The 140,151-nt window shown below is 41.4% G+C and overlaps 11 protein-coding genes and 1 long non-coding RNA gene across 25 annotated transcripts in view; 5 read left to right on the top strand and 7 right to left on the bottom strand.

Moving 5' to 3' along the window:
* The window catches only part of emp3a (epithelial membrane protein 3a), a 6,028-nt gene extending 1,548 nt beyond the window's left edge, over positions 1 to 4,480 (bottom strand). Inside the window, exons 1-4 of one of the 2 annotated variants that reach the window (XM_053437514.1) lie at positions 4,228 to 4,480; positions 2,406 to 2,513; positions 488 to 596; positions 1 to 59 (exon numbers count right to left, since the gene is read on the bottom strand). The exon at positions 1 to 59 is cut by the window's left edge and continues 44 nt beyond it. In XM_053437514.1, the coding sequence (XP_053293489.1) occupies positions 1 to 59; positions 488 to 565 (137 nt within the window). In that variant the 5' untranslated portion in view covers positions 566 to 596; positions 2,406 to 2,513; positions 4,228 to 4,480. Of the gene's footprint in view, positions 60 to 487; positions 597 to 2,405; positions 2,608 to 4,227 lie in introns of those variants that run through there. The other variant, XM_053437507.1, reaches the window with a different exon arrangement.
* On the top strand, positions 3,983 to 13,239 carry si:dkey-264d12.5 (coiled-coil domain-containing protein 30). The gene is made up of 15 exons (XM_053437476.1): positions 3,983 to 4,354; positions 6,156 to 6,332; positions 6,424 to 6,544; positions 7,095 to 7,318; positions 8,058 to 8,156; positions 8,489 to 8,654; positions 9,392 to 9,442; positions 9,899 to 10,014; positions 10,304 to 10,414; positions 10,648 to 10,743; positions 10,855 to 10,995; positions 11,167 to 11,273; positions 11,938 to 12,079; positions 12,615 to 12,751; positions 12,846 to 13,239. Exons 1-15 carry the CDS (start codon positions 4,340 to 4,342, stop codon positions 13,039 to 13,041), a joined length of 1,899 nt encoding a protein of 632 aa, XP_053293451.1. The 5' UTR covers positions 3,983 to 4,339; the 3' UTR covers positions 13,042 to 13,239.
* Positions 13,240 to 13,953: 714 nt separating this feature from the next.
* On the bottom strand, positions 13,954 to 22,055 carry LOC128454192 (N-acetyllactosaminide alpha-1,3-galactosyltransferase). 2 transcript variants are annotated; one of them, XM_053437495.1, is made up of 6 exons: positions 21,658 to 22,055; positions 19,374 to 19,448; positions 19,166 to 19,255; positions 18,532 to 18,633; positions 16,964 to 17,101; positions 13,954 to 16,494 (listed from the first exon to the last, which is right to left on the bottom strand). In XM_053437495.1, exons 2-6 carry the CDS (start codon positions 19,376 to 19,378, stop codon positions 15,810 to 15,812), a joined length of 1,020 nt encoding a protein of 339 aa, XP_053293470.1. In that variant the 5' UTR covers positions 19,379 to 19,448; positions 21,658 to 22,055; the 3' UTR covers positions 13,954 to 15,809. The 2 variants fall into 2 exon arrangements, with proteins under 2 accessions (XP_053293470.1, XP_053293461.1); XM_053437486.1 differs by lacking the exon at positions 21,658 to 22,055 and adding an exon at positions 21,052 to 21,293.
* A 10,386-nt stretch (positions 22,056 to 32,441) lies between these two features.
* On the bottom strand, positions 32,442 to 44,316 carry znf362a (zinc finger protein 362a). Of its 8 annotated transcripts, none has more exons than XM_053442170.1 (9): positions 43,977 to 44,316; positions 38,637 to 38,700; positions 37,115 to 37,322; positions 36,305 to 36,430; positions 35,125 to 35,452; positions 34,650 to 34,874; positions 34,146 to 34,224; positions 33,869 to 34,027; positions 32,442 to 33,770 (listed from the first exon to the last, which is right to left on the bottom strand). In XM_053442170.1, the coding sequence occupies exons 2-9, from the start codon at positions 38,697 to 38,699 to the stop codon at positions 33,651 to 33,653; spliced, it is 1,308 nt and encodes a 435-aa protein (XP_053298145.1). In that variant the 5' UTR covers position 38,700; positions 43,977 to 44,316; the 3' UTR covers positions 32,442 to 33,650. The 8 variants fall into 8 exon arrangements, with proteins under 8 accessions (XP_053298145.1, XP_053298114.1, XP_053298128.1 ...); XM_053442139.1 differs by having other exon boundaries at positions 37,115 to 37,355; positions 43,977 to 44,315; XM_053442153.1 differs by lacking the exon at positions 43,977 to 44,316 and adding an exon at positions 43,710 to 43,952 and having other exon boundaries at positions 37,115 to 37,355.
* On the top strand, positions 39,259 to 50,158 carry LOC128457490 (uncharacterized). 2 transcript variants are annotated; one of them, XM_053442206.1, is made up of 4 exons: positions 39,259 to 39,408; positions 47,403 to 47,552; positions 48,280 to 49,399; positions 49,731 to 50,158. In XM_053442206.1, exons 2-4 carry the CDS (start codon positions 47,405 to 47,407, stop codon positions 49,795 to 49,797), a joined length of 1,335 nt encoding a protein of 444 aa, XP_053298181.1. In that variant the 5' UTR covers positions 39,259 to 39,408; positions 47,403 to 47,404; the 3' UTR covers positions 49,798 to 50,158. The 2 variants fall into 2 exon arrangements, with proteins under 2 accessions (XP_053298181.1, XP_053298172.1); XM_053442197.1 differs by lacking the exon at positions 39,259 to 39,408 and adding an exon at positions 46,711 to 46,823.
* A 4,685-nt stretch (positions 50,159 to 54,843) lies between these two features.
* Positions 54,844 to 83,945, bottom strand: trim62.1 (tripartite motif containing 62, tandem duplicate 1). 2 transcript variants are annotated; one of them, XM_053430055.1, is made up of 6 exons: positions 83,870 to 83,945; positions 81,924 to 82,480; positions 65,592 to 65,687; positions 62,311 to 62,567; positions 60,655 to 60,770; positions 54,844 to 57,786 (listed from the first exon to the last, which is right to left on the bottom strand). In XM_053430055.1, the coding sequence occupies exons 2-6, from the start codon at positions 82,329 to 82,331 to the stop codon at positions 57,236 to 57,238; spliced, it is 1,428 nt and encodes a 475-aa protein (XP_053286030.1). In that variant the 5' UTR covers positions 82,332 to 82,480; positions 83,870 to 83,945; the 3' UTR covers positions 54,844 to 57,235. The 2 variants fall into 2 exon arrangements, with proteins under 2 accessions (XP_053286030.1, XP_053286040.1); XM_053430065.1 differs by lacking the exon at positions 83,870 to 83,945 and adding an exon at positions 83,497 to 83,859.
* A 1,018-nt stretch (positions 83,946 to 84,963) lies between these two features.
* tnfrsf1b (tumor necrosis factor receptor superfamily, member 1B) lies at positions 84,964 to 90,370 on the bottom strand. The gene is made up of 9 exons (XM_053430043.1): positions 90,159 to 90,370; positions 88,864 to 88,951; positions 88,417 to 88,542; positions 88,120 to 88,278; positions 87,363 to 87,456; positions 87,020 to 87,282; positions 86,808 to 86,894; positions 86,535 to 86,590; positions 84,964 to 85,881 (listed from the first exon to the last, which is right to left on the bottom strand). Exons 1-9 carry the CDS (start codon positions 90,207 to 90,209, stop codon positions 85,357 to 85,359), a joined length of 1,449 nt encoding a protein of 482 aa, XP_053286018.1. The 5' UTR covers positions 90,210 to 90,370; the 3' UTR covers positions 84,964 to 85,356.
* On the top strand, positions 89,338 to 104,288 carry LOC128447765 (uncharacterized). The gene is made up of 3 exons (XR_008339672.1): positions 89,338 to 89,616; positions 99,801 to 104,032; positions 104,122 to 104,288. It is a non-coding gene; the product is annotated as an uncharacterized LOC128447765 (long non-coding RNA).
* Positions 90,578 to 95,412, bottom strand: miip (migration and invasion inhibitory protein). Of its 2 annotated transcripts, none has more exons than XM_053430076.1 (9): positions 95,086 to 95,412; positions 94,292 to 94,413; positions 93,930 to 94,029; positions 93,730 to 93,841; positions 93,560 to 93,651; positions 93,325 to 93,451; positions 93,133 to 93,229; positions 92,859 to 92,960; positions 90,578 to 92,772 (listed from the first exon to the last, which is right to left on the bottom strand). In XM_053430076.1, exons 1-9 carry the CDS (start codon positions 95,312 to 95,314, stop codon positions 92,647 to 92,649), a joined length of 1,107 nt encoding a protein of 368 aa, XP_053286051.1. In that variant the 5' UTR covers positions 95,315 to 95,412; the 3' UTR covers positions 90,578 to 92,646. The 2 variants fall into 2 exon arrangements, with proteins under 2 accessions (XP_053286051.1, XP_053286060.1); XM_053430085.1 differs by having other exon boundaries at positions 93,560 to 93,639.
* A 4,627-nt stretch (positions 104,289 to 108,915) lies between the features above and the next one.
* mmel1 (membrane metallo-endopeptidase-like 1) lies at positions 108,916 to 119,478 on the top strand. Of its 2 annotated transcripts, none has more exons than XR_008339668.1 (23): positions 108,916 to 109,457; positions 109,815 to 109,859; positions 110,147 to 110,206; positions 110,335 to 110,496; positions 110,629 to 110,709; positions 111,131 to 111,226; positions 111,685 to 111,803; positions 112,176 to 112,241; positions 112,870 to 113,004; positions 113,247 to 113,336; positions 113,611 to 113,747; positions 113,838 to 113,931; positions 114,026 to 114,154; positions 115,055 to 115,153; positions 115,243 to 115,326; positions 115,518 to 115,621; positions 116,052 to 116,110; positions 116,226 to 116,345; positions 116,515 to 116,648; positions 116,783 to 116,848; positions 116,940 to 117,103; positions 117,566 to 117,642; positions 118,109 to 118,158. XR_008339668.1 is itself a non-coding variant. In XM_053430024.1 (23 exons), exons 1-23 carry the CDS (start codon positions 109,301 to 109,303, stop codon positions 118,206 to 118,208), a joined length of 2,310 nt encoding a protein of 769 aa, XP_053285999.1. In that variant the 5' UTR covers positions 108,930 to 109,300; the 3' UTR covers positions 118,209 to 119,478. The 2 variants fall into 2 exon arrangements, 1 of the variants encoding a protein (XP_053285999.1); XM_053430024.1 differs by having other exon boundaries at positions 108,930 to 109,457; positions 116,940 to 117,035; positions 118,109 to 119,478.
* Positions 119,479 to 122,453: 2,975 nt separating this feature from the next.
* On the bottom strand, positions 122,454 to 129,850 carry prxl2b (peroxiredoxin like 2B). The gene is made up of 7 exons (XM_053438857.1): positions 129,693 to 129,850; positions 127,676 to 127,880; positions 127,024 to 127,075; positions 126,778 to 126,841; positions 126,603 to 126,678; positions 124,977 to 125,095; positions 122,454 to 122,810 (listed from the first exon to the last, which is right to left on the bottom strand). The coding sequence occupies exons 1-7, from the start codon at positions 129,753 to 129,755 to the stop codon at positions 122,784 to 122,786; spliced, it is 606 nt and encodes a 201-aa protein (XP_053294832.1). The 5' UTR covers positions 129,756 to 129,850; the 3' UTR covers positions 122,454 to 122,783.
* Positions 129,851 to 133,065: 3,215 nt separating this feature from the next.
* On the top strand, positions 133,066 to 138,524 carry slc45a1 (solute carrier family 45 member 1). Its single transcript, XM_053435575.1, has 8 exons — positions 133,066 to 133,459; positions 133,567 to 133,659; positions 134,244 to 134,468; positions 134,685 to 135,577; positions 135,677 to 135,830; positions 135,952 to 136,128; positions 136,292 to 136,497; positions 138,252 to 138,524. The coding sequence occupies exons 1-8, from the start codon at positions 133,066 to 133,068 to the stop codon at positions 138,522 to 138,524; spliced, it is 2,415 nt and encodes an 804-aa protein (XP_053291550.1).
* The last annotated feature ends 1,627 nt before the right edge of the window (positions 138,525 to 140,151 follow it).

Here is a 140,151-nt window from a genome sequence, read left to right as displayed (position 1 = left end):
TCATGGAAGCAGTTATACCAGAGGTCTGAGATTTCTGAGTCATCCCATATCCACCAGGACTACAGGGAGGAAGAAAGAAAGAAAGAAAGAAAGAAAGACATTTCTATGCTTGATCAGATATCAAAAAGAGAGTATTCCTGTGACTTCAGGCACAAAACTAGTATTTTGTTATGCAGCATTTTTTTTAAATTTCCCTCTTTGTCTCTGGTTGTGTCTCAGGAGGTAGAGAGGATCATCCATTAACCCAAAGGTTGTATGGTTCGATCCCCGGCTCCACAGAGTCCTTGAGCAAGAGACTGAACCCCAAATTGCTCCTGACGACTGCAAAGACACTGTCAACTTGTGCTTTATGATGCTCTTTAAGTAGAAAAAGCGCTACGTTATTCTGTTCATTTACTATTGTGCATTAAGATCATACCTGGATTAATAGTGACATCTACTGGCAAAGTGGGGACAATACATGTTACCAGCCCAGTTTATATCTCACCTTCTCCAGGGTGGAGATGAACAGCATGGCCAAGGTGACCAGATGTAGCACAATCAGGGATACTAGGAGGAAGACCATGGCTGCCGGTAGATGTGGGAAGACTCTTATCCTGTGTACAGACGATGTGGTTATAGATTATAAAACAAGACAATTCCACCTGTAGAGTCCATTCTGGCTTAATCGGCTGGATTCATATAGAATCATACAGTAATGTCATCAACCATTTGTGTTAACTTCCTTGCATGTCATTTAAAACAGCCAGCAGTTTCCTCGTGGCGATGAGACAGTGGATTCTGTGTCGGCCTCTCGGGGAAACTCGGACCTCTTTCATCATGCTGCTCCACATCTACACTGACAATCTCTGCTCATTTATCGAGCCACAAGCCTGACTGGGTGAGAGATCCCATCATCAGTTCACCACCACCTCTGCAAACAGGCATGTAGTCTAAAATTGTCTCTGCACATGGTTTTACATGGGTCTTTTTCTATAGTTGACTTTCAATCTGTAATACATGAATCTTTACACTTAAAGGTCAATAAGTAAGACAGACCTATGCACTTATTTAGTTTACTTAAACTTGTGAAAAGTCTTTAAAGTATTAGTATTATTACTTAATCCTAATTTCATCAGTATGTTATCACTACCATTCTTTGTAGAGCAAGTATCACAACTTCCTTTGCAATTTATCTATTTAATCTATCATTCTGTTGTGTTTTAAGGGTGTATTTGGATCTCTACTGCACTTTTAGTATTTCCTTTTCTATTTTGTGTATTTCTTTACCTTGTATGTTATTGTATTTTGATATACCTGGGTGCTATGACAATTTAATTTCCCTCCGGGGATCCGTAATCTATTTGTCTATCTATCTATCAAAGAGTGTGAGATTATTGATTATACATACAACATTTTGTATTTAGCATTGATTAGAATAAATAGAAAGAACAATTTTAAATAATAATATACATAGTAGGAGAGGCAGAAAACACATTGGGACTATTCCAAGCCTCCATTTATATATTAAAATCTGAAAATACAAAACAAACAAAGAAAATAAGGGACTTCCTACAAGAGTCATCCAATTCATGTAATGGAAACAAAGAGAACATCACTAATGATGATATAACAGTAGATGTGTCCTTGTGGCGTGGAGAAGTGTTCAGATAAATGAACTATCCTGTAATACTCATGATATCCTGTCTATGTTTTTATTCACAAATATTTTTGAGGACGTCAGCACAATAAAGAAGAAGTTGTTCCTGTTTCACTTCTTCTTATCGCTGTTGAGATTAGCAAAAACAAATGTTGCCAAGCCAGAATAAAGTACATCAGGAATAATTCTAAAACATGAATATAGTTTTGTTTAAAACGGACTTTATCAACATTAGAAAAGGGTTTAGCACACTAATTAGTGTATTAATTGTGTATATTGAATTTTCGTTTCTGTGGCCTGAAAGAAAGACTCAAGCTTTGGTTTCACAAATAATTTAATCCAATCGAAACACTACAAGTGCTAGATTTAGACGTTTAACTTTCTTGGAAGCTTGAACTCTTTTGCCGTGCACATGTTTGTCTTTCCCATCCAGCTCTGCCCATAGAGGGAAGTCACTGTTGCTGTTAGATTGTGGACAGTTGAGGGAGGCATGCGTTTGATTACATACTTCTACATCTACATCAGGTACCTGGCACAGACAGAGCAGGAGCAATGCCCCAGTAAACTGACAGAGTTTCAGGGTGGAAGAGCATCTCAGACGCTCAAACAAGAGTCCTATTAGCATTTGATTGCATTTAGGTGTGACCTGAGCTCATTGGGCAAGAGTTTCATCACGCATACACTAAGATGTATCAGTGACAGCAAACCCAGGCTCATCTATTCAGTTTAGTTCAATACAAGCAGGATGTTTTGATGAAGTTCTTACCCTTCAGCTTCTCTTCACGTCAGTGGTGGCCTTTGATTATTTGTTCTTTTTCTGCTGCTGTCCTCCCTTCGTTCCCTTTCTTCCCTCTCAGACGCCTCAGCTCGAGAACTATGGAGACGCGGGTACAGTGGAGGAATGTGGAGGCAGATATAGGAGGAGTTCTCAACACCCATTTCCTCTAAACTTTCCCTGCCCTCCCCCTCGAATCTGTGGTCCGGACCGACTCAGCACCAAAAATAACATTCCTGTGGACCTGCTTCATCACAGAGCATGTTCTCTAAAGCTACACAGCAGACATGTGATCTGCATTAAAGTACTGACCACAGTAAGATGAGGTATATCCCTTATTCAGTGTGTATGGAAGGGGCTAACAGAATCAGACAGTAGAAACATCACAACTCAACATCTGTTGATGTGTGTGTTGGCATTGGTTGGATTTTATTTGGTAAAATCCATACTTTTCTACCATGTCCTCATGCTGTGCATTCAGCTCACAGCTCCGCATAGAGACCACCACACTCATTTCTAAGTGAGGTGAAAGGCAGGAAATCAGGGCCAATTACTGCCCACGTCTGACCGTAAACGTGCAGGAAATCTCAGACCACCCAAGACACAACACAAAATGTAATCAAATTATGTCTAAACTCTATTTCAAAAACTGTTAGAGTACTAATAATATAATAAATGATATTAAATGCCTTTTTCACCAGTACAATCATTGAAAACAGCAAAATATAAATATGAACACACTTACACTAATGTAATTTAAATCCACCATTGTGTGGATATCTTCTTACTTTCATCATTATATTTATTGCACTGAAGTGTATTTACTCCCAATAACAATTAGTTATTTGTATTATGAACATACTGTGTAAATAAGTTACCAGCTGCTGCAGCCAAACTGGATCCCTACACCACAGTGTAACACTATTATTAATTACATTATGGGTTATTATGAATGTTGCATTAACACGTAAGAAGTGTTTTATTTTTGTTGTGCTAATATGAACCATTTGATATATTTTTGAGTCATCTACATTTAAAAAAACAATGCTTCAGATTTTATTGTAAGTTTTGAATATGGGCCAGTTCTGGTAAAACCGGACTCTGGAGTTGGGCCAACAGGTACAGGCCAGTTCTGTGGAGCTGATTTCAGCCCGATCCGGTGCTGGCAGGGTCGGTTTGGTTTTGGCAACCAGAGTCTGACCAGTATAGGTAAAGTCTCTAATTTTTTCTGAGAATGATTGTTGCCTGGTACGATCATTGCCATTTCACTTTCAGCAGCCGGACCATGGCCACTGTACTGGGCTGATTCTGGTGTGTCAGTGCAATCAGGTTTGGCCCAAGTCTGGCAACCTTACTTGAGCAGAGTCATTTCTTCTGGCCTGCCGGATTTGGGCCATTAAGTAAAATCTTAATTTTTTGCAGTAACTTTCTCTCAAAACATGCAGAGAATTGACAATGTAAAATAAATTATCTCTGTTGAATCGTAGTAGAGGTATACAGTAAAAATAACCTACTGAAGTTATGGAGACAAATGAGATAATCCATCACACAACACCTCGGTTTGACTGATGTTTACCGATGACTCCAAACTACAGGTCCCAGAAGACGCCTTCAGGGACCCACGGACAACGTCGCAGTGTATCTTCCCAGGAGGAAACAACGGAACCGACCTCAGAAAGAGACATTCTCCCGAACAAAGCTGCAGCATCAATCCCACGCAGTTTACACTCATCACCTCTGTTTATTTAACGTTGAGGTTGTTTAGTTCAGACCTGTTGAAGAATCCCAGAAGTTACTTTTTTTTTTAACGTACCGCTATACTCGTCAAACAACGGTCTACTCGCTGCTAGTGCTCCGGAACGCGAGGATCCGTTCATCTGCATGACAGCGACGGTAAAGGGGTTTTCTGTCGACACCGCAAAGAAATGGATTCAGCAGAGGTGAGAAAACCGTTAAACTCCGCTTCAGATGGGACATTTCAGTTTCTGCCGTTCTCTCTTTCTCTCCTTGTATTTCTCTTTCTTTCCTTCCACTTAATTGTCTTTCCTTCTCTCGTACTTTCTCCCTCTCTCCATCCTGTTACAACATTACAAACGGTTGGGTCTTCACGCAGCACATAAACACAATGGAATGCGTGTTTTCAACAGGAGCAGCTCCAGCCGTCGCCACAGAGTCACAGCTCCTCACAAAGTGCAGACAGTTTGACCACACGAGTGTCGGTCCTGTCTGTAGTTTATCAGGATTCTTTTTGTTGCCATTTTTGGGGATGAAAACACAGTCACACGGGAACTGCGGTCAAGCCAGCCGACACTCGCGTCTCTGTGGTCATATCATAGATCTATAGTCATATCAGCCGTAGTCTGAACTTATGGAGCAAAGTGTTTTTATAGAACTTTGAAATATCCAGAAATGAAATGAATTGATTGTAAACATGTTGGACTTTACTTTAAAAAAATCTCCCAATCTATACAGTAAAAATGTTTGATATTCAGTATGTAGGTATTCAGAGAGGTCCTGAACACAGGCATATCCGTCTCCCTCTGAACTTATTGAGCAAACTGTTTTTATGGAATTTTTAAAATATCCAGAAATGGACTGATTTGATTGTACACATGTTGGACTTTACTTTGAAAAATCTCCAAATCTATACAGTAAAAATGTTTTATATTCAGTATGTAGGTAGTCAGGGAGGTCCTGAATACAGGTATATCAGACTCTCTCAGAAATTATTGAGCAAAGTGTTTTTACAGTACTTTGAAGTATCCAGAAATTATCTACTTGAACCTAAAAATGTTTGATTTTGATTTTGTAAAACCTCATAATTGATATTGTCAAACTGTTATTCATAAAGATGACACAGGTAAGACAATATACACTTCTTGTGAATTTAATCCAAGAAAGAATTTTTCAATCATGCATTTTGTTTAGGCTCCATGTCAACAGTTTTTTTTTTTTAAACGGACGTAGGCCCACATGTGTTCTTCCTCTCACTTCGAGTACTCCGTTGCCGTTCCCATTGTGGGCGGTTTGGATGCGTTTACCACAAGTGTCAGTATATGAGTGCAGTAGAATTTCTGTGTCGGCTTATTTGACCACAGAGATGCGAGTGTCGGCTGACTTGACCTTAGTACACAGGAAAGTGTTTGAGAGACCCCCACTGTCTGTATGTCAAGTTTCAGAAGATTTAACTGCAGAAAGCTCGAGAAACTTTAAGGGAAAGTTGGCTAGGTTTTCATTCTGCACTCATAAATTGCTCCTATTAAACATTATTTTATATAAACAAAATGTTCCCTCTTTAAAAGTGACAGTAGTCCTTTCGATATTTGGACTGTATATATATATATATAGTACATTTTCTAGTCTTTTTAACCACTCAAAGCTTCAGGTAGCCCTGAAGTACAAAACACAACAAATCACAAAGACAGTAACAGACGTTCAATCAGCAACAAGCCTTTTCGATATAGTAGGTACTTCTCTGTTAGAAGTGAATACCCTTGTATTTTGGACTTCAGGGCCACCGTATTTTACAGTATAAGTCACATTCACCCAGTTGTACAGCACTTCAAGAATAATTTATACACTGTCTGCACAGTCGTCAGGCAGTTTGGGGTACAGTAGGACGCTTCAGGATTGAACCAACAACCCTCTGGTTAATGGATGACCCTCTCTGCCTCGTGAGCCACAGCCACCCACCATGTCATGTTTAGAATCAAGTCTACAAGTCCCCCATGCTGTCCACAGGAGGAGCTGGAGCAGATCACCACATGGTTGACCGAGGAGGGATGGGCTCCCGACTCCCCTAAAGAGGCTCAGCTGTGTTTTCTATGGCGTGGCCTCCAGAGCACCAGAGCCTGTCTGAGCAGTGCGACCCGGGAGCAGGACATGCAGCGCTCTCAACACTTGGCAGAGACTGCCGAGGTAAGTTACTGCAACTCCAACTTTGTCAGCTGGAGACAGAATATGTCAAAGTCTGGACACGTCTGATTTTGTTGTGCTTATTGTCTCTGAGGTGCGGAAATCCTTGGAGCAGATCCGCATCTTCACGGAGCAGAAAGACGTGTTGGCTCAGCAGATACAAGACGAGAACGACCAGCTCAAGGACCAGCTGCGGCAGCTTATGTCCCTTCAAGGTTGTAAACATGAATCCCATCACCATAGCATGAGCATTGGTGTCAATGAGTCTTAAGCCTCAATATTTCTATATATATTTCCAAGTGATATGTGATATTTCTCTTTGGATTAGAGCCCAACAGATCAATCTGAAAGTAGCGGATTTACGATGTTCAACGTCATATAGATATCTGTGTTTATGTTTAAGATAATACAACATTTTATTTTACTGAAAAAACTGCAGACATTTTCTTTCAAATTTTCAAGTTCTAAATATTTGGTTATATTAGCGTTTTCTTTTTATTTAGTTATTTATAATAAGGTTTATGAGAATATTAAGCTTCAATTACATTTCTTTGTACATTTGGTTTGTAATTTTTCAGCAGTAATCTAAAGTCATAAAAGCAGAGATGTGTAAATCAAAATATTGTATAAACATAGCCATCACTTGGATAGATTCACATAATGGGAGTGCTCATGGAACAAGTCCAGCACATAAAATAAGCCTCCACATTTACAGCGGCAGTAAAATAAAGCGAGTCTCTTTCCTCTCCCTCTTTACTGAGACAGACGCCCAGACAAGCGAGGTGGCTAAAATGCTGCAGCAGCAGGGCCTCACAGAGCTGATTCCCAGCAGCCCCAGTGAACAGGTGGCATACCTGCTAGTGGAGAGGGCCTCACTGCAAGAGACCAGTGAGCATCCTACCAACAGCAACAGCTGGATGAGTGCTGGAGACAGCAGCAGCAGCCCGCTGAGGACAGAGACACAGGTGTCCAACAGCAACGTACGACAGGTTAGAGGACAAACATTTATCCATTTCATAATTACCCTGTGTGTGTGTGTGTGTGTGTGTGTGTGTGTGTGTGTGTGTGTGTGTGTGTGTGTGTGTGTGTGTGTGTGTGTGCAAAATAATAATAATCAAAAGCGTATTCCCAATCATTGTGTGTCCTCTGATAAGTGATGTCCTGATGAAGTCACTAAAAAGTCATGAACATTTTTCGAGGTATGGCTGCTTCCTGTTGGACTATAGACAGGACCTGAAGCTTATATACATTGAAAAATAAGTTATGATCATATGATAGGATAATGATGCCCCACTGTCATTCATCATATGAAAGATCATCATTATAATATACAATTAAAATTCAATAGTTTGTCTGGTTTACAGATTGCATGCAGGTGGGTACTCATCACCACTCTGAGGCTTTTCATTGACACTTTAAAAGATAAAGATTGTCTGAAATGGCTCATATGTCACATTGTAGTTCTTTGACTCGCAGCTTTGATAACTTGAGCCTGAACATGCAGAGCCCTCAGCACAGTCAGAAATGTTCACGCATTTACTCTCCATCATAGGAGAAAATTGTGGATTTTGTGAAAGTCTTATTCTTTCTTTCTTTTTCTTTTGAAAATCGTGATTCCTCTGTTATTTTCTAGAGATTTCTCCGGTTGTTAGTGAAACACATCTTAGATTATTTCTCTGTGATCAAATGATTTACTCTTTGATTCTGTGATCCAATCTTATCCCTCAGTCTCCCCACAAGGGGGCTCCACCTCACGGCCATAGTCCCTGGAGGAGACTCTTATTCGGACTCCACAAAGCTTCGCACAGCAAACACAGTTTTATTCCAGTACGGACTTTGATTTACAGTAATGTGACTGCACCCTATTAACACATACTAAAAACTGCCAACTTGCATCTGTGACTGTGAGGATTCCTTTTTTGCATGTTGACCTGCTCCCCTCTTTTTGTTCCAGTGTGACTAAGATCTGCTACCAGCACAAACTAAGGAGCTTTGCATGGCAGAAGAATTTCCAGACACAGCACCACATGTGTATCTCCATCCAATGCACTTCTCAAGGTCTCTTGCATGTAATTCTGAAGATTCCTCTTTGTTCTTACTGGCTGGCTTCAGAGCTGCTGTGATCTTGGTTGTTGGGTGAGTCGTGTCTCTCTCTGTAGGCTGAGGCCAGACACTCGAGCGGCCAGTCGAGCAGTGTGGAGAAGCAGTGCTCTCGTCTGGAGCGGGACCTGGAGGAGGGCTCCCGCCGGCTGGCCATGGCCCACAATGAGATCCGACGTCTGACTGATGAGCTGGAGTCGGCACACTTGACCCAAAAGACTTATGGTGAGAGTGCGGTTTAAACTTTTTCTGCGAAACAGAGGAACAAAGTCAATTCTCTGCTCTTTGGGAGTTTAATTCAGCATCTGCAGATGGACTTGCGGCAGAGTCAAGTTCACGAGATGCATGAATAAGCACAGAGCTCAGGAAAATATTTGTGTTTGCTTTTGTACATGTTGATGAGTCGCTTTGAATCTGAATGATGGGTTCAACTTCATCTTGGCTTTTGGTACAACAACAAAATCTTCAAGGAAAACAGAATAATTCATATTGTTTGTACCTTGGACAGTTTTTACCATAATAAACAAACAGACAGGCACAGTTAAAAACATAACCTCCTAAAATAGAAATACTACATACGATACCAATATACTATACAATATAGGGATTCTACAAATGTACAATATGTCCATGAAATGCATATTATTAATTTACATGTGCAAGATGAGCATTCAGTCATTTCTACTGTGATTTGCAGAGAACAATACATAAGATCTGGAACTTTCAGCAATGAAGATAAGATGAGAGTGTCACAGAGAGTGCTCAGAGTGGAAAAAGAGAAACATCGCAAACTTTCAGCTTCAATAGATATTTGTATGTTCCAAACTTTCCGAAGTTATTTTAACATCAGACAGAATCCAGAGAGACTGAACAAAAGCCGAAGTTTCCAAACTCTGCAGCAACTTGTGTGCAAGAGTTCTTTGCACACATCTGCAATTTATTCCATCGTTTGTGTTTTTCAGAGCCGGAGCTGCAGGCAGCGCAGCAGGAGGTGGAAAAACTCAAGATGTGCGGTGAGATTTTATTTTTGATGCGCATTCATTAATTTTGTTTGTCAGAGAATGTCTGTGTTTTTTTTTGTAAGGGAGAGAAAAGCTCAGGGAGCGATCTCACTGTCATCGCTCAGAGTACTTTGTTTGTGTCTAAGATTGTTCTGTTTGGGAGCTGAAGATTATTCCATTGTGTACTGGGTGAGAGGTAGAGCCACAACACAAGTGTTTAAAGGGAGAGCACACACAAACGCACAATATAGGTTTCCTTACTTGAGGACCATGAATTTTTTCTCTCGTCACTTAGGATGCATTTTAGGAGGGGACATTTAAAAGGCAGTATACAGTATAACTTAAAGGACAAGCATTCAGTTTTTCATATTTATACGTATATAAATTCTGCATCATGACAGTGACATTCTTTTTTTATATGTATTAGTTATAGTCTAAAAATTGCATTATTTGATTTTGCTTGAAAAGAAACGGTGGAACTGCGAAAGGCCAAAGAGCTGAACGATCGTCTGGATTTTGAGATCCGAGTTTTGAGGAACAGGGTTCGCTCACTGGATGCTGAAAAAAGTTCTCTGCAGCAGATGGTAAGAGATGATGATGATGTTGATGATGATATATTGAGATAAAACATAAATTCAATAATCCCTCCGACTTTTGAGTTTAAAACACGATAAAACATGGTTAGTTTTCTATCAAGTATTATGAAGTTGGCTTGTGGCATGAAAATCTATACAGTTTACGACTTCTTTTACTGATTACTCATCACATTTAGCAGTCGGAAGATGCTGTGTACCCTGGTCAGAGACACAGATGCAGTACCTGACACATCAGATCATATGACACCAGTGGTTTTATGTTGTTTCTTTGTCCCAGGTTGTATCTTTGCAGGAGGAGGTGGAGCAGGTAGAGTCCCACCTGCAGGAACGACAGCAGCAGATCCACACTGTGCAGCTTCAGGCTGAGCTGGCCAATGAGCTGGCTAAAGTAAATCCTTTTATATCATTACAAGAGAAAATTACACCTGTCATCAACAAAACAAATCGTTCTATGTATTTATGTCAAACAGTGTGTCAACCCCCTTTGTGCATGGAATTATTATTTTTATACCAATGCAGATGAAGATTAAGAGTCAAATATAAACATCAGTTTCAGCAAATGTAGCTCAAGATATGAGGTTATTGTGAGTTAAACCCTGTTTGTTGTTCTTGTGTTTTTAGTCGAGGGAAGCTGAACTGAATCAGAGCATCCAGGTTTGTAGAGATTTACAAAATAGCCTCGGTGCTCAGAAGAGATGTATTTTGGAGGAGTCACAGGTGAGTGAATCTTAGTTAAAATATTCTTAAGAAGTTTCAAGTTATTGAATCCAGTAACAAATAATTAGAATTATTTATACATTATGTCCAAACTCTTTCTAACAATTTCAGATACATTATCTAAAGCAGCATCTGGGTTTTTTTAATCAAAAAGAGGCCGATTGGAAACACCGTGAAAACTGGAAAGAGGAAAACTCTTTTACCAAAGAGGGTAAAGAGCAACATCTGAACAAGGAAAACTCACCGAATAAGGTTATATCTTACATATGCTTCTAATATACCAGAACTAACCTACTTCCCTGTGCTGCCTTCTTTTTATCAGAGCAACAGGACAGAGAAAGTTAGCACCCATCCAAAAAAACAGATTTTCCTAACCAACAGACTGTGAATACTGATATCATAGATTTGTGTTGTGGATGGCAGGAGTTTGGTGATGATTCAGTCAGGACTCTATTGTCGGGCCAAGATGAGTGTGAGACGCTGAAAAAGGAGATCTGTGAAACCCTCAAATGTCTTGACAAAGAGCGCAGGTAACAGGCCCATGACACCTGCAAACACTTCAAAGTCCTCCGCCACTTTGTTCCTGGGAACAAAGTTCCCAGGAACAAAGTTCATTCGGTTGCCTATTAACTGCATCATGTCTGCATCACCCGTCTCTGCTTTAACGGCCGGGGCAAACAAAGGAAAGACAAATAAAAACACACTGCGAGTCAGTTAGCCAGTCGGCCGCTTTTACCCTCCACTGTTTTTATTGGTCACTACAAATGGATTATGGTGAGTTACTTGCTGTTTGCTGTTTAACGTGAATGCAACTTCTTTACATTACCTCATCTGTGAACATGATTTACGCCCTAGTTGCATCAAGTAGAATTTCATCTGCAATAGTGGTGAAACAACAACTCCCATGATCCCACTCTGCTTGATGACATCATCAAACTGGGTCTTCTGTTATTGTATTTATTTAGGGACCCCCATTGGCAAAAGTGACAAATTTTAAATTTTAATTCTATTTGAATTTTGGAGATCAGCTTGCGACCTGTTCTTCTGTGTCTCACGACCCACCCAGTGACCCTGACCCTTAGTTTGAGAAACGCTGATGTAGAGTTTAATGACAATGTTACAGCTTGAAAATCAGCATTTCACACCCTGAAATGACTCCTGACTCATGTTGTATGTTTGTCCATCTGTTGACAGTAAATACCACGAAATGAAGGAAAAACACAAAGTCAAACTGTGTCGGGCCAAACAAAAGTTTGCTGATGAAACCACGTGGCGCGACGAGAAGATAAAAGGTCTCGAGCACGAGCTGTCCCTGTGTTCCCTTTCATTAACCAAGGTAAAGCTGCAGCTTTGGCTTTCTTTCTGTCTTTCTATCTTTCTTTCTTTCTTTCTTTCTTTCTTTCTTTCTTTCTTTCTTTCTTTCTATCTTTCTAGAGTTTAAATTAAAGACATGATGAAATACAATGAGGAAGAGGGTACAGTAGATGGGGGTAATGCGCCTTGACGTTTGTTGCCACTCGCCAATAAACTGAACAGAGAAGAAGAATGAATATAAAAGATTGTTGTAGAAAATGAATGGAAAACAAAATGGGGAAAAAAACCTGCACACATGAAAACAAGTCACGTTCAACGTTATCAGGGAAGAAGAAAAAGGGGGGAACCTCTTCACAGTTTGACCTGTTACCTGTTGTCACTTGGACTCAAAGATGCATTGAGTAGATGCCAGTGGTCAAAGGTCAAAGGTCACAGTGACCACCGATTGGATGCAATATGTCAGGAAGACATAAAGAGACTGAAACCGCACTGGTGGGCGGTGGCATACAACAGCAGGATGGTAATTTATATTTTTTGTAAATGTTTTTCTTTTCCAGGAGAAAGAGCTTGTGCTGAGTATAACTGCAGAAAACGAGAAACTACTCGCTGCGAGGACGAGGTTGTTCCAGCAGCTCAACGAGGAGGAGCACAACAAGAAGGACACAAATCTCGCTGCTGCTTCGTCCAAGTGCAGGTGCTGAATGAGTCCACACACAGGAGAGAGCAAAAGTCCTTCTCATGATGTGTGTGTTCACTGACGAAGACGAGGTGTCTGTTCTGATTGTCAGGGTGCATTTTCTGGAGGTGGAAAACAAGAAACTGGGAGAGAAACTGATCCATATGTCGAATCAGCTGACCGCCCTGAAACGAACCGTACAGAGCCAGCAGTCACTTCACCTTGCTGAGGTAATGGAAACAGGAACACCTGCTTTATCTGTGCATGTAGGCTGTGCCCTGGAGCTGCTGTTCTTCGTGTTGTTGTAGTTTCAAAGCTTCTTCAGATCAGCTTCCTTCTGACTCAGGGTCATAGGACTGAAAGCAAACCTGTGAGACTGTAATGCCTCAGACGTCCTCAGGGGGTCTTCGAAGTTCTTCTGTTTCATTCTCTTCGACACATGAATGTCTTTAACTTTAATATATTATTTGTTTTTCAAGATATTACTCTAGACCAAGCAATATATTGGCCAATATATATATATATATATATATATATATATATATAAATAAATACAAAAAAATGTTGTAATGATTTCTACGGTGTCATTATCAAACTCTTGACAATTATTTTTAATTGAGGCTTGATATTTTACAGTTTAACCATAATGAGATCAAATAAAATTTAAATATATATGCACCTCTTTTTGCACAGTTAATTCTATCATATATAAGTTTTTATTTCACAAATATAAACATAGATAGCTAAATGTCTTATGCTAAATGTTATCATCTAACAGGAAATCGTTCAGGCTCTCATCAAATAGTCACTGATATTGAAAGATTTGACTTATTCTGAAATGAAATGTTTATCTAACAAAGATGCTTCATTTGTTTTATTAGGAACTGAATATAATACTTCATCCTCAGTGTTCAGACTTCAAGGAAGGTCTGATGACGTTTCAGATCTAGATCTTTGTTTTACGAAATAGAACATCATAAAATGTTTGTGTCTCTAGTGTCTCTTCACCCCGTCACTGTTGGATCGCTGCGGCCCAGTCTCGACCAGCGGAGGTGGGAGGCCTGAACCTGACCACTGCTCAGAGCCACTTCCAACTATCAGCTTCCCCGGGAGCCCTCAGTAGCTCAGAGCGTTTGGGTCCCTAAAATTCTCTATCAGAAATATGAATATATCGTTTAGAAACCTTAAACGTTAATTTGATGAATAAATACCAGGCAACGTTCCTTTTCAGTTTAATTTAATTTACTCTCAGCACAACAATTTCTCGAACTGAACCTTCACGGACAGATCTTCTTTAGAGAGTTAAAGTTAGTCATATTTATAATACATTTAATTAAAAATTGAACTATTTATAATAAAAAACATTAAAAAAATCATTTGCTTGAATTGAGGTACGTATTAATCAATTCTTCTTTATAGTCTTTCTTCTGATTTCTTCTTTGCATTAAATAAAACACTTTTTTAAGTCGCTTTGGAAATACAGTTTGAAACAGTGGTTATGTAGTGAACAGTCATTTTAGGTAATGATTACTAAGTATAGGAAAGTAAAAAAAACACAATCGATTCACCGTTTACAGCCTCTTGCTCAGTTTAACACACCGATTCCTGAAATGCATCAGCAGCAACATCTTATCAATCCAGTTCATAAATCGAAGAAAAATCCAGTCTGAGCTGCTGCCTGGAGATGAATCATCTGTTTTACAGCTTCTTTTCAGTGACAGTTACACGTTTAACCCCTTTGTCCAAACAATCATAAACACTCAATATTAAAATGCAACATTTACAAGAATTGACAAGGACCTGAGAAATGCACAAACGTGTTTACAGCACAACCTGGCTTAATGATGTGATTTGACAACCAATGATTCACATAAAGATAAAAGAAAAAAAGAACCAAACCATTTTGAGATTCTCTAAAATGGAGTCAGGGACATCAATGACCTATTGCATATCTCTAAATAACTCATATATATATATATACACACATACATATATTGAAGAAACATATCACCAAGTTTACCATAATCCCAACAGTTCATTAGTGCAAAATACAAACTGAACAAAAATCCTAACCCTACATAAAAACTTTTCAATGTTCAAGCTGTGAAGATTAGTCAATGCAGTGACATGAGCATGAGCCTGAGATTAATATTTTACGTATCATTGTTCTGCTTTTGGCATTTGACAAAATTTCGCAATTAATGAATGTGGGAAATTAAACTCTGCTTGTGTTCTGTGTCAATAAACCACTCAAAAAGTAGTTTTTCCAGTAATCGACTTCGTAAGCACACTCATGAGACTTAAAAGATGCCAGTGTCCTGACTGTGGTTAAAAGATAAATGTTATTATATCTGAATAACGTCCAGGAGCTTGACAGGGGCGTTTAAGGGCCCCAGAAAAAGAAAAAAAAATCAATCAAATAGTAAAATAATCTTACCAGAAATGTACACTAAGACGTACTTCCATGTGATGATAATTACTGTAAATGACAGAAGTCCTTTAATTGACGTTTACTTCAAAGTCCAATCTGCCAACATGGAGGAGTGAGGGTGCAGCCAGCCACCAGGGGGCGAACCGAGACACTTTGACTTCACTTTTGGGAAGCAGTACATCTTTATATACAGTGGGGGTTAATAAATATTAGTCGTTTCTGTCAGAAACGAAGCTCATAAACGTCATCAACTAATATCTAATGTCAAACATCTAAAAAATAAATATAAATCTCAAAGCAAAAAGATGTACGCTAAGTAATTCTGTAGGAGATTCTGGTGACAACTGAACTTTACCATACATCCGTCTCTTATCTTTAACTTTCCAAATATGACGTCTCCCATTTTCAATGCGGTTTAATATATTAAGTAATCAAAAATATTTTGTTCCAACACTGACTTGACCTGAGTCTTGAGAAAACAACATGATTCTCTGAAAAGGCAGGCGGTCGATGGGAGATTGTAACTCAACAGGAAATCCAGTTGTTGGCAGATTCCTCACGTGAGAGCAGAGGAGCAACACAGTGTTTTCATCAGATATCAGTGAGGAGGATACTGGATTTTTGTATTTGAGTGTTGGACACGCACTAAGCACTGCGGAGGTTCTTGTACCGTTTTGGAGCCCACTCCAGTCGCGTGACTCTTATGTCGCTGTCGTTGCCGATGAGTGGGTCCCAGCAGTACTCAGGGGACAGCAGCCTGCTCGGCTTGTGACGCCACAGGTACTTGTTCAGGTGACTCTCGTCGTGCCACAGGGCCTCCACATTATTCTCTTTGTCCTCCATGATGCTCTGGTAGCAGGCGTCGGCTAATGCTTTCACGCTTTCACACAGGCCTCCAAAGATGGCAGCGTGGTAGTAGAAATCCCCCGTCTTCATGTAGGCTTTGGACCTTGGGTTGCGGTCGTAGGTGTACATGCTCTTCGGGAGGCGGTAGTAGTAGGCGTGGAGCAGAGCCACAGAGTTTCCCAGGGCCTCCGAGCCAAATCTCCCGGTGAACACCTGATCCACGTCGAAGCAGAAGACGTGGGTGCAGCGATGGCGAATATCGGTCTCTATGACGTCCGATATGATCTTCATTCGCATCATGGAGATGTCCTGCCACCTCGAGTGCTTCTCCACTCTGATCACCTTCAGGCTCCGCAGAGGAGGGAGCTGCACGGCGGCCACCTTTTCCGGCATGTCTGTGAACACGTAGTAGGTCACTGGCAAACCCAGCATGAAGTGACGTTCTGATGAGTTCAGGAAGGCGGGGAGGTAAGCATCCAGGTACCTTTGATGGAAGGCGATACAAGAGCAAGCGTTATTGTCTATCCTCTCAGTTACTATAATCTGAGTAAACACACAATGGAAATTGGCAGTCGGTGGAACCACTTTGAAGTTAGTTTTGGGTTGGATATTGACAGACATTTACGAGGGTTTTAACTTCCGGACCATTAATAAAACCCTGTTTTCAATAGGAGATAAGAAGGTTTTTTAATAGCTTCCATGTCACATTGACTCCAATTTGTATCAGATATTATTGGTAACATTTGAAAAAATACACTTTTTTAAAAATATGGATATGGACAAAGCGCTGAAATTCATTAAAAGAGGTGTATCCTATTTGTCTCCGGTAGCAATAATATCTGATATGATTTGGCGGTAGTGAGTCACAAGGTTCAGAGGCGATTAAAAACAAGGCATTTATCATCGTCGGACCTAAAACTAACTTCAGCACCGGGTCGTCGAGTGAAGCAAACCTGCCGACAGCAAACACTGTCAGAGCCACGGAGGAGCCGGCCTCAGTGTGCATCGAGTCGTAAAGGACAGGGTCAAACATCCCCTCCCAGATGATGGGAGCGCTCCAATATGTGCATGTTTGCACGTCACTTCTAGTCCTGAAACAAAAAAAGAAATAAAAAAATACTGTTTAAAGTTTAAACTGGGTCATGTTCAGGAAAAACAGTTTCAAGAATCATTTGCAGTATTTTTGTTGCCCCTGCCAAGATCTGTGACTTGACAAAACCTGCCTTTGAGATCCGCAGGCAGTTTATTCGACCTCAGGGGGTTGTTATCGCCCTTATGTAAATTGAAGGGGACAATGTTTGCAAAGTGACGCATTCTGTAAATAACGGTGACATTTCAGTCATTTCCCTTTACTTTTTTTTTTCTAAAATTAAATGTTTAATCTAAATGTTAGATTACAATTGGCACCCCATAGTATTGTCCTTAGTATTGGACCTTATATAGAAGAAATAAAAAACACATGTTTATTTCCTTTACAAGTCATGTCCAGTCAACTGAATTTACCACACATGGACTGTCTGAATACATAATGAATACATGCATTTTGTTTTTAGCATGAGGCCGCATCGTAACAGGATGAATATAGAGTCAACAGGTCTGAAAGTTTTCAAATGCACTGGTGCTTGTCGGCCCTAACTTTGGGTTTTTCCTCACATGTTCGTCCGGGAAAAATATTTTGGAAAACTGAGAAAGCGTTTCATGAAATGTGAGCTTGGTCATTCAATACTGTGTCAAAGGGAAGAGGAGCGATGGTGGGTAGACTCCACATTGGCAGCTGATATGCTATAATTAACCTAATTTAAAGAAGGAACGATTTTGTGTTCCCTCTGTAAAGTCAAACTATTATAAGTAAACCTTTTAGAATTTACCGCAACAAAGGAGCAAGACTAATCGTGGTCACAGAGCCTCCAGCCCAGCACTGAGTTTGGTTTATCAGCCAAACCGAGATTAGATTACATTATACCTCAACGGATAAAAGGTGCATTATGTTCCACTAGGTCCGTGGAGGTATAACAGGCTTATAACCAGCGGCCAAATAATCCAACGAATCTGTCCAACTCTCGTAACAGAAAAATAAACGAGGAAAATCAACTAGTTTGAAATTCTAAAACAAACAGTGGTGCGCTTGTTGACACATTCTCCTCTTGACCTTCTAAGTTAACAAGCTACAGAGCTGGTTAACCTTGACAGAGTATTTTACCATGTAATAGTGAGCCAGCTTTATGATAATAGAAAAACCTGAGGTAAAGCCCAGTGATAACTGAAAACCCCACTAGATTTAAGTTTATTAAAAGGAGGAGAAATATCCAACATTGGTGGTTTTGTTTTCTGCTGATATTTGATATAATAAAACTGCTCCTTCTTAAGATGTTGAATCTATACTTCTATGCAGGTGATGAATGAAAGTCTTTCCTCAATTTGGAAATATCGAAGACTTGAAGGCAAAATAAAATAAGATCATGGTTCTCAGAGTTTGAGTTGTGAGCAGACAGTGGCAGAACTGCACGTCTTCATTTCTTACATGAGGTCGAGCCAAGCATCCACGCTGTTGTCCCGAAGCAGAGCCCGAGCACTCTCCACTTTACATTTGTCCATAGGCAAATGGGAAAAGATCACTAAAGCTCTGGTGAAGAAAAAAAATACAAAACAATTGAAACGATGGAGTTTTGGGTATTTGGCAAATGAATGAATCTACACTCAGTGGGCAGTTTATTAGGCACACCGACGCAGTCTGTTGATACCCTGCAATAAACCCCATCTTCATGAAGGTGCTGGTGAACTGTGTTGCACCCAGAAAGATGGACCATGTGTTTCCACTTCCTCCCACTATCCAGAATTGAAGCCAAATTATCCCTGAGCAATTGGAACCTGAGTCTGGCGAAATTTGGCTTCAGTTTTGGGGAGCTGACATGTCGTCCATCTTTAAATACAGTCTGTGGTTGCACACACACTCATATACTAAATGGAGTGAAAAATCACTTTCAAATCAGTGCAGTTAATCAGTACCAGAATCTGCAGACTCCAAAATGAGGTTGAATTGTTAAGTCTCAAAAGAGCCTGCATTGGTTTTCATTAGGTGTTCCCTATAAACTGATGACCGGGGGTATGTGGCGTCTCCTACAGCTAATTCTTTTCCGATTTGTTTTGGTACTCGCCTCAAAGACGGAGAACCGAAGTACAGAAGACACATCAACACTGGAAAGCAAAGCAAGCATTTCCAAAGAGCCCTTAACCTCTGGGGAAATCTGCAGGAGTAAAGACGAGACAGACAAAATCAGAAAAGCAAATTATGGATCTTAATCTAGAGAGTTATGTGGAAGCAGAGTCTCCTGAGCACACAAAGGTGTCAAACGTGATACTCACGCCATTCTTGAAAAACGCGGGCATCAAACTTCGGTCGACCAATCTCCCTCTTGCCAAGTTATTAAGTGGAGGCCGCTGTGGACGGAGCGACAAGAGAGAGAAGAGAAGGGAGAGTGTTACAGTTTCAGCTCAAATATATACGTACACACTCTTTACTTCAGATTCACACTGACAATCAGGGCCTTAAATTACAGTCCGGTAGTCTGAGGCAAAACACACACAACTTGATGAAAGAAAACAGTATGGATCAGGGATGAACCCATTTCATTTTGATGTGGATCAAACAGACAGGGGTGAAAATAGATTGTCAGAGGTAGTAAGGAATTGATCATGTTTAGGGGACTGATATTTATATTTAAAAAAAAAATTCTGATCTGTTGGGCCTTGGTCTACTGAGTGCCCATGTTTTGGATATTGATACATCGTTTTTAGAATTCATTACAAACTTAAACTTGCCGTGAACCTATTTTCAGTTTGTGCATATGTTTTATTTTTGAAGTAAAACGAAATCTATCAAACAATGCTGTCATCTATATAATTGTGAAAATAATACATGCAATTCATGCAGAAATCTGGATTTGAAATAAAAACAGATACAATGAAATTAATAAATACTCTATTTCAAAATATGATGCAGGATGGATTAGTCAGACATTCTTAGAAAAGTAAAATGTTACTGATCTTATCTAACTGCCTCTGGTTTCTGGTTTGCAATGACCACAAAGTTTGTTTCAATTCAAGATGCCAAACCTCATTTCCATCAGTTGTAAGGTTTCATCATATCAAATTCTTGAAGATCAGAACAGACTCTCAGTACATTTCGTCAACACCTGATTTATTTTTTCATTCCCCCGCTCCACTGACTCTTTACTTAATGGTCCAACGCTGCTAGTGAGAGTCATAATGATGATCCAGTGAATTGTGCTAATGTCTGGTTCCAGATCTCTTTTGATTGTGGTTGACGCGCCATGGATTTCTTTTGCAAGTTTCCGCATTTTGTGATAAAAAATAATAACATTTCCGTTTGTGTTGTAGTACTACTGTGAAAACTACAGCAACGCAAGCAGAGAAACAAATCCATTGACTGGAAGAGTGTGCATTGGTCCAGGGAGGGGATTGTTGCAGTATTTACTAGTTGATTCATAACCAGGTCAACAACAAGCTCTTTCAATAAGACCCTGCATGTTACCTGTGCATTGGGCCCATTCATGCTTCTACAGTTGCTTAGAAGTTTGTACCATTTTATTGCAGATCATTTCAAACAGGTCATGATGCCAAGTCGCAAATGTCTCATTTATACTCAAGTGCTCAGCCACAGTGTATTTTTAGAGCCGGGGAAAGAAACTCTGCAGAATTAAACCCTCATTCCCATCACATGGTCTTCTGTTGCCCTTGATTTTCCTGTTAGCTCCTGACTTATGTCCGAGTGTGCGCGCACTAATATCGCATCTCTGGTGCACTCTTCAGAGATGTCGGGTTTAAAGTAGACATCTTGTCACACTTTCACACCGTTCGCGGAAGCGGCTGTCACATTGTTAACCAGCCGTTTGCGAGTAAAAACATCTTCTCTTACCTTCACGACAAAGATCATCCTAATCATCATAACGAATCTTGAGAAATTGAGATATTTGTAATACCCCGCTGCAGGTGGAGGATACAAATGTGAGAATAAACCCACCTGGGGCTGAACGAGCTCCTCCGATCCGCAGGTCAACGAATAAACAATTCAAATGACCCTCAGGGGAACTAACGTCGACGGTCTTTTCCCCGAGGAAAAGGGAGTGGCTCCTTAACAAAGTTCCTCTCGGGCGTAAACCAGGTAATGTGCAGCCTCCCCCCGCCATAGATGGTGGCAGGACCCGCAGAGGGAGACTGGAGGCGCTTAAGGAGTTCTCATGTTTATGGGTAAATTGTTATCACGCCTACCCGCTGCGCACACTGCTGCTGGTGACCAGTACCGTGCCCAATGGGCCAAAAGAGCCCTGGTGTCCTGTGTGTGTGCCCCCTGCACTGACTCACACAGCCACACGATACCGTCAACAAATAACTAACTGTGATGGAAATTCATCTTGAGATATGAAATAATGAAATTCTCAGACTGGAGCTGCTATCGAGTCTTTATAACAAGAAGTTCTGCAGAGTTTATACAACAAGCACGGGTGCTCAAAATGGAACAACCGGCCGCAAGTTCAAAAAAAGCCAGCACTTATACAAAGAGGCGTTCCACAAGACAATATGAAAAAAATAAGACATGAAAGACATGAGATCCTCTTCTGTGTCTTACCTGCTGTGTCCGTTCTGCTGTATCCGTCCATCCGCTTTACCAGTCAGAAGAAAACATCACCAACTAAGGGCCTACAACCTGTTCATCAAGGTCATAGCAGTGAGTCACCGCCAAATAATGGTTCTATCCTGTCAGGCAGTATCACAGCAGTGAGACACCTAGGGGATTTTCCACTACCTTAGACACTGGTCAGTGGAATTATCCTCCACATAACTCTAAGATTTTCGATATATATAGGACAGATTAGAAAAAAAAATTACGCACGAGCCTTTCCATGCAAGTGTAACATTTAAAAGTCAAATTAGGTGCGGTGGATCAAGGATCATTAGAGATGAATGACCTTTTGCATGCGATTCTCTCTCTCCGTTTCCCTCGCCCATCTGCACAAGCGTGATGACTGACACACCCTGAAGCTATCATTTGTTTTCACATCCTGGGGCCTCTCCCTGCAAGAGCGGGTGAAAACAACTGCAAGTATGATGCCTGTTGCTGTGGCATTGATTAAGCCCCAATCTCATATTAAACTGGTGTTTTGTGGTTAGGATCAAATATAAACTCCATTGTTGCCTCTTCAGAAAAACGCGTTTTAAACTTATCCTTTTTGAACCAGCAGCCAAGCCACACAGCATTGGATACATTTGGAACATAGTTTCTCTTATTCTGGCACCTTGTTTAAACCACAACACTGGAGGAAAACTGGACTGTTGTGCAGAAATGTTTGTGTCAAACTTTTCTCTTCTCTTGTTCTCCTTTTTTTCCCCTTCGACACCATGCCTCTTGGTAGGGGAGAGCGGGGTAATGTGGGACATCGGGTGACGTGAAACAGCCCTTGTATCTAGGCAACGGAACACATTTGTGGTCATGTGACTATTATGTTTTCAAGCCCCTCCCATTCCCCCCTTGCAATGAAGGAGAAGTTGGTGCAGGTGCTGTGGAAAGTTAGCCTGGATGCCAGACGAACTTAGCCCCGCCCACAACATTTTTGGTCGGGCAGTTCGGTCCGGAGTCGCTCCATTGGGAAAAAATTATGGGGCGTGTTTCAACTGACCAGGAAGTAAAATTCCTCTTCGCTCAATTGGATAGACCTACAACCAATCAGAGCAACGTAGTATGTGACGTATGCTAAGCAACGCATTGTGAGTTATTTACTGGGTTCACACCGGACGCTTCAGCGCAGCGCCAAGCCTTAAATAACAGCTGGCTCCCATCCACTCCCATGTTAAAACTTTGTGCCGGTCACACCGGAGGCTGAAGCACCGCAAGGCAGCCTTGGCGCAGCTTGGTGCTTCAGCCTCCGGTGTGACCGGCACAAAGCCGTGCAGCGATCTACTGGATCAACGGGTGATATTATTAGCGCTGCCCGGCGGTTCAGCGTCGCTTCAGCGTCCGTTGTGAACAGCCAAGCGCCGGGGCGATAGGGATTAGCGCGGTGCTTTGGCGTAGCCTCCACGTTCTGTGTTCCTCTTTCAAAATGAATGCGCTGTCGATATCTTCTAAAACAGACTCCATGGCAGCATCTACACATCTCAGCGGCAGGCATGTTTGTTGAAAACGAATTCAACCCGAGGGCACTGTGATGACGTGGTTGATTACGTTACCGTTGATCATCTGTCAATCATCGTATAAAGCCCGCCCTGACAATCTGATTGGCCCGGTCGGGCCATAATTTTTTCCCAATGGAGCGACTCCAGACCGAACTGCCCGACCAAATCTGTTGTGGGCGGGGCTAAGTTCGTCTGGCATCCAGGCTAGTGGAAAGTGTTTTTTCACAAAAATGTGTTAAATGTAAAAGTAAATTTTATTGCTTTGAACTTAATCAACTGTTGTGTCAAAACAAATTGATTCAGGTAGAAAAAATTATATCATACATGTTGGTGAACTTCCAACATATAAAACCATGTGATTGATGCTGTTACGGTTTGAGGGAGGAGATGGACCCAGGATGCAGAGGTTATAACAAAAAGGGGATTTAATATACAAAAACGTCTTTAACAAGACAAAAACAAAACAAGAACACTAACAAAAGTATCACTGGCGACAAGGCGCACTGAGAACAAGGAACGAGGAAGCAGGAGAAGCTGGTCGAAACCGCAGGAACAAACAAACCATTTCTCACGACGTGGGGAGAAAACAACTAGTACAACCCGACACCAGACAAAGGGAAACAGAGGCTTAAATACAAAGCAGGAAGGCCGGGGCAATTACACCAGGTGAAACACATGAGGATTGGAGATCACAATCACAGACAGGAAGTGAGACACCGAGAAGCTGAAACAAGACAGTGAGAGCAAGGCTACAAAATAAAACAGGAAATAGAAAACACAAGACAGAAAACCAGAAACCTAAATGACTGAGCGTCACAGATGCTAGCTGAAGATTAGCCTGAATTGCTAAGAGATGTTGTTTTTCTAAAATTGTGGCTTCGGGGTAAAGTGGGACAGTGTCTAACTTTACCCCACCATAAAGCACAAGTTAAGTTTAGTCTTAAACATATTTTAGTGTTATATTACATTATATATGTTTTATTTTTAATGTCATAAACACAACGAATCAGATGAGTTCAGAGGTTGTGTATTCTCAAACTGACTAATGCAGAGACACATAGAGGCTCTTATTTTCCTCAAAACAGCCTCTGTCACTCCTCCCTATCATGGGTAAAAACATGGTTTATACTATTTCTAATTAATCAGAAAACTGTCAGAAGATTTAAAAAAAATGTGTTTATTCATTTAAGCTTATTTTGGCTTCATGACTGACTGTGTTTAGCAGCAATAAAATGTTGAAAACCCCTTTGAGGGTCCCTGGAGCGAACCCTAGCTGAAATTAGGTGAGAGGGTACACCCCGGACAGGTCAATCTCAAAATGTAAAACTGTCAAAAAGAATGTATATTAATTATCAATAGGATATCTTCATCAGTCATACATTTTTTTTGCCAAACATTGAATCCAAAAACAGACACAACTCTCACTGTAGTACTTGATTTATTACAAAATGTTGCTGCACTCGACACAAGATTTGTTTTGTCTCTATACTATTCAGAGGTGTGTTTTGGGCATAACATGCATTAAACCAATCAGAGAGCCATCTACCATTACCTTTAAAAAATGTGTTGACTGGGTTTGACAGATTATCACATGCGAAAGGTGTTTCCTTAATGTATAATTGTTAGTGAAGTGTAGGCACAGGTGACTTTAGAGACTACAGTCGAGCAAGTATGGAGATTAGAGTACAGCTGAAGGCAAATCACATTAAGTGAGAGCACAAGTTTCACAGACAGCGGAGATTTACAGTTAAAACTAGAAGGGCATTCGGTGGAGCGCTCCTCCGCCAAGGCCCATCAGTCCCCTTAAATTCAATGAAGCTGCTACACTCACTCATAGATATTAGTTCCATAAATGTGCCAGATCTTTTTTCTTCAAGATTGCTACCATAGAATCGTAATCTCAAAATGTTACAGGAAGATCCAAATATAATGGCTTCTTCTATGACTCAAACCAAATTGTTCCACCAAGTTCCCCTGCAAATCTGTTGGGTTGTTCTTGTGTTATTTTCCTTACAAACAAACAGACAGGGGTGAAAACATGACCTCTGACCTCGGCAGAGGTAACAATGGCAGACACATCCATGGATTGCTTTCAAATGACTTTACTCATCCCTGATTGGTTGTCCAAACTTTCTGACTATGCCAAACACATCTCTGTTTTTGTGTTGTTTCTGACATTTTGTCAAGATATGTGGCTATTTCAGTTATGTCCATTACAGATTGACCTATCATCAAACCAGGATACGTCTGAAAAGCCTCAATCTCAGACTGTTTCTGTTGCTTCTCTCATCTTCTCTCCCCTTTTCTTTTTCTCTCTATCAACCTCTGTCCTAGTGTTGCCCCCTCCCTCGCTCTCTCTGACTCCTGACACCAGACAGATGTTCAGTGGGGAGTGTTTCACTCTGCAGTGCCTCACATCTACTCCTCAGGGTGGAAGCTGGTGCATTTCTCTACTGAGCTAAAAGCAGGGACCTCAAACCTAAGACAAGAAGGTGATAAGACAGGAGCCATTAAAAAATTAAAGATCAGATGCTGCAAGAATGACGCAATTAAAAGTCCACCAAAAGGAAACGTCCTGTTATTTTAAAGAAATAAATGATCGCAAAATTTCCTCATCAGTAGGTGGTTCTATCACCATAGCAACCAGATGCTAAGATTTGAAATAGAAGATTATTTTTGATTGACAGGGACACTCTCCCAATACCTCCTCTGATGCTTTGATGAACAGCATCAAAGTTGGTATTTTGATAGGAGACCTCTGATTGGCTGTTGATTTCTTTAAATACTGTTAAACTGTAAGACCGTTGCTATTGCACTCTGACCTTGACTGAGGTAAGTCATGTCTCACTCTCTCTCTGTATTTACCCAGCATGCTAACCAATACAATTCAGGCTCATTATTCAAGTTTGAAATTAAACCACTGAATAATATGAAGCAGCTGCTGTTACATGTTGATAATGTGCTGTTTTCTGCTTCTTGTGAAAATATTGATGCTGGCTTCTTTTGTGTTTTCTGCTGCTTATCTTAATGAGTGATATGTGTTAACGTGATGCTAAGTAGCGTTAGGTCGCCGAGGCCAGGCAGAGCGAGGCATTGTGGACAAAACACCTGTAGCAGCAGGAAATTTTCACATTTCACAGCTTATTCTACCAAAGAATGTGATTTTTATAACATTGAGAAGATTAACCTTGGTGTTTAACAATGGCTTGGTGCCATGGTGATTAATGAGGGAAGTTTTATTTCAAAAAGATTTTTCGGTTAATGTGTAGTTTGAATGTGTTGAAGAACAAGTTGACGGAAGCTTAAGCTAATGCTAGGAGCACATTACATGAGGTGTGTAGCTCCTTTAAGGAAAAAAACAATCCCTCTCTATTGGGTCTAATGTTATTTCAGAGAAAACTTTTCTGGAAGGAGCATCAACTTGCATAACTTGCTCACACGGTCCCATTTTTTTACTCTCACAAATTTCAAATATATCTGTGTGTCCGGCAAGGTCTTGGAATTCTCACGATGTCTTTATTTCACAGATAGGACTTATAGTTTCTGAATTATAGTTGTTTGAGTGGTGCACTCAGAGTTTAGATTTCTCTCTTCCCAGTGAGGAGAGAACAGGTGCATTCAGTTGAGTTTCCATGGCAACCAGATACACACGTAGCAGGAGGGGAGTCTCTCTCTCTCTCTCTCTCTCTCTCTCTCTCTCTCTCTCTCTCTCTCAATCTCTCGCTTAAACCAGCCAGTCTGTCTCTCTCCCTCTCTCTCCTTCTCTCTGCGTGTGTCTATCTGTGTCAATTGTTTTATATTGAATGTTTGATAGATCAAATTCACCTAAATCTTACACACTATTTCATCCTGTCACCTGCAGACAAAAGCCATTTGACTTCAAGATCCAGACAAGAACAGAAACTTCTTCTGAAAATAGTGCATCAACTGTTCCAACAGCTTCATCAAAAGATAGATCTACTCTCTGCTGTGAACCATGGAGAAACCAGATATTCTGAAGATCCTCAATGACGAACTCCTCACAGCCTACAGGAAGATCAATGCTCTTAAGGATGAGGTGTGGCCGCTGCAAGACCAGCTTCAAGACAGAGATGATGTCATAAAGATGGCGGTGGAGAAGGAGAAGGAGAAGGAGAAGGAGAAGGAGAAGGAGAAGGAGACCGAGAAGGAGACGGAGACGGAGAAGGAGAATGAGATCCAGGCCCTGACGGAGAAGGTGGAGCAGCTGGAAAACCAGCTGAAAGAAAAAGATGATGTCATAACAAAGGAGGTCAAGAAACGGCGCACTCGCCTCAGGGCCTATCTTGACTGCTTGGCTTCACTCACTGACTGTCAGGCCAAGCTTAAGCTTATGGAAGCAAGGCTGCACCAGGAGCCACCTTAGCCTGATACAGGATGTAGCAGTGAGGTGGAGGTGGAGAAGGAGAAGGAGAAGGAGAAGGAGAAGGAGAAGGAGAAGGAGAAAGAGAAAGAGAAAGAGAAAGAGAAGGAGAAGGAGAAAGAGAAAGAGAAGGAGAAACAGAAGGAGAAAGAGAAGGAAAAAGAGAAGGAGAAAGAGAAGGAGAAGGGGAAGGAGAAGGAGAAGGAGAAGGAGAAGGAGAAGGAGGAGGACAAGAAGAAGGAGAAGGAGAAGGAGAAACTTGTGACGATCTACAATGTCGAAATCCTCCGAGCCAACAGGAACATTTTGGTTCTTAAGGAGGAGGTGTGGCGGCTGGAAAACCAGCTTAAGGACAGAGATAGTGACATGAAGATGGCAGTGGAGAAGGAGAAGGAGGAGGAGAAAGAGAAGGAGAAGGAGAAGGAGAAGGAGATTAAGATTGAGACTGAGACTGAGACTGAGACCGAGAGGGAGATGGAGACGGAGAAGGGGAATAAGATCCAGGCTCTGAAGGAGAAGGTGGAGCAGCTGGAAAACCACCTGAAAGACAAAGATGATGTCATAACGAAGGAGGTCAAGAAACGGCGCGCTCGCCTCAGGGCCTATGTTGACTGCTTGGATTCATTTAGTTTGCTACTATTCATACGAACACAGCAGAGCATAGACAAACAATGTTTCTTAACTTTTTTACATTTGGTCAAATCTATATATTAATTATGACAACAATACAATAATAATACTATCATCTCATCTGAGGGCCCACCCATCACACTGACCACGCCCATCTGACACGCACACACACTCACGCACACACACACATGCACACACACACACACACACACACACGCATACACACACATGCACGCACACACACACACACACACAAGTCATTATCATTTATATATTTACTGTATATATACACATTTATTTAAATGTATTTATGGTTGAGGTCAATATCAGATCAGAAGACATGTTCATGGTACTGAAGTCAATGTAAAATGATTTAATTTATATAATCAATTTGTAATATATCCATGTTTCATACAGTTCATAGATTGGTTCAATCAGAAAGAGTGTGATTTTTCTCTGTATCTTTGCTTGCATTCATTCAGTATAAGATAACAGAAGAGACAGAATTTCAGGGTCATTGTGAAATTTGACAACACAAATATGAACTGATTATAAACAAAAACATTCTATAGGCACTGATATTATTGTTTTAAAATACTAGAGATAGAGCTGTCGATAGTTATTTCTTACATTTCAAATTTGCTCGTTCACACTCTTGCTCACTGGAGACATTTTCTAAAAAAAATAGCTAGCTAGCTAGCTTAGTGTTAACATAGCTCATTACAATATTCCCTTTCATTTGCCTCAAGTAAACCTAAATTTAAGCAGGTGGCAATCGTTAACAACTACAGATAGACACATTCTGTAACTACCTGTACCAGTGTTAATTTTGGCAGCTATTTTTGATTTAGTCTTAGTCTTAGTCTTTTGACGAAAATGCATATTAGTTTTAGTCACCTTTTAGTCATTTTAATCCTTCTTAGTTTTAGTCTAGTTTTAGTCGACGAAAACAAATTCCATTTTAGTCTAGTTTTAGTCGACGAAAACTAATTCCATTTTAGTCTAGTTTTAGTCACATTTAATAGCCACATTAAACTCCTTTTCTATACAAACATATAGCTGCAGCCTAATAGCTTAAAAATATATATATTTAATTTTAAATGTGAAAACAAAAAGGGAGAGCAGGTCAGACTGGAGCCGGACACAGAAACTGAACATCGGTACAAACCAACTTCAGCTTCTGCTCTGATGAAGAAGCTGCTGCGCTGATCTCTGAGCAGCTGAGACCATAGAAACTCTGGTTTTCACTGTTTCCATAGTTAAGAAGCAGTCGGTCACTGAGAGGCTGCTCCACGAGAACGCGCTCTGCTTTCACTGTGTCTCTCTGAGCGAGTGCGCGAGGCGGGGGGCGGAGCTACGGACCGGAGCGCTATCTGGGAGCGCACAGGCACACACATACACACACACACACACAGATTCACTCCCCCGCTCCTGATACTTCATGACGGCCTGATACGATGATGTTTTAAAAATTATTGTGACTTAGTCAACCACCAACATTTTCGTCTCGTCTCGTCTCGTCAACGAAAATTAAAATAGATTTCGTCATAGTTTTTATTTTCAAAGATTCGTTTTCGTTACGTCTTCGTCTCGTCTTCGTCATGGAAAAAAGGTCGTTAACGAATATATTTCGTCATCGTCTTCGTCAACGAAATTAACACTGACCTGTACTTACAATTTCACTCCGTGCATCATTTACTATGAGCTAAACTCCTTGGCTGTAATCCTGCTGTCTTGATGAGAGACGTTACTTGGCAGAGTGAGAAAGCCAGCGCAGCAGCGATGCAGACTCCCCAAGGTCCTAGTGGCCGATCTTTTATTGTTAAGTATGATGAGAGGCCATTGGATTGTAATTTGAAGGGGGAGAAAGCATACAAACCAGAAACGCACTCACATATGTAGCATGTTAGAGTTATAAATAACTTGTCCATGTGTAAAACAATAGTTTAATTTAAAAAAAAAAAAATCACAATAATTATTTCGGGGGGCTGAAGAACATTTTAGGGGGGCTTCAGCCCCCCTAAAACAGGCCTAACGACGCCCCTGGGTAAAACTTAGAAACTCCGCTGGGCAGTGAGGGGAAACACTCGCGCACTAGGTGGGCGGGGCTACATTCGCTTGTAAAGGTGTTTATTTTACCTGCACGTCGTCTTGCAGGCGGGTCTCGATAGTATATTGTTTACTTTACAGTGTGTAGTTCAGCTCCAACACACACAGACTCTGTAATTAATGTATGGTTATTGTGCCTTATAAAGACCAGTTATAAGCTAATGTTCAATAGGTCTGTATTGTAAATTTTTATATTTCTTTATGAGTGATAATGTATATTAAGATGTTTGGAGGAAAGAGACATCATAATAATTGAATGTATGTTTTATGCACTTTAAAATGCAGTTACACTCAAAGAAATGCTTGTACTTTAAATTGTGTTTAATTTGAATAAGATGCAGTCTGGATGAGGAACTGAAGGCTTTCTGTCGTTACTGCTGCTGCATTCATGCTGTATTCTACAGATATACTTTGTTGCTGTGGTATCAATTTTGGGACCCGTAACATATATCTCCAACCAATACTTTGACATAAAAAAATTAATCTAACATTAGGGTAAAATGAGGCAAAAATCGAGGTACGAACCTCCTTGGTGTTGTCAGAACATGCTAGCAGATTGAGGCTTATGGTTAGAGTGTGTGTGTCCAAGCAACTTCGACAAAGAAAGAAATAATTTCGTGGTGGGGGGGGGGGGGGGGGGGGCGGCGCCAGGAGTGAAGCTTGCCTAGAGCGCCAAATGTGCTAGGGCCGGCCCTGCCTAAAGTATTGAACCATTTTGCAAGTTTTAGCACCTCAAATCCAATTTGCTTTTACATGTTTCACTGCTGACAGTGTTCAGAGTATTCTGTAGATTTTCATATTTCATTATATTTTTCATATTGCATACAGTTTCAATACGTAGACATTGAACATCAGCTTCCTAATTTCAACAACTATCAATCTATTTCCTTGGTAATGCATTGCAAGTGCAGTTTTTTATAATCAAAAAAGTCGACACTATGTTGCCACATAATGGTTATGAATTATATATCTGAAGCAAGTTTCAGGAGTCTGCTGAGTGGAAGCTAATGGAAACCATCGGCTGCTTGAATATCAAACAACCACATGGCAACACTGGTTAGCAAAAACACCAGCAGGGATGCGAATTATAATTTGTAATGAAAGAGCTAAAACACATCAATCGATCGGTTCTAATTAGATAAAAGTTTTTTTTATATGTTAGTAGTTTTCAATTCCTGTAAATGTGCAGTGTTTTCGGATTTGTGCTCATTTGGATGTGTGGTTACAAGCTGGATGTTATATTTGCAGCATTGCAGCCAAATCCACAGAGACTTGATGACACCACATCTTCTAGGTTTGAAGATGAGTCACCATGTATTTCAACTGTATTGGATTTGGCTGAAGCGCTGATTACCCCTGAAACTCCAAAAGAGTTTTGTTGGCTCAAAAATGTCACCCACACCTCCATCGGGATAGATAGTGTAGGGTAAATAATGAGTGGATTTTTATTATTGGGTGAACTGTTCCTTTAAGTTTGGTACAAACACATTCACTTGGAATCAAAGATGAACTGATGAGATTTTGGTGCTTGAAGGTCAAAGGTCAAGGTCACAGTAACCTCACAGCCCTGTTATTGTGACATATTATGACTGCCTGTAGGGAATTTCACTACATCTGCTACAATTTACTTGGACTCACTGATTAACTGATTCAATTACATGGGTCGAATAGGTCTTGAACGGGATATTTCAATGAGTGATGAGAGAATTTCTTCATCTTTTGATCAGTTGTCACTTGGACTAAGATTTTTAGATAGAGTGATTATGTTTCAGTGGTCAAAGGTCACAGTGACCTTTTATGAATCTGGGGAAAAAAAGTGTGACGAAATATTTACACGGAAACTGCACTGGTTGGCAGAGGCACACAACTGCAGTCCAGTAACTCTGGTTTATACACATTATGCAAACATTTAGAATTATGTATATGCATGTTACACCTGTTTCCTTTTAATGCTATTCATTATCATAGATATCACAAAGAAGTGTCAAAAGGTGTAGTTTAAATGCTTGTTTACATCATTCATTTTTCCAACTTCAAAACACCGAAAGTGACTTGTTTTCGTCAAGTTGGTTTTTTGTTTGTGTGCAGCCAGGAAAACTGAAGAAAGACTTGCACCAATACCTGTTCTTTTGGAATGATTTATTATAAAACGGGCTGACAGTTAATATAGTTCATTTACAGTGTATATCATGCTATGATATAAAAGGCAAATGTAAAATGATAAAACAAATGAGTGGATCCTAGAGTTGTAACAAAGTTAAGGCTTAAATGCACAAAATGGCAACGTGTTTGTTCATAAAACAACAACAATATTATTCAAACAGGGTTGATGCCGCCATTAAACATTATAGCTGAAGACCCCAGAGAGGTACCTCATTATAGATGCTTATTCATGAGGCAGCAGCAGAGTGGTGGTAACTTAAAACCACATTTATTTATTTGCATATCCAAATAAATACAAAGTAAACAGAAGTAGTGTAAGTGCATCATTCATTGTTGGGAAATTAAATTGTTAAAAATCAGGAGTTTTGCCTGATTTTTAATCGAGAATTTAACTTATTAATATTGATCTAATTTAGCTTTCGGTGTCTTACATGAAAACATTTATAAATGTGCTTCTATTTTATTTCATTTTTCACTCAGTCATATTAAACTGAATACTTGTGTCTTCCTTTAGCATTTTCTTCTAACACTGACGATTATACATGCTAATAAAAACATCCATCCACCTCATTTACGGGTCGCACTTCCTGGTAAAGATGAAACCAGTGTGAAAATTACTGAAAATAAACGTTAACATGTCATTTATGTGTTTATTATGGCCACGTGATTGTGAGGTATTGAAACATTGACAGAAGTGGACAAGTGGCACAATAACAAATCCATCGTATAAGCATTCATCTTTCTGTTCACTTGGTCACCGGGCTAACGGAAGACTATTTCTGCTGCAAATACCTTTTTTTATTTTTTTGTTAAGACTTGGGTAAAGAAAATAAAGGGCCATATAAAAAAGACAAAGTGATCTGTTATAACGCAGAAAGTTAAAAAAGATTTTCCATGTAGCTGCCAAGAGCAAAACCACTTTACTATCATATAGAAAAAGACATTTTGGGCCTGTCGTTTCCAGGCCCGAAAGTGCTGAGAAGTCATCTTTGGATGTCCCCAATAATACTATCTGGTCAGCAAGAAAGGAAAGGAGGACACGCTCATTAAAAGAGCACCTCTTCACAAGATATGAGTACAATCTGGCACATTTTTAGAACCCACTCATGGGTTCAAGTCCGTCAGAGGAATGCTGACATATCTCAGGAAGGAGACGTGAGAGGAGATCAGATGAGGGATATCCGTATAGGGAGGTTGGGAGACTCTGTCCTGTGGTGAGGCGAGTGATGGGACATCACATGTTCCACCACTGTATGCTTAGCCAGGTGCTTCATGAGATACGTCTCCTGGAGAAGAAAAACAAGAGGATAATCACACTTTTGAGCGTCGCTGCTGCAATAACTCCATATCGTAAAAGCAAGCTGGATTTGGATGGGCAACTCACGGAGGTGTATGCCCTGCCACACATGCTGCAGCAGTAGGCCTTGGCATTTTTGATGGCGTGTGCAGACATGTGGATCTGCAGCGAGGCAGAGTCTGAATAGGCACGGTAACAGTTGGAGCATTTGAAAGGTTTGTCTTTGTTGTGCTGCCTCTGGTGAGACTTCAGCAGGAACAACAGAGAACACACAGGGTTAGGCGTTGTGACAGTTATTCCCTCACATACTTCATTCAAGCCATTGGTGGTAAAACAGCTGAAGGAGAAAAGTACTTAATGTTACCTGCAGATTAGAGAGCTGAGTAAAAGCTTTTTCACATCCCACATGGGCACATTTGTATGGTCGGTCGCCTGTGTGGATCCTGAACAGGAACAAGAACAGGTTAGGCAGGGGGCTTAAAGGACTTTGTAAGCTCTGATATACAATTGAGGTATACCTCATTTGTACATCAGAGCTTTCTGTGGCTGAGCAAACACAAGTAAACAGACCTGTAACCCTACCTTTTTTAAATATTTTCAACGTTTGTAATATGTTTAAAACTTTTTAAAATATGAATAACATGTTTAATTACAACATGTAATATGCTAAAAAAAACTCAGTTTAAATGAAGCAATGGGAGAAATGTTTAGCAGTTATCAAACTTCTGAAAAGGCTCTGGGACATATACAGAAGAAAATGTACAGAGGAAAAAAAAAGGAAAGTAAATAAGATGAATCATCTGGATCCCCCTGGGCTCATTATTTTTATGGAGATTTTATGCAACAACGATTTGTTCCAACGTCTGACCTGGTGTGCTGCTGCAGGTGGGAAAGCTGGCGGAAACATTTCTCACAGTAGGAACAGCGGTAAGGTTTGACACCCAGGTGTATGCGCAGGTGCTGGGCCAGGTAGGACATGTTCGCAAAGGTCTTGGTGCAGTGAGGACACTTGTGAGCCTTTGCCTCTGTGTGTGATTTAGAGTGAATCTGCATGTCTGACTTGGAGAAGAAAGTCAGAGGACACATTTTACACCTGCAACAAGGAAACAGTGGCAGAGAGCGGAGACATACATTAACAAAGTGCAGACAGACAAGTGGATCAGGGCTATACAGTGTGATTCATGCATTCATACAAATCCAATTGCAGTGTGGCTCACGAAACACTTTGACTTTGACCGTTTTATTGGATTAAGTCTTTAAAGGTTTGTATTTCCTTCCTCTTTGCACATTGGTGCAGTGGTTACCATATAAGGCAGCTGCATAAAAAAAGCATCTTGCCCCACCTGTAGGTCTTTCCCTCTTTGGCAGTGATGGTGACACAGGCTTGGTCGTTGCCCGAGGCGAGGATCGGGTAGGGCACCACCAACAGCGAAGACCCGTTCTCTGCCTTGATCCTCTTGCGGCCTCGCTCCTCTTTTGGAGGGGGCCCGAGGAGTCCTACAAGACCCCCGTTGTTTTTCCCAAGCTCCATCATGTGGCCACTAGCTAACCCTGAGATGAGGTGAGGGGTCGGCGCTCCGCACAGCCGACTGTGGCTGCTTGAAGTGGGCGTAGTGGGGGTGATGATTTCTGAGGTGTTGAGGTTGCCTGTTCTGGACGCCAGCGCGACACCTGACGGGTGCAAAAATGAAGAGATGGACATGATTGTAAAACCTTCTCACCAAAAATTAATATTCAAATGACATAATTAAGAAATATAAGAATATCAAGGAGAAAATGTTAGATTCATTTTGATTTACTGAATGTGCCTAAAAAGATTATTTGTATATGTAGAAAGATATGTAGTTACCGTTAGAAACATTTACCGGAATGATGCTTTTAAATGCTAATGTGGATCCTCATAGAAAAACACTGATATACTGTATAAAAATACCTGTAATAGGTTGTTCTGTGTTTCAGTGTCATTATATACAGTATTAATTTACCTGATAATCCATCTGAATCGGCATCTTAATTAATAAATTCACTCTATTTTAATTCTTTAACAGAGCCTGTCTGCATATACATCAAATGGAACAGACTAAATAAATACTTCACCTTGAGAAACTGTTATCAGTGTTTATCAGTTAAAATTCCCTCGAACATGACCCGACTAACAGATAATGCAAACTGCAAATCAGTTTTACTGCCTGGCACTTGTCGGTCTCCACCAAACATTATACTCCTATAATATAAGTATTCATATTTCTGGCATTCAAAGTTAATTGCGATTAGTATTTTACTTTATCTGACACCTCGATTGTAGTGTTTAAAAGTGTTCAAAGGTAAAACATCTGAAATTGAGAAATAAAGAAAATAGTCTGAGCTGTTAAAATACGTAAAAACCCACAAAGAGTGATCTCTATAGAAGTGTGAGTAACGTCCTGAACCTTCAGCTGTAGCTAAACTAATCAGGCAGATGATTAATGACATGCAAACCCACCGACCCCCCCCCCCCCCCCACGCTGAGAGCAGTGTGGTTACCTGAGACGTGGTTTGTCCTGGATGGATGATCAATGAGTTGGCGCAGATGCCAGTCTTCCCATAATCCTCTGGCTTTTATAGCTGCCTTATCGTCCAGATTCAAGTTTACGTCCCCCAGAATACGACCTGGTAGAGATAATCCAAAGATGCTTGTTTAGAGATAACCACACAAAAACAAATACATAAAATATTAAACAACTTATGTGACTGAATTCTCCCAGCATGGGTATGAAGAAGATATGTCTGCGTTTACCAGATTTGTTCCATAGTCTACCATTAACAAAGCATCAAAGATAAGATGTTCAGTATTATTAACTGTGATAATCATTCTGTCTTTACTTTATTTCATGCATACCAGTAAAAACCATAGACTGAACATAAAGATGGTGGATCCCAAAAAGTGGATCCAAAACGTCTTGAAAACCCCCTTGTGGCTGGTTGCAGTATAGGTAGGTCAATCTTATTTTTCCCATAGATGTTTTCTGTCATTTGAGGTAATTCTCATCACACTGATAATTGTTCAAATGATGGGTTTTCTGGTAAGTTTGGCTTTAATTCGCTTTGTGATTCGTCATGATTGACAGTTGATACTGACTCTTGATTGGTAAAAAGCGTATGTAGGCGGAACCTCAATGCCACAGCTCCATCCCCTGAAGGCTACCGTACAGATTGTAGCTCCAAATGTGCAAGATGGCAGCTTTTGTATGCAGGATATTTTGGCTTTTTTCCTGAATAGTGGGAGGAGGTGGAGACGTTTTGTCCATCTTTATCTACAGTCCATGTTAAAAACAGTGGTCACAGTTTGAGTACCTGTGACTGAGCTGGAGGTCGGACGGGCGTGCAGGGCGATGTCGGGCTGAGATATGCCGTGGCTCTGGAGAACTTGCATCTGCTGGGCTTTGGACATCCCGTGCTGGCCACTTTCTACCTGACTGGAGGGAGTCAGCTGGGGCTGCTGGGAAGGTGCTGAGGCAGCGGGAAGATGTGGCGGTCTGATCTTCTCTGCCATCAGCTGCTCCTTGATTTTATTGATCAAGACTAGGTTATCCAGCTGACAACCAGGAAACAGCGTTTGTGACAAGAAAACAGCCATCGTCAGTTCAGTCAGTGTCGGTTAATGACACGATGGTTCCCTCTAATGGTGGACACCTGACATTGTCGCTACAACTCGCCCTGAATGTCTCTGAGGTTCAACAATAAGTGCACCAGTGGTTCACAACCTTTTCGGCTTGTGACTCTTTAAAATCAATTAATTTCTACTCGAGTGAATCAGGTGAATAATTTGTTTAAAGGGAATTTCACAGCATACAGCATATCACTTGAAGCCTAAAAGGAATCTATCAATATTTCAAAATGACATTTGTTTAACTCGGATTTCTTTCCTTTTAACGTATCTCTTTAATCATCTAATGTGGTCATTAATATATCCTTTATCTGTTCTCAACCCCCAAATAGTGAACCACTATAAGGATAGGAAGATATGACAATATTACCTCCGCCAAGGATGTTATATTTTATCACTGTACTTTTGTTTGTTTGTTTGTTTGTGGACAAAATTTTACAAAATCCACTGAGCCTATTTGTACCAAACTTGGTGGAGGGATGTGTTATGGGTCAGGGAAGAACCAATCAAACTTTGTTGCGGATCAGGAGACAAATCAGTTTTCGCTTTCTGTAACATTATGAGATCTGCATTTTGTTTTTTATGTTAACAGTTTTTTATGGTATTCAATCATGGGTACTGATCAAGTATATTTAAGGGACGGAAATCTGTGAGTGTGTGAAATTTGCTGCAGCTTGATTGTAGATAGGGGAACTATTGCTCTACTCATTGCCATTAGATACTTTAATCCTTTGTGTAATACTTTTGTTATTTTATTTGCCTTTATTTAACCAGGTCGGTCCCATTGAGATACAATGACCTCTTTTCCAAGGGAAGCCTGGCCAAGAAAGCAGCATACAAAAAAATGTCAACATATTTGCTTTCCTGCTGAGAGATAGATCAGAAGATCAACACCACTGTCACATCAGTATTGTAAATATGTAGCCACCAGCCAATTAGCTTAGCTTAGCATAAAGACTGGAGGAAACAGCTTGCAGTGCTACAGGTGGTTATGTAACCGACTATTTCTTGTTATCAGAAAACCTGTAAAAACATCACAGTGGAATCAAACTTTTAACACAACCATTGACCAAAATGCAGATGAGCATATCTCCCTAAAATGTCAAACTACTGCTATAAACATTTGCAAATGGTGCAATGACTTTTAATTACATAAACATCTTTTTTTAAGTGTGTTGACAAATAAGTGTGGAAAGCAGAATCACTCACCTGGCCAGACATCGCGGTGGGTGGAGGCCAGAAATACGGATTATTAAAGCGAGGTTCAGCCATCCTGAAATGACGGAGCAGACAACAAAAAAAGAATCAGCGCACCACTCAGCCTCTCCATTTAAAACAGCGCATTGAGGAAAGTTTGAAAGTATAAGCTTGTGAAGCAAAATGTATTTTTTTCCTAACATCCCTCTCATCTTGCGTCCCATCGCCTTTCTGTTTCACCTCAGGTTGAATGTTTATGTGTCGCCCTACTGTCAGTGTAGCAAACAGGGGTTGGAAACTTGTGTCAGTGGCTCTTCGCCCAGGCAGCAGCTGACTGTTTGATGTGATTATTTGGGAGAGCTGGTCCCGGTCTTGTGATGGTGCATTTTCAAAGACATTCTGTATTGGTTCTCCTCCTTGCCAAAAAGTGCAAGAAGAGATGTAGTGTCCTCATGCTTTCTTCAAGATGTTCAGTGATGTCAGCAGGAACGTTTTTTTTATAGGACATTTCGGTGATGCAGAGTCCAGCGGGCTTTTTCTCTCCCCGTGTTGTCTGAGGCAGGCCATCACGAGGTCACCACAGCTAGTTGGCGGACTCTTCACAATGGTTATCAGAGAAAACAGAAGTGTTAAATTGATGTGGCAGAGGCTAATCTGTGGCGGTTGGTCAACTCCTCCTCCTCGACACACGCAAACTAGCTGGTAACGCGAGAGTCCGATGGAGAAATACAGTCTCACCTCAGAGTGCAAGAAAAGACCTGAGTGACGTCTCAAGAGTTCAGAGGTCAGTTAATCCAACTAAAAAAGGTGAATATTGAATAACTTAGACAGGGTTGCAGTGAAACCACATCTGTTGGTGAGAGCGTTTTCTAATATCTGGGGATGTGATTGCAAAATAAAAGCATGATTCTCTTTTTAACGTACAATACAGTGCCTTGCATAAGTATTCACCCCCTTTGGACTTTTCTACATTTTGTCATGGTATAACCACAGATTAAAATGTATTTCATCGTGAGTTTATTTAATGGACCAACACAAAATAGTGCATCATTTGGAAGTGGGGGGAAATATTACATGGATTTCACAATTATTTACAAATAAAAATCTGAAAAGTGTTGAGTGCATATGTATTCACCCCCTTTACTGTGAAACCCCTAACAAAGATCTGGTGCGACCAATTGCATTCACAAGTCACATTTGCAAGTCACATAATTAGTAAATAGGGTCCACCTGTCTGCAATTTAATCTCAGTATAAATACACCTGTTCTGTGACGGACTCAGAGTTTGTTGGAGATCATTACTGAACAAACAGCATCATGAAGACCAAGGAGCTCACCAAACAGGTCAGGGATAAAGTTGTGGAGAAATATGAAGCAGGGTTAGGTTATAAAAAAATATCCAGAGCTTTGAACATCTCTCTGAGCACCATAAAATCCATCATAAGAAAATGGAAAGAATATGGCACAACCGCAAACCTACCAAGAGGAGGCCGTCCACCCAAACTGAAGAGTCGGACAAGGAGAAAATTAATCAGAGAAGCCACCAGGAGGCCCATGGTTACTCTGGAAAAGTTGCAGAGATCCACAGCTGAGGTGGGAGAATCTGTCCACAGGACAACTATTAGTCGTCTACTCCACAAATCTGGCCTTTATGGAAGAGTGGCAAGAAGAAAGCCATTGTTGAAAGGGATCCATAAAAAATCCCGTTTGGAGTTTGCCAGAAGCCATGTGGGAGACACAGCAAACATGTGGAAGAAGGTGCTCTGGTCAGATGAGACCAAAATGGAACTTTTTGGCCTCAATGCAAAACACTATGTGTGGCGAAAACCCAACACTGCCCATCACCCTGAGCACACCATCCCAACAGTGAAACATGGTGGTGGTAGCATCATGCTGTGGGGATACTTCTCTTCAGCAGGTACAGGGAAACTGGTCAGAATAGAGGAAAAGATGGATGGAGCCAAATACAGGGAAATCCTTGAAGAAAATCTGATGCAGTCTGCAAAAGACTTGAGACTGGGGCGGAGGTTCATCTTCCAGCAGGACAATGACCCTAAACATACAGCCAGAGCTACAAAGGAATGGTTTGGATTAAAGAATGTTAATGTCTTAAAATGGCCCAGTCAAAGCCCAGACCTCAATCCAATAGAGAATCTATGGCAAGACTTGAAGATTGCGGTTCACAGACGGTCTCCATCCAATCTGACTGAGCTTCATCTTTTTTGCCAAGAAGAATGGACAAACCTTTCCATCTCTAGATGTGCAAAGCTGGTAGAGACATACCCCAAAAGACTTGCAGCTGTAATTGCAGCGAAAGGGGGTTCTACCAAGTATTGACACAGGGGGGTGAATACTTATGCACCCAACAGATGTCAACTTTTTTGTTCTCATTATTGTTTGTGTCACAATAAAATTTATTTTGCACCTCCAAAGTACTATGCATGTTTTGTTGATCAAACGGGAAAAAGTTTATTTAAGTCTATTTGAATTCCAGTTAGTAACAGTACATAATGGGAAAAAGTCCAAGGGGGGTGAATACTTATGCAAGGCACTGTATGTAGCTTCCCCTGCATGGGGTCTTTTACTAAAAACTAAATAAGAAACCCAGGAAAAAACGCCATAGTTTGATGATGTTGTGAAGCAGTTTAGGATCATGGGAGTTGTTGTATGTAAGTTGGGAGTTGTGTAATGTGTGGCGAAAATGAATAAACATATTTCATTATGAGTGACCAATACAAACAATTGAGGAAAAAACAGCAGACAAGCTAAATGGATGAAAGTGTGTTATTCCTGTGTCTCTCCTTTGTGTGCCTGGAAGTTAAAGCAGGCAAAGCAACAGGTAAACTGGATATGATGCAATTAAAAAGCAGCCAAAACGAAAGGTCCTGTTACCTTGAAATAAATTTAGAACTTCTCTGCAGGGGTTTGAACCTTGTTGAAACATTTTTAGATAATTTAGGTACAGATGTCAACAATATATATAACATAGGTCTAGTCATTTTAGACTTTTAAAATAAAGAATTGCTACATATTTCATCTTTAAAGATCAATGCTTGATCCAGTGGCTTTTCTACTGACCACATAGAAAGACGCCTTTTCAATGTTCAGGCAGAGAGAGCTGCTTGCTGCTCCTGGTGCGATCTGAAGCCCTTTATTTCCCATCGCTTCTCTTTTCAACCCTGTATGAGGTTCTTTTTTTTTTTTCTTCTTTAAACATTTTGCATTGCGTGCTTTGGCGTACTTCACCATTCCGAAGTCTGTTTGGCTTAGCACAGGCATAACACAGTCCACGTCTGCGGGCCAAGACAAACAAAAACGATACGTCCAGGGGTACAAGCGTACAGTAAAGCCCTCCGAATATTTCTCTAATGATGCCAGTGTGGATCAGTTTCACTTCCTGGAGGCTTTGTGACTCTGGGGAGCAGGCTCAGGAGTCTGACTGCTGCAGGACATCTCCTGTGTCACTTTTAAAAATGCCACACTTCACCTAGAAAACACTTAATGGTTGCAACAGGGTTCCCTACACAACCATGTATGGTGGTACATACACTATTTCCCATGTTACAATCCTTACAATCAGCTGGTTCTTTTTTTGCAGATACTGTTGATGTAGAGGAAGGTTTAAGCTCCTTTACTTGTGCCAGGAGACATGGTATTTTATACATATGTTTCCTGTTGTGCGTTTGTTTGTTTCTAAGCAAGAAAGCACAAAAACAACCTGATTGAACCACGAAACTTTGGTGGAAGGATGTGGTAGGGGCCATTAAAGTTTGGTGCGGTTATAGATAAATGGATGAATCCAGGATTTTTCCCAGGAAATAATTATGGGTTTTGATGGAGAAAAATAAGGCACCAAAAAAAGGCACAAAAGCAGATTTAAATGTGGTTTAATTGGAGATTATGATTGTGTCAGCCGCTGCACGGTTCCAAATTAGGCTAGAAACCGACCACCGATGTGTAGCCGAGTTAATAAAGATTCAGTAGGGAGACCGTTTTTATGTATCTTTTAGTTTTAGAACTATAGATAATCGTATCACATTGTATCATATCTTATTGTATCAGATTGTACGTATATCGTACCACATTGAATCCCATAGTATCACATTGTATCAAATCTTATTGTATCAGATTGTACGTATATCGTACCACATTGAATCCCATAGTATTCTATTGAATCAAATTGTATCATATCGTATTATATCGTATGAATATGACTCCCTTTGGAAATGGTTTGTAAGATGAATCATTAACAAATAGAAAGCCACAAAATAAGCCACATCCTGGAAACACAAACAAATCGTATTTATACTTATACTATCTTATGAACTCTTATAAAGGGAACCCGACAGTAGTACTGAGATACTATAAACCAGCCAAAGCTACATGCTATTACTTGATGAATGGTTGGATCTATCTCTGTCTGTTATAATAATGCTACAGATGGTTAGTAGTTAGTCAGGGTCAAGTGTTATCACAGAACTATTTAAAATCTTAATATCTCAGCTGCAACAAGCATCACTAGTCAACACAACAGGAGTCTGGAGAGATCCAGGCCTACTCCTCCATCTCTGAAAAAAACCTGAAAAGTTAGGATCAAGTTTTTTTTCTCCATCTTTGTACCTGAATTATTCCTCATTCCCCCGAAGGAAGCAGGAGCCGATCTCTTACAATCTTAAGAAGAAAAAAACCCGGAGAAGGTTGAAAAGCGAACACACAACATCTCCTCCACGGAGAGAAACGATCCTCCGCAGCGCCTCGCTCCTCCTGTCCGCCTGCCTGCCTCTCCCACATTCTCAGACAGTTTATTAAAAAATTTCAGACAAAAGGAAAACAAAAATGGCAGCCCCAGTCTTATTTTTATAAGCACCGGACGCCATATTCTGCAGATCTGAATATTATAAGCAGATACATTCTCCACGTGTGGCTCCAGCGCCGCCGCGACGCGCCCTGGATGGACGAGGCATATTTGCATTAAAGCCTGCGAATGATTGTTTACTTTGATATGCAGGTTTGAATAGCCCGGCTGGAGGAGGAGAGAGGAGAGGGAGAAGGAAAAAAAAACCTGACACTTCCTACAACAATCACCAAGCCTCTGCTGAATGCTCCGCAGCCTCCGAGACACACAAACCCAGACGTCGACGTTAATCCCCGCGCGTAATGGAAGCCTTGATTCGCTGCACGGTAGAAAAGGAACCAGAATCCTTCCAAATGCTGCTGTTTTTAAACGCAACTTTTGCATGACTTAAAAAAAAAATAGAAACGTCGACCCCGGAGAGAGAGCGAGAGAGGGAGAGGGGGAGAAGAAAAGGAGAGACAGAGAGAGAGAGAGAGGAGGAAGAAGGAGCAACATACCTGAAGCAGCGAGAGGAGGGATATTTCTTTTTTTTTGTATTGTTATTATGGATTTAGTGTTTTCTCTCTGCTCGCTCTCTCTCAGTCGGACTTCAAACCTTCCGGGTCGCCTGCTGTTCACTTCTGGGTGCTGCAGGCGAGGAATTGTTCAGCACAACAACACCAGAAATGAAGCCGAGGGGTTTTTAACCCATTTCGTGGTTTTTCGGTCTGATTTGAACACTGCTGCTGCTGCTGCTGCGGCGGCGGCATGTGTCCGTGCAGCTGCTGCTGCTGCTGCCACGGCACAGGAATCCGTGCATGTGCCTGGGGAAGTTCATGGCTACGCACGGTTCTCCGGCTAAAGTGGCAGTTTTAATATTATTGCATGTGCGAGGCTCACTCATTATCACTGGTGATAAACATGAACAGACAGCACAGCATACAGAGAGAGAGAGAGAGAGAGAGAGAGAGAGAGAGATAGATGGGGGGGCAAGGTCCAGAATGAGTGTATTAATATGATGTATCACAGGTGTCATCTAATCCAAGCTCTGTGCACAAGCTGCGCGTGTCACAGCCAGGTCACGACCCTGGTGTACAGTAGATATGAAGAGTAATCCGCTCAGCAGCAGCAGCAGGATGATAACGTGCTCTGTGCTGAGCTCAGCAGGAGATGGCACTGCTGCCACAGCTTCAGCCACAGCAGAAAACATGGTGGACTGTTCCTTTACACGTGATACCAGACACACATGGCGCTGAGGATAAAAAAAGATCTGCATTTCAGACCTATTCGAAATTGTATTTACGAGGTGGAAACAATTTGACAGATTTTACTTTACATCTTTTTGTGGCGCGAAAACGCAACACACTCATCATATTGTGTGTATTTTTTGCAGGCGGTACTCAAACATTCTACTTAAGTGAAAGTACAAATAGATTACCGAAATGTATTAAAGTCAAAGTTCCACATTGACTTGTAATAGAAATCATTAAGTACTTGCTTTTAAATTGACGGTAACCTAATACAACTTGCTTTTAAATGTACTTTTACTTTTGAAAGCAAATACTTTCACTCAGGGCCGGGTCTAGGCAGGGGCAAGAGGGGGCCTGGCCCCCTCAAATAAATGTTGTGCCCCCTCAAACTAAATAGGGTTAGGGTTAGGCACAATGCCCCCTCAAGATTTGTGGCTGCCCCCTCATACATGCCTGTCTAGACCCGGCCCTGCTTTCACTCAAGTTAAAGTACAAATACATTGACATGTACTCAAAAGTGAAAATACCACATTGACTTTCCTACTTTACGTTCTTACTTCTGAGTATTGTTCAAGTAGTTTTAATACTTCAAGTTTATTTAATTGTGAAAGCACAGATATTTGCTGATTAAAAACCTGAGTTCCTCTACGAGAGCTAAGTAAATATATTTGATTATATCTCGACACATTCTTGTCAACAACACCAATAGATTTGAATTTTCAATATTACTTAATGTTTGCACTCAATGCAATACTCATGTTTTTTTCACGCACATACACAACCAAAGACATATACAAATAACTGTGGTAAAATATTCATACAAAATGCAAAACTCCACAGAACTCCATCTCATATACAGTTTTTGAAGTTAATCCGAGTCACACGGATGCAAAATCACCCAAATGTGATGACGAACAATAATCTGAGAGATAAAGCAGAGCTTGGTGCGCTGCTTCCTCCGAACAGTTCTCCTCCTTACAATTGACCTGAGCCAAGTGTTTTCATGTTTTCTAATGTCATTTAAATTAAAAGTTTCTTGATTCTTATGCTGAATTTATGTAGTTGTATCCACCTTAAAAAATATATCTAGTTGATTATTTGATTATGTACCCATGACATTAGAAGTGCAGTTCCTTAATGTGAATTGATTTGCCTTTCTAGAGCTTTTCATCACATCACATCATCTGATCGAAAATGAGTATTATCTTAAGACTTTTGGAAATTGATCGAAAATTAACTTATTAGAGACTGAGAGTAATGTTTGGAAACCCTAAAATTAAAAAGAGTAATTCATAGTTCAATATATTTTTTTTTTGCAACTCATTCTCTGTGATAAAACGGTTTGAGCTCCAGTCATACAGAAAAAGGGCTGGGACCTGGCATTAAAACCAATGTATCTAGATGTAGTCAGGATCAGAGTTAATGAGCCCAGGAGAACAATATGAATAAATAATGTCCCATGTTGAAGAGGACCTGTCCAAATACTGCACATTGGCTAATACTGAAGGATCAAGTTAACAAGTGTTGTTGACAAGTATATGATGCACAGGCAACATTATAACAGGATCTGAAGTTAATTAAAACACTGAAAACCACAAATTAGTCATGTGTCTTTAAATTAATTAATTAAACTATTAAACCTGTATCGACTATCAAGATAAAGAATGTTTTTCACAGGAGCGTTGTCTTCTCTCTAATCCCGAGTCAAGCAACACCCTGAATGTGTGTGTTTTCTTTAACCCTTGAAATAATATAATAATAAATACAGTAGATTCATAAGGTGGGTGTAACGCAGAAATATTAAGACACACACACACACACACACACACACACACACACCCACACACCCCAACACACACACACCTCTCACTGTTGTTAGACTGGTTTTCTTGAGCCCAGACGTTGCCACACCCTCTGCGGTGTACAGGTTCTCTCACTTCCACACAGGCCAGGTGCAGGGAGCACAGGAGGGGGGGAGGAGGCAGGGTCATTATCCCCCCCCCCCCCCCATCAAGAGGGTGGAGCAAAGGGGGGTGGGGTGGAGGGGTGAAGGGAGCGGATGAAACATCTGAAGCTCATATTGACATGCTGCTCTGACGGCTCCTGCCAGCACAGGTAAGAACTCATGAACTTCACTGCAGGTGACATTTTGTCACATGTAGTTTGAATTGTCTTCTATGACCATGTGATATCTCTATCACATGGTCATAGAGATAGAGATAAAAGGAAATGTTTTATCCAGGTTGAACCAGAGTGATTGTTCAGTATTAGTGTCAGGAGGTGGACATGTTTACAGCCTTGTTAGAGCTGCAGATTTTCTAGCTCATATTACCGAGAGGTTTAATTTTGTATCCATGCTGTTAAATATGATGTTTTAATTGATTTCAAATACGATCATATTTGTTGACAGAGGACAGTTGACACGCTGTTGTTATTCCTGAGTTTCTTCCTTTTTGTGATCAACTGTAAACAGCTGTGTAGTCCAGGGTTCACTCCTCATGTACAATGAATTATTGATCTGCAACCACGAGGCAGAAACTCACATTCAAACTAGAATCATGAGGTAAAAAGTTTGTGTGAGCTTCACAGAAACTACAGATTGGCATTCTCGAGCTCCTCCACCTTGAGACACAAAGAGAACAAGTTTTCCGGACAACGTGTTGACCTGTGTTTGTGTTTGTTGTTTTGTTCTAGTCATGGACGGTGTGTTGGAGGGAGCAGTGGGGTTGTTTGTATTTAAACTGGCCTGCAGTCTTCTCTTCGTGCCCTTGTTGACCACATCCTACAGCCATGTCAGCTTCTGCTGCTGCTGCCTCCTGCTCTTCACCGACTTCCTGGCTGCAGGTGACGATCAGTCATTGTTATTATTATTATTTATTATTAGCTATTTATAGTAACAGCTTTATTATTCAGATTAGTACATTTGTAAATACCATGTAACTCCAGCCTGTGTAGCTCTACTTACCATAACAGTGTCACCTGCATTATCGGAATTCAGGGACTCTAATGCATCATATTTCATAATTTAATTCAATGTTTTGTGTGTAAAATTTAAGCAATACTAATCAACTATTTCTGTTTAAAAGTACCTCATCTGAATGGTTGTTAATTAACACTTAATGTTAGGATATAAATAAAACAATGACACTCAAGAGAGCACATAGGCCCAACAGTCGTCAATTTAAACACACAAGTTGTCGATTTTCATTTGCATCTGCACCAATTTGCACGCCCTTAAAAGTCAGTCCCTTAAAGAAGTTGTATTTTTTTACCATCAAGATTCATGAAAAAGTCTCAGAGAAATCCCAGAACATGATAAAAACACCTTGTCTCACAATGTTACAGGAGGTGAAAAGGCAATTTCTTTATTTGCCTCCTAATCCCAAGGGTTCTTCCCTGACCAGTGTTATATCCTTCCACTAAAATGTGTGGAAATCTTCTGTTTAGTAGTTACTGCATAATCTTGCTAACTATATAATTAGCTCGAGCAGGAGGTAGCCCTGGTTGTGATCACTGCTCCAAACCAGTCCAACCAGAGTCGACTAACCCGCTGACACTTTGTTTTTCACAGTGTCTCTGAGTTTCCTTTGTGTCTTCGGTTCCTGGGTGACGGCCCCAGCCCCACCTGGTGATGTCATTGCCCTGCGTTTCCTGCTGTTCCTCAGCCACACGTATGGAGCCGTGCTACTCCTGACCACACCTCTGATCGCTGTGGAGACCCTGGGCAGACGGCTGTGGCCTCACTCCGTCGCTCCCGGGGCCAAGAGTCAAACAGTGGACACTGATGGAGAGCATTGTTATACTGGAGAGGTAGCCGAGGAGGAGGAGGAGGACTGGGAGGACAGGAACTGTTCGGACCAAGATGAGGGATGGTCTTGTGTCACCGGCTACCTCTGCTGCCTGTCAGTGTGGGTAGTCGTCGCCCTGACTGTCAGGTGGCGATGGAAGCTGCAGGATGAGTGGGCCGCTGCCTGCTTGCACACAACCGACTCCCTCATGAGATGTTTACCCAACCTGTTCAGTCCCATACCCAGTGCTGTGAGTCCCTGCTGGGCCATGGCCTTCCTCTCCCTTCTCCTGCTACTCCTGACTACAAGCCTGCACATGCGACGCCTGGCCTCTGCACATATCCAGACCCATCAAACGGAACCCAGGCTCCACAATAACAGTGACAGCGGCCGGCAAGGCCTCGTTCCAGTCCGCTCTGCGCCCACCAAGCCTGTGAACCGTGGGATGTCGGCGTCAGAGTCGGCCAAGTGTGTTGACCCAGAGAAAACAGAGAGCAGCTGCACTGTTCACAGGGCATATTCCTGGAACATTGAGCAGATGTTGGCGCATCACCATGGAGACTTTGTCCTCATCTCCCCCGGTAGTTTGTCTGCAGAGCGGGGAGGACATGAGCTCGAGAGGACAAAGAGAGGTGTTCCTCTGACATTTATCACGGGGGGACATGTGGACTCACAGCTCAGCAGCCAGCTTGGGTGGCGGCGGTGGGGTTTTCCCTGCCTGTGGGTGAATGTAATGATAGGGTTCGTGGGTGTGCTCTCCATCGTTGTGCTGCCTCTGAACCTCGGCGTGAACATTTTTCTGATCAGGACTATAGAGACCCTGCTGGAGCTGAGCGTCACATCTCTGGTTTCATCTGCAGCAAATCCAAGCGACACATCAGCCTCTCCCAATGAAGCGTTTGTGTAAGCAGCAGTCCGGTGCGAGGGAAACGCGGTTGCCGATAGGAGGCTCTTTGCAACCGAATCACCAGATTAATATTGCATGTGTGCCGAGTAGACCGCGAGTCTACCTGTCAACACTGGTTTGGATATTGTGTAAATAAGCATTTCTGAGCAGCTATTCACATGTGAGGAATAATATGTTGAAAGTGCTGAAATGTGCTGAGGAGGCAGGTTGAGGCGTGTCTGTCAGAGAGACACTAAACCCCGACTGAAACAGATGGCTAGAAGGTCTACTTTTACTATTCAGAGCCTCGAGATCCGCGGTGATTTGTCATCTCCCTGTGTTTTACAGACTGAGCCTTTCCAGTGGAATACGACTAATCCAGGGGCAAACAGTGTTTCTGAAAGTACTGATCTGAGGTGTGCTGATGCTGCATCGCATAATCCCTGCAAGACTCAACCTATAAATAAATACTGAGGGATCTGAGGATGAACCACATGTTGTTTTCCTTCTTTATAGTTGTGTCTCTCTTGGTTTAAAGGGACTCTGCTGCTCCTCAGAGGTGGAAAGTATCTAAATACTTTTATTAAAGTACAATTTTGAGCCAATGAAGTCGAGTAGTTCCATTTTATGCAACTTTATATTTCTGCTCCACTGCTTTCAGAAGGAAATGTTTTAATCTTTACAGGATTAATGTGACAGCCATAGATACTATAGTTCCTTTTCAGATTGATATTGTACATAAATACAGGAAATGTGCATAAAATGGTGTCTTGTGACTCCCCTGTCTTCCCTTTTTGGCCTGTGATTAATAAGCAGCTTTGTGACATACTGTATCTATCAGTCTGTGGTTAAAATGGTTTCATTCAAATAACAGTGAGAGGCCTAACTGTGGCAATTTGTCATATTTCTGAAAGATAAGAGAAAAGCTTATCTTCAATCTTGTGAGGCAGAACTAGTCAGATCTAAAGTTCTTGAGTTTCATTCTCCAATTCTTCAGGGAGACCGCTGACCTTCCAGGAAAAAGGCTACTGGGCAAAAATTATAATGATAAACTACTATTAACATTTGCAGTTAAAGACCCCGTGGGTTGATGGTTTGTTGAATACTTGATTCATTCAAACTTATATCTGAATGCCACCGACTTATTTTGTTTTAGAAATTACAAAATCCATGATCCTCTAACAATGTCATACCAACAAGAATAAACTATTGATTACAAGAAAGTGACACCTTCACATGGTTCACTAATATCTACTTATGTCTGAATTATTACCGAATAAAACAGACACATCTGATTACCAAAACATTTCCTTTAAGAACAACAACAACTCAGAAAGGGAACTTCTTAAAAAGTGAAATACCTTTGACCACCAACATTTCACATTTATGTTATTATGTATCAACAGGTGGCACAGGAGTAGACCGGATAGTGGTGTAGCCTCAAAGCAAGAAGGTTTATGCCTTTGTGTGTGGAGTCTGCATGTTCTCCCCATATCTGCATGGATTTTCTCCAGGAACTTCAGCTTCCTCCCACAAGAATTGTAGACTCTAAAATAGTCCTAGCTGAGTGGTAAATAATAATAATAATCTGTGTATAAACTGATTTGTCCCAGCTGCTCCTCTGTGGTCAAACAGCTTCTCTAATGAACTAAAGAGCTAAAAAAGAAGAGAGAAATATCAGGCATCAGGAGGATTTTCAATAAATGACTTTGATTATCTGTCACATCAGAGATAGAGATATCCCTCTGAAAGTAGGAGCCTAATTTATGAGTCATAATCTGGCAGCACTGCTGACGCGCGCTCATTGTGGCTGAGTGACAAGTCCTGTACTTGAGAGGTGAGCAGGGACACACATCAACACCAGAGGGCACTCCAGTACAAAAGCAGCTCGGAGCGACTGACACCCTGCACCTCCAGGCTCCTTCAATGTGTGACAGACGATCTTTAGGAGGTAACAGGAGAGAGATGAAGGGGATTGAGGAAACAAAGGAGTGCAGTCTTAGCTGTGATGGAGCCAGAGGCCTGCCCAGTGCACACCTCCCCTTTCACAGGGCAGAGACCTGTGCAGACAAACACTACTGCAGCACACACTGCCAGGTACACCACGTTCCTCTGCGTGTGCCTTCATGCTTTTTTTCATTTTCCTTTTCAAGTCAGATGATCCCTATTGTATCCATAGGCAAAGTATTGCCTCATAACTTTAACCTGACATGTTCCACTGACGAGTGCGAGAACAGACCAAAGTTTAATGAGCGCTGTGCTTTTCTGTGTCTTTGAGGACTTTATGTCAAATTAGGCCACGAGGACATGAAAGGGAAATATCTCAGTTTCTGTAAGTTTCCTCAGTCATTAGTGTTTGCTCAGAGCAGGAACTGTGCTCAGAGAATGTTAAGGTCAAAGGCCAATACAAGTTGAACTACATTGCTTCCTAATGGTGTTGAATTGCCTGGCTTTTTAAGTTTGTTCAGCTATCCTTGGACTTTGCGATCGCCTTCCATTCCTTTCATGCCAAACCTTAACTGTAATCTAAGCACAATTCACATCTTAACCCCTTATCTCAACCAGGAGACTAGAAAATGATGTTAAGGCTCATTAGGACCAGGCTTTGGTCCCCATGAGGTCTACTGGTCCTGACAAAGGTCAGTGTTAATACTGAAAAAGGTTGAATGAGTACACACACACACACACACACACACACACACACACAGAGACAAAACCACACAAATACCAGCAGTCCAAACACAAATATATCTTTTTTAAATTAAAGAGAAAAAAAACTGTCACATCATGAAGCTATAGAACAAAGACATTACCTTAATTACTATAATCCATTATTGATCAAAAAAGTCGATAATAGTGTGTTTCTGAAATTAAAGCATAAAAAATGGATTATACAAATGTAAAGAAATTGATCTATAAATAAATCATGGAATCTTTCCACCCATAAAATGATCTACATCCCAGCTGACATCGGATAAGAGGCGGGGTATAACCTGGACATGTCACCAGCCAATCACAGGGGCAACGTACAGAAACGAAAAAACATTCACACTATTAAATCATGGAATCTAAAATCTTAAATTGAATCATCATTACATTTTCTCATCCAGCAGCCGAACACACTGACAGGGCTTTTTCTACAATGGAGACATAGTTGTTAATGTCTAACCAGCACTTTAGCAGAGGCTCGGAATAATATTTGCACTTGCAGGTTGCTTTACTTTCACTTTCCGTTCAGTTAATCTGAAACCAGCTCCATGTGGTTTGAATCTGTAGAGTTCCAGAGTTTTGGGTCATTATCTGGCTGGATGAAGCCACGAACAACCACTCTGTTTCGTTAGCACAACTTCCTGTGGTAGAATTTTGTCCTAATAATGCATCAGATTGCGTGGTAACACTGTGAACAGTTTGGTGACATGAACCTAAAATGAAAACATGTGCTTTTTCTCAAACTGTGGGCGGTGAATTAATGGATAGTATGTTTCCCCACTGATGAGTAAAATCTATGATTGTAATGTATAATAATGTTCCTCAAGTGATATTTAACCTATTATAAAACATGTACAATATAAAGGGGTGGTAGATCTTGTCATGCTTTAGCAGAATTATAGCTGCAGATCTTCTTCTATAACTGAGCCTTCATTTCTACTTTTTTCCATCACTTACAAGATTAAAAAGGTTCCACTCGCCTCAGGAGGGCCACATCAGCCTGGAATCAGATACGGGTCTCTCAAAGGAGCGCTCAGTGAGGGTTTAATGGACACTTTCCCCTCGGGTAGAACTCTCTATTACAGGACGGACACCTTCTCCTTGGATAAAACTGTCTCCATCACAGGAGCGAGCTGGAATCAAAGCTGAAAATATGAAGCCACTTGTCCCGAGGGTCTGCTGTGGATGGATGTGGGACTCAGCTCCAAACTTTAGTTTGTTATGGAGCAGCTGTAATCATGATGCAACAAGACTCAATGACTCTGGAGTGTGAAATAATAGAGCAGCGAGAGACAGAGCCTCGCACACAGAAGCACCAGAGGATGACTCAGATGTTCACTTTTGATCGTGATTCCAAACCGATTCAAACGATTTCTCCTCCACGCATAGCGACTGGTTAGTCAGACGTGCCACAGATGGCAAATCTTTCACCATGACACGAACCCGGGCCTCGGCCTCTGCCAAAAAAAAAAAGAGGAGTAACAAAAGACAGTGCAAAACATCCCACTGCCCTGGTGAAGAGATTAGCAGAGCTGGGAGTTTGAAACTTCTCAACTTAAGTATGTTTAGGTAACAGGTTTTTCTCATAATAACCAGATAAAGACTATTCCTGAATAAAAAGTGCCATGTTAAGAGCATTTTCTGTTTTTGAGTAGGGTCATACTCTTGAGTGACAGTAAAGTAATGTAGAGTATACCAATGTTACTGTTTAGACATATATACGTTTGTATTGCATTATAACGCAATATTGGACTTTTCACAGCATTTTGCAACAACAACATAACAACTGCTATGCTATAAATGCTAAGCCACTGAGAACATATTTAACACAAGCTAGTTTTGTGATACATTGGTCTGTTTGACTTCTAGCTGGTTCACCGTCTGTAGTGACAGGTGTCCAGGCAGAGGTGAAGGGATCTTAAGTAACTTTTTACCTGTTAACTTCTTTGCAGGTTACCCATCCGGTTCCCGCTGGTGCAGGACTCTAGCCTTAGCTCTTTAGTGGTAATCAATTGGTAATTTTTAGCATGCTAATTTGCTAACTTAAGATATACCTGATACATGTCAACATTTATCCTGCTGGTGTTAGCATTCAGCTCAACCTCTACTATGGCTGCTGATTGTGTGTTGTTAAAAAAAATGCTTTAAGCCTGAAGATGTAAAACAATGTAGGATTATATATTATTAAGAGAAGAAATACACCTTTTTTTTTTATAAAAAAACCCCCTAAGAGTTTAAACACCTGGGTTGGAAACTAGAGATATATCAACATTAACTCCAAAACTGATCTGGAGATGATCTTCACTGATCTAGTATCAGGTGAGACTTCCGCATTTAATATTAAAAACATTTTCTTTGTCGTTTAATTGGGTGCTGCCATCTTGTGGTTTTGACTTAGAGCCAGAGTGTGTTTGATACGACTTAAGATGATGGAAACAATCTTTGGGAAAAATCTGTTCAACATGTCTTTAGTTCGGTTTATGACTTATTCAGCAGACATGTCCATGTTTTATATACAGTCTATGGCTACAACTAATGTAGTTTTCCGAGCCACATTATTATCCAGCTCATGTTACTCAAATTAATTCCGGTAATTTCCATTTAGAGGAGTGCCCAGATTTGAGAAAAGGAATGCATTGATGTGGCATCAGTAATCTGTAAAAGAAATTTGGAGAGCAGAAATGTTTTTATCTATCGGTGATGCACAACTTTGCTGCGCCACAAAACCAGGAAAAGAGTTGAAGAGAATGTCTGAGTTTCTCAGTAATTTATTGTACATCAAAACATTTCCCACAAACCTCCAGCAGCAGAAGCACACCAGAGTGTGTTCACACGATGATGGGTGCCCAGCGGCCATCATCAAAAGACACAATCATCATTTCAATCATATATAATTACCATCATCAAAATCATTTTACCCACCTGCGCCACCATCTCACAATAATCTTCTTCTTCACATTAAAACATAAAATCTTGATGAAGCCGACCACACTAAGGTCTGCAACACAGAAAACTGGCGTCAAATTCAAACATGTGTTCTAACCTGCATGAGCCCAGCTGGTTGGAATTTACTTTCAAAACAACACTTTAGATCACGACAGATTGATCAAGGATAAAATAACAGAACACTGTCCTGATTGTCTAAACCCCACATTCATAAATAAATCCTAACCAGCTGAAATGGACAGATTTGCTGAGTAATTCCCAGTAAAACTTACTCACCAGTTTTACTCATCATGTTACTCATTTCCTAAGCAACTCAAGGGCCCTTGCAGATCCGTGCAAGTTAAAGCAAAGACCTGGAATCCTTTGCACATGCTCACAGTTTGACCCCAGTTTGCATCATACTGCACATACCGGAATAAGATCCTACAGAAACGAGGGCACTGCCCAATTTTCTTTTAAGTGGACAACACAGACTATACATACACATAATGTAAAGATGTACAGTGGCAAAGGTAAGGTGACCCCTATTTTCATTCAGAAAAATGTGTTATAGTCTATCTGATTTCAGCATTTCAGAAGTATTTTTGGCAACTTCATGGGTATATGCTGAGGGATTTAAAAATAACAGTTGAAGCTGGCAACTCAAACACACTGTGCACACGCCCACCCACAGACACCCACAGACACCCACAGACACCCACAGACAGCCACAGACAGCCACAGACAGCCACAGACAGCCACAGACAGCCACAGACACCCATCTCTCAGTGTGCTGGATTTGGCTGAGGGTCAGGAGTCTCTTAGGGCAAATTCTGCAGGACTTGTTTACAACTGATGACAAACAAGAGCGTTTTAGGGCCGTGAGGGGGGGAGGAGAGAAAGAAATAAGAGGAGCCGCAGAGGAATTATCAGCTATTTGATCATTATGTAACGGAGCAACAGCCACGGGAATCCCAGGATTACACAGTTGGGATAAAGTCCATGAACCATCCATCCAACCAACAGTCCACTCGTCCATCCAACCTTTAACTGAAAATTGCCACATCCTAAAACAGACAGCCTTACGACATTAAGATAAATTATATGATTTGAAATAATTGTAAACAGCTGGTCTGAATATTTGAGCTTTAACGTTTCAGATTCTTACAACCAGGGGCCTCTGCCTCAAATACCCAGACGATGAGTATTTAGTGTGCTTTTGAGTCAAAGGTAAAATGATCAACATCATGGCTGGTGGCAGAAAATGGCTTAAATTCATTATTTAAGTGAACAAAAAAAAGAAAAGAAAAAAGGTTGTCGGCATAGATTGTGGGTTTTGGGCAAAAAGGGGAAACTTAAACATGAGCCAGCATGAAGATATACTTAATCCTTTTTCACCATTTTTACATCATATGTACAACTATTTAAGATGTTGTTCAATAGCAGCACATTTCTGAACTACCTCCACCTCCAAACGGACCTTACCATCACGTGTGGGTAGGACTGGGACTGGGTCAGGGGGGGCAGCCAATAAACTACTTCATCATTCATATTTGATTTAGGTGATGTGGAGAGCCGCTGGTGCACATAGAATGACTGAACAGACACATGTGAATGCATCATAGATCATCGTCTAGGATGGAATAAAAAAAAAAAAAGTGCAGACAGACTTGACAAGTTCAGGGCGAACGCCAAACAAAAGCCAAAGATAGGAATAAAAAGAGCAGACTACTGTCAATCACATTCCACAAACAAAGCATAGCCAACTTTACAGCACAGAGAAGACGGGTGCCTGGAAAGAGAGGGGAATTCAACTCTGACGAGCCTGGAGCTTGAGCCTGGTGCCCCCTGGGAGTGTGCAAGTTGGGCCTGGGACAGCCACTGTAAGAGTGGAAATCACTTGATTCTAAACACACCGCCACAGACCCCAGAGAAGCCCAGGGGCCCCTTTCTCTCTCCATTTCGTGTCACCTTTTCAATGAAAGATGTGGAATGAGGCTCAAATTCAGGCCTTTACCGTACAGTCGTTTCAAGTCACAAAAAAACAACAGCGTGGGTTTGAAGAGCAACATCAAGCACAATTCTTAACACAGAACTTAAAGGAATAAACATTTCAAACACCCAATTAACACTTCTTAAACTTTTTTCCTACACAAGTCCTGCAAATTCAGGATGGAAACATCTCGGAGGACAATCACGACCATAGCAGTGTGGCGCTCCTATAGGCGCACAGTGTTGATTCGCAATGGTTGCACATTCTTGCCATTAGCGTGGCTTTGGCCGGGACTGAAATAGGGGAAGACCTTGGTGGGGAATTTATCTCGGTAGGTGTAGAGCCAGGACATGTCATCTGCATTGTAAAAGATGAGCAGGCCTTTCGGGTAGTCCAAGTACACGCCCACTTTCTCCAGCTTGCTCTTGACGTTGAGACGGGTCCAGGGCTCGGTGCAGGCACTGTACTGGTTCCCGTCGTGCATGACAATGCAGTAGAAGCCACGGGTGGGCTGGATCTGGATGCTGCCCTTGCGACTGACCGTCTCGTTGGCCACCCCGATCATCCACTGGGTCTTCTCTGACACCATCACTTCCCAGTAATGGACGCCCGAGGCGAAGCCCTCAGCGCCAAGAACAGACACCTCCACATCAAAGCGGCGCGGGGAGTCCTGCAGTGGTTGCGGATGGAGGTTCCCGTAGGCCACGATGGTACAGTCATCTGAGAGGATCAGTCTTTGGTGGGCTGTGATGTGATCGAGGGTCAACGCTGCTGGCACTGAGGGAGGCGAGAAAAGGGAGAGGAAGGAAGAGACAGCTTTAGCTCTGAGACTGAGCATTTACTTTGTACATTAAATGCGGGGGTGAGACAAAAATCGGCTGAGATAAACAGGACATGTCGATACAGGTAGAAAAAAACTAAATCAATCAGCTTCGACGAACAGAAAACAGAAGAGTGCAGCGTCACTCTTAGCCCCTCATTTTGATTTATAGTTGCCGTGTACAGTTTTGTGCTGAGACAGTAAACACATCCTGGCAGCTCGGCCACGTCACATCAGAAGTGAGGTCAGGGTTATAAATCACAGGAAGCTGATCAAAACAAAGGACAATGTTTGACGCTCCTCCATCCTAAAGGGAACAAAGAAATCACATTCTGAAGTCCGCAACAGAGCAGCTACCATTTTATCGAATTTATTGATCAGTGTACCAAAAATATCCCTTGTGTCTTTTTTGTGTGCTCAATTTCTACCAGTGTTACCTGCTGCAAGTAGTTTGAGAATAATTTCCACAGGTAGCTTCTCAAATCCATCACAGGTGTTTGTTGTGAAATTATCACTGCCATAATGATGCATTACAATAAGCGGTTTGGTATCACGATACATTTTGTAATGTATTTCACTACTGTGGGGAATAAAATCAATAAATGAAAAAAGACTCAGCTCCTGAGGTTCTGATTAGCCGACAGACCCAGAGAAGGTTCACGTCAAGTCAGGTCTAGGTTTTATTACCAGTAACACAAAGGAGGTGTGTGTCCACGTGTCACAACTCCCAGGTTACTCTACATGACCTCACTGTGGACAGTTTCTATTGAAACATCCTCCTACCCAGACAAAAAAAAAAAAATGATAACGAATCTTTTGTTCATTTTGTAATCGTTGCTCAGTACTCCACTTTATTTCTTTATTCATGCATTGGACCATAGACTGCCTCCAGGTGACTGGCTGGCTGCTGTATTGGCATAAACACAGCCTCCTCAATGTTAGTGGATTGGAAATGAACCCCTCCAAAAAATCTCTAAATGCACTAAAATACATTTTTAAGGTTTTCTGTCGTTTCAGGTTCAAGTTTTGTTTTCTGATTACTTATATGTAGTATATATATATATATATCACTACTGCCGGAGTTAGAGGAGGTGATCAAAGCTATGTCCTGTGGTACACAATGACGGATGGCTTGTTTTTGTACGACACACCCAACTGCAGACTCTTATTTCAGGAAAGGGAAACAGGACGTTATGCAACAAGTGAGACTGTGAGTATACCACGATACATTTTTTATAATCTGTTTTTACCTTCATGCATAAACTACAGTCTTTTACAGTCAAGTGCTCTCCTGAGCTTTACAGGGGAGCTCGGTTTGAGCACTATCAAATGATGTGAAGAGTGCAAACAATACAGTGAGGAGGTAACTACAGCGAGGGGAGGAGATGCTGAAGCTCGCTGCACAGACTCCAGGTCGGTAGGAGGCTGTTTCTTTGTGCAGTTACGTGCTTTTAGGGAGAGAGAATCTGCATCCACGTCTGCTTTAAGCATTCAGTATAAGGTAACGATAACAGGCTGAACAGTAAAGGCTATAAATAATAGATAAAGGCACCTTTCAAGTTCCTCTGTATTTTTTATTAGGTGGGATAAATGAAGGTGAAACATCTGGCGCTCGGCCAGCGGACAGGACAATGCCCTCTCCACTCAATGACATCTCCAGTGCTTGTTACGATCACGCCATTAAAATTTCATGAGCTGAAAACCTCCTTGTGCCATGCAGAGAAACATGCCACTATACACACATCAGCGGAGAGGTCATTCTTCCTGGTGAACATGAAAGAGAACCCACACTGTCTGGTAGATATTCCCACTAACCCGTCGGTGACAGAGACGGCTGAGCGATGATGGGAGGAATGTCTTTGTTGTGTCTCTGGCAACCGCTGGTGATGGATTGTAACATATTGTTCTGTTAGGCAGCCACTCGAGGGGAGGCCAAAAAGCTGTCTTGCCTCCCCTCGGCTGGCAGTGAGCTGAAATGGGAGGATTGACTGAAGGAGTGGAAAAATATTCTTCAGCACATTATAAACAATCTCCTGTGAGAAAATGATAGCTGTAGGGCAGAGGGAGCAGAGCTCCTCTCGGAACCGTCAGCTGAAGAAGGGCATTGCTGCCTTCCAGGTCTGACCACCATTTCTCATCCGAGGATGGAGAGAAGCTCAAAAACATCCGAGCAGTCTTAATAAAGGGCAGGATTATTTCTCAAAGCGAAATGTTTGAGACGTTCAGCTACCGAAATAAAATTGACTATAAACCTATTTGTAAAGGTGGAGTTTGACATCTTTGAAAACTATTTGTTGTCTCTTACTGAAAGTGTATTTAAGAAGATTGATTCCACTCTCAAATCTGTCCATTAAATATAAAGCTCTAGTCAGGAAAGCATTAGTCGTGAATACTCAGACTTATCTCCTCAGGTCTGTGTCAGGGCTGCAGCATGGCCTGGTCGCATCATTCTGCAATGCTGATTTGTCTGTATTTCTTTAAACCAATCATAATTGTCTTCAGGAGGGGGGGGGGGAGGCTGTCAAAAGATATATGTTGACCGTGAGATTACACAATGCAAATCTCTGACAGCCCAAACGTAACAAAACTCCCATACTAGCACCTCTGAAGCTAGTTAGTCTGCACTTTATATCTTGTTTGTATAATCTGTATTACAGTGAGGTCACAGTCACTGCAGCTTGATATGAATCAGTGCACTCCGCACGAAAACAAATCAAATGCTGAACTATTCCTTTCACACCTCACAGTTCTTCAGACTAGATTCCACCCTGTATATTTACACACTCACATGTTTAGACTAATGAACTGTCCTGCTTGTGTCATACCTGGTGAAACGTCCTGAAAGAGTGATTTCCATATCGTGTACTGTAAGGGCCCCATGTACTTGGAGGTCGGGAAGTCTTCGTACGTCAGATTGGTCTCATGTATCTTTCCTTTAATCCTGTGACAGAAAAAAACCCCAGATCAATAGAAGTCTCAAATCCAATTTGCTGCCTATTCCAAATAACGCTGCCTCTTACTCAACCCAAATGATGCTTCAAGTAGTTAATCTGGTTTGTGTCTGTGGACTGTGCGGTTAGAGACATTAAACAGCTTACACACTGCTTCATGAAGCTCCAACAGCATAGAGGAATAAATCAGAGGTGTGTGTGTGTGAGCACTACATGTGGTCCATCCTTGAGTGAGCTGCTTACCACAGCCTCATAATAACAGCACAGTATGCATCCTACCCATTTAATTTATTTTTTTACATTGTAGCCAAAAACTGTTGAAATTAATTTTTCCCCTCGGCACCCCGTAATGCAAATTTTGACATACTTTTTAAGACCCCTTGCCAAGAAACGTGAAACGTAGCTTCTATGCCATGAAATCTAAATAAACTATTTGTTCTCAGGCAATCGATTTGTCACAACAATTTTGGATTACAAATGCTTAAATAAGTTTAAATATTTACTAAAAAAATGTAAGCCATTTTCAGATAAGAAATGGGTAGAAAATTGGATCTGGAGTTTAACTTTCACATTTGAAGAACCCAGCAGGAGAGTGTCAGAATCAGACATGTTTACAACAGGAAAACATTGGGGTGATGTCTGGGTACAACACGCAGGAGCCATAACATAATAAATAATAATAAATTCCACTGCAGAAGTGGACATGTTTTTGTGTATAGCACATCAAGACTGCCGTCATCTATTCTCAGCAAAAAAGTGTTCTTAACAAGTTGACACCTTCGCTACCATCTTCTACATGTATGACAACTCTTTTTTATCCTGAGATCTTTGTACTTATTAGATTTTCTTCAGATTTCTGTCTGTCATGGGTTAGAAACATCATCAACTTGCGGAGTTCAGTGCAGGTCTGAAAGCAGCTACAGTATGATTCAGTTGAAGACATTGTGCCCTCCCTGATTAAACATTAGAGCCGGTTTATTTCAGGACCTAACACTCCATCTGTTCAGGGATTAATGCTGCTTAATGATGCGGCTGCTAAAATGTGTACTTTTCACAAATGTTACCAGCCTGGTGTTTAGCACTAGCAGATTTGGAGAGTTTCCAAGTACTATCATTATTACAGTTTTACTCCCATTAATTCTGATGTTAGACCAGTGTTGACAAATGACTTGAGTTGATAACACTTAGATCACATGAGTTTGAAACCTTGGGCTGGACAGTAGGGCCTGAACATGATGTCAAGATTCAATTGATCTTGATAATTATCAGCATTTTCATCACATTATTATTTCTTTTAAGTTCAAAGACTAATTTTTACTCCTGAATGAAGGTTGTGGTTTCAACTCTTCAGTTATTTTCTGCTAGCACCAATGAGCATTATACATAGATCTTTGATTATATTGCTATTTATGAAAATTGTATCGCAATAATTATAGATATTATTCCTTGCCAAGCCCATTTACTTCTTATGTGAGAGCATTGATGAAGTTTGAGATGGTTTTTTTGCAAAGCTCTGGGCCGGTGAAGCACCTCTCAGATGTGACGGCGACTCCCTCCAGGAAATCGTGTCGTTCAGACTCGTTGAGGCGCTCCTGCAGGATCTGGATGCCCTCCTTGACGTCACGCAGCTGCTGACTGTAGCGCTGGATCTTGTGCTCTATGTCCGAAAGCTTGCGGGCTGTGTCCATCTCCAGCTCCTCCAGCATGGTCTTCTGACGCTCGCGCAGGAAGCGGTGGAGGCGCTCGAAAGCGTCGCCGATGGTGGCACGCAGACTCTTGGCGGAGGACTGAAGCAGAAAGGCAAAGGTGGGTTTACTGGGTCATAACAGGGCTGAGAAATAACCATAGTTAGCAGGGAGTGTATTTTAATTACACAAGGGTTAGTATTTCAAGAGCTTACAAAGTCTAAATCGTGTAGTATTACATTGACATTCATTTAAGGATTCAGCTTGTACATGTATTGATTTCAAGTGGCTCTCAGTGAAAGTACAACCTTCAGCATAGAAAATAAAGAAGATTTGACTCTGCTACTATGAAGGAGACACAAACAAGAGCATACTGCAACAGATATAATCCAAAGACATGGTCAAAGGAAGTGGGCGCAAAGCACGTCCTGTCTGTGAGTGTTAACAGGACTGGTAGCCAGGCAGAAGGGACAGCAGACTGGGAGCTGAAACGCCGAAGAAAGTGATTTGTAGCCGAAGAAGATGAATGGGAAGTTGGACATGAAAGAATCTATCATCTGAGTGTTAGCGGTCGGAGTGACTGGGAGGCAGCACAAAGGGATGTGATGCGACAACCCTGTAAACATTGCGCGAGAGGAGCAGGAGCCGTTTGATTCGAAGCTTCTGAGGAAAGCAAACACTGGACTTCATTGAGACTTTCTGCTGAGACCTTCCCTGTTCATTTTCAATTTTGTACAAATTCAAAGCCACACTAAAGATCTGCTCATCAAAGAGCAACTGAGAAAATGAATGACTAGTCACAATCATTAAAAAAAAAAAAAGAATTCAGAAGAATCTTGTGCGTATGAACCTTTGATTAATGAATCCTGATGATATTACCTGATGAGAATTTCAACACCTTCTCTGATCCTTTCTGGAGGAGTTGGATTCAGGAACTTTGATCTCAAGTTTAATTACACGTCCACTGAAAATTCAATCAATCTCTCTGAAGCAGCATGGACATTTTTCTCCAGTTCTCCCAGAGACGGGGGCAGGCACTCTTACTCTTTATGTGGGAACCTATTCACATAACTATTTCCCTGCAAGCCTAAGAACGATGACATTCAGGTGGGCTACATCCCAGCACTCCTGCCTACTTAAAGAGCTGAAATCTGGAGGAAGGGGAGGAGGAGGAGGAGGAGGAGGACTGCAGCAGCCTCGCTATCAGTCTCACTGACGTGTCCGCTGCTTTGGCCCAGCAGGCTATGATGGCACTGAGAGGGAGTCTGCAGCCCTGGGAGACAGGACGCCGTCTACCCTTCAGGGAGAGCAAATCCCCTGCGGGCATGTGAATAGGACACGATGTCTATGCTTCAGATGGAGATCCTCCCAGGCATACAGAAGCCCAGCACACAAATTGGAGTGCGAGGAAGGCACATTTAGTTCAAATGGGAGCTCGGCTGCTGCAATGCTTCCTTCTCAGTCTTGGTATAAGAAGTGAGATCCAGCTCACACGATTTTACACATCCAAGTCTATTCAAGCCTAGTTCACACTATATGGTTTTTAGCCCAGTTCTCTAGTCATTGACTAGATCTGGATTCAGATCAGAACCAAATCTGCGTAAGATTCACCAATCGCTCTGTGTAAACTCTTCAAAGGAGGGACTAACCGACATGTTGCAGACTTTGACTAGATTTATAGCCGGCTAAACATATCGGTGACAGCCAATCAGAGCACAGGACGGTGGAGAAGGTAGTGGTGAGTCAAGTCTTAAAGTCTGAACTGCAAAGCAATTAGACAACTTTGAAGGTTGCGTAGTGTGATCTTGGCATTACAGATCAAGGGGAGAAGTGCATTTGTGAAGAAAGAGCTGTAAGATGTTTGGAGTTAAAAATAAATGTGTTTCCTGTAGCTCTATAGCCTCCTGTCCATGGCAACTATGACTGTGTTGTGGGAGTGCAACACTAAATTGTTAGAGTACTCCTTAATCAACAATAAGGTAAAAACGAAGAAAAATAACTTCAGGCAATCTCAAATATAGCAGGATAAAGAAGAACTGCAGGGAGACATTTCATTATCAGCTGCCTCAATGCATCAGAGATCAATGTTGTCACAGCGTCTCTCTTCCAGGGAGAGCACTTTGTGCAAATGGATATAAATCTAATGAGAACAGCTAATTTCTAATGAGAAGCAGAGGGTGGCTGAAAGACCTGCATCCGGCAGTCAGACTGAGTGTGGCAGCGGAGGATCCCGCAGTGCAGATTTCAGACAGAAAGACGAGTGATGCCGCGACAGCAGGTATGAAAAGGAAAACGCAGGAGTTGGCTCCCTCGATGAGAAATAACCCTGATGTCTGTGACATCGTCTCTGCCTACCTAACATCCTCACCTGGTTTATAGCTGCAGTGTCACAGGAAGCAGCACAGAAACGTGTGACCACGTTTTCTTTTGAAACCATTGTTGTGAGGCCATTTATGCCTGCTCTGCCAAATTCAATGGGCATTATCATTGTAAGTGTGTGTGTGTGTGCGTGTGTGTGTCAGTGTGTTGGTGTGTGGTGGGGTTGAGGGACTGACATATTGAGCGAATGCTCCCAGTTGGCCGATTAAAACAAGCTGTCCAGATTAAACTGCTGCTCAATAAACCAATTTACATGTCAGAATTGAAAGGTCAGTCAAAATCAGTTAGAAAGGAAGACGGATAACCAGTGACTGAAAGTCTGCAAACATTAAACAGACCCTGTTTTTATTTAACACTTTGCATTGAATTGTTTTACTAAGTGAGTATTACTGTCTACAATTGCGATGCAAAGAAGGCAAGGGAATTTTATTAATAAAGCACCTGTTATACACGGAGGTAGAAGTGCTCATTTAAGGATGTCATTCTTCATAACTGATCAAGCATAGATTTGAGGGAAAATGCTAAATGATAATTCCAGATCCTCTTTGAATATTTTCGGATCGTTACTGAGGCAAAGCAGAATCTCTTCAGGCACTAAGAGAATGTCATGGCCTTTTTATAGACGATGCTGGACAGTGATATTTAGTTGCAGCCACAGGGCAATAAATGGTGCTAGTCCAGCTCTGCAAATGAAAACACATATTCCTTGTGTGTTATACGTGTCTCGGTTTTGTGTAACAAATGTACCTTGGTCTCTGTGAGTTGTCTCTGCAGGAGCTGCAGGGCCTCAGTGTGTCCCTTCTCACTGTCCTGCAGGGTGGCCAGCTGCTCCTTCATCTCCCTCTGCAACACAAACCACAGCTCAGTATTCGGTGACTGGATTTGAACATAACAGTTCTGTGGAAGTAAAATGCAATCAGGTGATGTGTTTGGCCGAAGCTTCAGCTTTGCTCAAATAATCTCTTGAAAACAAAGTCAGTTACAAACTAAAATAAAAATATAATAAATTTTTTGAGAGCGTGACTTCTGTTATATTAATCTGAACTGCATTATTGGTAAACCAGCTCAGTTTGCTTTGGTGCGAGGCAGAAAAGATTTGAGCCTTAGATACAAGAGAAGAAAGGCAGAATGAGAGTGAGATTAAATTAAATCTTTGGAGATGATGGGCTGTGTCAGAGAAAACTGGGTCTCATCTCGAGTCGGGAACACACAGGCAGAACTTGCACGGCTCAGGCACCTCCAAGTCTCCCATCGGCACAAGAGAGGCTCTTCAGGAGCTGCCAGGGGCACATGCAGTCGCGAATGGTGCAGTTTTTTTTTTATGTAGGTCCCATGTGCCAACGACCGCCGTGCACAGCCGCTTTTGGAATCATGTGGTTCAGCAGATGTACTCCCATTAGCACAGACTTAGGTATAGTAATTTGCATTTGATTTTCGGCACAAACATATGGGAATGTTTGGCCTTTGTTGTGAGCATTTTATTTTCCTCAACATCCCTTGGCAATCTGCCCTGACTTGTGAATGGAGATAGAGGCACTCCAAAATCAAATGATTTCAATACTCTGGCCTCATTTAATATGTACATTTTTTGTGCTTATGTAGTTTGGCACAGTCGCCCCGTCAGAACAAACAAAAGTGGTATTCTTTGCCATTCATAAAGACCTAGCCAGCCATCCTCCTGCTTGTCTCTATGCTCATATAACCTGATCGTCACCTTTTCTCTGACCCGGGAACTGCAGCAAAAATCAACCATATGGAACTGTCAGCACAGCGGGGTTGTAAAAACACCCATCACTCAGCCACGGTGCTCAAATGAATGCAAAAATGGATCTCCACTGACAAGAAAAATACATTATCATTGAGCCATCTAGTCTAAATGGAAAAAAAAAAAGATTAGGGTACCATTCAAAAGGAGATAATGAACCATGTATCAATTTGTGATGCATTAGAAAATCCTTGGCCCTGATCATCAACTGCAAAAGTAAACGGCACAGTGGGTACGTGGAGATAAAGCCTGTTTCTTCTCAAGGACAGAACCGGAGGAAAACAATGGATGGTGCAGAGGGGGAGCGTGACTGTCCATGTTAATGATAGGAGTGCGGCTGGCTCAGCAGGCTCTCTCCCTGATCGCTACAAGCTTGTCTGCAGCAGGTCAAAGGCCACTCCCACACACTGAGATAGATCAACGCTGGCAGACTGGCAGAGAAAACATGCTCCTTCGCTCTTCTGCCCTTACGTTGTCTGACTGACTGGTCAGAGAAGGGCAACTGTAACTGTGGCTGTCGTCACGCACAATAGATGGATGTGTTGACATGAAACCAAACATCTTGGTAAACTGAAATTCCATCTGCAAAATGCACTAGATTGAAAGAGCTAGATTTTACATCATGGTTTGCACCAGCTCTGTTTCGCTAAAAAAAGAACATGTGTACTTCAGCTGAATTTAAGCAGGGAAAGCAGCATTTTATTGACAGCTAAAAAATCTACCGTGGTGAGACTATCTTCGTACATTTCAATCCCCTGAACCTCCTCCATAACATGCAATTACATAATCCGCTTTAATCTCCCTTGATGCAAAAATCGTCCTTTGAGCATCCTACAGAGGGAGATTTCCTGTAATGACTTCCCCGAGCAAAAACTGGGGGGAGAAAAGCTATAGCTACAGTGTCCGTGTGGATTCTGGTCTAAATCTGGTGTGATTTACAGGCATCAAGGGGAAAGGGTTTTATCAGGGCGAGCACAGGGACAATACAAAAGTAAATACTGCAGGTGGATGAATACTGGTTTAGACAGAGACACTGAAATGAAAATGTGTGTGTGTGTGTGTGTGTATACAGTGTGTGGAGGCGTCTCTCTCCTGTCCATCTCATCTGGCCAACACAAGTCTGATATGACATTTCCTCGGGACGTAAAGTTGCAGGAAATTGGGGGTCACGGCTGGTGGATTGTAAATCTAAAACTCCTTCACCCTGCTGGGATTTCCTTCTTCACCTTCCATCATGTAAGCATTCTTGGATAGATACGGGTAGATATACAGAAACAATTAATGAGTAAAACAGTAAGCTACTTAAAATTCCTCAAACTTTCCTAACAGCTGCAAGCTCAATTATGTGCAGCAGTTCACTCGGGATTTAAAGAGCGTCACTGGCTTCAAACTGCCGGCGCCCGATGAGAAGGTGAAACAAAACAACAGGCGGCAGTGTCACAGCATGAATAATAAAAAGCCAACAGGATGGAGAACACCCTCTCACACACAGACGCGAGTACCTTCCTGGGATTTATTCACATGTGCTCTAATGACAGGGAGAAAATAAACAGCAAAAAGACTTGCAACTCGTCTCCTGCACTGAGCACACGACACAATAATTGCAGTGAGATCCCTTACATCAGGTCATCATTAGAAAGAGGAGGCAAACCCGAGCTGTAGATCATCTTACTGCAAGTTATTCTTAAAAGGAACAGTTCAGCTGAAACCTTTGTGGAGCTGAAGGTTTTCTTAGGCTACTCCTGCTTCCGCCCACAGTCCAAAGACATGTAGACACGGTGTTGGATTAATAGGAGATTAGTTATAGAGGCTTCAGCTATGCCACAACCCAGCAAAAGATAAGCGGTAGAGATAATGGCTGGATGGACAGTTAAATACAAATTACAATTACCTCTAAATAGCTGTGGAGTAAATCTCCTTTACAGGAAGCCGAGCTTGTGTGATTTTTATTGTTAATTAGGTCAAGTGTAGAGTTTGACAGCACTATTATATATAGAAGTGCACATTCTCACATATTGCAGAGCGGGTTCTTTTCACAGACTCCCTCTGTTTCACTAGGACAAATGTTGGAGGAGTCTCTGTCCTCCAGCCTTCTGAGCCAGTTCCGCTCAGTCAGCTCGACTGGCCTCTGCCTGATCCGCTAGCGGAGACACGGCTGCAGGGACGCACTCGTCCCCCTGGAGAGGCTGCGGGCTCTGCTGATGCCAGAGAAAACACGGCTCTGGGATGTAAAGCACAGCTTTAGCTCAGGTTGATGTCTTGGAACAAAATACAGCAGGGTTTGCAGCCTGAGACAGCAGTTTTGGTTCTTTTCCCCTTTGTTTCCTTGAACACATGTTTTTTTTATACCCCCCCCCCCCCCAGGGTCGCAGGGGTGGGGGCTATCACACCTGACCTGCAAGTATAATAGGTTTGTGATTGGTCTTGAGTCCTTTGGCCTGCAATTTATCCTAAATATGCAAACATCTCAAATAAATTGGCATGTGTTGGCTTATCCATGAAATAGAAGCATATAGAAAAACTGTGTGTTCCCAGAGGTAAACTGTAAAGAACGGTGCTTCGAGGATGAAATCATACATTTCAAATCCTGCACCTCACAGCACAAAACTCACATCACAGAAAGTATTTTTGTGGTTGTGACATCATTAGTTGCTGTTCGCTCTTTCCCTGCAGCGGGAGTGTCAGTGTCTTCAGGCTGCACTTGGTTTGGCATTGAGTGCTGTGAACGGGTCCTTGTACAGTGAGGACAGGACCAAGCACAGGCTGGTGGCTTGTCATCATGTTTCATCAGGACAACGTGATGATGAGATGCCCTGAACTCTGCTCTGTTGATAATTTTCTCTTGCTTCTGTATTCCAACAAGAACTCACATCACCTTTTATAAATCCATCACCTCTTGCTATAGAGGCAGAATATGTATAATCGCTTTTTAGTTTTTTCCCTGACATCTACTTGCTTGTGCTGTGTTTACTTTCAGGTGGAACTAGTACTAATGGATCCTTTGTCAAGAACAACTTCCTTCCACACAGTTCGTGGAAATCCGTAATTATTGGGTTATCTTGCTGATAAACCAACCAACCAACCAAGGAACAAATTACATATAAAAGGTAATTATTACTTGTGTAACTACTGAACTGTTCAATTTAATTTAAAGCTAGGGTTGGTAATCCTGAAAAAGCTAGCAAGAGCAGGCTACACTATAAGAAAATGCAACGGATTCATCCCACCCCCTCCCATCGTCAAAGCTATGCTCCAAAAACACATTAATGCACACAAACTGCCTGAAAGAGAAGAAGCTGAATTTTTCGTGACTCGCATACTAAAATCTGGATATCGTCTCTGCTTCAGCCTCTTCGGGTTGTGAAGCCTCTGGTCATGTCCAGAGAGAGCATTGGCCGGGTGCCGCACACGGGTAGGTCGGTTTGTGACAGACTTTATTTAGCGATGGCTAGGGTGTTACAAATAAAATAAGTGTTAAAATGTGTTTTTACCAACCCTACCTTTAGAGTGAATTTAACATACAACTTCAGTGATGTTAGCCTGGTAAATTCATCATATGGTCTGATAATTAAAAAAGAATCCATCTTCAGCTGCAGTCTCAGCACAATTTCTAATTGTCACAGATGAAACAGATCTACTGTGACCGAGCCCGGTTCTCAGCATCAGATCACAAATGACCCCCGCGTCAACGACTTCCACTTAACAAGAAACATTTGGTTAAAGCAGGAGAGATGAGAGGAAGTGCTGATGCTGGAGGCCTCCTCCTCTCCCTGAATATAGGCCAAGTCATGTAAATGATGAATGCTCAGAAGCTGCGGCTCCATTTCCTGGAGTGAGGAAGGGCACAAGGTATGCAAATATAACACCCCGAATATGAAATACAGTAGCTAAGGGAAAAAAATAAAACACTGCATGTCAGTTTTGATATTTTTATCCTAAAATGAACAAGATTTATGATGTTTGAATTGCTGACAAAGGTCTACTGAGTCTGCACACTATTCTGAGGAAGCAGTTAGAACAATGTTATATTGCTGAAACTACTGCAGAGTTTTTTGGAAAAAGAAAACCAGGTCTCCGAGCCGTCAATGTTAAGTTTGATCATCTACACAGGGCAAGTCATTAAAGAGGAACAGGGGGGTTGTTGTTGGCACTAGATTGGAAATCGGAGAAGTGTTCAGTGATAAGAACAAGCCTGCTGCTTGTATAAAATCCCCAGCTGAACAGAAGCTACTTAGCGCTTCACCTTCCGTTCCTGAGGTTGTGACAGCAGCCTGCTGAGCCCGACGAGCCTCTACACAGCTCACACTGAATCTATTTGGACGGGCAACCAGTTTAAATGCTTATTCTCCAAATATGAAATTCAAGAATATTGTAAATACAGCAACTTGTGGAGTTATCGATCAACCGTAAGAGCAGAACACTAATCTTGGAGAGTGTTGTACACCATCTCAACAGGACATTTACCTTCTTTAAATAGTATGGTATTACATAGTATCCAAAACTAGCCACACGCTTCTCCCATGAGTTACTGACTCTAATTATAATTATAATGTTATAAAATATAATTCAACATTGTTGAAGTCAAACCACAACCTCCCAGTTGTGTTTAAGGATGTCATCACGCCTACCTTGTTAGGTCCAGACCTTCTGACTTATATGTGCCTTGGACCATTGTCCATACTAATGGACCAAAACTAAGTCAGACTTAGTGATGCTGGTAGTAATACATGCAAAACACTAAATGTCAACTATGTGTAAACGCACAAATACAATGTGAAAACCAATCGAACTGGATCAAATGTACACAATGAAACAAAGACATTTTTACTTCTGTCAATAACTGCCTCTTTGTTGTTTTTCTGTCACTTTTATACTAGAATTAACTTTTAACAAATGATAAAGTGCTAAATTTCTCCAGGGGGCACGTCTACATTTATGTAAATGACGCCCTTTCCTGTTTGCAAAGAAAGGGGTCATTAGTCAGACTGGTTTAAGCAGCTATATTTGGAAGCTCTACCTGGCAGAGCAGAAACTAAACACAAATTAAGGCTAAACAACGCGGATCTGGAGATCAGCAATTCCTGCGAACACCATTATCTCGACTCTGCTGAAGACTGACGCAATTCTTTGGACTCACTGGGATAACGTATCTAGAAAATGACGATCAGATATGTTGGAAGGACTGCAGGTTTTCTCCACAACCAAATACAAGCTTGTGTCATCTTTAAAAAAAAAAAAAAAAAAAGGAATTTCCTAGGATTAGTCAAACTTCTTATAGTCAGCATGTAGTGAATATATAAAACCGTGTAGCATTGGTCAGGCTTACAAATCACCTTGTGAAAAAACATGATGTGGTTGCAGGCCAGCCTGGGCCACACGGTAGGGATAATAAACAGATTTATTTGCCTCTACTTCGTCTTAGCGACATGGGTGCAGCTTGAAGCTATCTACTGTAGCTGTTGTGTATATGCACTATGCAGACGAGACTGCCACAGCTCGCCAGCAGCTCTATCTGACCAAATACAGAGAGTGTCTGCTTCTCGTTCACTCAGTCCCCTTCCATCAAATAAATATTTGGGATGTACGCCTCATTTGTCAATTCACAGTGTTAAATAACAGTCCCTTTCTGTAGACACTGGCAGGACCGTACAGGTCTGTGAATTATAAGTATAGCCTCCAGTCAGGTCTGTGAGTTATTTAATTGCCAGATGATTCTCCAATCATTTACATATTGTAGCCTGGATCATCATAATAAAAATAAATTTCAGGCATAGTTCAAACAAGGAGGAGTAAAAATAAATCTGTCTACAATTAATGTAAGTCTTGTTTATACAGTACTGACAAGTTTCAATCTGTAAAGGTCGTCAGCAGGTTTCTAAAACTCTATGTATTGAATATGATTAAGATCAGCACTCAACACAATCTCAGATTTACTCCTAAATACAGAGAAGATGAGGCCATCTACAAAACAGGGCACTGAGCAAACAAAACACTGAAAATACAATATATGAAGTCAATTATTGATCAATATCACAGAAACTAGCAGAAGGCATAAACCTGTACACATTAACACTACACAGTTTGTTTAAAATACCTCAGTCAATATGTTAAAAACAACATAGTAGGGCTTTATTGAGTCCTATCCTCTCTGTGATCATCTGTGCTACTATTCAATGATTACAATTTAGTTCCTCTTGTTTTCGTACTTTTCAGCCGACTTGATCTGGCAATAGTGATGGCTACGCTCTTGTGTGGAAATTACACATTAATTACTTTGTTGAGATTCACAAGCGGCCTCATGACAACACTCCAGAGAGGGCACAGGGGAAAGGCCGTCTTTTGACAATGAAATTTCCTCTGGGTGCGACTGACTATTTAATGGACTTCCAGTGAAGACAGCAGATATCCGGGCTAAAATTCCTTAGAATGTTTCTCCACACAAAATACACACAGCAAACCAGTTTCTATAGGCGTTTTTAGATCCAGACAAAATGTTGGCTAAGTTCTAATAACAGCTATCTGCATGTGAATAAATAGCTGTTTAACTGCAGACAGCCAAAGCCAAATGTGATTGGACAAACTAGAAATGGACACCAAAAGGCTTATGACCCCAAAACCTTGTCCCTCACCTACAGAACCTACATATTCACATGCAGAATCTGAGACTACGGGAAAGTTGTTTTCTTTACTCTATTGCCAAACAGGCCGAGATCAAGCTCATGTCATTTGAGAGCTTCAGTCTGCCTTGTTCACATTTAAATGTCTGTTTTTGGACCAGAACAATCACACACTGAAGTGAGAGAAGCTGGATCCATGTACCGTGAGACCAAGAGTTGCTCTGTGAGAGTGCTGTGGATCAGTCTTGTGGTATTTTGTACTGTCTCAACAAAAATCTTAAATTGAAACGTTTTCAGTGCCACTCAGTTGAAAAATTGAAATTCCCAGGCATCAGAAAGATCAGCTTAATTTGACAAGAACAAAATGAAGAGAGAACATGGCTTTTTCTCTTTTAGCTGACACGGCGCAGAGTCAATCAAGAAAACAACCTCTACATACCTCTCTGAAAGCCTTGATATATTTTTTATGAAACAGCGTTTGTCAAATCCACAAGATGTGAGATGACGTTTTTATGTGGAGCAAACTCTATATTTCAAGAGATGAGCTTTTTCTTTCAAGTTAAATATATGTGATTGATGATAAGAGGGATTTTCTTACTCGTCTATTCATGATTAAAGCTGTAACACTTTACACAGCCCTCTAAAACTATTTGACAGCTTTACACGTTTAATGCGCGAGGAAAGCTCATTTGTTTTACAAGCACAGTTAAAGTGAGCCACAGTGGATAAGAACCTCTGCTAAAAACCTCAACTGTAAACAGCAGCTGGAGCGGGGAACCTCTGTTAATGTGCAGACGGAGCGCGGTGATGAGAGCAGGAGCCGGGGCAAGGACAGAAAATACAGCTGGCGGCTCCCCACTGATTAGCCTGACCATCTGCACACACTAAATGCATTATAGGAAATAAACAAGCACTGAGAATATCTGACCAGAGAAAACTGGATTGGCCATGCGTCCCATTAACAAGCAATTAAGGAGTTATTGTTAATGTGAATATCAATTATTATACCGACTAAACAGGCAATCATGGATCACTTAATTTATGAAGTTTTAATGCACATTTGCCCCACGGATTTACTGACTTTCATCAGGCGTTTTCTATTACAGATATCTGCTAAAAGCCATTATTTAACCAGGTTTTTTTCTCGCAGCTATTCATAATCACGCAGATGTTTTACAAAAATGTTTTACACGCAAATGTTGCCAGACATGCCTGTCTGGCAACCATCTGTCCCCGTGCACGTGGATTGAGAGAAGGGAAGTCAAAGATATGTTGGTAAACAGAAGTACAGCTTACAGCTACATCCATACTAATATGCTTTCGTTTTAAAACAGCATTTAAAAACAAAAATATTTAGCTAGTTAGATAGTTAGCTCTGTATCAGTATCACCTTAAATTGTCAATGTCATATCATGTGACCATTCATGTACACTGGGCATGTTTGTGACCGTGTAAACAGGAAACAGATCGTCTACTCTGCAGTTGGCCTCATACTTGCAGCAAAGAAAAATAACTAGTAGCAACACTAGTGAAAAGTAAGATGCGGGGTTTAAATAGAAGGTGGAACCGTTACTGAAATTAGGCATTTACAACAGTTTACATTCACCGCTGGTAGTTGAGTAGTGACTGATCAAAAGCAAATGCAGGTGGCAGCATCATCGTTTCTGTTTTAGTCTGTACATACTACACGGCAGTCCTCACGTTTTCAAACTTAAAACGTGGCCAACAGCGTTTGAAAACTCCAGAAAAATATGGATAGCAGGTTTAAACGTAGCAGGAGTCATACATTTTAAAAACTAAAACGTAGTTATATGAATGTAGCCTGTACCTCATTTAAAGACCAACGTCAGTAAACATCCAGGGGAGGGGGTGTCAGGTCTGAGTCTCGCTGATTGGGAGTTGTAAATGAGGGCTCCTATCTGCAGCACCTCTAATTAAATCATCTGCAGCAAATCACGGACACAGGGAATTACAGGAGATTATTTCCCAGCCCGGCCATGCACAGACCCCCCGAGAACAATGTCCTGTAATCTGTGTTAAATCCCCAGCTAATCAAGCAATCCAGGGCTCAGTGTGGCGGCTGCAGCGGTGGGTTACAGCAGTTCACATATACACCCCTTGAAGAAAAAAGAAAAAAAATCAAACAGACACAGACAAAACTAAAAAGGCAGAGAATACTGGAATATTAACTGCTCCGTGTCAGCTCACTCACCACTCATGGATTTTTAAACATTTACTAAGATCGTCTCTGCCTAAAAGCCAAAAGGCATTTCACATTCATCACTTTTTACAAGCTATTTTTCAACCCCCAGGGCAGTTGAAGAAAATAGCAACCATCTCTACAACACCTTTCTCTGCCTGGTCTTTGATTCTTATTTAATGTGGTCTATTATAGCAGTGTCACCAGCCTGCAGGCTGCATTCCCTGCTGATCTGCCTTACATAAGGGAGGCCAGGGCTCAGCATTAAGCCTAACTTTAAGCCACGAAACTTTAAGGACAGCACTTCCCCTTTCATTTACCAAGATGGCCGGTAAACCTCCGCTCGCCACTGATCCCTCCTTTCACCCTCGGCCCTGCCAGACCAGTTCCAGCTTGCTCACCGCAATCCTGTGACCTGCTGCTTTTAACTAACTGCCAGGTACATGTCTGACTGGTGATGTCATCCAAGGTACAATGCATTCAGTTTAAATGAATCATCATTTGTCATGTCATTTGGTAGAATTTGTGTATTTCTACAGAAAGGGAAACAGACATCAGAAAAATAAAACTTTAGAAGAAGAGTTATGTGAGAAGTGTTTGTATCTGGAATATTCATTAATTTCTGGACAGTGGGAGGAGGTGGAGATGTGTTGTCCATCTACAGTACATATACAGGCTGTCTGTCAGACTATGTGTACCTAATACTGTGGCAATAGAGAATATATCTTTAACCACATTGATGAGGTTCTATATTTATCCTGAGCTTTGCTAATACAGCTTCTCTGGACTGTGACTGTTTTGTGCAACATTTCCCCTTCCCACATTTTAGAATTTTGCAGGGTGTAATATCTGCAGGACTCGTAATCATCCTGTCTGTGCTATTGTAGTTATATTGTCTTATTTTGTCATCAGTCAGTTTACTTCTGAATCCACAGATGGTATAAATGGTCACGATAGACCTAATGATCAAAAACAATCAGACAAACGTAACTTTGACATGCTCTGTGCTTATTACAAGACAATGAGGTTTGAGACACCTGTTGATCTTTAATTATTCTAAGAGTGTAACTAAGGTACGTCTTCGGGGAAACACTTGCACTTGTGAAATGAAAACACTTCTCTGTTAAAAGGGCATAAAATGAAAAAAATGACTGGCAAGAAAACATGGCAAATTGCAAACTCACATGATCTGCGCCGAAGGCCTACATACATCTCTAATGCACAAGTAAACATGCCCAAGCCCCATGCAGCATTAGTGGTTTCAGTAATAAGTGCAGCCCAAGCTACCGCCTCCTTCTCGATGAGGATAAAATTATGCCAGCACTCTAATGGAACTAGACTATTCCATCTTTCCCTGTGGCTGCATTTCCACATGGACGGCGCCTCCCTGCCACAGCACCCTCACTGACCGCCACACTGGACAGACACATTTGTTTTGGATGGGTGGTTGCATGGTGAGATATTAGCAGGGTGAGGGGGCTGCGACCTACCTTCCTCAGGAAAAAAAAGAAAATTGGTTACCAAACCGGATTTGAGGCATTTAATAAAGCACTTACCACAGAAACGAGGGGACGATTATTAAGAGAGAAAATGGCATGGGAGAGAGAATAAAAAGAGACAGAGAGAGATGGGGTTGCTACAGGAAAGGAGAGCAGACTGAGGCGAGCCACAGGGGAGATGGCAGCCGTGGGTGCCCTTGAAATTGCCTGACTCATTACTGCAGCAGCACGGCCATGCGTGGTGATGGCAGGCTCAGAGAGAGCTCTCAGCTGCGCTCTGACAGTCATGGAGTGAAAGACAGCCTCGTTTTAAAACCACCAGGGGACACTTCAAAGGCTGGCCGTGTTCATTCTGCCTTCTCAAACACCACGCTGCGCTACAGTGAGGCCAACGAGAAAAAAGGTTAATCCGTTTTCAAGATGAATCCGTGTTTGTGGTTCTGATAAAGGACGAAATAACTAGGTATGACAAAAGGCATTAATGGAAGGCAGCACGCGTGCATCTGGACACTGAGTGACAGCTCTGTGTGGGAGAATCGTTTAATTCTTCAGTTGCACGAGTTTTAGTTGAATTCAGACAGGCATTGCTGCACAGCTGCCTGTTGCTATTCTTCTTTCACAAACCATTTATAGTGTCTATAGTGGCAGCATCAAAAGTTAAGTCCCCAAATATAAAATACAGCCATGAACTGCAGTCTTGCATTCATTCTTATCCGGTCTTGCACCTCTGTCAAACAGGGCGCAAAGAAGTCCCTCGGGCAAGAAGACACCAGGAAGTGTGTGTCTAGCCCTATAATACAGTCGTTGCACACGGCCCAGCGACGGGCTTTATCATCATAATTACGGCACAGTGGCTGCTGTAGCTCCCACTTTGTCCTCTGTAGGAGCTGTCAACCAACTTCATGGCACACTGGTGTGATAATAAGTGCACAGCTTCGTCCATCTCCAATCAGGGCCACTGCGATCAAGCCCGCCTCTATTTAAGATGGAGACAGTGCTCCTCGTGTAGCATGATATGAGCGAGTGTTATCTCATCGCCATGTCGTCTAAAACAAAAAGGCATCATTTCATTTCAATACATTAAGCTTGGTCGATAAGAATGTCTGGCTCCTCGGTTATAACCTTGTTTAATGAGTTCAACGTTTTCATAACAAAATAATAGAGGATTAAAACTGTGAGTTTGTTGTGGTGTGAATTTAATATCTGGAGATTTCTCTGGACAAACTAAACACCTTTTGAGTTTTTATGACAACTGGAGGCTACCACAGGTTCTCTTTCATGTTTGGAAGCTGAAAGGTGCAACTTCACCACAAAATATCGGAAAGGAGCAATTACTGCATTTGTTGGCTGAATGTTTACCAGATGTGTGCATCACCCAGCGAGGGTTGAGTGCTGATGTGCCAAGTGTGTTACAGATTTGGCCGCAGGAGCGTTTGCGGAGGGAGAGGATGCAAACCAGCAGGAAGTAAAGCTGTCAACACAGCAACAAGACTCATGGCCTAAGGGTCAGTGGACTGACATGCCAAGCTAAGTAGATTACTGCCTCCCACAGACCAACCAAACGCGGCACTCATCAGTGGACACTGGCCAACACACTATCAACCCGTACAGACTATGTTGTCAACACAGTTTAAGCGGTGGTGGTATGACATAACAGAAGTGTGCGGCAAATCTAAACCCGGTGAAAAACGAGACTGACGGAGAATCAAATCTAAGACTGAAATGTGTCAAGGCTCATTTATGAGGCCTTTACTCACACAGAGTTGAGAGATTCAGACACAAACAAACAATGGTGACACAAAGCGGATGCGTTGTTAACAACAGTGGTCCCGTTTTCCTACTCGCAAAGTCTTTCTACATAAAGTTCTGCCATTGTTTACATTTCCCCCTAATGTCCTATGGGCGTCTCACTTGAACTGTTCCCTGCAATGCCCCCCAAATGTCTTCAATAATTTCTACAGAGGTCTGGAATATTTGTACAAAGATCATCATCATTAGTTCCTCATAGATCTACAGTATTTTTTCACAAAGGTCTTAAAAGGTGTCCAACGAGCATAAATGAGTTAAAACCTATGTAAATGTGAGCCATGAATGCACCATTGTGAAATTATGCATTCATAGTTGGAGTGCTCCCGATTACATGAGCAGCCAAAAGGTATTCAGCAGCTCTGGGTCATGTCCGACGGTTTGTATTTCTCTGTTTTTCACCATGGTGATCCTTAGCAAGAGCTCTGATTGTGAAAGACAGTGTTAACCGGTGTTGCGTTGAGTGAAGAAAGCTGAGTAACAACCTCAAGGTGATGTAGCATGTGTCATGTGCCATTCTGCTCCACCACTGGGTGATGAGTGAATATGATGTAACCTGCAGAACACTGCTGGGGAAATGGACAGACTCATCATTACTTTATTAGCAATTGTAACTGCAAGGGATGTTTTTACTTGCCATCTCTGTGAACTCTTCTTCAAGTGTCAAACAAACCGACACAAAGGCTCTGGCTCTCAATCCACCAAATGCTTAGCCTCTTGTCTACCAACTTTCCCACCCTACAAAACCTCTAAGGTTCATTTTAAAAGAGGCCACCGAGCTGGCACGACGTGTTCCCCTCTGGTCCAGATTGCTGCAGCACTTTAACACATCTTCCCCATGTTGGTTTGGCCCTTCAGTAAAGCATTGTCAAGCCTCCTGCAAAAAGGGAAGTCTGTGCCAAAAGTGAAGCTAGAGCCTGCAAACACAGCTCTCTATCTGACACACAGCTTTTTATGATTTCCAGAGAGAAAAGGGAAATAATAATGAAACCTGTGAATTGAAAAATACAACCCGGTTTGTTTACATGGGGTTAAGACCAATCCAAATAATGTTTACTTTCCGATCACTAACGAACATGACAGAAAAGAACTGTCAGACCATCTGCTGCCGTGTCCTAAAGTGTGTGTGTGTGTCTGGTAAAGAGAAGACATAACGTAAGAAACAATCCCATTTGTTGATCTAAAACGACGAGTTTGCCAAACTCATCATGAGACATGCTTGTTTCCGATGGGGCCTCAGTGTACTCGTACGGTCTTTCAGTGTTGTAGATCTGGCAAGCCTCGAGTTCCTGCCAGAACACAAAATACCAGATCTCTGCCTTGAAAAGAGTTCCAAGCAGAGGGACGAGCTGGTGCCCAAAAAGAAAGAAACATACTGGGCCTAATTATTTCTGCTCCACGATTACACGGTTTTGACCTTTCTCAGGATTTCTGGTTGGGAGATTAAAGAAGAAACGCATTGATGCTCACAGCACTGCTAATTATATTTAATGCAGAACAAAGACCTATACAGCTGTAGCTCCGTGATACACACTGATTGCCTGATGATTGCTGAATTAATTTATTGTAAAGTCGCTTTGGATAAAAGCGTCAGCTAAATGATATGTAATGTAAAAATGTTCATATGTTGTCCATTCATTGAAATAACTGTAGATGTTTTTCATTGCTATCGTTAATTATCTCCACCAAAGAAGTAACGTATTCAATGTTGTTTATTTGTTTGTCTGTTAGAGGGCTTATACACAAATGAGTTACTGAGTAACTTTTTGGAGCAGATTCACTTTCTTCAACATGCTAAGATTGGGAATTTTGCCTGTTACATTTTGCCCTGACCAATAAGAGAGTAGCATATCTATCATATCTTCAGGAGCTACAAGAATGGCTGCTTAGAGGAATTAATTTGATTTATACAAATACAACAATTAAGAGTTATTACCTGATTTTGTTGAGCTGCAAGGTTGCACAATTAAATCCACCCTTTACTTTTTAGTTTTTTAAGTAATGCAACTTTTAAAGAGCACAACACCAAACTGAATGAACAGTCAGAGGCCATCTCACTGAAACTAGAGGTAGAGATAAATGTAGTGAGGTGCCATGAGCTGCAATTAGGGAGCATAAACTTTTCAAATCTGCATATGTGATTGTCAACACTTTGTTGTGTTCAGCTCAATGTGGTGTTTACCAAGAAAACTGAAATCAAATGTCATTTCAAGCTGTAAAAAAATATCATGAATACCTCATGGAAATGAGGGCGACTACATAACGATTTTTTGTGTGTTACTATGCACACTGGAGTAAAGGAAGAACAGGATAAGGAGCTTTGTTTCACGATTATTGGATTTTGACTCTGTGGGAATGGAATTATCCAAACAGTGAGAGGAAAGAAAACACTGAGCCGCCCCAGTTAATGTGGAAAAATACGACGCATCAACATGAGCTTCATAAGGAAGTTCATTTATTCAGAACCGATGTCATGAAAAGTTTAAAGCCTCATTAGGGGATTTCTGACATTTTTCGCTCTCATTCAAACTGACATGATAAATGTCATTCGCTGGTGAGTCAAGAGCTCTGCACTGAATAAAACCAAATTTCTTGACTAAGTAGATTCCAAGAATTTAGGGGCATTTTGGGCCGAATTGAAAATAGAGAGATGACAGGAAACAAAGGGAGAAACTGATATGACACTTGAGTCCCCTGCCAGCCTCAAACCATAAATATTGCATTTTTCTAATTACCTAAAATACTTCTAGAACACAAATAAACTCAAATACATCTCTACTACTGTAATATGTAAGTAAGGCTGAGGATAAGTTAGGCATGGGAGGCAATATAAAAAGGCATGTTTACTGTAAATCCGGTGTTACAACAAACAAAAACTATTTGTTGATTATGTGAACGAACTGAAATCACATAAGAGCTAGGTGATCAGAGAGGAAGAAAGTAGATACGTATCCTTCCTCACCACTTACTGTACCCACAGAGCACAGAATCCCCCAGAGTGCTTCAGTGGAGCTGCTCTGTGTCAGTAAAGGCTCTGGGGTAGAACTGCCTGAGCAGCTCCCAAAGGGTCAATGAGTGCAGCTGTCTGAATGTTGCACAGAGTAGCTGATGTTTTTTTTGTTTTGTTTTTACAGTAATGTCAGCCTGACCCGTGCTAATGATCTGTCACTGTGTGTATGTGCTGCGGCTGACCTGTATCTCCTCGAAAGCCTCGTCAATAGTGGTCACTTGGTGCTGTTCATGCAGCGCCGGCTCGTCGCAGAAGAAGCACACCAGACTCTTGTCGGTGAGGCAGAACAGCTTGACCTTCTCGTGGTCCTTGCAGGGATAGGAGCTCCTCTGGGCGTTAAGGATGGCGTCCAGTGGGAAGGCCGAGTAGCGCTCCACAATGTTGGACAACTTGAGACTCGGGGAGAGGTGAGGGTCGGCGAAGGTCCTCCGGCACTCAGGACAGTCTCGCACTCCGTGAAGCTCCTTTCTGCTCCAGTGCTCGGTGATGCACTTCCTGCAGAAGTAGTGCTCGCAGCCAAAGCTGACGGGGTCCTGGTAGATGCTGAGGCAGATGGAACAGAGGAGCTCGTCCTTCAGACAACAAGCCATTTGCAAAGACGAAGACTGAGCGGCATCTACGGGGGCGATGATCTGAGGCTGAGGGTTCTTGGTTTTAGTTTTCACTTCGATGGCTCACTGCCATGTACGAGTCCACAGACAGGACCTTCAGGAATCTTGGGACTTTACTTTTATTGTGTCTGTAGAAAGATGATAAATAACAACGATAAAATTAAACTTGTCTTTTACTAGATAATAATCATCTAGTGCATGGTGGGATATATTCACAGTGGAAAAATCATTAACAGGAGAAGATTGTCTCAGTTACATATTAACAAAGTGGACAAAGTAGACGACCGACTCAACACATAATCGTACTAAGAGAGATTTCAGTGCTATGCAGAACACGTTTGGTTACCTCTACCGAGGAAGTTATGCTTTCCTTGGAATTTGTTTATTTGCCTGGAGGATAAAGCTAAAACTACTGGATGGATTACCATGTCATTTTGTGGAAACATGCTGAAAGTGTCAGGGAAGAATCCAGTACAACTTGGTCTGATTCCAGAATTATGATTACTTTTATAAAAATTGTGAGATGAATATATATATATATAAAAAAACAGTTTCATTTTCACCCACCACCATATCCATAAAATCTGCAATTGTGGTATCTTTGAGGAATTGGCTTTTATCTTATTTCTTCATGAAATAACGCAAATAAAGAAGTTTATGAGTTGTTACAAATGTCTGTTTTCCTACTGTAACCTGCACAGTTGCACAAAGTAATCCTGGCTCTGGTTGACTTCGTGGTTTTTCCAACATAATATGTTCTAAAAATAAAAAAGGCAAAACTGACAACTAGCACCTTATTAAATATTATTATTTACAGTTTCATGATTACTTTTCGGGATCAAATAAATAAATCTTAGCTTTTAGGGAAGTTGGTGGCCAAACCATATAATTAAAAGACATTTTAGAGAAAATGAATGCCACAACAACGACTGACAATTGAAATGAATGCTAGATGCAGCCCTACACAGCAGCACGTGTAATCAGGTAACTTGGGACTTTTGTAACATTGAATAACTGAAACCATAATATGAACCTCGAGCTGAACTTTTGTTTTCGCTTTGCTGCATCATGTCACTGTGGAGGATTTACGGGTTTATGCCTCAGATGAGTGTCTGCACCAACCAACAGGCAAACAGGGAAACACCTGCAGCGGTGTGGTCTCCTCCCTCCTCCGCCCCCGGTGTTAACCAGCTTCCTTTTCAAAGAGGTTCGATGCCGGTTCCCACAGGACAACGAGCCCCTCATGCCGTGTGTCCCGGTAACACGTGTGGCTTCCAATGTCTTGATCCACCTCTGTAAACAGAAACCCGAGCAGGACCACGACACCTCCAGCCCCCAGCGGGAGGATGAGAGGGCGCAGAGGCACAACACCCAAAAGGAGGCGAAATACTAACTTAACAAGCGACTTCCTCAAAAGGTGAACCCAGGGGGCAGTGTGCGAAGGGCCGGGGTGCATTCACATGAAAGTTCACACACGAAGGAATGGCTGGAAACAGAGGAGAAGAGCCTCAACTCACCCGCTTCAGTGCAGCGACGTCGGTGGATCTGATACGAGCCTCTTTCAGGAAGGAGAGCGACACACAGGGCAACAGACGGAACCAACGCTGCTCGGCCAGGGGGGTGTGTGTCTATCAAACACAGCCATTACAAGGTGCCTGCGCTTTGGGTATGGATATACCATGTCTGAAATATGAGTTAAGATTTATTTCTCTTATGATTTTTTTTGTGAATTGGTGAGTAAATATAAATCTTAACGAAAACAAAGCCACGTCTCACTCCCCGTTCTCACGATGGAGTGGATCAGACTTCCCCAGTTAGCATAGCATGGTTAGCCACCTCGGTTTCAACGAGCTAGCGTGTTCAAATAAACGAGACAGGAACCGTAACGTGACCCGTAAGAGAAAAAACACTAAAGACCAGAGCAGGAGCTGCCGCTGAAATAAACTGTCACCGGCCACGGGGAAGGTTTTCACGAGCAGGACGAGAGAGAAGCTGCAGCAGCTGCCGTGTCCATCTTTCACCAGCAGGTGTCAGGCTGGTCCGCAGGGTGTCCACAACAGGTGAGTTTCCTGACAGGTCGATGCACGTGTTTATCTGCTGTGGACGGAATATAGAGATCAACACAGAGCTGAATGTACTGAGTCCTTATCTGCTCTAAACACATCCAAGTAAAAGGAGCAGCCTCAGTAGGAGGTATTTGACATTTATATACAAAGGTTTTCGATATGTTTTTACAAAAGTTATCAGTATTTCTACGTATGTCCCCAATATTTCTACAAATTTCTCTCGATATTTTTACGAAGGTTTTGAATTTTGATCAATGGTCTTCAATACTTTTTTTTTTTTAAATGTCCTCAATATTTTTTTCTACAATTGTCAATTGTCTTTTTTTTTTATACAAATGTGTCCAATGTCTGTTTACATATGTATAATATATTTGTATGCAAAGCTTTTCAGTATAGTTCAAAGGACTTCAATCATTTCTACAGATGTCTGAAATATTTTTACAAAGATATTCAACATTATTTCCACATACATCTACAGTAAGACAAAGGTCTTAAAAAGTTACAAACAACGCTTATAAGAATGACAACAACGTTTACACAAAAACTTGGTGTTTTGTAAGTTTATTGTACAAAGCTTCATTTTCAATCAAGCATCTTTTTGCTTTTGCATCATACTGTATATTTTACATTTCACAAGTTGTGAATCTAATCATGATAAAATACTATTGTTAAAATATGAAAATATAGATTTTACCCTACTCAAAGTGATATGGCAAAATTGTCATCCTTTTTCATGTGCAATTACTTGTACTTAGGCTATGCCACAAATGGAGAGGCAATACTCACAACTTTATTTACAGTATTCTGTATATACATATATACATATCAGTGACAGCATTATGTTTTTGATATGGACACACATCATCTTGTCCTGATGAGAACATACAGTCCTACAGGTTGTATTTAATGTTAACAACAAAGCATTTCATTCAAACACATTAACTTGCACTGGCCTGCACTGGCCTCAGCGGGTGTTTGCCATCTTCTTGTTGTGGAATGCTAAAGGACTCCTCCTCCTCTCCAAAGGGGAGGTGACTGTCTGATTCGGTTAGGTGTGTGGGCATGACGGACGGTGTCCCGCAAGACCCGTTCCCAATGTGGAAAGTGATGTTGACGTTGAATTGGGGATTGGCGCTCAGGGGGCTGATGATCTGGGGGCTGGTAGGCTGAGAGGAGGACTCTGAGGGCACACTGGGCTGAGGTGTGACAGGCTCTGTGTTGGAAATTAAAGTCAGGGGCTTTGACACAGCAGGATATGAATTGTTTAAAGCTAACGTAGACTGCAAAGGGCCGATGGAGTCGTAGCTGCCACCGCCGTCTGTTCCGGTTAAGGTGTCGGTGCAGTTGCTGGACTGACTGTAGTCACTGCAGGCTCCCGCTTTGTCAAGTAGAGACTGTTGTTCTGGACACGTAACTGTGAAACACATCAGCTGCGTTTCCTCCAAATCACTCTGAGTGATCTCCTGTAGAAAAAGATTGTGACATTTATTATTTTAGTATAAGTTACGGCCACTGCTACAGTCAATGGCCCCTTTATTAGTGACATATGTACAGTCTAATGCAACCTATTGCAGCTGTTCTACCACAAAGTCCACTCTTATCCCTATAATGTTCAGTTCTCTTGACCCTGTCACAGAGGTGTTGATTCATTTAAAGTTTTATCACTGAGGTCATAGGTCATTGTGACAGTGCTTAATTATATTCAGATGTATTTCGAAGATTCACCCCCTTCATATAGGAGACCGCATTAACTTCACAGTTTATATAATGTGTTCTAATACACAAGCACCTTTAACTACAACCTCAGAAATAATGTTATTGAAATTCCACATATAATAATAATAATAAATGGTAATAATGACAATAATACACTTTAATGTATAGCACTTTTCTTAATCATGTCACATAATAGAGCAATAAAATAGATATAATTATGTAAATAGATATATAAATAAAATGTGTCTGTGTAAATAAGTGCCAAATGTCATTAAAAAGATTTCATAAAGAGGAAAGTTCTCAAAGTGTCAACAAAAACAGAGTTTTCGTGTGAGTGCAGAGCTTTTGTAATGAGATTCATATTTTCATTCTCACAGAAGAAAAGCAGTAGATGACTCACTTTATCTCTCTCACAGTTGCCATTGGCATCTACTTTCGGGTGAAATTTTTCAGCATCTGGGAAAAAAAAGCAGAGTGAACATGCAGTTAACAATGAAAATTGATGTGAAAATGTTCAACAATATGTCATGATAAAGATGTGGCCAAATAATGGTCATTATTATCCTGTATTTCAAGTTGATACAGAAGATAAATATAATCTAGATACAATCATCTTTTTCCAAAAGAACTAGAGAATAATTAATATCCCCTTTTTGCTGCAGGATATAGTTACCTTTGCACCTGACTGCTTTACAAAGGAATACCAGAATAATTATAATGAAAAGCAAAAGGATTCCAATGACTCCGGAAACGATGGCAGCTAACACAGAGGTGAACATGGACAAAACAAGGCAGAGAGAGAGAGAGAGAGAAATATTTAATACTAATTAGACCTCACAGTTTTCGCATAACGACTGCTTAGATACAGCAAATCAATTGTCATACCCAGTGAAATTCCAGGTGGTCTGTATGGTGGTAGGCTAGTCGTTGAATGGTTGAATACTTCATTTGAAACAGTTGCACTGACGGACAGTGTGGCGTCTGAGATCGCCAAGACTGTGCTCCTTATTGTACCTGCAGTCGAAAACAAAGTGCCAGGCTGATACCCTTTGGTTGTGTCTTGAAGCAAGTTGGAATGAACAACCCCTTCTTCACACAGGGTGTCGGACACAGTGTTGCCTTGTGTAACAACAGCCTTCCCCTGACAGCTGTAAGAAAAACAAAGCACTAGGTCAAAGGTTTGAGTTTCTAAAGGGCTGAGAACAGTGTGTGTCCTTCCTTCACTCACTCGGTGTGAGGCCGACAGGGGTCCGTGAAGGATCTGGTGTCGGAGAACGTCCCAGTAGGACACCGTTTACAACTCACATCTGAGTACGCCGTCCCTGACAACAACATGCATCATCACACTTTACATCTTATTTTATGCATCACATTAATTAGGTCTGAGTACATTGATACATATAGAGCTTAGATACAGACGTGTTAGCCACCACTAGTTCAGGCAGTCAACTCGGGCTCTAATCATGTGACATGCCACACTCTGCACAACTCCACACTCTATTATAAACACCCTCCCAATTTGGCATTCTATTTAAGCTGCAAAGATTTCCCATCTCTCCCTCTGCTTGTTAATATGTCCGTTGCCCTGCGTCTGTCTCTTATTGCCGATCGATTCTGCCCCTCCACCACCCAGCATTCACCTGTAGGCTCTTTATTCCCATTATATCTGTGTAATCATATCTGGGGAAGAGACTAGACACCAAACTCCAACTATGTTCTGCTGCTGCGACAAACATTTCAAATGTGAGTTCACTGACTAAACCAGTGACAAAAAATATTTGATAACAACATGCTGTCTTTAGAATCACCGGTAGATTGGTGAGCAAGAGTACATTTTCTTCAAGCTGTAACTGTGCTGTGCATTATACATTTTCCATAAAATAGTTAATATCAAAATGTTTTTCTTGAAACGTAAATATATAAGAATTACATGTAAGTTAAACAAACCGATATTTGAAGTGATCGAAAAGTAGCGGGCGCTCTACCTGGCACGGACACTCCAAAACCAGCTATACATGGACTGTACTTCAGACATTCTGCACAGTAAGGGTCATCAAATTCCACGTTGCAGTACATCCCAGGCTTGCACACACAGCCGGCCCGTGTGGTTGAGGAGCAGTTTTGGACATATTGCAGACCTTTATCTGGTGATATAGAAAAACATATACGACAGTAAATGTGTTAGAAAGTTGTACAAAAAAAGTAGGAGAAGAAATAATTATAAACTTCTAAATAAAATCATTATTATTTGTGACATGGAGAGTTGAAGTGCAGCGACTAACCTGATCTGCATATGCGACAGGGTAAGCAGTTTTGTGCGTAGTTCCATTTCTCCATGTACTGGTTTGGGTCACACTGTTTACACACACTCTCAGTGGTGTCAGAGCATTCCTGAGACAGTCGCTGTCCTGTTATAATATATACAACAATGAATCCATATTAATACACATCAGTCACCGATTTTCTTTTTACCCACCTTACAACAGCACATTGACATTGTAGGTCCACAAATCCATGAACGCACTCAAATATAAAGATGCCCTCTATGACCTCTAAGCCCAAGCTTTTACCAACAAGGTTTCGATACCTGTCTAAGATGAGTGTTTTTTTCCAGACAGGACACTTTGATATGAGTATCTGTACCTTTTCTATATTATTTTATTTTACTTTATTTTTAAATGAAACTTTAAAAGTTGCTCTCCTTGCTGTGTTCACAGGACAACACTTACCAGGGGGGCATTTCTTGCAGCATCGATTATTAACCAGGTACTCTGTTGTCTTGTTGCGACACCTTCCATCTGAGTCCGGTCCATAGGGCTGAAAGCACAGCGACAGAAACTGAGATGATTTTAGCTTATGCTAGTCAGGAAGAACACTAAACTCCTTTTCTCATAAGTTCCAGCTTGGAGGCCTGTTCAAATAAGGTAAACTGGGTAATTCTAAAATACAGATATCTATACAATGTCGTGTCTGTATATATGTATATATTCATTGTACCTGTCCACCCACACCTGCACCCACATATTCCCTTCTGGTAACACCCCCGGCCTGAGCTGCAGACGTGGTCAAACAGGCAGCCATTGTTCTGAGTCTGTGGGAGGGAAATTTCTCTTCTACATAATCTCCCCTCACTGTAGGGGCCCACTAAAGTGTTTTGGCAATAGGCACACGTACATCCTTATTGTAACAACCAAAACCTCACTTGTTCTCTTTTAACAGAACATCCCATATACAGTAACCACAGCATTGTTGTGCAGAAAAGGTTCAGGGCTCAGTAGCTGTTCACACATACCTGTCCTGTGCATGCTCTAAAGCGTTCTCACCACATAATACCCTCCTATGACAGGCAATAGTAAGATTATGCTGACAGCAGCAGAGTATTTCTCGTATAACAGGAAACGGAGGAAGCAACCTCGAAGCCCTCAGATCCGAGCGCATAGACGTCTTCTTTGGTGTGACGCTACATAGCACAGGCAGCAAAGGTAAAGATAAACCCGAGGGAAGCCTCAAGTTATTAATTACAGACGGTAAAGAACATTCTGTTATTTCCTCTTTCTCAACCAGTAGGTGCCAGGTCAAGTGCACAGCGATAGTGAAAGACGATAGAGAGAATTGCTACATCATTCCATAACTAGCTGTCTACTGTAACAATGACACCAAAACAAAATATATAAGCTGTTTAACCACATTAATTATGTGTGACACCGCCACAGTATGACTCTAATTCTGTATAACACAGGCACACTCACTGATAATGATACTGAAGAGGAATGTAAGGAATGTCAGGAGTAAATTCTTCTTTCCTTTTTGTCTTTAGGACAGGTGACACAGGTGCATTTTATAATAACATGTTACAATTTACAAGTAAGGCAAACATAATTTGCCACTGTTCTAATTCTAATGTTGAAAGTGCCTGCTACTTCACATTCCTTAGGATTCATTCAAGTGAAACTTGAACACTTCCCAAAACCCTAAATAAACACCACAAATGCACAACGGACTGAGAGACAGACACAAAGCCTACCGTGGTGGTTCGGACAAACAGCAGAACCAGTAGTGCAAGTATTTCCTTCATTGCTGCTTTAAAGCAAATTAAAGACCGGAGAGGACACAGCGACCAGGGTGTGTGTTGCACTGATAATTTTTTCAAGGCGGGCCGACAGTCTGTGAAAACAGCTAGAGCAATTTCCTCGACCTGAGTCAAGTATTTATAGGAAGGAAATGAGCAGGCAGGCGCTACCTCTTACTCACTGATCTGATGTGAAAACCCATTATGAGGTTAGAGAGACTTTAGATGAGGTTAGTAACTGATGCTGTATACTTGATATCTACTGCATAATCACAATACTGTGAATTTCTAACCGACTTGTATCTAAGGGGATTTAACATGTCTTTTTGAAGTAATAGAAAAAAGCTCCCTGTCAGAAAGAAAAGAGATGTCCACAAAGTACTATAAATTTATTTTAAACATACATAATACGTGATCCCTATAATAGGACACATCTCAAATCAAAACTGGTGAAGCTTTTTCACAGTGAATGTTTTTAAATGCCATTACAGAAAAAAGCACATTTGAATTTAATAACATTACCAATGGCTCAGTTCCATGAAGTGTCCTCCAACTAAACCAGAACCAAATACAAAAGTCGGGTCCTGGGATTTTGTTGAGTTACTTCTGTTGCGAAACCAGCAGTAGCCAAAAATACTGCTCCCACCATGGTCAATTCATATCTCCTTCATTCATTATTATAGCGTAAGGTATTTGCTGTATAATAATAAGTATACAAGTGAAAATGTGTTTATCCTCCATGCTCTTTCTCTCATTCAATTGTGTGAATAGGTGGACAATGTTCAGGGCTCACTTCTTGGCTATGAAATAAACTCAGCAGCAGAGGAAACAGGAAGTGGACTCAGTTATAGTTTCTCTTCTTGTTTATACCCAGACAAGTCCAGATACAGTGAAGTCCCTCAGAGCCCAGTTGTGTGTCAACTGTTCATCTAAATTAGTTTTGTAGATTTTGAATTATGAGGACATGAGCCCTTTCTACTCTATTAAGATTTTAAAGTACTCCTTCTTAATTTTAGGAGTACTTAGGAGAAAACGCTCATGCCTAAGGTGTAAAATGTGGTAGGATAGTGGAGCTGTTCTGATCAAAAGAATAATTTCAACCAGATACCCTGTGTGACTGCCTGGCAATACTGACGTGCTACTGAGAAAGCCACAGAAGTCCACTTCGCCCCCACAACTACTTTATTTTTGTTAAAAACTTTCCCCTTATAAATACGCCACAGTACAATCGCTCATGTTGTGCCCTGTTTAATGCCCATGCATCTCATTTTTTTGTTCCTGTACAAGATGCTGACATTTCATTTTAAAGTTTCCCCTCCCACGTCCTCAATCTCTGCTACTCCAGTCGAGCAGCAGCTGCCCCTTGCTCTTGTACATCTAGGACATAGTAAGCTTGTGAAATGGGGGATAGAGAGAGAGAGAGAGAGAGAGAGAGGACATGCATAAGTGGCCGTGGGTCGGAATTGAACCCAGGTCTCTGCAGGTTGAGGTGGCAGCTCTACCAGGTCAGCTGCACGCAGCACCTAACTTTATTTACCTAACTTTGACTTTATTGCACTCATAATTTTTCTTGATTTTATTTTAACACACCCTGATACATTTTCTTCAAATCCATCGGCCTCCATGACACAAAATGGAACATTTACAGTGTTGGCGGGGATGGCTAAAGTAATTGACATGAAGTTTATGTGGGTGTGATTTCCTGTGAAATACAACACATGTATAGTACCTACTGCCTTTGCTTCTACGTTCTTTATGGTATCACAGTGAGGAAGTGTCAAAGGAAGTTAAAAAATAAATTGCGTGTGAACCTGTTAGCCTACGTGTACAGCTGGAAAGGGAAACAAACAGACGTCTCCAAGCAACAGACATGAGTCAAAACAACTTCCTCTGTATTGTGAGATTTACCGAGGAAACTCATATTGAACTTTTAGGAATAATATGGTAAACAATTTTCTTTAAACTGTGGCGTAACACCTCTGGCCTCACATCCTTGAGGCCCACAGTCACATGTAGAGCTTAATCTGTTCCAAAAAATCTAATGTGAGGAAACACATTCCCTAGAGACGTAACAGAAAGGCATTATCGAAATGATCTGTTTACAAAAATGACGAACAGATCACAGATTGTATATAGAAGATAGGCTCATGTCCGTAATAGCTAATTAATGCCAAACGTTGGTGTTATCAGAACAACTGAAAATGATGGGGACCATCAAAATGTATTTGACATGAATTTTGGCGTTTTAGTTTGGTCCATGTACCATTCACTAACATAGAGAGTCTTATCATCTAATACCACAGCCAACCACCTGGCATCAGAATGATTCGGCTTCATTTTTGGGGAGCTGTCATGTTGTCCATCATTATCCATGGGAAATCATCTTGGATGGTGTCTAATGGCTCGCAGTATAAACAATGATCACTTAAAACAGTTTCATTCGTCAGCACCCTGGGTACGATGTGCTTCCCATTTTATTCCTGGGAGAGAAGTGTTGGAAGTTGTGACGTGCCAACTTTGACACATTTGATATCTGGTCAGAGATCTGGTTCACAGGCCCAGAGAGATTCTGAAAAAAAATATAACCATCATCAGAGAACTTTGCCAATTTCTATGTTGACTTTGAGATAATGTGGTTAGCCAGCAGTGTCTCACCTCAAGTTCATTGTTCTTCTTATTCAAACTGCTCCGCAGGTCGAGGCTGCTGGGTGGTGGCAGGGTGCTCTGGCCTGTGTGGGACCAGCCTGAGAGACAGTGCTGGAAAAGATTGAAAAGGTCCAATGAAATGAACTAGAACAACAGCTACAGAACTAGTCATGATCAACCCCTCCCATTTTTGTCCCTGAGTTATGACATTGAGGGCACACTTAAGTAGTTGACAATTAAAAATCATCACGTAATGGATTTTCAAATTAAAACTCTTACTCACCGAAGGTAACCCCAAACTATCAGAAGAGTCAAAGCTACATCGCCGGTGGGCTTTGTACTTGTATGCTGGCAGGAGAGTGGAGCGAGGGATGCTGACCCTTTAAAATAAAAGAGTAAGTGTATTTTAAACTTAGTTATACTTTTGATTGGCTTTAAAACTGTATGCAACCTCTGACAGCACGGTATGTGATACCTGATAAGAGCTGGTTCAGCAGTAGTGTGCGGGTGGGAGGACTTGTGCTTTTTGCAGACAGGACAGCACTCCTGATGGTGAAGCGGGACAGGGAACAGTCTACTGTTAATCCTGTAAGAGAATGTACCTAGAGAAGAGGTAAGCAGGTGAAGACAAGAGTTACTTCAAGTGTCGTGAAAATAACAGTTAGAAAACTGAGAATCGTGGTAGTATTCAAATAAGAGTCTCTTCTTACACTGATGAGTGTCTGTGTTGGCTTCGGTGTCCTCCCTGTCTGTTAGCAGCGTCAGCCCTGAATGGTTCTCCACAGATAATCTAGGAAGAGAGCTGATTAATAGTGATTTAATAAAGGTCACCTTGACACAATTAAACAGTCACAAGTGCAGTGAAAAGGGAAGCACTCACTCTGCTTGTGGGCTGTGGACACACTCATCCCTGTGGAGCGATCGGAAATTGCGGAGATCGTTGAAGAATTCATCAGAGCGCTCCACAAACGTGTCCTCAGCATCAAGGACTCCTTAGAGGAAAAAAGTTAAATCAAACATTGGACTATGCATAGAGTATTGTTTGAAAGAGATGTACAGAGAGAGACCAATGAGGAGTACCTGCTATCCAGTCATATCCAAGCAAGGGCTGCAAATGATGCCTGTCAGACACAGGGGTCTCTACACATTCGTCAAATTCGACTGGGCCCAGCTCCTCACTCTAGAAAAACGAATATTGAAGAGAATCAGCTGTTAACCGAATAATTCCCTGTACTGGAAAACTTAAAATCAATCTACACAAAACTGATGTTCAGGGGGTTGGTCCTGTTGTTACATCTGTGCATCTTAATTTAAGTTTACTATGGAGAAGTGTTTACAATGGTGGTTCCTGAAGTCTAAAATGAATCTTGTATTTCCTCATTGGTTAAATACAGCCCTGAAACAGTGCTCTGATAAATGTATGCTGAACATTTTGTGCTTACATCTTCTTTGTAGTTCTTCACTAAACAGGCCTTGGTCATGTGTGATGTTGTGTCCTGCAGCCTGTCCTGGATTTGAAGATGTCTTTCACTGTCATCGAGAATGTCTGACGAGTCCGCACATTCTGAGGAACAGATGAATCCATTAATGATTCAAGAATTTATATTCATCACTTGCACAGCTCACGATGTGGATGTGCAGATGTAGAGTCACAAAAGAAAAACAACGGAACAACATGAACAATTAAAGTGAAAAGAAAAAAAATAACTACGGTGACATTGCTTAGGTTATTGCGTTCCATATATTTGACATGACTATTAATATTCAATGTCACGTGACCCACTGGCTCCAAAAAATGCTGACACATGTTTTTATTCAGTGCTTCTCATATCTTCTGATATCTATCTTATAACTATTTTTTTCATTGGATTTTAGTGCTTCTCATATTTTGTTTTGATTAGTATTCAAAAAGTCGTATTTCTTCACAAGGTTCTGTGTCATTTGACCCATTGACTCCAAATCAACGCCGAATCGTTTTATGACACTACATAAATAGGACACACCTCCTTTTACTAGAATTCTGTTCTCTTCTGTTATTTTATGTGAAGATCAATATTTTTTTCAAACTATATCTTTACCTGCTGATTGGGGTGCATGCCAAAAGTTTGAATAATACTGTAACGCAATATGAGGACTTGTGGACGACAATGCAAGTCTCATCGGGCAGCTAACTCTGCTCGTATCAGACCTCAGACCTGTTTTATGCACTGAGCCTCATCGTGAACTGTTTAATTACCCGCAAATCTCACGGCGGGTCTGGTGATGGCGGGTCTGGTCGGACCTCGGCCTCCATCGGTCCCAGGCACCGTCTCCCCGGGCTGTCTCCTCTCCTCCGTCTCGTCCTCTCGGTCCCTCTTCCGGCTGCAGCCGCTCACACGCTCCAGCTTCTCCCTCTGCTGCTTCAGCCGCTTCAGTAGATCTTTGTTGCGCTCTCGTAGAAAGTCCGCTGGTTCAGTGGAAGACATTTTCACACGTCAAACCACGTTTTAATCCCGCTGATCCAGCTGCAGGTGAAACGAACAGCTGAGGTTTCGAATTGAACCATGGACGCCAAAACAACGCGTTGACAACAATGATCTGATTGGCTGCGGGTGTTCTACGCTGCTTCCGGTGTAACCGACCGAGGTTTTTCTTAAAGGGACAGACACACATTTTACATACAGGACATAGTGTTGAACAACAGAGGGCGCGATCTGTCAGCAAGAGCTACTGGAGAGCCAGTTAACACAGGTCATACAGATTATCTTTACCATAGAGATGGATGGAGAAGAGATTGATTCTTATCTTAATGAAATTATAACATAAAATTTGAATCAGCATCTTTATCAAACATAACTTACGAGAGGATGCGCTTAATATAAACTAAAATGTAGGTCTTAAAACAAAAATGCACAAAAGCCAGTATGGGGTGTTGTAGACCTGTTACAATTAATGAACTACTGGTTGTAGGTGAGTGGTGCAAATCTCTATCAAGTCAAGTGTAGAAAAGATGTGAAGTGTTACAGCTTGGAGCCCTAGGATAGCTGCCACCTTTGCCAGGTTTCTGATCCAGTTTTGATTACAAAAACCCCAAACACAGCCAGAGTCATACAGAACTATGAGTCACTGTCAGTTCACTATCAGTTCAATATCAGTGACAAGAAGAACGATGTGTCCCCATAGATTCCTGGTCTGATCATAGAGTCAGACACTGATGCTTCCAAAGTCCACAGAAGACCTGTCTGAAGTTCTCCCAAATGAATAAGAAAGTATAAAAGATAAAAGTGCAAATATACTTCAATGTTATCAATGATTTCTTAATACAGTCTCAAATGTAGCATCTGATCAGCCATGGAGTGGATTTGTGTAAATTGTTAAATACTCAAGCACAATAATCAAAAGCTTCAAAGTTGTTCTTATTTACAGAACTTTATAGAATCTTAGAATGTACCCAGTTACATTCCACTACTGACTAACAACCTCCACTATTAAAAATACTGGTGTGCTTTAAGTCAGATGTTTTATTTTGTCAGGTCAAATTGAAGTATATTTTATCAACTAGAACTCAAGTAGATAAAACTAAGACCACCATTGAAGATCAAAAGGAAGCCTTTGAGAACTGAGTTGAGCCAAAACAGCACCACAACAGCTCTCCACATGAAACCATATTAGGTAGAAAGAAAGTGTAAATGTCAGGGCAGGCAGTTCAAATGGGTAACTCCTACGAGACAGCTGCAAGAGGTGCCAGGACAAAACAATAAAACATTGGGGAACATGAGAGTCCAGAAGGTTTTTTATCAACAAATCTTTATCCCTTATATTTACCACCCAGAATCATACATTTCATAATAATAGCCGGTTTAAATGGAAGCCAAAATATAAATGAGTTGTTTTGCTTATAATGAACACCACTTGAAATTACATTTACATCTTAAATCTGTTGCCCCAGTGCATGCTGGGTCGCTTCCAAACACACTTACCTCATGTAACAACCTCATGTCAACCAGACCATTCATGGTCCAGTCAAATGGTCCATCAATCAAGCTCATTTCAAACAGGATGAACAAAACAATCTTCCAACTGCTTTCAATAGAACCAAATTGATTGGATAAGAATATACCAGATTATGTTAGACTGAGTCCATGTATGACTGCAACACACCTCGATGGCCACATTCTTACTCACTCATGTCCACTCAATGCAAGATTGGATTTCCGTTTTTTAAGATGCATGTATTGATGCTTGTATGAATATGAACACTTCACATCACACGAATCTACGCACACAACCTCCTTCTGTAATGATGATCTGATAATACCCATCGGCAATGGCACAAACACATTGAATTCTAAATGTGATATCCCATTAGGACTTGAGATAGGTTGAGGAGCTTGTAATGCATATTACCAAATCTCCACTATCTGAACGTGTTCCTGCTGTAAGGTAATTGTAGGCTATTTAATCAGCATGCATGTATGAGATAATCATAATTTTCTCTATATTGACCGATGGTTTGTTGACTTTCTTCTTCAAGGACAACATGTGCCTGCAAAATTGTCGACAGTAGTATGCATTCAACCTCTGCTAGAAGGCTTGATTACATTAGTGTATTTACATTAAACCTGTCCATCCATGATGGCACTAATGGCAGTGTTGCAGGTGGTGCAGGGTCACAGGCATAATCTTATGCCTGATCCCCGTGGTGCGGGTGGTGTGGAGCTGCGTGGGTGAGCTGCTGCTCAGTATTCCTGTCACGGCTCGTTTGCACTGAGAGCTGTCCAGGCCAGTCCAGTATGATTAGTTGACCACAGTAGTGTGGAGTTGCACCCCATTATCATTTAACGGGGCCAGTCATGAAGTCATATACTCCTCCCTGTCTCTCTAATCACACCCCTACTGTTGGGCTCAAAGCAATTACTGCCTGCCGCCTGAGCGCTTCATTGTTCATTAGGCACAGATAACCAACAACAAAAATATGACCTAAGAAGTATATTGTTGATGTTATTACCATAAAGAAAATAATAAAGTACGTAAAGAAAAATAGAGGAAAACGAATCAATCAACTCTGAGAAATTTGGGCCAGTTGGACATTATTGAATGTTTTTGATGTTCCTTGATAAAGATATATCTTGAATCTTTGTGTCCTGCCCTGTGTTTACTTCTGTGTGATGCCTGTCCTGTGAAGGTCTGATATTGTACAAAACTACCACATAACAACCAAAAAACATTTGCCTATTGATTGACTCTCTATTGCCTAGCTGCTTTATTTGTTGTGTTGTCTAATTACACAAGGTTCTGACTGACTGTCAATGACTCTCTACTTTGTATTCATGTATAAGTCCATCTATCGGAGTCCAACAAAATGGCTAGAATACATTAAAAGACACTATTATAATTATAATATATCCAAACTTCATGATTTATACATCATAATTTCTTGTTATATTGTTTTTTGTTGTCTTGATAACTTTTTTAGTCTGATGGAGGATCTCATGTAACTTCACTACATTAACCTGCCTTGGTCTGCATTGGTGTCTGCCTATAAACCCAACAGATGTGTTACTTGAGTATGAACTGTATGATTTGCGTTATACCCTAATTAATGTATGTACTAAGTAAGTGTAAGAAAGAGAAGAAGGAGGTGGTACTGGGAGGCTGCTGTGAGGATGGCTCACAGTAAAATGTCCAAAAAAACGTAGTTAAAGAGTTATTTGACAAACTAAAGGACTTTATAAATAGTCCTGATAACCAGCCAGTGCCCCAGCTGACTATAGCCACCAGCCAGTGTGTGAGTTGCTTACCAGTTAGCATGCCTTTGGCCTTCTAGCCTCCAGCCAACCCCCCAGTTAGCTATCCTCCAGCCATGCTAGCCCCCAGCCAGAATCCCTATCATTCCCATACTATGAGCACTCTCATTTTCAGGGAACTCTCCTTTCTTTTACTCTGAGGTATCTCCGGGTCAAAAACCAATAGAGGATATAGTGGTCTTGAAAATTCTTAAAGCTTCCCAGTACCCTAGAGCCTTCATCTTATCAGAGTCCCACAGCCTTCAGTCATCCTGTCTGCCCCTGCATCAGAGCTTCTGACTGAAACTCTGTTTGATCCTGCATTAAGGATCCCAGCATACATTTAAATTTCTGCTGAGATGTTCTGGCTAGGGTTAGCGCAAACCTATGCTCAGTAAACACCTGCCATGGTTTCCAGTCACCTGCAATCTTCAGTTTGCCTACTAAAGCACCTGTAAACCCGTCTCCTCCAATTAACATATCTTCACTGACTTGGTATGATTGTCTGTTTCCAGTTTCTTGTAATCCTTAAATCATGACAGAGATACCTTCTTACCTTGTGACATGGTGCATCATCATGGAGGACGTACCCATCACAAGATGGTAAATTACAGCTTCAAAGGGATGCACATGGTGAGCAACAATACTGAAAGGCTCAACACTTGATTGTGGCATTCAAGCCATGTTTGATTGGAATAGGGACTGAGACTGTGCCAAAAAAACATTCCCCACACCATTAATCCACCAACACTATGCTGGACTGTTGACACAAGGATGGTTGGGTCCATGGAATCATACTGTTGATGCCAAATACTGACCCAAAAATCATTGTGTCTTAGCAGAAATGTAGATGCATTAGACCAGGCTTTGGTGACCTTGTGTCCACTGACCCTCAGATGTCTGTTCCTGTATGACAGGAGTGGGAAATTACATTCATGCAGAGCCATTGGTATTTCTTAACCCATTGCAGACATTATCGGTCAAGATCCCTCTAATGAAATGTTGCTTTAGAGGAAAAACACTGTATCATTTATGTGGTATAAAGATCCCCCAGGCAGTACAAACTGCACTGTGTGTATGTGTGAAGGGCTTGAAAAGAAAACCTTGTGTCACAACATGGTCCACTGCTGGCAGGTATGTGTTTTTTCAATTTAATCTGAAATGTCTCTTGACTCCTCTGTTGCAGAGTGGCCGTCATCACAGTGGGAGTAGGAGAAGGCAAAGGAAAAAGGAAATAGCCCGAAGACAAGGGACGCATCCACTGTGTGTGTGTGTGTGTGTGTGTGTGTGTGTGTGTGTGTGTGTGTGTGTGTGTGTGTGTGTGTGTGTGTGTGTGTGTGTGTGTGTGTGTGTGTGTGTGTGTGTGTGTGTGTGTGTGTGTGTGTGTGTGTGTGTGTGTGTGTGTTTCTGTATTTGTGTGCTTGTGTGTTCTATCAAAAACCTGGGACATCTGTCCTGTTGAACAGTTGCAATATCTCCTAACAAGCTTTTAATATATTTTCTGGAAGCAGGCATCTCCAAATAAATACTGCCTGGGGGAGATTTCGACAAAGCAGAGCAAGATGAGGCAACATCAGGGAGTAATGGACCAGCCGAAGAGTCTGATCGAGAGAGAAAGGGGCACTCTGACAGAGGAGGGTGACCGACGGGATTGGTGAGGGAAGTGGTTTTTGCTGATAGAGAAAGGGAAAGGGTCGATTGTCCCCACCGCTGCTGAGATAGTGGTGGATGCTATTAAGATAAGGAGGATTAGACCTGCCACAGTGCTGTTCCTGCTGCTCTAACCTGAGGGACGGAGAGTGAGGAGTAAAAGGCCTAGGTCAGGAGGCTTTATTGTCACTTCAGCTTTCAGCGACCAAAGAGAGAGTGAGTCAGTCATGTCGATTTGATGTGATCTTTCTAGGATTAGGCGCAACCCGAGTAGCATTTGTCACCACAAGCAACTCTTCCAAAATCAGGGAAACAAACTTAAGACTAAATTTGTTTTGGTTGAATCAGAGGTGGAATTAGTTCTCAGGCCTTGAAATTAAATAAGGCAATAGCACACGTGAAAATAAATGTAATCAGTGCAAGAAAAGGTTCTACATTCAAATAGTTACTATTGTTTCAGTTCAAACATGAAAAAAAACCTTACCCTAATTACCCTTGAGGGGATTTTTTTGATATTTGGTAATGTTCAGTGGTCAGATGTCACGCTGACCTCATATAAGTGTGGGAAAAAAACATAATGTAAACTGAAACCGAACGAGAACACAAGTCAATGTGATTCCCTTTGTTTTGCCCTTATTCTTCTTATTTTCAGATTATTTCAGTGCAATTATAATATGTTTGACTAAATCATTTATGAAAAAACTACATTTTGTTCTTGCTAGTGTCACTTTGATTCTGCAGGTAATAATCCCACATCTAAATCAGTGTAGGAAAATACCTTTAAAAAGCTGAAATCACAGCATCTTTTCTTTTTGATACTGTTGCAGCAGCACTGAGTTAATTGAGATGAGTAACATCACATGCACGTTGCACATGCACATTACACACATGTTCAGAAAAGAGGGAGGGACACTAATACACACATCCTATAAAGCACACCCTGCATAAGTAGATTACTATTTCTTTTTTAATGGCCTGTTTTTAACTTCTTTTCAACCAATTTATTTCCACATCAATTATGCTCTGCCACAGTTGGGTTTTACCAGGAGTACGAGTGAGGAGTTAGGACGTAAGAGAAAATGTCCACGAGGACCCAAGCAATCACTCTGTGGTCACATATATTTCAACATATTACACCTGGAAGCGGCGGTCTAATGGACACTGATTTACGAGACAGGGACAGAGACCGGGAGGTTTGCTCCGGGTCTGTTTCCTCTGAGTCGGTCGGGAGTGGGACCTCATTCTGGGGCTTTTATGTCACTGCTGTGCTTAATGGCCCGTGTGCCTTCTCTGAGGCCTGCTACACACATGCAGTAAATCAACAGAGGAGGAACATACCAGTTAATCACAGCCTTTGTTTCTGACTGAGAGAAGACAATACATCTAACTGAATGCCACCGAGTTGACAGAGAGAGCATCAGGACGACTAACGCTGTCATATCAGCGAGACCAACTTCCTCAGCAGCTGTGGCTGCGTCTGAAAAGAATCAGTTTTTTCATCCAACTCTCACCACTGTCAGCAAAGCACACTTATATAACTGAGACTAAAGTGTCGGGACAAATGTAAGCATCACCTCATCGTACAGTCACAGTTAAAAAGCTTGTCTTTTTAAATAAGCATGGTTGTAAACATTGCAATTAAAAAACTAAAATATTCCGGGCTGGTTTGGTTTACGCTGCCGGACGGCCTAATCCAACAATATTCAACACGGGACATAATTAACAGGCAGAGGAGAATGTAAAGCAGTGATTACTGCTATTGTCAAGCTGCAGGCGCTAAAATAGCTTCAGGCTTAGCTAAAAACAATATGAGAACGAATATTATGTGCTGAAAAACGAATATGTCTACAAACAAAAACATGCTGCTGATTTTTTAATCTAGGGTGACTGTTGCAAAAGAAAAACACTTTCTTATTTTCTCTACATTATGCAACCTGTGATTTAATATCACTTTTAGATACAAGACAATTCATTCAAAATATATAAACTGGCAACAGCCAACTCCCCTTTTTTTTTTTTTTTTATCTGAGAGTTTCCGAGCACATATTTCAGTTTTTGCCGCGGGCTTTTAGCAAAGTTTAACAGCCAGCTCCATCAAATACATACAGTGGCAGCCTTCTACAGTAGCCTAATTAAAAAGCTTTCAAGCTTGTTTTTCAGATCCACTAATCACTGAGACAGTTCGCTGGTTGTTTACGGCCTGTGTGAGCACAAGCATACACCGCCTAACAGCAAATGAATCTCCAATAATCTAATTTGAGGTCCCCTATTTAAACGTAATTAGACTCGGCGTGTGGTCCGCACTCAAATCAAATATGTACGGTGCATATCTAGACTGAAAACTGCAGCAATGTAAAGGGTCGAAGTTAGGTAATGATCATGAAAGAAATGGAGCGAGCGACACGTGAGCGGACGGTTCTGCAGCTCAGAGCCGAAAGCAGAGACGCAGCCGGTAAGAGTTAGAAGCTTTTGAATCCGTACCGTCATATATAAGAAAAGATAAAAAAGGGATCAAATAAAAGGCTGGGATAAAGCAACCCACCTTTTAAAAGCACTGATGTTCTTCTTGGAAAAGACGCTCAGATTATCCTATGTACATAGAGGCTAAAATAAAGTAGGTTTCCTCTCAGAATCATAAATTTACTTAACTACTTTAATGTCATGTGCTTTGTTATTCGTTGGTTTGCAGTGAACCGACGATCCCATGCATGTGGGATGACGTCATGGTTCAGGGGGACAGAACTGTAACACCGTTATGTCTGATTACATGTTGTCTCTTGGCCTTTGCTGCTTTCTTTCCCTGCAGTAATAACATGTACACCGTAAATCAGTATTTCAAGAAAGTGCTCATGTGACCAATAAGTCTTACCGTGTAAGATGAATAAGTCATGGTGAGTTTAGACGATGATGCTCATTAAAATTTTAAAATCTAATCCACAGGAGCTTTGACAGAATTTCTTTACTTATTGTGAGGCCTTTCCTTCTGGATATTTTTGGTTATGTTATGAAAAGTTTGTACATATGTACATATTATATTTATGCACATGTCCTTAAAAAAGTCTAATCAACTTCGGAATATAAAAATATCAAATTTAAGATTGAAGATCATTATTCTGTATATGTAACTGAAATCCATTCATTTCCATGGATGAATCGAATGGGAATTACTGGATGTAGGAAATGTTGGAAACACAGACAGCAAATCAGAATTGGACCTTTCTTACTAAAATAAAGTTTATATACGTATTTATTAACATTTTTTTTAATGTGGTTAGATTTGTAGGCAGAGTTAAATACTTGTTTGTCTTAATCTTGGTTTATGAAAAGATTGTTTATTTAAAAATTAAAGACAATTAATGAATTGGTTTTTTTCTCCTAAACACGTTTATTAAAAGCTTCTACTTCGATAACTCAACATTTTCCTCCTCCTTCTTCTTCTCTGAATGCATGTTTCGATTAAGATTTTGACTGAGATCAATCTGCGTAGAACTTGTTTACTCTCATCTTGTCTCGGGCAGCAGCACCACCTGAGCAACTGGGCGCCTATGAGCACCAGCCGGACACACTGTGGCCCCCACTCTATCTCTTTATTATCAGCTAATTAGTGTGGTTAATCAGGCTGATGATGAGCCAGGGCACCGTGCCATTTCAATCTGACACCAGGCCGGGGTTCAGACCCCCACCAGGCACACCACGGCCATCCGAGATCTCCCTGAAGACAAATCATCCTCGGCACCAGAGGACAGAGGGATGACAAGGGCAGCAGTGGTGAGTAATGGAGCAATGGTGTAAATCCACAAATCCAAAGATGATAAATCTACAGATAACTATAAGATCATGTTTCTGTGTCTTTGCAGTCTTTCCAGATCTTTCTGCCCTTTGGGCTCAGCAGCTGGGGACACTGAACACATCAGAAACTGATGCTCTCTGTCACGTATGACCCTTCAGATCCATACAGACACGTTTCCTAACCTGCCTCCCTCCTACAAAACACACACATCCCCAACAATTTCCCCTCCACAGTCATGTAATCGAAAACAATCCAGTGCTATCACCTCCCATCTGTCTCCTCTCTCTCGCTCTCTCTCTCTCTCTCTCTCTCTCTCTCTCTCTCTCTCTCTCCCTCTCTCTCCCTCCCTCCCTCCCTCTTGCTCCCCCTCTCCCTCTCTCTCCCTCTCCCGGCTGCCTCACTCAGTCCCTGAGCAGCGCTGAGCTGAGCAGGATAACGTCTCCTTCAGCCCGCAGCACAGACTCATTTCTCTACACACCAGCTCTGAGTGGATGCTCAGGAGGGGTGTTTGAGATATTAGCACGCTGTGGGGGGGAACGGCTCAGGGACATCTACCATCCACACAGAAAGGTAAGCCTCTGGATGTTTTAGATTGAGATTCCTGCTCAGGTGCCCCAAGTGAAGGTGTTTCAGAGGTGGGAGGGAAGTGGCGGATTGTCTCAGGGACAGATTTCAAACAGGGAATGCCCTCCATACAAACGTCCCCTTCAGATTTAAAGCTTTTGGGGGAAAAAAATTGTTGGAGATGTCATCATTATAGATGTGAGGGTGTTATGGTCAGTGGTGAATAACACTGAAGTGGAGTTAAGTGTGCAGCCTGTTGGCACAGCCTCACCTGGGATCCTCGTTTTGTTTGGGAAGTTTAGAGAAGAACAGAACCAGTCACTTTTATTACACTATAATCTTTCACTGTGGAGTTGAAATTACAAATAATCAGGCTGAGGAAACAACTAAGGAAATTTAACAATAGGTGTCGCTGGAGCCTTTTTCATTATTTCTCCTTTCACTCGTGCCACAGAGTTATTACCTACCTGTGTGTGTACCTGTGCAGAAATAAAAACCAGAATGGCCTGAGTTATCATTTTGTTCTGAAAAAATGTTATTTCTCTGCATAAAAGCAAATAATAAATATTTGAAAGTACGCTGCCCCTTTCCACTGGATTTTAAATTAAAAGAGCTTCATCACTTTTAAAGAATCTGCCAACAGCACTCTTGATCAATGCTTTTGAATTGTATGAACGATTGTGTTTTATACTTGCTTGTCAAAAAGCTGTCTGACTATGAAAGCCACAGAAACTCAGCTGCAGTCAGGTGGCCTCTGAGCGATGGAGCCTATAAACGCTGCTTATCAGGGCTTAGTGTTTGTGCTACACTGAACAAAACATTTCTGACTTAACCGCTGGATTCAAAGTGGACTGAAGACGGGCAGAGGATGCATTGTGCATCACGGCGGCTGTGAACGGCGCTGTGATCATTCGCCAAGTCTTTTGACTGACTTGAATGGAGTGATTTAAATTAGACTCTCAATCGGTCCCCCTCCAGCTCAGGGACGCTGGATGCAGAAGTGGAAGGGACACGTCGCTTCTGCTGAATCTAATCGTCACTGATCCTGTCGTCTTTTCCCGTGTTTCAACCGATCAATGCACTTCAGTTAACATGCATTGAACACATGAACACTAGTATTGATGCATTGCCTGTTCAACCTGTTGTGTCAAGTTCCAGGCTGAAACAAGCTTTAATCATAAGGTCGGTGGATCAGCAGCAACCTCTGTGGAACCGAGTTAACACACCATGATTGTTTCTGGTGTTTTCCAAGTGACTGAAGTACTGAGTGTCACTGCAGCTGACACATGTCCACAGCTAGAGGTCCTGATCCAATCAGAGACAACAGAGATTTAGTGCAGTTGGTGACGTTTCTGTTTTAAAGATCCTTTACTGATCACCTCTGCAGAGGCCAAACTGGAGAAGCTTGTTCACAGCAGCTTTTTTTTGCAATTAATAAAAATGCGGATCACTCTTAGGGTCAACTATTATCCTGCACTCACAGCAATGAGGAGACATCAGCTATTTCGGGTCTTGTTTATCCTTGGTCTTTACTGTAGGGTTTAGGGAGCTCATATACAGACTCTACTAAAAAATGTACAGGTACCAATGTCTAATACTATTTGAACTAGCATGTATTCTTTCATATTATTAAGTTAAATTCACACGACTTCATCATTACTAAATTAGATTTTGTGGGTGGGTGTCACGATTATTTCTTCATTTTTTGTTGAGAGAAAAACACCTCTATAACATATTTTACTACAATGGCAGCAGTGCATGTAATTGCTGGCAGGGACAGTACATTAGCATTTTGTCCTCACAGTCAAGTGGTACTTTTGAGTTTTTAAATTAAAAAAAACTAAAAACCCTTATGTGTAATTAGCTGTCTCCAAAAAGACGCCAAGGTTAAACAATCAAAGCTGACATAGTTAAAGACAGTGGTCATGTCACAGTTCATACAAGTTAACATATTTCTTACACAGCTATTATTATTATTATATTATTAAGAAGTGCATTAGGACTGGCCTGCTTTTACTGGTCTGTGTAAATCTGATGCTGTTTATCAAGAGAAGTCTGAATTATTTCTAGGATTAGAAAAATCGAATTTCTCCAAGGATTAAAATATTATTTATCCTTTTGTCTATTTCAACAATCACGATGTAAGGGAAATGTGACATTTTGACCACAATATAATCATGTTATTTCCCCTTGGATTGATCATGATTGAATCTCATACAATATAACCTTGATCATGCTGTGTCCTGTAATACTGAATGAATCTTGGCCTGATTGCTTTAACTAAGGCATTGTTGTTTTCATGTCATCAGAAGATCCCAACCTTTGACTTTGTAACAACCCCAACCAGAGGGTGAGCCACATGTAGAAAGACAAAGGACTGTTTCCCATCGGTGTGCACATTACAAACTAACCTTTGTCGTATGCACCACGCTCTGAGCATTAAAGTGTGACAATTCTGTAAGAGAACTGTGTCTGGTTCCTCGTTGGTAGAGTGGGATTTTAGAAATTGCCACAACAAACATAATATTCATCATGTTTGTCGTTGGGGCAGCACGGTGTCGGAGTGGTTAGCACTGCTGCCTCATTTCTGGGTGGTTCGAATCCTGGATATTAAGATTAGTTTAACCAGCGACTTGTCCATAGGTGTGAATATTTGTGTGAGCAGTTGTTTGTCTCTACATGTTGGCCCCTTGATACGCTCACAACCTGTCCAGGGTGTAACTCGCCCATTGCCCAATGTCAGCAGGGATTGGCCCACCAATGACCCTAAAAGGAGAAGCGGTGTAGGTAATGGATGAAATCTCGTTTTTGTTTATGAACACAGTTAGAAATTCACGTTAGTATAGATAAATCAGAAATAAATGATTCCGGTCTCCTGACAGATAATAAGCAGTGGGGGTTGGTCACAACAGCTGCACAGTCATCTGATGATGACATAAAGATGTAAATAACTCTTTCTGCCGCGCGCAACAAATCTTGTACTGACACAGCAGACTGCACATTATCACACAGTTTTCCATAAAGCGCGACCTGTCTTTATTGCAGTAAGCCGGGATCTCGCCTCAGAGAGCATTACTGTGCAATCTGATGCTGAGGTTGGCAGTGGAGCTCTAACAAGCCCCTGTCTGCTCTTCATCACTGCAGTGCCACAGATATGTGCCCATGAGTATTCATCGGGAAGGGCTAATGGGGCACAGCAGTGTGAACCCCTGATTTACAGCCCGTCCCCTGTCAGGCCTAATGATAGGGCCGTGGGGCTGGTTATGGAGAAACAGGTGCTGCAGAGTGAATAGATGCGAAGCGATGCTGCTGAAAGCCACGGGTGATTGCCGTTTTGTCCCCTGCACAAACGCTCATTTGCAATATTGTCTTCACACATACATAATTATTGTACAAGCTGGGTTTGCGTGTGCATGTGCATGTGTCTTTTCAACAATTCAAAGACACACACATTAACTTTAATGCTAATTTACTCTTTGCCAAATCGTTTCCAGCATAACTGTCACATTGACTGTACACAGCGACTCCTCTCTGTCCTCGGCAACAGATGGAGCTCGGTGCTAAGGTGAAAATTATGTTTCGAATGAAGTCGTACGCTGAACAAAATATGGTCAGGTTATTAGAAGAGGTGAGTTTAACACTGTAGAACCACCATTATTACAATCTGTTAAACAGCCAAAGCCTCATAGACATTAGGGCTCGACCATATGGAGAAAAATACATCTGTTATATAATGTACTGTAATATCGCGGCAGGTAGGATTCCAGTGTTTGTTGATGTTAAAACACATTATAGTGTTAACTTAGAAAACTAAATTGTGCAATAATATATCATATTTAAAGACAACTACCACAGCACCTTTAACACAATACACCTTGTCCAATGATAGAGACTTGCTGCAAAGGTGGCATTGCAATAAATAAAAAAACTGCTTTATGTCTTCTAAATACATATATATATATATTGAGATAATGAACTAGACCCCCCCCCCCCTCCCACAGTGTCTGTTCTTAATGGACTTGAGAAAAATTGTGGAGTGGAAAAATTAACATATTACAACATTTCAATTGAAAAGGCCAAAAAAAATTGTATTCACAAAATAACATATATAATCTTATTGTGACCCTTTGGGGGGGGTTCTCACATGCAGGACTCAATGGCATATGGTTTCTTATATTAAATGCATTACAGAACTTATTATCAATTATTTTACAATGAAACTCTCCTACTAAATCTACCAATTCCTTTCCTTTTGAAATCATCATGCAACAAGCTGTTATTGAGACTATCATGATTTTTCAAGGTGAGAAACAAACAGAAGCCAGATTCATGGATTTCATGAGTTTAAAAATAGCGAAACGATAGCTATAAAAACCATGATACACAAAGAGAGAAAATAGGTGAAAAGTGACCAACTATTTTTTGCTACTAGACAAACAGTTTCCCAACAACTGTCAGTGTGGTTGTTGTAGGTGTTCAGCAGTTCAATCGCACTCACTGCAGGTCAGCTGGCAATGTTTACTGATGGATCACTGCACTGCCCACTGCCCACAGCCCACACACACACACACACACACACACACACACACACACACACACACACACACACACACACACACTGGTAGCTCTCTGCCTGGACCATCCCACACTCTAACTGTGTCTCTCCCACAGTCAGGAGGAATATGGGCAAATCCGAAAGTCAAATGGATATCATGGAGAAATCAAGTAAACCTGGAAAGCGTCGTTGGACTGTCGCGGAGATCAGTCTGTCCGTGCTTCTGCTGTTGGTCAGCTGTGCCTTGGCCGGGCTGGTGGTCCTCTACACATCAGTTGTGAAAGGTAATGGCTCTGTCAGGTCCAGATATTACAGATGGCAGCAGTAATGAAGTGTCTGCTCTGTTTTTTTCTGCTTGTGAGCCCAACTTGACACAGGAAATGAGAGTGGTGGTCCAAACATCTCCAAAATGCACCATCATTTACAACACACTTGAAGATCTGTCTTGAGTGTTGGCTCATACTAACAACCGTTATCTGACCTTTCTGACCTTGAACTTCAGCTTTGAAGCTATTTTTAAAGAAAATATTATTTAGTTTTCTCTGTGCAACTTCTCAACGTTGCCAGCCGATGGTGTAAAGATGATGCTGTTTTCTTAATTATTTAGAATATATCAAATCTGTCTCTTTCATCCATCTCAGAACAATCGAACAGGTCCAGTGTGTCAAGGAGCTCAACACGAGAGGGTGAGTCTTTTAATCCTGTAAACTGAACGCAGGATGTGGAACCAGTGGGCCCGGCATGTGTCATATTCCAGCACCGCACCTCTGATAGTCGCTGTGATACTGTAATTCTCTTTACTGCCTCATCAGCAGTGCCACACAAAAGTGAAAGTCGCTGCTGACACAGACAAACCCCCGTCACACACAGACTGTAGATCCAGGCTAATTAGAATGTGCTTTATACTTTGTACGGCAACGGCCACCAGTCTCTTCACGTTCTCTCTCATGAGTGTCACCACTGATTTGTCCAGGTCAGCTGTTTCGCTCCAACCTCAACAATGTGTGCACAACGGCGGACTGTGTCACTGCAGGTGAGAGGAAGTGTTTTTTCTTTGCTCCCCTGCTGATTCCTTTTGCAAAGTCGGCCCCTCATCCTTGCAAAAAAAAAGACCCCGTACTAAACCTTCATCCTGTCCATGTTTCTCTCTTTCCCCACCAGCTGCTCGACTCCTGCAGAACATGGATAAGTCTGTGAAGCCCTGCGATAATTTCTACCAGTACGCCTGCGGGGGTTGGCTGGAGCGCCATGTCATCCCGGAGACCAGCTCTCGTCACAGTGTCTTTGACATTCTGAGGGACAAGCTGGAGATTGTCCTCAAAGGTCAGCTGGCACAGTCGCGCAATGCCAGGGTCATGGGTCTAGCCTTTGGTGGTCGGTGGGTGGTGGCATTCAGAGCTGCATGCGTGGGTTTCATCCGGAGTGGAAATGTTTGCATGTGTCTTGTTTTTGCAGGTGTTCTGGAGACGGAGAACGAGCAGGACAGGGATGCCATCCGAAAGGCCAAAACCCTTTACAGCTCCTGCATGAATGAGAGTAAGGATTCTTTTCACTCACTCTAGAAATGGGTTTCTCCACTAGTAGGAGGCAAGAGAAAAGGCATGATGACCTGAACAGTTGATCGTACAGACAGCCTCACTCTACTATACTACATAAATACATTTGAATACAAAAAAATAGGGGGGGGGGAATCATTGTGCTCAATGAACAATAAGAATTAAAAAAATCCCACTCACATTCACACCTACAGTCACCTTAGAGTCTCCAATTAAATTAAGCTGCATGTCTTTGGACTGTGGGAGGGAACCTGTGACCACCCACACAGACATGGTGAGAACATGCAAAAACCACACACAACAGACTCTTTCAGTCTCACTGAAGATGAATAGTAGATAGACTGCAGTGTTGCTGTTATATGTGATACTGTATGCATTATTATGTGGTATTTTCCCTGCAGGCCTCATAGAGCAGCGTGACTCCCAGCCCCTCCTGACGCTCATTGAGAGTATCGGAGACTGGCCTGTGGCCTCAGACGACTGGAACTCCACAACAGGTAGAAATAGCTCGGTACTCTGATCAGTGTTAACTCTGTACAAACAGGCAAATGTGCACCTGTAACACATCCACACACACAAGCACTCATATTTCTACTTAAATGCATGTACTCACTTGGAGACAGGCCAGCTATGTTTGGACTCAGTGTAAAGCTGAGTATGAGCTATGTTGACGGGATCAAGACGCCGGCGGAGACTCTTCAGCCGAGCAGTTATGTGAGGAGCATGGAGAGGGAAGGAGCAAGCCCTCAATCAAAACTTTAAATATTCTACGTTGCCAAATGCTCCTGAAACTCAAATCACAAACTGCACCAGCCTCGCATATCCTGACACAGATTAAAACAGGGGCATCAGAGCAGCAGGGGCACAGGGGCAACCTGCTTCTTGCAACCTGTTTTGTTGAATACTTCTTTACACTTTTGTGTTTGAGTTAAGTTTTGATGTTTTCCTGTTGCAGAGGAGATGTGGAGCCTCGAGGACACGCTGGCGACGCTCACTGCTCGTTTCCACAAGAAGGTTTTGCTGGACTTGTACGTCTGGACAGATGACCGGGACTCTCGGCGTCATATCATTTATGTGAGATTACTGTTTATCTGAGCACGAATAACATCAACCTTTATGCAGTTATTACAGACCAGGCTGCAATTATTCTATATCTACCTCAGAGAGTAAATAGTGAACTTGTTGGGGTCTATTTTCAGCTGCGTATTAACATGCATTTAGTGCTGTAAACAGTATTTATGGCTGGAGGACTGTGTAGTTAATGGTCCAGGGGAATACGTGTATCAGGCTTTGGATATGCAGAAAATATTTATATTCATATTAGTACAAACATTTTACAGTTGTTTTTTGCTGGATTTTTTACAGTATTGTTGTCTGAGCTTTTAATCACATTGTAAAAAATAAATGTGCAAACATTTTGTATTGCTCTTCTGGTATATTGAACAGATTGACCAGCCAGGACTTGGAATGCCATCAAGAGACTATTACTTCAATGATGGAAACTACAAAAAGGTGATAACACAAAGGATCAGCTCTCATAAATCTCAATGAAAGATACATCTCCTTATTCAACTGTATCAGACCACGCATGTAGTTTAGGTTTTATGTTATTTTATTTTATTTGTTATAGTTTTCTCTTACATGTTTTTGAGAGACCTATCTCCACACTGCTGTTTTCACTTTAGTACAATGGAGGTAAGTGGACTTTTGTGGGTGGATTTTAGCAATGGCTTTTTAGATTTTGTTTAAACATTGGATTCCTGATGAATATTCTTGATTAAAACTTAATTCAAGAACCATACATATTCCATTTACCTCTGGGGTTTTGAGTTGGCAGCAACTAAAACGATCAAACTCATTTGAACGTTACACAGTGAGTTATTCTAATTTTATACTGCGGGACCTACAAAAGCAAAGGAGACAATCAGGGAGAACATTTGCTTTTTCTATAGTATTAGGGTATGAATGGACAATGGTTGTCACATTACAGTTATCAATCATCCAGCAACACAAATATACATCACTGTACCTTTGACTGACAATCTGGCAAATTTATCAGATTAAAAACTTACTTCCTCACACAACCTTGATTTTGTCGTGGAGGCAACATTATCAGTTTATGTGATTGTTGGTCCCACAGGTTCGAGACGCCTACCTGCACTTCATGTTCTCCATCGCGAAGATAACCCGAGAGGACAGGAACTTGACCCAGGATGACGAGCGTGTGTGGGAGGAAATGATGCAGGTGCTGGAGCTGGAGACAGACATCGCCAACGTGAGTGCCAGCCACATCAGGAAATGGAATTCTGGGACCTGAGGAAAATGAATAATGACTAGATGATAAATGATAAATGAGCAGCTCCAGTCTGTGCTCCCTGTGAACAAGAGAGCCAGGCTCAATTGAGTGTGAACCAGGAAGATGAGCCAAACTTTTAACCCATTTCTTTTTCAGTAGATATAAAACCAAGCATCAGTATATAGACAGTGGGGTTTTCTTTCTTCCCTGTTGCTGGACAGGCCACATCACCAGCAGAGGAAAGACAAGATGTCACAGTTCTCTACAACAAGATGACACTGGGTGAACTACAGAGCACGTTCAGCTTAAATGTAAGTGAGGTTTTACTTCTGTATTTTGCATTACCTTATTAACAACAGCAGACAGTTCAATGGTTCAAATTATTTTCTATCTTTTGGTGGAAAAAATGATGAACTTTTTCCACATTGTCTCTGGAGTTAGTTGTGATGAGCTTCCCCCACCTTTCTTTGGAAAAAAGCTAAACAAACAAGAATCTCTTTAAAATGCTGTTAACCATATTTACCTTAACTTGTGGTGTTCTAAACATAGTCAGTAAAACTAAACATGTTAACCTTTCTCTTCCAGGGTTTTAACTGGACACGATATATTCAGGGTGTGCTGTCGAGTGTGTCCGTTGAGGTCCAGCTAGCAGAGGAGGTGGTGGTGTACAGCTCCCCCTACCTGGAGAAGATGAATGACGTTCTCTCCAGACACAGCGCCAGGTCAGGCCAAAAGTGGCGTCCAACGCTGACACCATAAAGATTCAGTCTTTAGAGAACAGGTTGAATTTATCAAATAATATACGTTTTCAGAACTATGCAGAACTACCTCAGCTGGCAGCTCGTCATTGAAAGAGTCAATAGCTTGAGCCGACGCTTCAAAGATGCCAGAGCCCGTTACAGGAAGGTACGACGCACGTAGCATCAAAGGGCTTGACACATGTTAATGTGAGCAGGGTGAAAAACAGTTATCCAGTGTGTGTGTCTGTGTGTGCGGACAGACTCTCTATGGGACGACAGTGGAGGACGCTTGGTGGAGGGAATGCGTCCGTTACGTCCAGAACAGCATGGAGAACGCAGTTGGCGCTCTGTACGTGCGTGAGACCTTTGCCGGAGAAAGTAAACGAATGGTGAGTTGTTCTTTGGGTCTATTAACACCACAGAACCAATCAGATATTCATATTCGTCAGAGCATGGAAATCAGTTACTACCACAGCAGATGATTACGTCAAACTATGATGCCTGAGCTAGTGCACCGAGGTTCGTGGTGTGACATTCATTATGTTCACCAAATTGACCTGGAGGGGCCAAGAGTACATTTTCGAGCTTCACTGTGCATTGAGTCATAACACTCACTAAATCAGGGATAAGAATATACAGTTATACATTTTCTTTATTATCTTTTGTGATATTTGGACATGAGCAATACTTTTCTTGACTTTTTTCAGTTTTATCAAGTATAACAAAACAAAGCAAATAAGTTTTAGGAAATTCATTTTATGCCAGATCTCAATGTTACACATTGTGTAATGAAACTGCAAAAATGAATATTTAAAATTCACTCTAAATACATTAGCAGAACTTCACATTAAATCAACCAATTTAACTTTTTTCTTTTTATTGCCTATTTTATTCTATGTCATACTTTCACACGTTCTCATGTCGCCCTCATTCTGACTATGACACTTAGATATTTAACTATCTTATCATATCTTACCTCATCTAAATCCACCTGTGGGCTTCTGTAAGTGACTAAGCCAGAATACAATAACACTATAGTAAAATTCAGTTAAAATAATATAACATATGTCATCACAGTAAGAATTATAATTACAACAAATACTGTGTCCTTAAAAACACTTATGACAAAATGCATGATGTCAAGCGTTTTGTGTCCATATCGTGAAACATTTAATGCCATGAAACAAAAACCCCTCTAAGTTGTAGCCTCAGGAGCTCGATATTATGAAAACTGCACTTCTGCATTGGACTGTGACGGCATCTTTGGTATTTGTGTTAAATGTTCACAGGTCAGTGACCTCATCGGTAAGATCCAGAAAGCCTATGTGGAAACTCTCGAGGAGTTAAGCTGGATGGACGCACCCTCAAAAGAGAAAGCAAGAGAGAAGGTGCAGCTTGTAGTCCCACTGAGGAGATAATGGAGGATCTCACCCACATGTGTATCCATATCATACAGAACATTCTGCTTCTCTTATAGGCCATGGCAATCAAGGAGCACATTGGTTATCCAGATCATATTCTACAGCAAAGCAACCTGAAACTTGACCAGGAGTATGCACATGTAAGTAGACGCTGAGTCCATGTCTACAGGCCACACTGTGGACACTAGCATACGACCGCCAAGGCCCAACAGATTGATTTTCTATACCCATGAATTATTCCCTGCGAACTTGAAGAAAATCTAAGCTCCTTGGTAAAGATAATAACTCAAAGATTCTCTTTCCATTGATCTCTTTCCCTTTCTCTTCCCAGCTGAACTTTAGTGAAGAACACTACTTTGAGAACATCCTGGAGAACCTGAAGTCTGAGGCGCAAAAGAGTCTGAAGAAGCTCAGAGAACCGGTGGATCCTGACTTGTAAGCTGCTCATTGTACAAAATGCTCTTAATAGTAAAAACACAAGGTCGTGAACTCAGACAGACGCCATGTTTTACTAAGTGCGTGACCGAAAATGTCATCGGAGGTTGGAACACAAACTCATCTTCTCAGTGAGTTGGATTACACAAATATGGTTTGCAAGACAGTTTAACATTGTGGCTCCTCTGTCTGTTACCAGGAGAATAAACCAGGTCGTGTTCAGCCTTAATGTAAAAAAACTGATATAATGAAATGGACATGCTGCGATAATTTAATGCTTTTACAGTCCCAAGAAAAAAAAAACCTGTGTCCTCATCTAGAGAATCAGATAATATTGAACATGAGCGTCTAAAAACATTTTTTTATCCAGCTAAAAATGCAGTTTGTGCTTTTTATCGGCTTCAATCCATGTTTCTCACTCCCTCCTCAGGTGGATCATTGGTGCTGCAGTGGTAAACGCATTCTACTCACCCAACAGGAACCAGATAGGTGAGAGCTTCAGAGGTGTTTTCATGGAATAACCTAGTAATAACCTCTTCAATGTAATCCTCACCAGTGCTGCCTGTACACAGTGTTTTCACTCCTGTTGTTTACCTGTGTCCAGTGTTTCCTGCTGGGATCCTGCAGCCGCCGTTCTTCAATAAGCATCAACACCAGGCCCTGAACTTTGGTGGAATAGGAATGGTTATCGGACATGAGATCACACATGGATTCGATGACAACGGTTAGACGCTAGTGACTCATCGTGGATGTTTTGAGAAACCTGAACAGATAAATACCGTTTATCATTAGAACAACCGATTTCAAATCTGTGAAACAAGCTGTTTTTCAAATTGTTGCTATGTTTGGAACCTGAAAACATCCCTTAGCCTCACACGTTGTTTTCCTTACAGGTCGTAATTTTGACAAGGACGGTAATATGCTGAACTGGTGGAGTAATTACTCTGCCGAGCATTTTAAAGAGCAGTCGCAGTGCATGGTGCAGCAGTACGGCAACTTCAACTGGAAGCTAGCAGGTGGACAGAACGTAAGCACCCGTGTGGCCTTCGTGAAATGAGAGGTGTTGTCTCAGATGTAATCCCCGACCGTCTGAACCATGCATTAAGAGACCAGCAGAATGAGTGGTTTCACGTCGGTGTGTGGTTTTGTTGTGTAACGCAGGTGAGTGGAATCAGCACTTTGGGGGAGAACATCGCCGACAACGGAGGAGTTCGTCAAGCATACAAGGTTCGATTCAAAAGCACGAAGCCACATTTTATTATTATTAGGCAAATAACAACTAACTTAAAATAATTGTATGTGTTTGTTTCTTTTAAAGGCTTACCTGAAGTGGGTGGAGATGGAGGGGGAGGAGCCCTGTCTTCCTGGTCTCGACATGGATCACAAGCAACTTTTCTTTCTTAACTTTGCCCAAGTGAGTGTTACTGAAGGGATGTTTCGTTTCTGAAAGAGGAATTCAAAACCTGAACTCGAAGGCGAAAGGTCAGGAGGGGCGTTTTTCAGAGGATGTTTTCTGCTTAGAAGTACACAGGGCGCCGGGGGGGGGGGGGATGCTGAGACAATCGCAGATAAAAATCAGTTTTCAGCTAAAGAACATAGAGAATGAGAAAGCTGCCAAAGTAAACACCCTGGTGATGCCCGGGAATTTAAAACGAAAGCGAAACACTGAAGGTGCATGAGAGCAACAAGTCTGTTTTGTTGGTTCATGAGGGAAAATAACTGCCGAACCTGCACGTACAAGAGCCGTGAATTAAGATAATTATCAAAAATGTTATAATAAACTATAAACAGGTGATTATATTATACATTCTGAATAAACTATTATAAGTATTTGAGATGAGATGTGAATTGTGGAATTCATCTGATTTAACATTTAATGACGACCTCTCTGAACACATTTCTCTCTTCTTCTCTCCTCCCTCTCTGTAACTGTTTTATCTCCAGGTGTGGTGTGGTGCTTATCGGCCTGAGTACGCCAGCCAGTCCATCAAGACGGACTCACACAGTCCTTTAGAATACAGGTAATCAGCTTCAGTTTGACCTGGGGTTAACAGCAGAGGCGGCACTTTTTAAAACCACTGAGGACGTACTACTTTAAACAAGGAGCTTGTTTTTTGCCTTTGTCCATTGGTTTGTTTGTTAGATTGTCACTAATAAACTGATTTCAATGAAACCTGCTGTAAGGGAGGGACATGGGCTTTTATTTTTTTACTTTAACTAAGATTTTAGTTTTTCACTATTCTCCCAGGGAATTAATTCTTGGATGTCAATGAAAATATTCAGGCACATTTAGGGAATTGATGGCTGTGAGGGAAATGTGGTGCAGCTTGTTTGATTTTAAGGAGACAGTTTGGCCTTGGTGGAGGCATGTGTTCTAAAGAGGGCCATTCTAATAGTCCAGTTGTTTTTTATTCCTCATTAAAGCATTAGAATCAATGCAGCTCCACTCACAGATATGTCTTCATGTTTTTTTTCCTTTGTCTTTAGGGTGCTTGGATCTCTACAGAATTTCGAAGCCTTCTCAGAAGCGTTCCAGTGCCAGAAGGGCAGTCAAATGAACCCTGAGCAGAAATGTCGCGTTTGGTAGAACGTTTTATTCATGAAATAATTGTTTCCTGACTTGGGCCACTCAGATCAAGTTTTACATTTAAAACCCACAGAGAAAATTCTACTGAAGACTTATTCAGTTTATTTAGGGGCAGACTGTCGAGCTCTCCAGTTTCAAAACTCGAAATATGTTATGTACTGTTTAAAAAAAAGAAACTTGCTTGAGTATCTATCAAGTTTGAAGTGTTGTCTCTGGATGAGTCAGTCACTTGGTCTTCTGTTTTTGCTGTGTCCCACAACAGAAGACGAGTACGTGACTGAAAATGGTCCTTAGAAAACAAAAGATCTTGTTAAACTCATGACTTTAAATACATTACTGCCCTTCTTGAATTAATCAGTTACAAACAAAAAAAATCTCTTGTTCAGATCTTTGTGACTTATCCATTAACGTCTGACACTGAGATGCCTCTGTGTCTTTCCTCCGACTTGTTGTTTTCAAGATGTTGTGCCACTCTAGAAAAAAAATCAATAGCGAACCAATCTAACACTGACTGAAGTGCGAGTCTGAAAGAAATGAAAGCTCGTGAAAGCTACAGAGGAATTAGTCACACTCTGAGAGTTTGGCTATTCACTGTTACATGAAACAAATTACCTTAAGACTTTAAGACTGTTAAATCTTTGCAGCTTTAACCTTAAATTAACATTCTGAGAGCTGTGGCTGTCAACGTTTTTACACTGGATGAATATTTCAAATTAAGGAGGAATTTAGCAGTTTTGCAGTTTTGTCCCATCCTGCAGTTGGACGCCTGGTCCTCGGTGCAGAGGTGTACTTGTATATCATGGTGGTTTGCTGTAACAAGTCATTATCCAGATGTTTAAAAAAAATATTTGTGGCCTACCACATTTTAGTGAGAAAAACCCAGCACTCGTTGAATGTAGTCATGTGATAATGATGAAAATGTCACTTTATTAAATGATTGGTTACTGACATTAATCAAGTAGATGTAGGTTTTGGGTGAACAGTAAAAACACTAATCACAGTTGTGCTGTGCGTTTGAAGCACACTCCCCCATTTTATCTGCTTCCACACACTTACAGCCTCTGAAATGTTCATACGGGTTTATTTTAGTTCTAAAATTCCCAACACGACTCATACCTACAATTACTCAAAATAAGATCTCTTTGTATGATATGTGTATGTTATATTTAACCAAAAAAAGGTGGCTGATCTGCAGACGCACTGGTCTTCTCTTTTGTTCCACATTCTCCCGAGACGAGTCCTGAACACAGTGATTACTAGACTCTAAGCCTTTGGGTTGGGGGGCTGGGGGGGGGGGGGGGGCATAGCCAATTACATGCTAAGGGGAGAGGAAGAGAAAAGCCCTCAGATACACTCACGCATGGACAGGCAGCCGATGAGTGGTTCGCCTTCTGATCTCGCATTGATCAGCGCCGTCAGAGATGAAAGGGCGAAGTGCAGTGTGCTGAAGCGCGGTGACCGCTGTGGCCAAACGGCGAGCCCACTGGCAGGCAACTCTGAAGAATAGAGCTCGTCATTAAAAAGGCGGCCAGGGCCAGGGACTGTTATTTTCTACCTTTATTAACAAGTAATGACAGGAGAATCAAAGCTGAACACAACTAATACGAGAGGGTGGATGTCGTGGAGCCACCATTTAATGTGCCGAATAGTAGAGCTTTCAAACACAGCGGGGGGAAAAACATACACACACACACACAAACAATACTCAGCCCGTTTGAATGTCTTCTTTGTCGTTGGTCACATTCAGAATGCCTTGGTAAACTGAACACGACTGTTAGGTCTCAACAGAGGCTCATGAACTGAATGTGCATATTGAAGCTTTTTATTCTCAGTCTGTTGCTTAATCGTCACATATTGGCCTAAGGCTGTTGTGTCGAGCAGGGGGAGAGGACGCAGCACGGGGATATAGCAAAAGTTTAACATTTTGGGAAACACGTGTCCCTGAGAGTCAGATGAGAAAAGTGATACCAATCCTATTTATTCCTTGAATACGAAGCTTATGCTAACAGGTCATTTATATTAGCATAAAGATTAAAAACAGAGGTAAATTATTCATCTGGTTCTGTCAAAAACATCTGCTTATGTGCTTCTAGAGCTCATTTAAAAAAAAAAAAAACTGATAAAAAATACCTTGTTTCCAATGACCATAAACTGTATATAAAGATGGACTCTCCTAAAGTGAAGCCAAATCCCCACCTGGTGGCTGGCTGCAGTATAGGTCATAAATCCCGCCTCCTTCATGTTAACAGATGGGACATGGGCCAAACCCAAAAGTCAAGGGTTAGGTCGTTCGATATATATACAGTCTACGGCTGGAACAAGTAACTTTCTTTTATTACACCCACTTTTTCGACCTTCAGACCAGGCCAGCTGTTTCCCCCAGTTTTTTTGTTTTTGTGCTAAGCTAACCAGCTGCTGTTTTCAGCTTAGCCTCCAGTTTACTTCAGGGACAGACATGAGAGACATATCACTCTTTTCATTTCCCTTTCTGCCTGAATCGTAGTAAAAAAAAAAAGAGATCACATCTTACTCAGAGAACTGCTGGAGGCCACGTCATAAGCTCAGAGGATTTGAAGAGCAACAGCTTAGAATCTTGTAACGTTTGTCTGATTTTCTTCAAAATGAGTAAAACAGTTAAAAACTGTTTCGTGAACACAAAAAGTACATGATATAATATGTGTTGTTGTCGATATGTTCTATACGACTGTGTTTGCATAGTAAGGCTTCAAATCAGGTAAGACAGAAAGAGTATATTTCATGTTTACTTACATGGTGTTAAATTATGTGGTTGTGAAATTATCCGCCAAGTACAACTCAATGTTTTTTGCTATATATGACCATGTTTTCATCTAGAGTGTATACCCATCAGAGGAGTTTATTTATCTACTAAATATTTATGAAATAGCCTTGTTGCTTTGCAAGAATTCAGATGTTTAAGATGTTTTATGATTGTTCCTGCTGCTATGTAATTATTTAGACTAACTGCTATTTTTGTGATCTGTTATTATTGCCATTAAAGTGACTGTCTCGACTGTGACCTCATGTCTCAATTGCATTTATGTGTATAGAAACCTGACAAAACCACGTGGGAGTTACTCTGATCCAGTGCAGGAGGAAAGAGATCTTCCCAGAGGCAGGACAGACCCCTCTGAGGCGAATTTAAAAACCCTGATGGCCATCGAGGCTTCTCGGAACTCCTGACTCTCTCATAAAGCTGGAGGGAGAATCGCGATAAACAGTTTTTTTGTTTTCCTAATCTAAATTGACTTTATTCTTAAGACCTACCTAGAAAAACACTTAAAAAAAAACAATAAAAGAGCCGCAAGTCAAGGGAGCTGCGAATTCCCAACAAGCAAAGAACCAGGCCCAGTTCAGCTTTGAATTCTGTGAAGAATTTAAATCCTTACTAATACAACGCTTGGCTAATGACTCACTGAAGAATGGCTTTCTTCACAGGTTGCCAACAGACCGATATCAGATTTAATGTGTGTGTGGGGGGGGGGGCTGATGATGATTTAGCTTCCCACAGGCCAATGAGACCTTTGAATTCAGACTCAATTTACATTGAGCTCCTGAAGCTGGACTGAACAGAGATCACCTAATCTCTGGGTTTACTGTTTGTGCTGCAACACTTTAAAGTAGACAGACCCCTTTCTCAGCACCCAGACCCACAAATAGTACGCAACCTTACTACAAGAAATACATTGTCTTGCACAGTAAGTAAGGATGGACAGACTACAAACAGAATACTTCCAACCATTGTGGGTGGCACATGGTTATTTTTTATATAATACCTATGACGAATACGTGAAGGACTTCATGGCGATGAGGGGTCTGACCACAGTTAGGAAACCTTACAATGTGCTATTGTAGAACTAATTTGTTATTGGAGAGCATGGATTCCATTATGTCTCAAGAAAATAAGGTGCTGTTCTGTAGAGGAACGCACATCTTCTGTTTTATTTACAATATTATTTGTTTGTAATGAGGGACATGGCCATTTAGGATATTGTCTGCTGGCCTGTTTTGTTTGTATGTGAGAAAGTTTAATAAAGATATAACGACAAAAAATGCTCACAACTGTCAAAATGAAGGTGAACAATGTACTTTTTTTTTTTTATCTTAACAAAATACTTAAAAGTAAGTAAAATATGCCTGTGTTTGCATATTTGTATGTAAAGCATATTCCTGGTTTGTCAGGTAACAATCATGCAATTGTTTCTTGAAAAAACGACTGAAGACATATTGAATTTAAAGTTTAATTACAGTTAGATATATAAACGATAATAATTTCATTTTGTAAAGTGAGTGTAGTAAATGCTCATAAAAATAACCACACTAATCTGTCTGTAAGTGTTAAGTAAGTTAAGGTAAAAACTACACAAAAACATTTATGACAAAAAAGCGCTTTCACTGCAGACATAATCTTGAGTTATAAATTATACAAATTTTAAGACATTAGACACATTTAAAATTGTTGGCAATTGTTTTATATTCACTCTAACAAATCAATGACATTCCATTTCCCAAATCTCCATCTGAGTTGTGTTGATCAGGTACCATGAGGCGCCGTCATCATCGTGAACAAACATCATCATTACACTGCAAGAGAAAGTACAGAGGTTAAATACGCCAATAATGAGCTTGAACAATGTTGTTTACACAGAGCCTGATGCGAAAGAGCCATTTGTTATTCAAACTTCAGGTGTAAGTCCCATTACTGGCAGTCAAGTTAATCTGCTCCCACAAATCTAGTTTGTGATTCAGCCCTGATTCCAGCGTCTTAATTACAGATTACGATGTGGAAAACGTTTGGGTGAGGTCCACTCCTCAGATGGAGAAATGGCTTCTATTGATACCAGGCTGAGCCACATATATTCCCAACTGCTACTGGGTTCACGATAAAGATGTTATGATGCATCTGCTGTGGGCTGATAAGGGTCTTGATCGATATTGAGTAAGTAACAGAAACTCCCTGAAACTATCCTGCCATGCGTTCTTTTACCAGTTTGCTAATACCTGTCAAAAAAGACACATAAATCTAAACAATCTGGGACATTTGAGATCAGCTTCTGCCAAAGTTACATCTCAGACTGTTGATACTAGGTGTCAATGTTTACCAACACATGTCCTAGCACCACTAAAAATAAGGATACCCATATACAGGAGAATATCCCTGGCCTTATCGCGCCTTTTTTTTAATTATTATTAATAAAACTAATATCATGGATGCATGTTTTTCAGATCACAGATTATTATTCACTTCACATGAATTTCCCTCACTAGAGGACAGTTGGCTGAAGCCCATCCAAGAAATACCAGATGAAATGATTGCCTTTTCCATTCATCAGTTATCCTGGACTCAGTAGCTTCCATCAGATATGACCGTCCCAAACTTCAGTTTCATTAATAGTTGGTAAAATCAATCTCAGGCGGAAAGCTGAGTGCAGATAGAGGAGAGATCCACTCTCCTTTAATTTGAAATAATTAAAACACTGTCTGGATCATTTTCCACCAGCAGCCAAGTAATCAGTAATCCACAAATTGACAATTCTGTCTAACACTATAAATTCTGTCCATGAGTCTCTTACGTTGTTGGAACAGACATGTGAGAGGTTTTCAAATTTTCTCACACAAAAAATCTCTCACACACACATGCACATGCACACACACACACACACACACACACTTGTGACTCGCGCTTGTTTCTGCCACATTTTAATACTGGTGAGAAAACAAGGTCAATTCTGGTCCTGGGCTGTGGAGATGACATCTGTTGGTCTTCAGACAGGTCACGGGAAAGACAACAGTATATATCGCAGCAGCTCAGACGTGTTGTGGGAGGCGACCAACAGAGCCGGGGGGGAACAGGGCGTTGACAGACCATGTGCTGCAGGATGTCAGGGGCATGCCGACGGCCCTGATCATCACAGGGAAAACCGCCCTGTTCTCCTGACTTCAGACGTCATGTCAATGACCTCTGAACATATCGGTTCTACATGTGATATTATGATATAGATGAATGTACCGGTTTCTATTCATGAGTGTATTTTATACTGACACCACAGAACCAGAGTAGCTGACGTAGGATTTTAGAGGCTGTTTGTTTCTGTATTAAACAATATTTACTCATCTCCCTTTGAATCAAACTGTTTTTGTAAGAATAGTCATTATAGTAAAGGCACAATGCTCCATTTGAATATCTGCCTCTTGTGTGTTTCTTCTAAAGGTCCTGGTTATAATGATAACAGCAATCAATGGCATGTTGAATCCATTCATTATTTCCATGGTATTCTTGAAATTCAATTTGTTGGAGTGTGGAAGGGGCTACATAACGGTCTTTGTAAGAAGGGTAAATATCTCATAAATCTTATTTCATAAATCTGCGCTGGTTGTTGTATAAAAAAAAAAAAAAATGGAAGTACAATGAGGTACAGACTGAGCTCATACCTCGAGTTTTGGAGATGTAGGGGCCTCTATCCCAGACACTAACACGGCATGAAGGTGGAGTAATACGTGTGAAATGGTCTGTGAAGAGGCTAACTGATGCATGTGTCACTACTGACGTAAAACAGAGTCTGCTGGAAAACACCTGACGAACAAATCGGTCCGTGTGCGTCAATGGACAAAATAATGTCATATGGTTCTATTCTGTGTAACCCTTCACTGTACAGCTCAAAGTTCAATAATGAGCATTAAGATAAAACATGTGAAGTTGAGGAGGGGGGGACATGAGAAGTGAGACATCTTCATCGTGGGTCGTCTTACCACTGGTTGCTGTCCTGCCGTTACTTTGGCTGTGATACCCAGGGCCTTGGAAACGTCCTCCAGAGCGACGTGGTCTCCAGGTGAATCCTGGATGAAGTGCAGCAGGACCTTCTCTCCACCTTTTCAGAATAAAATGTATTTAGAAAGTATCTTAAAAAAAGCGGGTTGTTAATTTTAACCAACCAAATAAAAGTTACACCGTGCAAATTTCAATTTGATATTTAACAAAGATTTTACAGCTCCCGATTGTTTTACCTCAGATCTTCTGTTTAATAATGAAGTATAATAGAACTACACTGTTCCCCTAAACATTCAGATTAGAGCCTTCATCTACTTCAAGTGGGAAGGTGCTCCTCAAGGTTTAATGTTGGGTGAGAACGATGGGTACTGAAACCAAGTATACACCCGATGTTGTAGAACTGAGAAGGTCTGACGTTATCAGTTCCCATGTCATTTTCTTCTACTATTGATAATCTGTTGATTATTTGGTCCATTAATCGATTCATTTTTTGATCTTAAAGACTTAAAGTTGAAAAATGCTTATTAACAGAACGTGGAAACCAGTGTCAGACAATCACGGTCCCAACAACAGGAGTAAAACCTGTACCACGAACACACACACAGACACGCACAAACGCTAAAGTTGATGCTGACTATGCTCTTTATAATCACAATTATAATAATAATAATAATAATAATAATACCTTTATTTATACAGCACTTATCTAAACAAGGTTACAAAGTGCTTCACAAAATACTTGCAACATGTCTTTTGTATGCAACGGCTGAAATACCAGCAACCTACTGAGACGTGTGGTGAAAGTATGTCATCTGCCTTACTCACAGTTATGAAGTAAATGTTAAAGGTGAATATGAACCACTAAATTGCTATGGATTGATCATAAATTAAAGAGAAGTTTGAATGATACTTGTCTCTGGTGAGACCTCTGCAAGTACAACATTTTACTGGAGCCAAGATTTTTAAACTGAGGAGTGAGACAGGACAGGATCTACTCCTCTTCCACAGATTCCTTCTCACTGGGTCACTCTGCCAGAGCACAGCTCAACAGTCCCAGGACATAGAGAGTTAATTCACTACTGGTGATGGCCCAGTTCAGCAGGGTTGCTTTTCCTGCTGTATTCAGACCATGTCTGTATATCACTACCTCACTTAAAGAGAAACTGAAAGGAGAAGTTGTAGAGCAACTGCTTAACAGCTTCAAAAGGTATTTCAATGTGGTGGTATATTTCTTAACCCTCTTCCTAAAATTCTCGAGTCTTTGTTTTCTATGCTGTATTATTGTGTGGTGAATTAATTCGGCTATGCTTCTTCACCCGGTTAGAACATTTCTTAAATGCAGATAAATTACCAGAATACTATAACTCTATCCAGTGGTATCATTTGAAAATGTTAATAAAAAATATGTATCAATAGATTATGAACCTCTGACCACACTGATGTGATGCTGCACTGCCCTCTAGAGGAGAGACTGCAAAACTGCAGATTCCATTCATTTCTTTGCTTTTGTTCGAACTTCACGTGTTCCCTGGGTTCATCAAGTCTTCTCATTAAGATCCTGCTCTGAGACAAACCCACATTTCTGGGTATATTAATTGTAATAGTACCTTTGGCCACGATGAGCATGCCTCCGCTCTGCAGCAGATCTCCTGAGAAGTTTCCCTGGATTCCTTCTGCACTGGCCTGAGAACAGCAGAGACAACGTGAGGTCAGAAACAGTCAGAGAGGAACTCTCGCTCCATGTGACCACAGGTCAGCTGTACGGACCACGTGGTTATCTACCTTTGAAGCTGCATCTCGTACTTTCTTCCCCAAAGCAGCGGGAACAACACTTAGGCCTGTGTACCTGAGAGAGAAAACAAGATGAGCGATCATCAAAACGCAGCTTATCAGTGGTCAAACTGAAAAGCTGTTATTTAATTATCAATCAATCTGCCAATATTTCTGGTCTTTTCGTACAAGGCAAGACCGAAAAGCATTTGAACCTAATGTCTGAAAAGTTGAAAAAAACTGACTGACTGTTCTCACCTTTTAAAGCCCAAATCCTTGTAGATTTTCTTTTGTTCATCCACGTAAATGGCTAAAAGAAAAGACGATTAATGAATATTTATATTTAAAAAGAGTGATGGACTGGAGTAACCCCTCTTAATAATAAACAAATTGTATCAGTTACATTTTATTTTTATTTTGGTGTATCTGAAAAGAAAAGATAATATTGGGCCTTTATTGGAACAAAGCTCACCATGAAGACGTGCGTAGAAATATGTTAGTCTGAATTAAAAAGGTTCTACTCATTTCTTAAAACTGGACCAGAAGATTTATCACCTCCACCAAGAAGGTAATGTTTTCAACACAATCTTTTTTTTTGCTTGTTTTGGTTTTATTTTCAACTAGATTAAGAAAAAAAAAAAAGATTTCAGATTGGATCAAGAAAGAACCCCTTGCATGTTGGCATGGATCCAGAAATAGGTGTGAATCCAGGAATAGGAATAAACTTAATGAAAACACTCAGACATGTTTAAGGGACTCATATCTATGAGTGTATGAAATTTTGTGCATATCCAAATAAAAAAAATCTGAATCTAGTGAATATAAAGGTGGTTTCATAAAGGGACTGTTGGGCCTCGGCGGAGGTTTGCACAAGAGTATTGTAAGAAGAAGTGTAAGTACGGCTGCTTACATCCTTTAAAAAATCCTTTTTCCTTGAACTCCTTCAACCCAAACACCTCAGGCCCGACCCCGACCAGTGCAACACCGCTGGCTCTCATGTCCGGCTCCAGTTTGCTGATCTCTGATGCCATCCAGCGACACACCTGACAACCAAACCTGCGCAGGAAGAACAAGACCACGGGCTGGTCCTGCCACAGAGACTGGAGCTCCACACTCTGAAACACAAGAGGAAGCAAATAATTAAATCATTGCCTTTTCTACTTTTTTTACAAAGTGATCACAGACATAAAAACAGATAACAGATTCAGTGCAATTAGAAATTTAAACAAATTCATGCAAGAGTTTAACCAAAGAATGAATGCCTTTTTTTTTTAATCAATTCCATAAACCACCGGCAGCCAGTGCAATGAGGTGACAATGGGTCTGAAGTGAAAATATTTTCACTGATTTTAGACAATGTATGTGCAACATCTATAATAGTCCTCAGGGGTCACCAACTTGGCCTTATCAAAAGTTAGGAAAGTTGACGTGGAAAACCGAGTCTGCCGAGCAGAGTGGACAGAAGTTAGTTAGTTCCAGACCCCTGGTCTATATCCTCCTCACAGTGGTTGCCCAATGCATAAGTATAATATTGATACTGTACTTTCCTTATATTGCTATTGTAGAAAATAATATTGTGGTGATGATTATAGTTTTATTGCCCAGCCCTGGTCATTTGGTAAATAAAATGTTAGAAAATTGTAAAAAAGTAGATTCCTATTTCACAGAGCCCATGATATTGTCTTTAATGTCTTTAAATTATGTCTTTTGTGTCAACTATCATGAGACACCAGGAAATATCCAGATCCGAGAAACTTGGCCCAGAGGATTTCAAACTTTCTACTATTTTCACAACAGGTGACACAAAGGCTGGGAAATGTGTGTCGGTAGCTTTTACTAACATTATCTACTACTGCAATGGAACATTTAACAGGATGTCCTTATAAGACATCAGGCAAGTGATTCAAAATTCAGCCGCAAGAGTTTCGACCAGATCTAAAAACAACAGCCCACGAATCCCCTGTTGTTAAACCTCTGGCTGCCGGTGAGCCACAGGATCAATGGTAAAGATTTACAGCTTATTTTGAAATCTCTTTGTGGAGCTGCGCCCATATACCCAACAGACATTATAGAACAATATGACCCTGTGAGATCACTGAGATCTATGGGGAGTGGTCTGATAGTGGTGCCGGGGGTAAAGTCCAACATGTGAAGCACTGGGAATGACTGCCTTATGGTCTCAGAAAGGAATTCCCATGAATCCAAGGCCGCTTTTAAATCCACACTGAAAACTTTTATTCATACATGTCTACTATTAGGCTACTATTATTTTTACAAAATCAAAAGTCACACGATTATGGTATTTTATTCTATTTTTATTATTATTATTATTTTACTCCTTCAACTTATTTTTTATTTCTTAAATAGCTTGTATCCTTATTATTGGTCTAACCTTTTTAAATCTCTTTAACCTCATTTATTCTGCTCCTTTTTAATCTATTTTAATTCCTTTCGTATCTATTTTCATATCATTTATTTATTTGATCTATTCTTTATTTCTCTTTTATTGAAAATGACTTGCTGTGCTTTTTGATTCTAAGTTGATTTGTCTCAGTTGGTTTAATGTCCCTGCACAGCACCTTGGTTCTCTGTGTATGAAACGTGTTTTATAAACGACACTGCATCACACATTACACATCACACATTCAAACACTGAATATTCAGTGATAATGAGTCATGGTGTGTTGATCACATGTTTTCCCATCAGATCATCATTATGTCACAGAGTTACAGCAGCACTGGGAGGTTAATGGCAGGTTTATCACAGCAGGAAGCTGCCCTCAGAAGGGAACCTGAGTTCACAGCTTCCCCAGGAGACGGAACATTTCACACATGTACACACTGATCATCGCCATCATCGTAACAATCGTCCCCCCTGAGACATTTGGCAGGAGCCGCCGCTGACACTGAACGTGTTGAAACCTCACCTCCTCTGTGTCGCAGCTCTTCAGCAGGTTCTTTCCGACCCGAGCCAGATCCACCTTCGCCATGTTCTATGAAGAGGAGCGCGTAGGAGGATGAAGGCTCAGTAGTGTTGTGATCTTACATGTGTTTATGAAACGCCCATACCGAAACTGTTGCAAAACGACATCCGTACACGCCCACTTAACTCCGCCGTCCAATCAGATTCCCTTAGGGGTGGACAATCAGCCAATCACAGCACACAATGTACAAAGAGGAAGCGGGGTATTTTTAAACACGTGGATTTTACTATTTACCATTAGAATCAGACCCTTTTTATTTTTAACTGTAATAATTTTTATTATGCACTGCTTTCCTACCACATGTGAAACATCGCTTCTCCAGGTTAGACTTAATTTCTTTTAAAAAGATTATATTTTCAGAATGCAGGTTGCTTAAGGTTTCACTCAGGTTAATGGGTTTATGACATGTGATCCCTTCTTCCTGTGTGATATGTGTCACCTGTCTGTCGTCTAATAAAACCTGACTAAGATTTGCTTTAAATTCACCAGCCTTCATGAGAATAAACAATGACTCAACCTCTGTATTTAAATACAAATGTGTGGTTCTTTTATTTCACTTGAATAGTTTCATTACCGAGCCTGGCAACAAGGCTACACAGGTTATCAACGTAAATATGTCGATATCAGTCGATCAATGATAACAATAGTGTCCAATTATTTCCTTCAAGTTTACAGGCTGATGTTGATAGTGATTTACTATTCAGATTCAGGGTCCACATAAAATATAACACAATTTGAATAAAATTAATACAAAAGCACAACGAAATTACATTAATATATATATATATATATATATATATATATATATATATATATCCACAGCTGGGATTGGTAGCATGTAGTGATAAACATAGTATTTGATAAATCCAAGATTATTTAATTGTCAGAGTCTTTGAGATGCAAAAACATTTATATACAAGTTTTGTAGGACAGTTGGATAAGTCTGAGGTCATGACATTAAACATTACTACATTATTTCGTAGCTACCTCCTCACTGTGCTCGCACAATTCATTGGCGATATAACAATATATTTTGAACTTTTGATGAAAAGTATAGTACAATAATTATTGTTATTGATTTATCACCCAGCCCTATAGTTTTGTTTGGTGCCCTTCACTTCATTTCAGAGGGACATATTGCACTAAATTCAAATTTGATCTGAGACTCATAGCCGGTTTCTCTGAAGATCAAGATTTGAACTTACAAAAAACATGTTTCCATTTACCAAAAGAACAAAAACAGAGAAAATGCACCATTGTCTTGGTTCGGTAACTTAATGAATTCATTACATCGTACCACAGAGACCTCTCTTAAAACCAGCTGGACAACCTGCAGGCCAGATTATCTCACTACAAGTCAATTAGACAGGATGAGCCTGCTTTCAGAGGAGGCCCCAATATCACTTCAGCACGCCTACAGGGACCAAGCCCAGACGAATATAGTTAATGAAGTATGCATAATTATCTAGGAAGTTTCATGTAATTAGGCTATTGGAAAAATACTGTCAACTTCTTCATATAATATTTAATTAATTTGCTCAGATCTTTATTATGACATACTTTGCTATAAAATACCTCTGACTAAAGAGATACATTCAGTGTTTTGCTTGATATATTTGAATGAAACCTCAATGCAGTACATGGCTGTATTGGACAAAATTACCATCCAGCCATTATTAACTTTGCAGGTGCTATTATCTTTAGGCTGAATAAAAAAGGTATTGTTATTATCTCTGCAGGGTTTTTATCTTATCGTTCAATCTAACTCTTCTGTTCACATTGTTTTTTGTAGATTTTACTTGCATGGGTCAAACGTCTTGTGATCTTCTGACAACATTTACATATTATATTAGTAAAATGTTGTCTCATTTTTTTTAGTTGATTAATTAATTGAATGAACACAGTATAATGAATGATGGACGACATGAGTTAGTGGCCAGTTACATGGAAATTATGTGAAAAATAGGTTGTAAGGTCCAGTGGCTATAGTCAGTGGGGCACATCATAAATTTAAGGGACATTAATTGAAAAGAGAAGAAGAAATATATACAGTTTATCGCAGTGTTGAGGGAGGAAATATCTTTAAATCCATAACATATGAGATGTGGCAAGGAGTGTGATTTCTTGAAAGGTTGAATACCACTGATTATATCTTATTTGGTATTTTATGTGTTTTATGTAAAATCTTGGTATGAAAAACTAAATCTTAAAAATGGTTAATGTAGTAAAAAATACCACATTCACTCTCAAATGTAGCAGAGAGAGTAGAATTATAGAGTTTAATAACATTGATAAACTTGAGTAGTAGCACAAAAGTACGTTACAGTAAATATATTGTTCAGCCTACATACTGTACCAGGGCAGCGGGTGGATGTGCAGACGGACAGATGTGTTGATAGTCACATGTGTTTTCGCACTGCCCGCGCGGTGCTGATGTTGCAGGGAGGGGCGTGACGTCACGGGACAGGACGGGAGGAAGAGGCGAAGGGGTGGGGGGGAGAGAAGAGGGGGAAGGAGACGGGACGGAGGAGGAATCGGGGGGGATGACTGCATCAAAGGCAAAAAAACTAACAAACAAAAAACAAAGAAAGACCCCAACCATGAGTCGTGTAAATCACAGTGGTCCTCGCTCTGTTCACAGTTTTCCGCAATAAATGACGAGCCGCCCCGGTAAGGTAATTATCATCTTTCATTTTTGCACGCCTTCTTCTCCTTCCTCCTCCAACCCAGCTGAGTGGATCGTGGGCTCGTCACCTTCACAGACTCCGTGTAAAGTCGAGGGAAACATGTCGATCATCGGTATAGATGTAGATAAATTCACCCCCCGAAGAGAAGCGATCGATCGGTTACGCGTCTACAAAAATGATTTATAATGGTCAGATTTTTTTCATTTGCGTTCGAGCGCCTGTGTCACGTTGCCCTTGTAAGTGTCTCGTGCGCCTCCATCACCACCTCCAGCGGCTCCATTGTGTGCGACCCGAGCTCCCTCCATGAAAAATTAAAATGGAAACAGGCTCCATGAGCCCGGTGCCGCATACAACACTGCTGTGGTCCGCCACGGTGAGCACATGGGCTCTGCGCACTACACTAACATGCGCATTGGTGGCAGTGCGTCGTGCCCATCGTCGCTGTGTGCTGATGACTGCAGTGAGGCGCTGGTGGAGCTACACAACCATCAGGGGTGCTAAGTTACACACGTGCTCTCGTGCTGCTCCTGTGTGACGTGTAATATGAACAATACAAGTGTTCCACCAGCATGACACCAGGCTTTCTTCTCTTTCTGCAGTGTAAGCTGGCTTGAGAGACAGAGAGAGAGATGTCATCTCCGGGCATGGGCACCCCCAGCGACCCCCTCCTGGCCAGCCCAGGTATCTGGAGGAGCACGCTCCCCAAAACTGCCAGCTTCCCAACGTCCACCACCCGGCTCCTCAGTCACCGCGCCAACAACTTCCAGAGACAGCCGAAGCATCGGAAGTATATAAGACCATCTCCGCCTCCACCGCCCAACACGCCCTGTCCTCTGGACCAGCTGGACCTCAGTGAACTTCCTCCAAGACGGACCTTTCATGAGCTGCTCTTCAATGGCTGCGTCCTGTTTGGGATTGAGTTCAGCTATGCCATGGAAACAGCTTATGTGACGCCTGTGCTTCTACAGATGGGCCTTCCCGATCAGTTCTACAGCTTGGTTTGGTTTATTAGCCCAATACTCGGTGAGCGAACAACTGATTGAAATTGTCATGTGATACATATGAAAGGCAATAATCCCGTAGCTCCAACTCAGTGACATCTAACTCTGACCTCTGTCTTTTGGGTGAAGGATTCCTCGTTCAGCCTCTCCTTGGAGCATGGAGTGATCGATGTACATCCCGGTTTGGGCGAAGGAGACCATTCATATTTGCCTTGGCTATAGGTAAGGAATGTTCAAAGAGGACTCAATCCATAAATGTAAGAGACAAATTTAAAAAAGAAAATTAAAATCAGAGCCGCAGATGCCAGATATAGTGACTTTTAGTCCATATAATGACAAAACTAGAATGATACTCAATAGAGCGCAAAACATTCTCAAAGCCCAGCAGTCAATATTCAATTTCAAACATTCATAGATATCAAATCCCTAAATAGGCCTGATTTTCCTATCAAGATCCGTGAACCATTCCCTGGGAAAACAGAAAAAAAATGTTGAAAAATGTCCAGTCTTACAATTTTTAAGAAATTTTAAAGGTTCTGCCCTCGGATCCAGATACGCACCAACATTTTGTTGGTTCTTGGTCTTTGGTAAAAACACAAAACACTGTTATCTTTGTCTCCCATAGTGCAACTTGACTGCTTCTTTCATAGACCTTTTCTGCCTAGTAAATATATTTCATAGTCCATGAAACTGGCTCCAGTTTATAAACAGGATTTCTGTATTGGAGCTTAAAATCCCGAAAGAAGCTCCCCCCCACCTAGCGAGATGTGTATATGAATCTGACGTTGACTTTTTGTACATCGTAGGGGCTTTGCTCGGTCTAACCCTGGTGCTGAATGGGCGTGACATTGGAGTAGCTCTGGATGACACAGCTTTTAATCACAAGTGGGGCATTATCCTGACAATATGTGGTGTGGTCCTGATGGACTTTAGTGCTGATTCAGCCGACAACCCAAGCCATGCCTACATGATGGATGTATGCAGCCCAGAAGACCAGGATCGGGGCCTGAACATCCATGCACTGCTGGCAGGTAAGAAAACACTTTATGAGGTTAAAAATACATGCTGACTTTATTATTACACTGTATAATTTATATCATAGAAGATAGACACTCTAGATATTATTCTTTTATGACAATCAGGGTAAAGACTAGCAGAAATAGAGCTTTAAGAAATTATCATATTTGGGAAAAGGTTCTATAAAAGTTTGACTTTTTATCCCGCCTTTATTTTGATTTTCGTTATAGGACTAGGAGGTGGGTTCGGCTACATCGTGGGTGGCATCAACTGGGACGCGACACAGTTTGGAAGGTCAATGGGGGGTCAACTGCGGGTTATATACGTGTTTACAAGCATCACTTTGGTGATCGCCACAGCCATGACCCTGACGAGTATCCCTGAGCGGACGCTACCAAAGAGCCAGCCAAACAAAAACTCCAGCCAAAACCATCTGAAGAGCCCTAGTCTTCCTCTCCCTTTCTCTCCTCCGGTCCGCTCCGGATCCAATTTGGGACTGGACGAGGAAGATGAGGATGGTCTTTACAGCTACAATTTCACAAAATCTCACCCTCCAGACCCTCTGGCCCATTCTTGCAGTGCCAATGCATGCCTCTGTGTCGGCCTCAGTAGCCCCATATCGCCACTGAGCCCCCTCACTCCCAAATATGGCAGCTTCCTCAGTAGGGACAGCTCGCTCACTGGCATTAACGAGTTCGCCTCCTCATTAGGAACCTCCTACATAGACAGTGTGCTCATAGACTGCTACACGGGTCAGCAGACACCACAAGCCCTCGCCCCGAACTCCACCACTGCACCTTTGCCTCCAGGGGACTCCCCTCTTCCCGAGGGGTCCACACAGGGGACAGGGAGTCATCCTGTAAGACAGACCCAGGCTGAGGTGGAGTCTCATCCAGCCACAGAAGCTCAGGATGCAGAAGCGCCCAAGCCCGAGGGAGATGCACAATCTCATGGAGCATCTCAGGACACAGCTGGAGGTGAGCCAGGTGTGGGGTCACACCGGGGCTCCAACGCTGGTATCCTGAAAAGACCCCAGAGTCTTGCACTGATAGAGGAGCCCATGGCAACGCAGGTTGTCGGGCTAGAGAACGGACGCAGGAGAACAGTGACCTTCAGCCAGCAGGTCAGACACATATTTTGAAAAGGACAAAAGCTGGTCACTCAGTAGCCACCACTGCATTTTTTCTGAAACACAATGCACGTCTCTTTTTCTCCGACTTAGGTTGCAAACATTTTGCTGAATGGGGTGCGGTATGAGAGTGACCTGAGTCAGAAAGTAGAGACAGGAGAATCCCACATGTCAATGAAGCTGCTGTGTATAGCCATCTACAGGATGCCTCCCTCCATGCGGAGTTTATGCACTAATCATTTTTTGGGTGAGAGAATACTTTCCATTTAAAATTCAGTTTCGTCAAGAGCCCTGCTACATCTTAGAAGCGGCCTGTTTTGTATTTCAGTGAACTGAGTTAATAGGCTTTGCGTCTCTCTGCGCTGCAGGCTGGCTGTCCTTTGAAGGCATGCTGCTCTTCTACACCGACTTCATGGGGGAGGTTGTGTTCAAAGGAGACCCCAAAGCACCCCACGACTCGGAGGCTTACCAACGCTACAATGCCGGCGTTAGCATGGGCTGCTGGGGCATGTGCATCTATGCATTCAGTGCTGCTTTCTACTCAGGTAAACTACACTTGCAATCACATCATGACGTGGGCGTTAGCATACCTCTGCCCTTGGAAGATTCATTACTCCCCCTTGTTGGATTTTCTTTGCGGTCATTTGTCATCCTAACAGCTTAACATTTCCCCTCTGTGTGTCTCTCTGTTTCCTCTTCGACATTCAGCCATATTGGAGAAACTAGAGGAGCGTTTCTCTCTTCGCACTCTGTATTTTTTTGCCTACTTGGCGTTTGGTTTGGGCACAGGTCTTGCCACACTGTCCACCAACCTCTACGTGATACTGTCTCTCTGTGTCACCTACGGAGTGCTCTTCTCCTCTCTATGCACCCTGCCTTACTCTCTGCTGTGTGAATACTACCAGAGCCCTCAGGTTAGTCTCTAGGTACCCGCATGTGTAGGACTAACATTCACAAATTTGTAGTTAAATATTTGTATAACTTAAGAAGAATACTTAAATGCTTATTCGATATCTCGCCAAGAGATAAATAAGAAGGTTGATACCACTCTTTTACCAGTCTGTTTAAATATTAAATATGATAAATCTACAGCAAGAAAATTCAAATTCACATTTTATTTGTCACCACACACACCAACCATACAGCTGCCGAGCTGAGCTTTGCATAAAGACCGGTGACAGTTAGCTGGTAAGGTCATCCACCTACCCCCTCTGACACTCAATAATTACCTTAATAAACAATAAATACACAAGAGCCGTTTTCAGACATGACCTGTGGGTAAAAACGCTGGAGAATTGGCTGCAGAGTTTACTGCAGTTTGCCTTTCACTCATGCACAACTCAGCGGGAGGTTCTCTGCACACACATCAGCAACAAATCCTCTGCATTATTCAGGCTCTGGTGCAGCCGGGTGCAGCAGGCAGAGGGAGGAAGCGACGTATTAACTCCACTGAGGAGATCACATGATTTTCTCTACATCTCACAGACACTGGTGTCAGCTCTTATCACCGTAGCTCTTTACATATTATTCTATGTGTATGGCTCCGCAGTTTCAGCAAAAGATATTTGTTTTCTTTTTGTTTGTTTTTTCATTTTTGCGCCTGTTAGCACACCCCCTGCTTACTTGTTGTGGAGCCAGCGAGGAGTCCCCTGCTGTGTTGTCACATCAAGTTCTCCTGTATTTCTACAGACTTTACAGTTGGAGGCCAGGCGCAGAGCATTCACAGAAACTGTGGAGCATCTCACTCGAACATGCACGTCTTCGGGAAAGAGAATATGGAGTATCTGCTGAGTTCAGTGTATGTCTGAAAGCAGTTTAAGTTAGATAAAGGTAACACTAGAAGGTCAACCTCCGCCAAGGCGAATGCCCCATCTCACTATGAAACTGAGTTTTCACTTTACATGTAAAGATTCTTACTTGGGTTATGACCCAACTCTCTACCCATTTCATGGAAATCAGTTCAGCAATTTCCACGTAATCCTGCTAACTAACAAACAAACACAAATGAAACTATAATGGCGATAGTTGAGGTAACTAAACAAAGGTGGGGCAGGTGATCACAAAGAGCGGGAAAGCAGATAAAGACAGGAAGTTAAGTGCTCAGAAACGAGATCCAATGGTGAGTACAAAATAAAGCAGGAAGTAATAAGCCAAAATTGCACAGACAGAAATCCAAAACCAAGTAGACAGAAAACGGGCGAAATTCCTTAAACAGAACAATAAATCTAAGAAAAGACCCTCAAAGAAATCAAACTGTTCACCAAAAGTTCCAAACCCATCCCAGTAGGATTGTTTGGCCTTAGCAGAGGAATGTGCTCTACTTAGTGAAGTTGTTGTTTACATTCTAAATCTAAATCGTTCAATCCTTAGAAAACCAAAGCGTAAAAAACAACACATTAAGGTTTTATGTTTCTTTAGCTGTAGCATTTCTGCTAAGCAGATTATGTTCCCTTAGACTCTTAGGGCCATGTGAACTGTTTCCCTGTTCCCGTTGTGAACTGATTGACTGGTGATGGCTGCTTCATATTCAACTGATATAAAAGTGGTATCAATCCTCCTATGTTACTCTCAGAAAAGACAGTTAGGCATCATTCCCAAAAATAATAATGCGTTAACCGTGTGGTTAGATTTAGCCCCGTAACTCAACTTTCTCATGTGTGTCCCACAGTTTTGTGGCTCATCAGAGGAAGGGACCAAACGAGGGATGGGGGTGGACATCTCTCTGCTCAGCTGCCAGTATTTCCTGGCTCAGATCCTGGTCTCTGTGGCGATGGGACCTCTGACCTCACTGGTGGGTGGGGCCCAGGGAGTGATGTACTTCTCAAGCCTGATGTCATTCGTGGGCTGCCTGTACTCCTCCCTCTGCGTGGTCTACCACCTGCCCCCCCATGAGGGTGAGCCCACCGATAGCGAGACCCAGCCACTATTGTTGCACATTTAGAGAAGCCTCTTAATTTACTTCACCTCACAGTCACGCACGCACACACATACGCACACGCTCAATGGCACACGCTGTCGCTCAGTGTCTGAGTGTTGACCTTCCCAGCACCAGAAGGACAGACGCACTGTACATCCTGCCGCACACTGAACAGCACAACTCCACCATATATTGTTTCACGCTAATCAGCACTGCTCTTCTCAGAGCTCGACAGACAGACAGACATTTAACCACTGCTCTAATCTGTGTATACACAACCAGTGTGTTCATACAGTGCGTGTGCCCATGCATTTTTTCCTATCTTTTCGTAAGGAGTGTGTGACCTTTTTGAGTTAAAGTGTGGATCTGGATTTATTTGTGTGTGACAGAGTGTGCGAGTGACCTCTTTGAGGATAGATCCTTTGTCTGATTCTTTGCTGTAAAATCTTTCATCCTCTTTGCTTGTTGATATTTAGTATAGACATGTCAATCACCACACACACACACAGGCTAACCAAAGCTTTCCCCTGTTTTCTTCCTTTTATCAGTTGCCTAACGTCTGCATGAGCTGTAACCTCTCAAAGCCTTGTGTAAATGTTTTGTTTCGGTCACACGGCCAAGGGAATGTCTACCTGCCTGTTTCTCTGAGTTAGCAACATTAGCATCACACCAGAACCAGGATTTTCTGACTCAATGAATGTGCTCCCAGTGACCGCCCACCGTTAACAGCTCATTTGAGAGATATTTAGCATTAATTTAGCATTTACATCATACACATACACAATATTTATGTAACGCATAACAGTGCTTAATAGCAGTTGCAGTCTTGAAGGGCTTCCCATTGTTCATATTTTAACATGCAAAATAAACCAATGACACTTTTCCACACGATCTTTCGGTGACTTAACCAGTGTGCTATCCCCAAATTTCACAGTTTAGTGCTGGGTGACGCTTAATCGAGCCCCGAGTATGAGCACAACGACAATTAATTCCTTAATCAGCACAGCGCCATGACTAATAGGATGACACACGCTAACGGGCTTGTACACACAACTTTTCAAAAAACACAGAGAAATGTGTACTGGTGGCGAATTCTGTCTGGGCCCTCACTAAGCCATGGAAAGCTCAGTGATCCATCACCCTGCTCCTGGCCATACCTGTGTAATAATGACAGTGATTCTTGTCATTATCAGGAAGAGGAGAAGTTGAAACTGGGGTGTGAAACAGCATTCAGTCGGAAACCGAACAAAACGGAAGAACAGCAATCAGAGAAGACTCATGTGAACTATGGGTAACCCTGAAGGTGGACAACAATGAAAGAAAAGACTGGGGGAGGGGTTCATAGAGCCAGCAGCAAGTACTTATTGTCATCAATAGGACGCATGCTTTCAGGCTGTAGGCTTCTGCTCCACCACCCTCTGCCCATCAACTCAGTAAAGCAATCACTTAACATTTGTTGGAAGCGTTTCAATCACAGAAGAAAGAAAAAAAAAAATCACATTTCCTTTCCATACTAAAGAAGCCATCTTCATCAGGAAAATAGTCCACTTGATTTATATTCTACATGTTTTGTGCCATGGCAAACTGCTCGTCTGTTGGGCCCTCAGCAGACACCAGGCCTGGATTCAGGGCTGTAACATAAACTTTCGTA

Source organism: Pleuronectes platessa, chromosome 2 (assembly GCF_947347685.1).
Source record: "Pleuronectes platessa chromosome 2, fPlePla1.1, whole genome shotgun sequence".
Lineage (NCBI taxonomy): Eukaryota > Metazoa > Chordata > Actinopteri > Pleuronectiformes > Pleuronectidae > Pleuronectes > Pleuronectes platessa.
This window is presented reverse-complemented; position numbering and strand designations above follow the sequence as displayed.

What these genes read in the sequence shown, in the direction of transcription:
- LOC128457490 (XM_053442206.1), top strand. Translation starts at nt 47,405, where the DNA reads ATGGACGGTGTGTTGGAGGGAGCAGTGGGGTTGTTTGTATTTAAACTG. An exon ending in CACCGACTTCCTGGCTGCAG is followed by an intron (nt 47,553 to 48,279) that starts GTGACGATCAGT and finishes TGTTTTTCACAG; the next exon opens with TGTCTCTGAGTTTCCTTTGT. An exon ending in TCTCCCAATGAAGCGTTTGT is followed by an intron (nt 49,400 to 49,730) that starts GTAAGCAGCAGT and finishes TGTGTTTTACAG; the next exon opens with ACTGAGCCTTTCCAGTGGAA.
- LOC128454192 (XM_053437495.1), bottom strand. An exon ending in GATGCTTGGCTCGACCTCAT is followed by an intron (nt 17,102 to 18,531) that starts GTAAGAAATGAA and finishes TTTTTGTTTCAG; the next exon opens with GACTAGAAGTGACGTGCAAA. An exon ending in ACAGTGTTTGCTGTCGGCAG is followed by an intron (nt 16,495 to 16,963) that starts GTTTGCTTCACT and finishes CTTCCATCAAAG; the next exon opens with GTACCTGGATGCTTACCTCC.
- si:dkey-264d12.5 (XM_053437476.1), top strand. An exon ending in AAAGTTCTCTGCAGCAGATG is followed by an intron (nt 10,015 to 10,303) that starts GTAAGAGATGAT and finishes TCTTTGTCCCAG; the next exon opens with GTTGTATCTTTGCAGGAGGA. An exon ending in GTATTTTGGAGGAGTCACAG is followed by an intron (nt 10,744 to 10,854) that starts GTGAGTGAATCT and finishes TAACAATTTCAG; the next exon opens with ATACATTATCTAAAGCAGCA.
- prxl2b (XM_053438857.1), bottom strand. Translation starts at nt 129,755, where the DNA reads ATGGCGAAGGTGGATCTGGCTCGGGTCGGAAAGAACCTGCTGAAGAGC. An exon ending in AGAGCTGCGACACAGAGGAG is followed by an intron (nt 127,881 to 129,692) that starts GTGAGGTTTCAA and finishes CTTGTGTTTCAG; the next exon opens with AGTGTGGAGCTCCAGTCTCT. An exon ending in AAAAGGATTTTTTAAAGGAT is followed by an intron (nt 127,076 to 127,675) that starts GTAAGCAGCCGT and finishes CTTTTCTTTTAG; the next exon opens with CCATTTACGTGGATGAACAA.
- miip (XM_053430076.1), bottom strand. Translation starts at nt 95,314, where the DNA reads ATGTCTTCCACTGAACCAGCGGACTTTCTACGAGAGCGCAACAAAGAT. An exon ending in GCTGAACCAGCTCTTATCAG is followed by an intron (nt 93,230 to 93,324) that starts GTATCACATACC and finishes TTTATTTTAAAG; the next exon opens with GGTCAGCATCCCTCGCTCCA. An exon ending in AGAAGAACAATGAACTTGAG is followed by an intron (nt 92,773 to 92,858) that starts GTGAGACACTGC and finishes ATTTTTTTTCAG; the next exon opens with AATCTCTCTGGGCCTGTGAA.
- trim62.1 (XM_053430055.1), bottom strand. Translation starts at nt 82,331, where the DNA reads ATGGCTTGTTGTCTGAAGGACGAGCTCCTCTGTTCCATCTGCCTCAGC. An exon ending in GTCGCCGTCACATCTGAGAG is followed by an intron (nt 60,771 to 62,310) that starts GTGCTTCACCGG and finishes TTTCTGTCACAG; the next exon opens with GATTAAAGGAAAGATACATG. An exon ending in CTTTCAGGACGTTTCACCAG is followed by an intron (nt 57,787 to 60,654) that starts GTATGACACAAG and finishes CGCCTCCCTCAG; the next exon opens with TGCCAGCAGCGTTGACCCTC.
- znf362a (XM_053442130.1), bottom strand. An exon ending in AAAGAGGGAAAGACCTACAG is followed by an intron (nt 34,875 to 35,124) that starts GTGGGGCAAGAT and finishes TCCTTGTTGCAG; the next exon opens with GTGTAAAATGTGTCCTCTGA. An exon ending in GTGGCAGGGCATACACCTCC is followed by an intron (nt 33,771 to 33,868) that starts GTGAGTTGCCCA and finishes TTTCTTCTCCAG; the next exon opens with GAGACGTATCTCATGAAGCA.
- mmel1 (XM_053430024.1), top strand. Translation starts at nt 109,301, where the DNA reads ATGGGCAAATCCGAAAGTCAAATGGATATCATGGAGAAATCAAGTAAA. An exon ending in CTACACATCAGTTGTGAAAG is followed by an intron (nt 109,458 to 109,814) that starts GTAATGGCTCTG and finishes CATCCATCTCAG; the next exon opens with AACAATCGAACAGGTCCAGT. An exon ending in AAGGAGCTCAACACGAGAGG is followed by an intron (nt 109,860 to 110,146) that starts GTGAGTCTTTTA and finishes TGATTTGTCCAG; the next exon opens with GTCAGCTGTTTCGCTCCAAC.
- tnfrsf1b (XM_053430043.1), bottom strand. Translation starts at nt 90,209, where the DNA reads ATGAAGGAAATACTTGCACTACTGGTTCTGCTGTTTGTCCGAACCACC. An exon ending in CTGCAAGAAATGCCCCCCTG is followed by an intron (nt 88,543 to 88,863) that starts GTAAGTGTTGTC and finishes ATATTATAACAG; the next exon opens with GACAGCGACTGTCTCAGGAA. An exon ending in GCAACTGTGAGAGAGATAAA is followed by an intron (nt 85,882 to 86,534) that starts GTGAGTCATCTA and finishes CTTTTTCTACAG; the next exon opens with GAGATCACTCAGAGTGATTT.
- slc45a1 (XM_053435575.1), top strand. Translation starts at nt 133,066, where the DNA reads ATGTCATCTCCGGGCATGGGCACCCCCAGCGACCCCCTCCTGGCCAGC. An exon ending in GTTTATTAGCCCAATACTCG is followed by an intron (nt 133,460 to 133,566) that starts GTGAGCGAACAA and finishes TTTTGGGTGAAG; the next exon opens with GATTCCTCGTTCAGCCTCTC. An exon ending in CAGTGCTGCTTTCTACTCAG is followed by an intron (nt 136,129 to 136,291) that starts GTAAACTACACT and finishes TTCGACATTCAG; the next exon opens with CCATATTGGAGAAACTAGAG.